This window comes from Eulemur rufifrons, chromosome 3 (assembly GCF_041146395.1).
Source record: "Eulemur rufifrons isolate Redbay chromosome 3, OSU_ERuf_1, whole genome shotgun sequence".
NCBI classification, from domain to species: domain Eukaryota; kingdom Metazoa; phylum Chordata; class Mammalia; order Primates; family Lemuridae; genus Eulemur; species Eulemur rufifrons.
In genome coordinates, this window is record NC_090985.1 from 18,932,780 (window position 1) to 19,054,820 (window position 122,041).

At 39.1% G+C, this 122,041-nt stretch overlaps 4 protein-coding genes across 4 annotated transcripts; 2 read left to right on the forward strand and 2 right to left on the reverse strand.

Moving 5' to 3' along the window:
• Positions 1-3,989: 3,989 nt before the first annotated feature.
• On the reverse strand, positions 3,990-17,147 carry LOC138381518 (methylmalonyl-CoA epimerase, mitochondrial). Its single transcript, XM_069465811.1, has 3 exons — positions 17,082-17,147; positions 12,467-12,804; positions 3,990-4,295 (listed from the first exon to the last, which is right to left on the reverse strand). Exons 1-3 carry the CDS (start codon positions 17,119-17,121, stop codon positions 4,122-4,124), a joined length of 552 nt encoding a protein of 183 aa, XP_069321912.1. The 5' UTR covers positions 17,122-17,147; the 3' UTR covers positions 3,990-4,121.
• Positions 17,148-17,479: 332 nt separating this feature from the next.
• Positions 17,480-33,599, forward strand: MPHOSPH10 (M-phase phosphoprotein 10). Its single transcript, XM_069465813.1, has 11 exons — positions 17,480-17,687; positions 19,341-20,016; positions 20,359-20,516; positions 21,149-21,320; positions 23,374-23,515; positions 24,387-24,454; positions 25,809-25,946; positions 29,019-29,129; positions 31,492-31,599; positions 32,710-32,940; positions 33,364-33,599. Exons 1-11 carry the CDS (start codon positions 17,599-17,601, stop codon positions 33,511-33,513), a joined length of 2,043 nt encoding a protein of 680 aa, XP_069321914.1. The 5' UTR covers positions 17,480-17,598; the 3' UTR covers positions 33,514-33,599.
• Positions 33,600-36,973: 3,374 nt separating this feature from the next.
• Positions 36,974-71,188, forward strand: FAN1 (FANCD2 and FANCI associated nuclease 1). Its single transcript, XM_069466689.1, has 14 exons — positions 36,974-38,858; positions 40,582-40,722; positions 42,879-43,080; positions 44,069-44,302; positions 48,524-48,655; positions 50,241-50,349; positions 51,489-51,608; positions 54,507-54,671; positions 55,130-55,280; positions 57,825-57,928; positions 58,615-58,809; positions 59,404-59,532; positions 67,266-67,440; positions 71,126-71,188. The coding sequence occupies exons 1-13, from the start codon at positions 37,607-37,609 to the stop codon at positions 67,401-67,403; spliced, it is 3,072 nt and encodes a 1,023-aa protein (XP_069322790.1). The 5' UTR covers positions 36,974-37,606; the 3' UTR covers positions 67,404-67,440; positions 71,126-71,188.
• Positions 68,488-114,447, reverse strand: MTMR10 (myotubularin related protein 10). The gene is made up of 16 exons (XM_069466690.1): positions 114,304-114,447; positions 113,659-113,719; positions 100,918-101,054; positions 99,223-99,295; positions 98,601-98,743; positions 92,278-92,368; positions 85,549-85,729; positions 83,732-83,819; positions 83,561-83,649; positions 81,292-81,422; positions 80,087-80,156; positions 78,799-78,869; positions 75,257-75,426; positions 74,095-74,265; positions 72,206-72,388; positions 68,488-71,626 (listed from the first exon to the last, which is right to left on the reverse strand). Exons 1-16 carry the CDS (start codon positions 114,361-114,363, stop codon positions 71,030-71,032), a joined length of 2,316 nt encoding a protein of 771 aa, XP_069322791.1. The 5' UTR covers positions 114,364-114,447; the 3' UTR covers positions 68,488-71,029.
• Between the last annotated feature and the right edge of the window lie 7,594 nt (positions 114,448-122,041).

The window sequence follows — 122,041 nt, forward strand, 5'->3', positions numbered from 1 at the left end:
TTATCAAACCATGAAAAGACATGGAGGAAGCTTAAATGCATATTACTAAGTGAAAGAAGACAATTGGAAAAGGCTACATACTATATGATTCCAACTATATAACATTCTTGAAAAGGCAAAGCTCTGGAGGCAGTAAAAACATCAGTGGTTGCCAGGGTGTAGTGGGGAGGAAGGGATGAATAAATAGGTGGAGCACAGAGGAATTTTAGGGTAGTGAAACTATCCTCTATGATACTATAATGATAGGTAGATACGTGTTATTATACATTTGTCAAAACCCATACGATGTACACCATCATGTACACCATTGACAGCAAACCTTGATGTAAACTGTGGACTTTGGTGATGATGTATCAGTGTAGGTTCATCGATTGTAAGAAATGTGCTACTCTTGTGTGGGATGTTGATAGTGAGGAAGGCTGTGCATATGTGGGGCGGGGGACATACGGGAACCCTATTCTTTCTATTCAATTTTGCTATGAACCTAAAACTGCTCTAGAAAAAATGTCTATTTAAAAGGAGAAAAAACATGGTCTCCAGAGAAGAGTCAATGAGATATGTCAACAATTTCCAATATGTAAACTATAAACTAATTTTGAAGGAAACTGTAAATTATTTTATTTTAAAAACTAAAATGACTGTATTGAAAAATATATTTTTCAGGAAAATGCAACAATGAGGTGTTACAGATGTGGCTAAGGCACAGACCAAAGTATATAAATAACAAGAATGATTGCTTATTTTTTTTAATATTCAAATAACCCATATCAAGCTTTTAAAATTATGTAGGGCTGGGCACACACCTGTAATCCTAGCACTTTGGGAGGCCGAGGCAGGAAGATCACTTGAGGCCAGCAGTTTGAGACCAGCCTGAGCAAGAGTGAGATCCCTGTCTCTACAAAAAATAGAAAAATCAGCTGGGTGTAGTGGCTCCAGACTACTCGGGAGGCTAGGGCAGGATTGCTTGAGCCCAGGAGTTTGAGGTTGCAGTGAGCTACGATGATGCCATTGCACTCTAGCCTGGGTGACAGAGTGAGACCCTGTCTCAAAAAAAAAAAAAAAAAAAAAATATGTGAGCGTACTGAATAATTGTTATTTTTATTTTTTAGAAATTTTATTAATAAAAAGTTTCTTAGTTTTCAAAAGCCCACCAACTTAAGAAAATCAACCAGTTATTCAATAATAAATGTATTTTTAAACAATGTCATTAAAAACAGTTTTCTATCTACTCTGCCAACCAGGATCATCATTATCCTAAGGGTGAGTTTGTTTGTTTTTTCATAGTCATTGGATAGTTGCTAGTAGCAACCAGACCTATTGCCTTGTTCCTATTTCCAACTCTGGTGGGTAAGGCTGACTTCTCATACACCTAGGAGCAAGAAAGAACATTTCCAGAAGGCTCTATGAAACATTTCTTTATGCTCTTTTTCCAGATATGAATTACATAACCTTGAACCCATTACTGGCAAGAGTGATGGAATTTAAGCTTAATGGAGCTTTTCCTGAGGTGTTATCTGTGTGGGGAGAGGATAAGATTGGAGACCTAATGAAGTCAGAATTCTATTAGAGAAGAAATAGTGGATGGTTGCTAGGAGGCCAACACCACTACCTACTACACATACTATTTTGCATCTATTGCTACCAAATTTCATTGTCATGAAAGCAAAATTTTATTAAATTATCAATTTATGGATTAATTTATGAATTTTGTAAAAAGTGATTGTTGTATGCCCATTTTCATTCAGCTCAATACGTACTTTACTTCCCTTGAGATGTCCTCTTTGATAATTTACAAATTTTGCACAATTTTCCTATTATGTCATGGATTTCTAGTTTGATTCAGCTATGATCACAGAGCATATTTTATATGGCTTCACTTATTTCAATGTGTTAAGGTTTGTTTTATAACCCAGGATATGGTCTTTTTTGAATATCCCATATATTTTCAAAGAGAATGTGCATTTTGTATTAGCTGATATTACTGTTCTGTTTTTATATAGTTGTTGATTGTTTGTCTAGTGGGTTTATCCATTACTAAAAGAGCGGTGTTGAAGTCCTGAACTATAACTGTGAATGTCTTTTTTTTAATTTTATTTTAGTTGTATAAAACAACAGCTGTATTGTTTGGAGCAGATACAGCTATTGTCTTCTTGTGATCTGACCCTATCATTATGATATTCATTATGTAACGCACACCCTGGCAATTTTCTTTTGTGTTGAAGTCTACTTTGTCTGATATTAAAACAGCCACTCCAACTTTCTTTGGATTGGTGTTTGCAAAGTATATCTTTTTCTATGCTTTTACTGTTAACCTATCAATATCATTATATTTTAAGGGAGTTTCTTGTAGATAACATTTGGTTGGGTCATGTTTTTTAAATCCATTTTCCCAATTTTTACTTGATGTGTTTAGACCATTTAAATTGAATGTAATTATTGATATGTTAAGATGTAGGTCTGTAAGGCCGGGCGCGGTGGCTCACGCCTGTAATCCTAGCACTCTGGGAGGCCGAGGCGGGTGGATCGCTCGAGGTCAGGAGTTCAAGACCAGCCTGAGCAAGAGTGAGACCCCGTCTCTACTAAAAATAGAAAGAAATTATATGGACAACTAAAATATATATATACGAAAAATTAGCCGGGCATGGTGGCACATGTCTGTAGTCCCAGCCACTCGGGAGGCTGAGGCAGTAGGATCGCTTGAGCCCAGGAGTTTGAGGTTGCTGTGAGCTAGGCTGACGCCACGGCACTCACTCTAGCCCGGGCAACAAAGTGAGACTCTGTCTCAAAAAAAAAAAAAAAAAAAAAAAGATGTAGGTCTGTCATTTTATTGTTTTCTAGTTTGTTCTTCCCATTTTCTCTTACCTGTCTTCAAGTGGGTTATTTGGGCATTCTTTAGTATTCCATTTTGATTTATCTATGTTTTTGAGTGTATCTCTTTATACAATTTTTCAGTGGTTACCCTAGGTATTACAATACACATATGCAGTCTACCGTAGTCTACTAGTATCAACACTTATCACTTCAAGTGGAATGTGGATATTTAACCACCATTTAAGTCTTTACTGCTCCCCCCATGATACGGCTGTCTTTAATATGACCTCTACATACATTGAGTAGCACATCAGACAATGCTGTAATTTTTGCTTTTAACTTTTTAAAATAACTTTTAAATTAACTTTTAAAATCCAATTTTAAAATTGGATATTATACTTGCCTTCCATAATAATCTCAGTGTCTACACATCTACTCATTTACTCAACATCCAATCATACACGAACTTAAGTTTACCACTTTCCCATACATTATGCATTCCATGCATCTATCCAACTGTGATCCTTGAAATTCATCTGATACTTGTTTCTAATGTATTTGAGAGTCTGACCAAAAATCTGATATGTCTCTAAGCTCATCCTCTGAGACCTATATTCTCTTTCCTTTCCTTTTTAACTTATTCATATGTCATTTTGTAAGTATTTACGTTTGTTTCATGTAGCACTTTTCCCAACTGACCCATAAGCTTCTTGACAGTGGGTTTTTATTCATTTTGTATATTTCCCTGGGACTTGTTGTGGTGTTCTAGCATCTAAGTGATACATAACTCTACAAATTACTACTGATTAAAAAAATTCAGCTATCTATGCACTCAATAGATCATGCACAATGATCTCCACAAAACTTCCTATTTATACATCTAGCACTAGAATCCAAAACACCTCACCCCTAAGGAGCTTGTGACCATGAGTTATTCCTGAAGAGAAAAATCTGAGATCAAACTCCCTGACCTTAAAGAGTTTACTCTAAAAAGCTTGTTCCAAAATATCTTTAAAAAGTTTTGTCCTAAATATGTAGGCATGCAAGTGTCAAGTGTACCTTCATAACTCACCTCACACACACACGCAAACATGCACACACCCCCTTTTACACAGCTAACATATTGTACTCAATCACCCCATTGTAGAATAGGAGTAATTTATTTCTATGAATATGATTTTAATAATGTTCCTTAAGTATTTCATAATCAAGGTTTTCTCCAAATCACTTTTAAGTGATAAAAGCAGTGAAGGACTCAAGGCTGTAGTACATTTTGATAGTGTTTGATAGGCTTTTTCAGGTCAATTAACTTAGTTTCTTGCAAATACAAATGAAGCTTGTTCCAGTTCTACAAGGACTCCCCCACAGTCTTTAGGATGGAGAAAAATCACTGGTTTTCCATGTGCTCCTATTTTGGCCTCTTCACTTAGGCTACGGATGTTCTTTTTTTTCAAATCCATCACAGCTGCATTTATATTATCCACCTTAAGAAAAGGAAATAAACAAGAACACATTTGAGATCACAAAAATGCCAAATTACAGTGTACCTTAAGACTTAGAAAAAAACTTTGAGAACTCATGCAGGACCATGTACCTGTGCCATTCTTAAACCATCACAAAAAAAAAAAAAAAGTCTAAAATTTCCAGAAAAGTAAAAGAAGTTGCTAGATCTTTCTAGGTGACCAACCTTAATGCTTAAGAGTTTTCACCGTTAGTAAATGTTTCATAAATCATGTGTTACACTTTATTCGTTTCTTCTGGCAGTATTGTTGGTGGTATTGAGCAAATTGTTTTTTCCTTAAACCCTTGGGTTCCTCATCTGTAACAGGGAAATAAGGCCTGCTATGTAAATTGACTACAGATTAAAATGAGGTAACAGATAGAAGCTCTTAGTACACTTTATGGCACATAGTAGGTACTTAGCAAATGTGAGTGTTTCCTTTATCTCCAAACCTCCCCCTGCCAAACCTCCTAGTTATTACCGTTGAGATTAAAACTTGATACACATGAAAATCACTATTAAACTGCCATCAAAATGTTATTCTCCATTCAAAAAAATTCAAAGTTTTATAATTTTGCAACTCTCTAATTTCTTCATACTTATGGGCAGTCTAGGAAAGGAGCAAATGTGTCTCTACATACTTGATGGAGGGATGATCCTCCTCTATCTTGGAAAGTCAGCCTCTTATGCTGGGAGCCTTGTGAATGGATAGAGAGGTATGAGTGCCCGTATTCCTAGGCAGTCATATCACCCTAGAGTTTAATGATCTACTAGCATTCCAAACATAAAGCACAGGGAATAGTACAACACCCATTACCCACTATACAGATCTAACTAAACTTAATAATTATACAATCTTATTTCAAAAGAGCCAAGGGTTATATATTTGATTCTAAAACTTGTCAAACAACTGATGAGGATACTCAATGTTACAATAAATAAACTATGATTTCTTCATATGATATATATTCTACTTGTATTCCTGATAGTATTTCTTTTTAAACCTCATGGATATATCAAAGTCACACCCAGTTTATGACCATGGTTCATTTCATGCTATCTTGTACCGTAGCTGGTCTATTCTCATCTTTTGCAGAAGAGAAAATGCACCACAAGCTCGAGTGGCCCTACCCACCAAATCATCCTTAGTGAGGTAAATTAGTCCTAGCTAATGTCAGACATTGTCAGTTTTATTTTATTTTTTCCCTACCAATATTCTTGAGCTTTGTTCTGCTTTGTTAGGTGGTACTGGAACACTAATTTTCCTCACTACTAAGGCAAGGCCCTCCTGAGTCCTCTATCCAATGTCCCATGAATTACAAGGTTTTCCCACTATGACTGGTAAGAACTATTCCCATTTCTGTGTGAGGACTGCTCCCTCTAATCCTTTCAAGAGGTTCCACTCCAGCCTCAGGGAGCTTCCCACCATGAGTGCATTACTCAATATCCAGATGGAGACACGAGAGCTACTGCAGGTCTCTGGAGCACACTCTGCGCAGCTCTCCCCTTTCCAGGACTTCAGTGAACTCTCACCACGGCCTCCTCAGACTCCCCACTCCTATCCCAGCTCAGGGAGACTGCTCAGCTCCACGTGGATTCCCCCACCTTCACTTCTGCCTGGTAACTCTTCAGCTGTAAACTGGGGAATTGTAGGGCTCATCTTTGTTTATTTCCCCTCTCTCAGGAACAATGTCCAGAGCTGCCTGATGTACAATGCCAGAAAACTACTGTTTCAAAATTTTGTCTAGATTGTTTGCTGCAGGCAGGAGGATAAATTGGTCTCTGTTATACCATCTTGCCTGGAATTAGAATTCTAAATTGGCAGGGTGGTTTTTTTGTTTTTTGGTCAGCACCTAAAAAAAAGTCATTACATTGTCATTCTGTAATTACCATGCCTTTTTTTCTCTGATTGCCTTTAAGATTTTCTCTTCATCTTTGGTTTTCCGCTTGTCTATGGTGTGCTGAGGTGTGGTTTTACTTCTCTTTGCTCTAGTTGGCATTGCTGAGCGTCTTAAATCTATATATATTGATGTCTTATACCAGATTGATAATGTCCTTGTCAACTATTTTTTCCAATTATTGACTGTGTTCTATTTTGTGTCTCTTCCATTTCTGGGACTCCAGCTATATACTCTGCTAGAACTTTTAATCATGTTTTACAGCTCTCTTATGCTCTGCTCTGTTTTCTTCTTCTCCCATATTGTTTATCTCTTGAATTTTGGACTTCTAGCCTCTAGAACTGTGAGAAGGTATATTTCTGTTGCTTTATGCCAGAAAGTTTGTGGTAATTTATTAGAGCAGCCCTATGAAACTAATACAACCACTACACTGACATACTGAGATTGAAAAATTAAGTAAATGGATGGTTGGAGCAAAGTTTCTCACTGTTGAAATGAGGAGGTATACAGACAAGCAAGGGAGAGGGCTAGAGTGGTCATGTGGTAATGAATTAGAGTCGGAGACATCAGTATGAACTCATGCATTTATGAGTATGACATCTCATTAACTCTACATGGTTACATATGGAAATATTTATAGATATATGTATACACAGTTAGTAAACACACATATATCTCCATGCTGTATGAGCTCAGTGGGCCTAGAACCAATGACATCCCAGTAGTAATAAGCACACCGAGAGCCCAGATCTTGGTTTCCAATACCATTCTCTAATAACTGGAACCAGGATCATTGAAGAAATGACTAGTTCCACGGCTGGGGGAAGGACTGTAGCAGATGAGCCTGGAGCAACTTGCAGAGCCAGAAAGTAAGGAAGTGCTCAAAAAAAAAAAAAAAAAAATTATGGGGGAATGTCAAAGGGACATGTTAACAACTGAACGAGCTCCTAATGGCCAAAGCTAGAACAATCTGTGTAACAAAATATAGTAGTATTAGCTTATAGGCCAAGGTATAAAATAAATATCCACAAGTCCATACTAATATAACTTGCTATTCCATAAGTGTGGGCCTCACATAATGACTTTCTTCCAAAGAGTATAGTATGGAGAAGGAGGAAAAAAAAGTAACTTTATAGTGAAGAAACCTGACAACACCTTCTCAGCTAGGGGATCAAGGTTAATATCACCAGTAATAAGTCATGTTGATAGTATGTATTTTTGATAAGAGCTTTGTGGTCTTCCTCCCCAAAATCAATAGCCCTAGTCTAATGATGAGAAAAATATCAGATAAATCTCTATTTTCAGTTTACAAAATAACTGGCAATTCTCAAAAGTGTCAAGGTCATCAAAAACAAGGAAAGTCTGAGAAACAAGCAAGAGGAGCCTAAGGGAGCTATGATGACTACATGTAACGTGAAATCCTGGATGTGGGATTTTGGAACAGAAAAAGAACATTGGATAAAAACAAAGGAAATCTGAATTAAGTATAGACTTTAGTTAATAACAATAATCAATAATGGTTCATTAATTGTGATAAATGTACTGTATGCTACTAATGTTAATGATTTTTTAAAAAAGAGTCTTAAGAGATTAACCACAATTTGCAATGAATGGACCTTATTTGGGTCCTGATTAGAACAAATCAACTATAAAAAGATATCTGTAAATCAATCTGGGAAATCTTATTTATGAACTGTGCATAGATGGTACCAAAAAATTTACCTTTAATTTTGGTTGACATGATAATATAATTGTGGTTATTTATTTCATAGAGACACAAACTGAATAGGGTTAAATCACATGTTGTAAATTACTTTAAAATAGTTTAACAAAGGGAAAAAAAGAAGAAAGAAAAATGCAGCAAGGGTGGCAAGATCTTAAAAACTGTTAAACCTGGCTGATGGAAGTTCATGAAATGATTTTTTCCTACTTCTCATATGTTTTAACATTTTCAAAATATGACCTTTTTCTTATTACCCTTTTGATAACTCCCTATTCTACATATGATCATGAATATTTTCATTTCTGGGACATTCTATCCCAGTATAAATATCTACAATTCTGATGTTGCCTCCCAATATTTAGTATGCCTTAATCCAAGAAATACTTCTAAGCCAAGAAACACTTGCAAAATTTAATAGATTAGATTTTGAAAAATGCCTAATTGACATTGTACTAGCATCTATTTCTATTTCTGTTACTATTTCTATCACTTAACTTTGATTTTAATGATCTTATACCATATTCATCCTTCTGTTAGTGTTGCTATAAAATTTACAATTCTTTAGGAGTACTCCTAATGTTTTGTTTGGCAGTAATAAAAAGAATAAAATAAAAATGTCCGAATTTTCTGAATTGAAAGTAGATGCAATAGTTGTAAGAAACACAAAGCAATTTGATCTGGGAAATTAAGCCTGTCCTCCTAAGTAACAGAAATAACGCAGTTGATAATAACCAATCTAAAAAAATGGGTTTTTATGGTCTTTGAAAACTGCTTTTATAGTCTTTCAAACAACTATAGTCGTGCATGATATAGCTCTGTAAGACCTTGAATACCATTAGTGAAAATACGGGTGTTCATTTTCCACTTCAACTTCTTACTAGCTTTTTATTTTTTGATGTGTATCTGTGTCTGAGAGTTTATGTTCATTTCTCCCTGTCATTTGTAAATTAAGAGTGACAGTGATCCAAATAAATGTTTTGATTGTCACAATCAGAATCCAGAATCTTCAGGTAAATCTTATGTCCCCTTTGGTCCTCAGCTGTCCCATCTGAAATGGCAATGCCATCTTGTTTGTTTGAAGGCGAAGAGTTGGGCTAAATACATCTTTTACTTTTAAGGTGTGTAATTGTCAGTGAGTAGATTTTATATAGTACTCCTTTTAATGGTGCCTGGCATTTTGGATGATGTAACAAACATAGGCTTTTAAGTTATATAAAATTGTAATGGTGTTGATATGAATAATAAATGAATTCAATCCTTAAATTGTTGTAAATGAAAGTAAAAATGAAACGTCTGGATTAAATATTCAAATGCTAATTTGAGTGTGATGTCATGATTCTCAAAGTCAGTGAAACTTTCATTGTATTCTCCAATTAGTACATCTATAACAGCTGTGTATTCTTCAAATGATTCCCATATATTATCCTGCTCATCAATGACCTTTGCTAACTAGGTAAAATGTTCATCTGAAATTTCCTTTTGCTTGGATTTTTTTTTGCCACATATCATATATAGACTTAGTTTTACCTTGCAAAGAAATATTCAAGTCGTTTTGATTTGACATGATATCACACAGAAATACTGCATTCCTATAGAAATCTTCTTTCAACAATTCACATTGCTGAGTCTGTTCTTCATAAAATTTAACTATCTGTTCTCACAGAGATAAAATTTTGGCTAACACCGGTCCCTGTGATAGCCAACACGCTTTAGAATGATACAGCAAATTCACACTGAATACCTTATTATTCAACTTTAGCATGTTACAAAATAGATGATGCTGTATTGCATTTGCACTAATATAGTTAACAATACTTATAACTTGTTACAAAGTGTCACTTAAAATAGTGACACTTTGACACAGAGATTTTGCTGATGCAAGATACAATGAAAAGAAATGAGAGCATCCGGATCTGTTAATACTTTTTTTTTTTATCTGTGCAATAAACTCTTCATGTTTTTCTGTCATGGAAGGTGCACTGTCTGTACATAAACTCACTAAATTTATCAAATTCAGTCCAATTTCACAACATTTATCTTGAAAGTTATTAAAGATATCTATTCCCGGTGTTTTGTTCGCAAGAGTGACCAGAGCAAGTAATTCTTTATTGCAAAGAAAATCTTCTGTTATGACCCAAATTAAGTATAAAATTTGTGCTGAGTCAGTAGTATCAGTTAATTATCCAAAGCTGATAACAGACTGGCATACCGGACCCCCATAAACTCACGCCAACCAGCCTCATGTGGTCGTGGCACCAGTCAGGCAGGGGAAGTTAGAACTAAATCATGAGCATAGCAGCTGTCAAGTTAGCCCTTATGGCTCACTAATGTTCTAATTGTGCCAGTCAACCTGGGAGGATTATTTCATTGAAACTTATTTTATTCTTTGGTATTTTAAATATATTCATTTTAAAAATAATATGAAAATATAAAAGACAAACAAAAATGTATTAATAAAAATTTGTTCTGTAAAATCTGGATTCAGTCAAAAGGCCACACTTAAGGACCTAGAAGGCCACATGTGGCCTTAGGACCACAGGTTCTCCACCCCTGGTCTAGATCATCTCCTTAAAGGCACTTGCCCTGTATTCTCTCTCCACCTTCCCTTCCCTCTGGCTAGTAAATGGTGATGACTGGAGCAACCCTTTAAGTCATATGTTATGGGTGGCAGAGCTGCCACAACAGCCTGGGACAGAAAACCAAAATCTTGCTATTAAGCCACTTAATTTTTTGTGAGTGCAGGAAATAATGATTGGGGGTGTCATACTAAATACTAAAATAGCAACTAACTAACTAACCTCTTTTCATAATTTCTCTTGTTACTTACCTTCATTTTATACTCACATACATTTCATTTCCCCCCTTTAATCTCTACTTTTGAATTAGCTATTGTATTACTCAACTTCCACTATTCGTTACTTAACTGAACTTCTAACTCACATAGCTGGCTTCCTTTGAAGGCATGGGCTCTCTTGATGTAGAATAGACAGTGCAGCGTAGGAGAGAAAAGAGTAGATTCAAAGGTCCTCATTCTGGGGGTGGGTGGGTGGCTGTCAGACAAACCGTCAGTTCCACTGATAAAGACCTGCAGCTAAGTAACCTCCTAAACATGGAATAAAAGCTAATATTAGGCCTTGTTTAGGTCCCTGCTTAATTTCTTATAGTTCTCCCACCTCAAATTTTAAACTCACTTAATATAATCAAGGCAATTAGCGTCATGACTAAGAGTACGACCCCAGAATCAGAACAAATCTGGGTTTCAATCCCAGCCTTGCCACCTATTACTATACCAATATGACTGTGCACAAGTTAACTACTCTGTCTTAGTTTCCTTATCTGTCAAATGGGATTAACAGCACCCTCAGAAGATAGCTATGGGAATTAAAGAAAATAATGTGTGTTGAGTACTTTGTATACCAACTGCTGGAGGACTCAATAAGTGTTAGTTATTATGGTAACTCTATGCCTTTCCACATACTATTATATTTCTTCTGTCTGGAATACCTTTCTCCTCTTGTTCACCTGGGGCATTCCTTCACATTCATTGTAGCTCATGCTCTGTGAGGCCTTCCCGGCAACTCGACTTGCCAGAAGCCATCAATCTCTCCCTCATTTGTGCTGAGAAGACACATATATCAGATCCACTTATTAAAGTATACTCTACTTGCCTATATCTGCCCCTCCTCCTCACTGTGGACCTGGTCCAGTCTTATTCATTTCTGAATTCCAAGTACTTAGTAGAGTACACATTGTGGGTTAGAAGACATATTTGCAATAACAAACTAAATAGGTTCTTGAATTCACTCTAGAATCAACTCACCTCTCTTTTGGATTAGGAATTTGGCGCAACAATTGTGTCATTCCTAATATCAAAAGAACTGTCTTATCAAATTAATTTAAACTGAAGCTTAATTGTCATTGCTGATAATTTAAAAGTCAGTTATCTGAACATGAACATCTATAGATAAATACTCTCAAAAGAGAATGTTCCTGTCTAACATTTCTTCATGTTTTGGGGTAATTGTTAGTAGATGTGATACAGAAGATCTTAAAAACCACAGCTAGTAACTGAAAATGTATTGCTTTTGTAATAAGGAACAAGTTATTAGAATTTTAAGGAGAAAAATAATTACAAGAATACTTAGCATACATATGGTAATTCTTACTTTATAAAGTCTTTTCACTTATTTCTCCTAATTGCTTGTGATAGTGAAAGCAATTGTATTCCTATTACACGGGAGGTCACATATGATCAATAAATCCTAGAACAAAGCTGTAAATTATGTTTTGGCTAACTTTGGTGGCCTTTATAGTGGGTGTTAAATCCAGACTTCAATAAAATATATCATTTTTTACAGTTTTCTAGAAGGAAAGATAATATATCTATGGATCCAACTTTCAGCAGGACTAATATCATTCCCCTTAAAAAACTTAGAAGTTTCTGATGACAGTGACCATATGTAGTCTTAAAAAGTACAAGATATTTTGTAAAAGAGAGATATAAAATACCAAGCATTAAAATAATTAAAATACCTCAATGCAGATATGATGCATTCCTCCAATCTTGTTTTTCTGCAGAAAACCTGCAATTGGACTGTCAATTCCCAATGGATGAAGCAGTTCGATCTTGGTGTTTCCCAGGTTGACAAAAACAACAGATACTCCATGTTCGGGAAGAGGGACCGCCTCACTTACCTGGGCCCCCAGTACATTCTTATAAAATGTTGCAGCCTTTTCCAAATCTGGCACTGCTATGGCTACATGATTAAGTCTACCCAAGTTCCACACAGGATCTGCTACTTGATGCAAGGGTTGAGACGTGAAAAAAGCTCTTAGTGTTGCAACTGAACTTTGGAGTCTGGAAAAAAGCCCTGAAAAATTGAACAGCCATTAATATCCTTCTTTCAAGAATTAATGCACTTCTAAATTGAATTTTAAAAATGAAACAAATAGTACACACACAAATTCATTATTTATATAAATATCCTTTTTAATTATTGAAATTAAATTGGGAGATAAATAGCAAAACTTGTCACAATTACGCACTCTGCTCTGCCCATTTAAATAACTGTCTGAAATTAAAGAGATAATTCTGAGCTTCAACTAGATTTAGAAGAATGACATTTTCATAATAATTTATATTTACAAGTAACACTTACAGGATAGCTGCATATCATGAATTACTTGCTATTCTCTGCATTTCATAGGGGAAAGTTTGAATGTGATAGTGAAACAACAAACATTTAATGAGAGGAGCAAGCAATTTTCTTCCCTCCCTATACTTAATTTTATCTTATATGCTGTAGTAAGTTCATTAAAGGTATAACCATACAGTACTTTTTAACTCATATTTTGTTTGAATGATTATGAACTATGGAAAACATCTAATTGTTGGGAGAAAAACAAGCAAAGATCAAGAGGTATTTAACTTAGGAGGATTTCCAGAGACCAGATTTTTTTGTTTCTTTTTATAGTTTTGAATCATTAGAGACAGAACTGCTTTTGAATGTGAAGAAATCCCCTTTCATTCAGCAACTGAAGGTTGCAAGGTCTTCTCTCCATGTATTACTCTGTTTCCCCATTCCCCAAAACACTGGACTTGAAGAGCCAGATTCCTCCCAAAAGGAAAATTATATACATGGATGAGGTGTAAACATAATCTTATAAAATCACATCATTTAATAAAACGGTAAGAAATACCAAAATGAAGAGCACATATTTTATTTACAGAGACAGGGTCTCTTTGTCACCCAGGCTGGAGTCCAGTGGTGTAATCATAGTTCACTGCAGCCTTGAACTCCTGGGCTCAATCAATCCTCTACCTCAGCCTCCCAAGTAGCCAGGACTACAGGAGTATGCCCCCATGCCTGCTAATTTTTTAAACTTTTTGTAGAGATGGGGCTTCTCCATGTTGCCCAGGCTGGTCCTGAACTCCTGGCCTCAAGCAATCTTTCCACTTCAGTCTCCTAAAGTGCTGGGATTACAGGCATGAGCCACTGTGACCAGCCCAAGAACATATATTTTAAACAATAGGTTGTTAGTTAGCTCTGAATGAAAAACACTTCAAACAGTATTTAGAATTACAGACCTTCAGCTAACAAAAAAATAATTCCTCTAACTGAAATTTTTAATAAGGAAATAAAAGTAACACTATTTTAAGACCATAAACCTGATGTTCAGAAGGAAAAATTCAGCGTAAGATAGTCTTCTGCTCTGCCCCAGTCTATATCATTGATTACTGAAATACCCAAAGGTTCTTATTACCAGTAGATTAATATAGCCCAATTCTATGGACTCATCATATTATGAAATCTAAGTGTATTCCAACCCAGTACACATGTACATAAATGTAAAACCGAAACTAAATTTCATAAGAATACTTAATCCTTACTAGATGTAATATGCTCTGATATTTTCTATTCTATTTCAATTTTTTAAAAATACTGTTACCACCCACTAAATATCTAACTTGATATTTTGTTGTAAAGATTATATAGTTGGTGTAAAAAACATAAAACAATGCCAGACATAAATAGTAGGTGCACAATAAAGTCAATCATTGTTATTGTTGATGACATACGATTGCTTGCTAGATAAATGGCATGCAGGGTTATCTGTGGAGACCAAGAAACTATCTCATGAGGATATGGTGTTAGGGAATTATAAAAATGCTAACAAACAACAAAATCATTGATTGAGCTGCTCTTTCCTTCTTTCTTTGCCTGTCTATTGCAAGTACTATTTGCAATGAAAGTTCAATACAGAATGTGTTTATATCAAAGAATAATATAAATAGGGTCAGTGAATGCTAGGGCAATATGTACATGAAGAAGCTGTTTTGTCTGTGAAATTTTAAGAGTATGTCAAATACTAAGTTCAGGTGTTTCTGAAGTCTTTCTGGCAGGGTTACTTCTAAAAGAAATGGGACAGGTAGAGGTGCCCTGACAGGTGTTCTGGTAACAGCAAAGGGACATGTAGAAATGTCAAAAAGCAAATTACAGGATATCTAAGTGAAGATGAAGTTTTATATCTCATGTCAGTTTTAGGGATATTTCAAAACCTCTGTCACTTAAAAGAAAGGCCAAGAAACTCATGTTATAGGAAGCTTCACTGTAGTCTATCTCTCTCCATAATATACTTATCATTTGGTTCTAAGTGTGAGAAGAGGAAACACATTACTAGAATGAATGGTTCTTTTTCCTTTTAATAGAAAACAAAATCTCTTTCATATGTTAAAAAGATACATAACAGCATTTCTTATATACTGTAAAAATTAAGACTTTGAGGTTATACAGGTTTTTCTTATCTCTTGAGAAGTGAACTGTCTTGAGAAAGGAAATGTCACTTTTATTGGATTTATTTGGTCCCTGAAGCATACATTTTAGGAATAGGGCACAAAAAAAATACAGTGATAGCAGTGAGAATTCAACAATTCTACTTCTTTAAAATGAAGGGATAAGGACATAAAAATGGCCAAAAACCACATATTGTAAGATACTCAACATCTTACAACAATCATTAGAAAAAAGCAAATCAAAACCACAGTGAGATACTTCTTCGCACCCACCAAGATGGCCATAACTGTGAAAATAAAAACTAGCAAGAGTTGATGAAGATGTGGAGAAACTGGAACACTTGTACATTGCTGCTGAGAATGTAAAATGGTGCAGCTACCATGGAGCAATTCAGCAGTTTCTCAAAAAGTTAAACACAGAATTATAATTTGACCCAGCAATTCCACTCCTAGGGACCCAAATAATCGAAAATATGAATTCCAACAAAAACTTGTACTTTAATGTTCATAGCAGCAGTATTTCTAATGGCCAAACAATGAAATATTATTCACATCTATACAACAGAATATTATCTGGATAAGAAGTACTGACATGCTACAACATGGATGAACATTGAAAACATTATGCTAAGTGACAGAAACCAAATATAACAAGTCATATATTGTATGATGCCATTTATATAAAATATGTAAAATAGGTAAATCCATAGAGACAGAAAGAATAGCGGTTGCCAGGGGATAGAGGGAATGGGGATTTTCTTTTGGGGTGATGAAAATGTTTTGACTAAAGGAGATGGTTGCAAAATACAATGTAATAAATGCTTCTAAATCATACATTTTTAAAGGGTTATTTTGTTATGTGAATTTTACCTCAAAAAATAAATAAATAAAGCGATGACCCTAGCAGTAAAAATCAGTGGGTGATATTCTGTAGACCAAGCAAATTGGGTGGGGAACATGAAATAAAGGGGTTAAAATGAGAGAGATATTTATACTTAATAAAAATATGTGTTCCTGAAAAGCTGGCTGTGAATTGAACTCTTATATTTTGTCCTTTGACTTTTAGCAACTTTTAAGAGATATTTTTCCAGCTTTGAGATATAATGACAAATAGAAATAGTATATATTTAAGGTGTACAATGTGATGTGTTGATATACATATAAATTATGAAATGATTACCACAATCAAGCTAACTTTTTAAAGACTTTTTATTTCAGATTGCCCTCTAATTGGCAGGAACTACAACTCTTTAGTTTTAGGATTCTCTGCCTCTCATTTGAAAAAGATGCAGCAGAACTGAATTACTCTGAACCTTGTAATGTGTAATTTGTGATTATTCCAGTAAAGATTGCAGGTTTTGGTATTCTTTAAACCACTGTCCTTCAAGCGTTCTCAACAGGATACTGGACATGCTTGGAGATCAGCTTAAGTTTCTTTTACAGGACTTGCTCTCCTTTCTAGTTTCTCCCCAGTCTCTCTCAAGGTGCGAGGTAAAATAACGCCGTCCCTCATCCCTTGACTTCCTTTACTTCTGTCCCTGCCTCCTGCCTTGCTTGACACGCTGGGCAAGTTCCCTCGCCTCTGGTACACATTAAAAGGTAGCAACGTCAACCACGCACAACGCCGGGGGTAGCAGCCAGACTGGCATACAATCGGGCTATCCCGGCGCTGAGCGGAGGCCTTCGTGGAAGGTACCTTCTGCCCAGCTGCTGACCGCGGCTGCAGAACGCGACTTCGGGGACAGAACTCATTAGATCTAGGTGCTCTGGCCACCCCAAGGCCTCCTCCGCCCCCTGGCTTCCAGTCCCACGCGCCCCGCCCCACGACTACCCTCGACGGCGCGAGGTATTCACCTGCGGCTTCCGCAGCCGCCGCCTTCAGCACGTGCGCCATCTTGGGAAGTCACTAGCTAAATCCGGATGGGCTGCAGGAGCCGCTAGGAGAGCGGCCCAGGGGCGGGGCGTCCTGGCCAGGGGGCGGGGACAGAAGCGGCTAGGGGCCGTGGCGAATGTAGCAACGTTGCTGTTACAGTACGACGTTGTTGAAGCCACTTACTTTAAAGCAGAAACTTAAAGCCAGGACGCGTCACTCTTTATGGGCCCCGCAAGCATACAAAACAGGAAGTTTGGAGAACGTTCCAAAGCGCTCAGGGCGACCGGTGGCTCTTTTCAGTTTCCCGCCCCGCCCCTCTGCGCAAGCCCAGTGAAAGCTCTGGCGTTGCCTTATGGCTCCGGCTGGGGTGGGTCCGGAACCTGTGTGCCGCGGAACTTTGGCTCAGACCTCCGAGTTGCGCGAGTCGCGTCTTTACCGCGCGGTTTCCGGACGACTCGTCTCCTACATGCGGCGCTGCGTCCGGAGTTGCTGACGGCCATGGCCCCGCGGGTCTGGCGTCCACGGACCCTGGAGCGGTGTCTGAAGGAGATCAGTAAAGCCACCGGCCGGCCCGAGTGCTTCCTCACGTAAGTGCACAGACCCCGGGCTCGGGGTGCGGTCTGGGTCTCGGGTAGGCTCGAGGTGCAATCTGGATTCGGGGGGCCGGGGCGGGAGATAAGGGGAAGTGTAGGTCGCTTTTCCTCAAATGTCAGTCAGTTTACCCTCCGCTAGAATTTTAAAAATCATTAAAATCTGTACGGTGTGGATCTCCCAGTTGTGTGGTTTTGAAATCGAACTAAGCTCAGTTATTAACGTTCAGAGGCCTCCCTTGAAGTTTGTGCATCCCCCATTCCTCTACACGCAAACTATGTTGGTTGCTGTTTCTTCCTATGTGCCCCTAAATCACCTGTGCTTACCTGTCATCACACTTTATTGAAAGTATGAACTTGTCGCTTGTCTGGCCACCCCCACGACTAAGCTTCTTGAGAATTAGAACTGCTTTTCATCTCTCCTCCCAGCACAAGCGATTCGTACGTATTTTGTTGAAGAACTTCAAATATGATCTATAAAATTACGACTAAGATTTATATTTCAAACTTCGATCTCACCCTTGAGCTCCAGGCTCACAGCAACTACAGACTGAGTTTAGTTTGGTTTCAATAGTATGCAACTGGGAGATCCACAATATGCAGCTTTTAACAATTTAAAAAATCTCGATACTCTCAGCATCTCAAAACACTGTGTCCAAAATAGAATTGTTGTTTCTACTTACCCACCTGTACTCTCTGCCCTCGCTGAAGTTGTTTCCTGTGCTCCACCACCCAAGCCTTCCTCAGTAAATGGCACTTCTGTCTTTCCAGTTGCATAGACATCCAACTAGGCTGCTTACTTGATGTCTTCATTTTTTTGCTTAGCAACCTTGTCAGGTCTATCTCCAGGTCTCTCTATATTTTGAATCCCTTGCTGCTCACCATATTCACTGCTCTTCATAAATCACCATCATCCTTTGCCTGGAATGCTGCATCAGTTTCCTAATCACCCCACCTTCAATCTTCTTCTATAGGCCGTATTTCCAAAGTGTAAATCATCATTTCATCCCTCTGCGTAAAACCTTCTGATGTTTCTCATTACTCTTAAAATGGCAAACTCTTTCCCCTGAGCCCTGCATGATTTGGCTCTCAGCAGCCTCTCCAGTCTCCCCTTCTGCCTCCTCCACACTCGAGCCATGCTGACTTTTCTGTTCTTCAATTTCACCAATCTCTTTTTCGTTTTAGAGAATTTGTTCTTCTGCCAGGAATACATGTTTCCACCTCTTTGTAAGACTGTCCCCTTATCTGGAGATCTTATCTCAGATGTCAAATCTAAAAGAGGTTTTCCTTGACCACTCTAGCCAAAGCAAATGTTGACCATTGACTGACTGAATGAAAGGAGTGGTATATAATGTAGCAGAGTTGAGAATTTAAGGCCGATTCACTATATAGCTCAAAGCAAATAGATCTGTAATGGTTTTCCTACCTAAAATCTGTACAGTAGATTCAGATACTTAGCTGACAGTTTCATGTATCAATGTGGCTCATCAGCAAAATAATACATTGTTGGGGGCCAGAATCTGTACTTGAAATTGGCACTTCTTTCAAATTTGATTTTGCACAAAAGTTGGGCTTTTTATTTTTCTTTTAATTCAGAGTACTGTAAAATTATTACCCGTAATTCTAAATCTCATTTAATTCCCCCAATAGGATTCAAGATGGATTAGCATCAAAATTTACTTCTTTAACAAAAGTACTTTATGATTTTAATAAAATACTAGAGAAAGGTAGGATCCATGGGAGTCCTTTACAGAAACTTGTGATAGACAATTTTGATGATGAGCAAATCTGGCAACAACTGGAATTGCAAAATGAACCAATTTTACAGTACTTCCGGAATGCAGTTAGTGAAGCAATTAAAGACAAAGACATCAGTCTTCTCCCAGAGAGCGAAGAACAAGAGTGTGAAGAGGATGGTTCAGAGATGGAGGCTGATGGCCAGGAGGACCTAGAACAAGTTTTGGAGCAGGAAGAAGTGTCAGACATGGATGCTGATGGTCCTAAATTGGATGAGAGAGCTAAAAACTCAAGTAAATTTGATCTGAGGAAAAGCCCAGTTTTCAGTGATGAGGATTCTGACCTTGACTTTGATATCAGCAAATTAGAACAGGAGAGCAAGGTACAAAGCAAAGTGCCTAAGAAACCAAGAGAAAAATCCATAGTAGATGATAAATTTTTCAAACTATCTGAAATGGAGGCCTTTTTAGAAAACATAGAAAAAGAAGAGGAACAAAAAAATAAGGAGGAGGACGAAGATATTGATTTTTTTGAAGATGTTGATTCTGATGAAGATGAAGGAGGACTATTTGGAAGTCAAAAACCTAAGGTAAAGTTTTGAGGGAGGAGAAAGTATACTTTCTTCCTTCTCAAATTAGATTTTGTTCTGTTATTCTAGGAGAGATTTAATTGTAGTTAGAAGATTTAGAGATGTGGAATATTGTGCTCTATTTTATCAGTTATAAATGAATCTATACTTAAATTCGGTTTATGTTCCAGTTGTTATAATTTTATGGTAGTGTTACTGGTTGCCAATTTTCCCTAATAACGGTTTTTGGTTTGTAGTGAAGTTGGAAAATAATGTATATATACAATACACATAAAAATAGGGGCATGTTTTAATGTATTTTTCTATCCTTAATTAAACTTTTAAAAAACATTTTTATTTTAGTCAAGTAAAAGTTCCAGAAACCTGAAATACAAAGATTTCTTTGATCCAGTTGAAAGTGATGAAGACATAGCTAGTGCTCATGATGAAGAGCTGGGTTCAGACAAAGATGAGGAAGAAATTGCTGACAAAGAAGCAGAAGAACTAAGCATTTCTGAAACGTGAGTATCTTGAATCATCCTTTACATTGTAAGCTGGAATTGTGCATTCACAAGTGTGTGCTGATATTTGTCAAATGTGTTTGCCTTAAGAAATTTGATTCTCTAAGATCAAAAAGTAGATTTTTCTTTCTTTCTTTCTTTCTTTTTTTTTTTTTTTTTGACACCAGGTCTTACTCTGTCACCCAAGTTGAAGAGCAGTGGCGCAACCATAGTTCATTGTAACCTCGAACTCCTGGGCTCAAGTGATCCTCCTGGCTCAGCCTCCTGAGTAGCTGGGACTATACATACATGCCACCATGCCTAATTTTTTTTCTTTTTTGTAGAGACAGGATCTTGCTGTGTTGCCCAGGCTGGTCTCAAACTCCTGGACTCAAGTCATTCTCCTGCCTTGGCCCCCCAGAATGCTAGGATTATGGGCATGAGCCACTTTGCCTGGCCTATTCTATTACTTACATAGCATTTCACCTAAATAATTCCTTCTGTTGTTCCTTAACTGAGTGACTTTGGAAGTTCTGAATATTTGGTTGCATTAGGTATACAAAAGAAGAACTTTGTTAATGGAAAATTTGTTTCCTTTTGTTTTTCTAATGAAAATTAGTATATTTCCTTTTATAAGTATTTTAATATTGTAGGGATGAAGATAATGACCTTGAAGAAAATGAAGATGGTGAACAACATAAAGAAAGTTTGAAAAGAGTGACCTTTGCTTTGCCAGATGATGAGGAAACTGAGGATACAAATGTTTTAAATGTAAAGAAAAATTCTGATGAAGTTAAATCGTCTTTTGAAAAAAGACAGGAAAAGGTAATTATTAGGAATTTAAGGATTTTTTTATATGCTTAACATGACTGTGGAACTCAGACTATTAACCAATCTACTCAGTTTTTCTTGTTGGAACTATTAACATTTTTTCTCTCCCACCTGTTTTTTGTGAGAGGATATTAACCATCTTTTAAAAACAAAAATCTTGCTGCTACTTTCTGTAAAGCACACAGTATAGAGATGCCATGTGGAAAACATCTAATTTGCAAAAATCAGTGCCTGTATCTCCCAACTATGGCTTTCAATTTAGGGCCTGTGTATAAAACAGTTGTTTCTTTTCTCTGTCCTTAATGTCTTCATATGTATGGCATGTGTCTCCTAGGAAGCTGTGAGCCTTCTTGTAACTGTTTCAGCTGCTCTGGAGTACACTGCATATCTCTTTAAGGTGCTTCACAAATGATTTTTGTGAGTGCCACGTAGCCTGAATTTTAATTAATACCATCTCAAACACATCTTCCAAAGTTGATAAAAATTATTTCTCTATGACATGATTTGAGACAAATGAAATGTCACTTAATTTTAATAGATGTAGTCTGGCTCCAATCATTTGGCTCTATCATTTATCCACCTTAAAATTGTATCACACAATTAGAAAAGAGAATAAGCAGATAACGAAAGATACCAAGTATATCAAAAGAATTATTAAAAAAATGAGAATCTGTATTAAAGCCGTGATTATCAGATTGTCCCCAGAAGATAACGTCTAAAGAAATAAAGCACCATAAAAAAAAGTAAATTTGTCCGCAAGTGAGTGTCCTCTCATCTCATGCCTCCCACCCTCCTCACCCAAAAAAGAAAGAAGGTTTAATTTTACTGTGGGATTGTGTCAAACCTTCAAGAAACAGATAATTGATTATAAACTTTTTTCTTGTGAAATTTTTATAACATGAAAACCCAAACCTGACAAAGGTAGCATTAAAATACACACACAATACACACACAGAGTCTCACATATGAATAGTGATGCAAAACTCCTAAATAACACAATGAAAAAATAATGCCACACACCCAGGTAGGCCTCATTCTCTTGATTCAGTAATAGAAAATTGACTAATACAATTTTTGGTTTTAAGAGGTTAAAGATAAAAACCATATGGTTACCTCTATATATGTCAGAAAGGCATTCGATTAAATGCAATATCCGTTTCTAATTTTTTTTAACTCCTTGTATTAATAGAATATAAATACATGTAGCCAATAGCTACCATCATGCTTAATGGTGAAATTCTAGAAACATCCCTTTAAAATCCCAAATAAAACAAAATGTTCACTAGGATAATTACCACTGTTATTTAACATTCTATTAGAAGTGTTAGCCAGTGCAACTACAATAGAAAAAGATAAGAGATAAGGAAAACTAAAAGAAAAGCATTAACATTTGGAGAGAATACTGAAAAGCTATTAGGAAAATAAGAGAGTTCTGGAAGGTAGCTGAAAAAGCTGGCATTTTATACACTGAGGTCATGATTGTTGTCTAGAAGTTAGAGATAATTAGGAGTAAAGGGTAGAGTAAAAAGGGTCAGGCTCCATCAGATACGAATATTCTAATCACAAAATTTCTTTACGATGCTTTAATAATTAAAATTGATAGTAGCTTATGAATAGATAAATTATTTGAATAAAACTGGGTTTGGTGGCACACACCTGTGGTCCCAGCTACTTGGGAGGCTGAGGCAAGAGGATTGCTTGAGGCCAGGAGTTTGAGGTCTCAGTGAGCTATGATCACAGCACTGCACCCCAGCCTGGAGGAAAGTGGGAAACCACCCTGTCTCTTTAAAGAAAAAAGAAAGAAAGAAAGAATAGCGCCCAGAAATAAACCCAAATGTTTCTGGGGGAATTTAGTGTATTATAAACATGGCAATTCAAATCAATGGGGAAAAGCGGTTATCTGCAGCTCACCCTGCCTCAGACAACAGGAATAGGAAGTCATTGGCATAATAAACAGGTGGGAGTAACAAAACAATTATATTGAGGAACAATACATTTCGTGCTTTCCTACTTTTTAAAATATTTGCTTAACTCTTTTGTTTCCTAGATGAATGAAAAAATTGCATCTTTAGAAAAAGAGTTGTTGGAAAAAAAGCCTTGGCAGCTTCAAGGGGAAGTGACAGCACAGAAGCGACCGGAAAACAGTCTTCTAGAGGAGACCCTGCACTTTGACCATGCCGTCCGAATGGGTATGGTGCCTGCTGGGCTTCTGTGTAGTCTTCATTTCTGTGCTTTTTCTGTGGTTCCATTTCATAGAAAGATTTGGTGTGATGTTTCTTTTTCCCCAACCTTTTATTTTAAAAACTTGTAAACATACAGAGAAGTTGAAAAAATAGTGCAGTGATCATCTATATGCCATTCAACTGGATTCACCAATTGTTAACATTTTGCCATGTTTGCTTTCTCTCCCCCATGTACGTATGATTGTGTATGTGCCCTTTTTTCCCCTAAATCATTTCTAAGTAAGTTGCCAATATCATGACACTTCATTTTTATGTACTTTTGCATGTATCGTCTAAGAACTAGGACATTCTCCTATATAACCACAATAGCATTAATGCAGCTAAGAAGTTTGGCATGGATACACTAATGATACCTGATGTGTAGTCCATAATCAAATTTCTTGTAGTGATCTGTTTACAAGGCTTGCGTGCTGTCACTGTCCACTGATGAAATTGTGGGCTGCAACCCACAACCCTACTCATCTCATTGAACTCTTTCTTGTGCATTAAGTCAAAGTGAGTTTTCATTCTGTTTCCGTGGAAGAGAAAATGGAAAAGAGGGGAAGAGTCCCCAGGTACATGGGATAAAAATATTAGAACTTACTACCATATATATTCTAGTTTAGTGGTTCTCAAAGTTGAGGGAGCATCAGAAGGCTTATTAAAACACAGATAGCTGTCCACCTTCCCCACTTTCTGATTCAGTAGGTTGGTGCAAGAATTTGCATTTCTATCAAGTTCCCAGGTGTCGCTGATGCTGCAGTTTCAAGGACCACAATTTGAGAATCAGTGGTCTAGTGTGTATCTACCTTATGAATACATGTTGTATTTCCTTTAGCACCTGTGATTACAGAGGAAACCACCCTTCAACTAGAAGACATCATTAAACAGAGGATAAGAGATCAGGTCAGTAAGAATTAAATTTAACTTAATTTAAATGTCACTGAAATTTTTAGAAATAATATGAGATTGTTTTGGGAGTAGGACTACTGCTGTCTTTATTTTCACTTAGTGTTCTTCATTTAATAGCCTTAAGTCTACGCTAAGAGTATCTTCGTATTTTGTTGTGTGAGGTGCTTCTCTTCACTAATACCGGGGAAGATGGGCATTGTGCCCAAGGAGAGAGGGAGAGCCAGAAGCCATTGCCAATATCCTCCCTCCTGTGTCTTGCCAACCTTTTGGGTGGTGTGATGAAGCTGGTGACTGACTTGCCATGGTCACACACGGAACCCATGGTTTTAGGCACAGTATCTCCTGTGGCAAATCACATAGTATGTGTGTCTTAGTCTGTTTTCTGGTGCATGTAAGAGAATATCTGAAACTAGGTAATTTATAAAGAAAAGGAATACCATTGTGGAGGCTGAGAAGTCCAAGATCGACGGGCCATATCTGGTGAGGGTCTTCTTGATGGTGGAGACTCCCTGCAAAGTCCTGAGGTGGTACAAGACATCACATGGAGGGGGCTGAATGTGCTAACCTGCTAGCTCAGGTTTCTCTTTCTCTTCTTAAAAAGCTACCAGTTCCCCTCCCATGATAACATATTAATCCATAAATGGACTAATCCATTCATAGTGGCAGCGCCCCCCCCCCCCCCCCGCCATGATTTAATCACCTCTCAAAGGCCTCACCTTTCAGTACTGCCATATTGGGGATTAAGTTTCAATATGAGTTTTGGAGGAAACATTGAAATCCTAGCAATATGGTAGTAGTACAGTTTTAAAAACATTTCTCAAGGGTATGTCCTTTCAAATGTTGAAAACCTAGCGAAGAGTTTTGTTGAAGAATGGGTCTGATTTTGTAAACTTAGAGTAAAAGTTAGGTATATGGCATGGATGGTAAGAGATGGCTTTATAACATGTGTATGTAATATTTGTCCACACTTCTGTGTCTCAGATAGAAAGGGTTTGAAGTTTGGGTACTATCTGCAGTGTATCTTACAATTAGGAATGAAACAAAGTAAACATAAGGCTTGACTTTTAAACAAACTTTGATGGGAAAAATGTGGGATTAAAGTTGGTAACCAGAAGAAAGACTCATTTAAAACAAAAACAGAAAAGGATATTTGTGTAATGCCTTCTTTCTATTCATAATGCTTATTGTTTGTGACTTGAATAGTCATTTCAGAGGTTGAAATAATTACTTTCTTTTTGCTATAATTTGTTTACTCTGAAGTAATATTCTAGAGGAAGATCCTTAAGTAAACCTAGAAATAAATTGTAGATTTTGTTAACTTATATTCTACCTGCCCTTTATATTTCAGGCTTGGGATGATGTAGTACGTAAAGAAAAGCCTAAAGAGGATGCATATGAATATAAAAAGCGTTTAACATTAGACCACGAGAAGAGTAAATTGAGCCTTGCTGAAATTTATGAACAGGAATACATCAAACTCAACCAGGTAAGGAAACCTCTAAGGCAAAACCATTATTACTACAGAAATAGAAGTAGAGAACTAGGCTTTTCTTGACGATTGAAATCATGAAACAGAAATCTCGAGCTCTTTGGTCATTTCATTAAGTGTAAGACAGAGCATATTAAGAAGAGAGGGTTTATAATATTCCCCGAGTGTGAGGGGCTGGGGAGGTGTTACTTTGCAATTAGACATTGATCACCTGATACTTTTACAACTGGTTAATTAACTTTGTAGCAATTATGGTAGTGCTACAATTTAAAAATCATTCCTCATTGATATTTTGAAGTTCCTGATATATTTTATATGATTATGAATTCATTCTGATTTTTAGGTCTGTTTTTTCTTCTACTTAAATTCTAAAAGAAATCGCTGGTTAAATATCAGGACAAGGTCATATTCCCAAGAATATTATATTTCAATATGATAACTGAATTATTCCTTTGCATTTGATTTATTGGGAATGTGGTCAGGATGAGATGGCATTTTTATTCTGCAAAAGCCATTTAAGATTCCTGCCAGATCTTGTTAATGAATCTTACTCAGGCAGCAACAGCAAACAGTGCCCTGAGGCTATGGTGACGTTGAAGAACTGAAAAGATTTGAAGTAAAATTTTTCTTCCTGGCTGCCTTACAACCTAAGGTGGTAGCTGAAGGTCCATGTGTCCACCTTCATTTGATGTCTGTTGAACATCTCCTGGCTACTTTGAGGGGATTTAGTAGATATGCAAAGTATTTAGCAACCATGAGAGTTAAAAATTATTAACAAATATATAAGGCGACAGCTTGTGCTAGCTCGGTAAATGTTAGTGCTATTTCTCTCTCAGAAGTCAACAGCCAGTTCAGAAGTTTTTGAGTCTGGACTTGGAGTTCTAGTATATTAGTTAGCTAGGCTAATTGTGAAGTGAGATGATGGTAGACAGCCCGTGACGGAGCATTTAGTCATAGCTGTGTATGTAATGTGGATCAGAAAAATGCCGTATATCAGATAGTTGATTTCATGGGTATTACTACCTAGAATGAAGTGAAAGGACATGTAAAAGAGTCCTTACAATCCAAGTGGATATTTGGATAATTTTATGATATCTATATTAACACTTTAGTTTTTAGTTCTTTCTGTATTTTCTTTCTTACTGGTGTGAGATTTACATAACATAAAATTAACCATTTTTAAATGAATAAATCAGAAACATTTATGTAGAACAGTGTTGTGCAACCACTACCTCTAGTTCCAAAACATTTTATCGCCCCACAATAAAACCCCATACCCGTTAAGCAGTTGCTCCCCATCATTCCCTTGCCCCAGCCCCTGACAATCAGCAATCTGCATTCTATCTCTATGCATTTGCCTGTTCTGGATAATTCATGTAAATGGAATCATATAATATATGTGACCTGTTTTTTTGTTTGTTTGTTTGTTTTGTTTTGAGATAGAGTCTCACTTTGTCACATGGGCATGAGGGTAGGGGTCTGATTTTAACCCACTGCAACCTCAAACTCATTGGCCTCAAGTGATCCTCCTGCCTCAGCCTCCTGAGTAGCTGGGACTATAGGCGTGCACCACTATGACCGGCTAATTCTTAAGTTTTTTGTTGAAACGGGGTCTAGCTATGTTGCTCAGGCTGGCCTTGAACTCCTGACCTTAAGCAAGCCTCCTGCCTCGGCCCCCCAAAGTGCTAGGATTATAGGCATGAGCCACTGCGTCCTGCCTAATATGTGACCTTTTGTGTTTAACTTCTTTTACTTAGCATAATATTTTCAAGATTGTGACATGCGTCAGTATTTCATTCCTTTTTCATGGTTGAACTATATTTCATTGTATGTATATACCACATTTTGTTTATCCATCCATCAATGGGCATTTGGGCTATTTCTGTCTGTTGGCTATTGCAAATATTGCTGTGCACATGTATTTGTTTGAGTACCTGTTTTTAATTCTCTTGGGTGTCTACCTAGGACTGGAATTGCTGGGTCATATGTTAATTCTCTGTTTAACTTTTTGAGGAACTCCCAATAGCTGCCACTGTGGCTGCATCATTTTACATTCCTGTCAACAATGCACAAGGGTTCCAATTCCTCCACATCTGCTTTTTGTTTTTTGTTTTTATTTCAGCATATTACGGGGGTACAAATGTTTAGGTTGCATATATATTGCCTTTGCTCCACCTGAGTCAAAGCTTCAAGCGTATCCATCCCCCAGATGGTGCGCACTGCACCCATTAAGTGTGAATATACCCATCCCCTCCTCCTACCTCCCACCTGCCTGACACCCGATGAATGTTACCACTATATGTGCACTTAAGTGTTGGTCAGTTAAGTCAGTTAATACCAATTTGATGGTGAGTACATGTGGTACTTGTTTTTCCATTCTTGTGATACTTCACTTAGTAGAATGAGCTCCAGCTCTATCCAGGATAATACAAGAGATTCTAGATCTCCATTGTTTTTTGTGACTGAGTAGAACTCCACGATATACATATACCACATTTTATTAATCCACTCATGGATTGATGGGCACTTGGGTTGTTTGCACATCTTTGCAATTGTAAATTGTGCTGCTATAGATGCTAGTGCAGATGTCTTTTTTTATAGAATATCTTTTGTTCCTTTGGGTTGATGCCCAGTAATAGGATTGCTGGATCAAATGGTAGTTCTTCTTGTAGCTCTTTGAGGTATCTCCATATTACTTTCCACAGAGGTTGTACTAGTTCGCAGTCCTATGCACCAGTGCTTTTTATCACTCACTATTTTCCTTTTTTTTTTTTTTCTTATAGCCATCCTAGTGGGGACAGAAGTAAATACCAAGGGAATTAAATTTTTTAAGTTCTAAGTGTTAGAGGTAATGATTGCTATAGTTCTTAAAATGCACGTCACGTTTTTTCTTTGGCAGGTGCTGGTACCATTGTGGTACTGATACCATTGATTTTGCCTTTGCAATGTTTGTTTGTAGCTGAAGCCTTGGTGATGAGAAATTAGGAATACCCTCATTGGCTTTTAGTGTTTTGTCCTGTGATATATATTAAGGTGTTTAGTTTGATGTTGTTGGACTTACTTCCTAAGCAAAAAACAGCGGAAGAAGAAAATCCAGAGCATGTAGAAATTCAGAAGATGATGGATTCCCTCTTCTTAAAATTGGATGCCCTCTCACACTTCCACTTCATCCCTAAACCGGTAAGTGTGTTAGCAGTTCAGTGTGTAGATAAGAACAGATGTGACCTTAATAATTCGTTGAGCTTTTGTGAGACTAGCTCTTTATTTGTTTTTAGGATACAAACCTGCAGAAATTCCTTGTAAATTACAGGCAGTGTCTCCGTGAGGAAGGCTCACTTCTGGTCCCCTGACAATTCTGGTTCTCCCCTGCTGATCCAACCTGATATCCACTGGGGCCCCTGCTAGACCCTCAGCCACAGAGACTCCTTTCCTCTCTCTCTCAATCTTCTGTTGCATTTTCATTGTGTCATGGGTTTGGAGACATGTGGGTGTCTATACCTGGCATTTACTGAGTACCTGCTATGTGCCATATTAAGTCCTTTACGTACATTAACTCTTAATGCACAAAAACACTGGCAGATATTACTATTTACATTTTGCAGGTGAGGAAACTGAAGTTTAGGAGGTCAGAGATTAATAACTAACTCTGGACCATGCTCTCTCCATTGCATGATGTTCCCTTGGCCAGGCCCATGTTCTCAAATCCTCTCCCCCTCTGTCTGTTGGCTGTCAGCCAGACTTGGCTCAGTACCTGCCCACTCCTTGGAGCTTCATCTCCTCCTACTCACCACCTTCTGTGAACGCAAACCTTGCTTGCACCGTCTTTTAGTCCTTGCTCACTTCTTGCCCTTTGGTGTCTGTGGTGTTGTCTAAAATAGAATTAAGGACTAGTCTAAAAGTCAGAACCCGAATCTAATTCTGCTCCTAACTAGCTTTATGATGTAGGCAAATTGCTTTACATTTTATCTGTGCAGAAGTGATCTCCAAGGTACTTTCTGATTAGCTGATGGTTAGGTGATTTTTCCAATGTATTTGTTTTCTTAAACACACAATAACCTTCTATCACCTGTTTCCTATTTTGCGGGTTGGTTTGTTTGTTTTTTGAGATGGGGTCTCACCCTGTTGCCCAGGCTGGAGTGCAGTGGCTTTTTTTTTTTTAGAGACAGGAGTCTCATTATATTGCCTAGGCTGGTCTCGAACTGGTCTCAAGTGATCCTCCCACCTCAGCCTCCCAAAGTGCTGGGATTACAGGCGTGAGCCATTGCACCTAGTCTGTGTGTGTGTGTGTGTGTGTGTGTGTGTTAATCGAGTTGTAATTACATGAGAGTAAGTTTTAATGATAGAATCATCTTTACATTCCCAAAGTGCCTAATGTGGGCTGTGGAAAATAAAGAGATGAAGAGATGCATGGAATTTCTCAACTCCTCTTGGCCAGCAGGTCTTGCTGTGAGAAAGTCTTACTCATGTGAAGGACACAAGCCCTGCCCAGGCCTTACCAGGCCCTGTGTGATCTGGTTCTTCCCTCCCTTTCGGTCTCCCTGCTTTGCTCCTCCCAGCCACACGGGGCTTCTGGTTCCTTCAGTGGGCTAAGTCCCTTCCTCATACCTTGCTATGTTCTTGCTCTGGCCCAAAAGGCTATGCTTCTGTTCATGGCTAGCTCCTTAGCGCTTAGGCTAGACACCTCCTCACTCCTCACAGACATTCCCTGGCCCTTCACCAAGGGTGGCCTGCCCCTTCCCTCCTCCCTGCATGTGTCACTGCTTGGCTCCTTTTCTTCATAGCACCATAGCACATTTGCAGTCATTGGCTTGTTGTTCATTGCTCTCTGGTCGTCTTCAGGTGGCACAAAGCGTGTGTGCTCTTCCACTCTGTTCTTCACACTAGCCTGGAGCCTGACATGGGGAAACCCTCAGACATTCCTTGGAATCTTAGGAAGTGAAGGAGCGAGTGTGTTTGTTTCTACATTCCAAAATTTAAAAGCCTTTCTTTTTTCCTCTTAAGAAATGTAGAATTGCTAGCATAGGTTCCCCTTGCTATTACTTTTTTTGATATTCAGGTTGGTATTTCACACACCATTTGTATAGACTCCATTCCCCAATCATCAGCCATCCTTTTTTGTTTTTTGGACTGTCTCCATATTCTCCATATTTCTCTTTAAATTGTAGAACGAAACACAATGTTCGTCATAAACGGTAGATTGTTTGAGAATATCCACATACATGGCAAATATGAATAGTATAGGAAGAGATAAAAGAACTGGCGTTTGAATATGGCAGAAATGTTATGCAGAAGTGTAGAAATAAGTGCTTTTGGAATAGTTTTGAGACAAAGGACCCTAAAATAGCCAGGTCTCATAGATTCCTGAGGCTGCCCACCAACACTGCCATCATTCCAGTCAGCTGAAGACTGGCTGTCAACACATCTTGCATTTTAAATAATTCACAAAGTATTTCATATATTATACTTTAATAGGTTCACAATTAACACATTTTATGTTAGGACCACTTCTGACTTCTCATTAAATGTGTTGTCTCTTTTCTAGCCTGTACCAGAGATTAAGGTTGTGTCAAATCTGCCAGCCATAACCATGGAGGAAGTGGCCCCAGTGAGTGTTAGCGATGCGACTCTCTTGGCCCCGGAGGAAATCAAGGTAAGAAGCTAGTGTTGAAACATTAGGTGTCTGTTTACAAGTTAGTTGATTATAGCCAGGTCCCTATTTATTTATGTCATTTTCCTTGAGTTTGTATTCTAATGTATCTCAGCAGTTTGTAAGTATAATCAAACTAATAATGTTATAATATTTGAACACCAGTCTCCTATAATCAGGTATAATTGTGAGGTATAGGTTTGAGAGTTATTATAAGAGCAGTTTTTAAATATCCAGTGTCAGTGTCTTATTATAATCCAGTCTGAACACTAGCAGTTAGGTTTAAAACAAATTGCTTCTATTACGTATATACTAGCAATAACTTAATGTCAGCATTTCTCCCCCAATTTTATCCATGCAATGCTTATCAGATGGAATCTGGGTCTAGAATAGAGCATTTGGATCTTGGAAGAAGTTGGATATATCCAATGTGGACAGTCCCCTGCCTCATGAACGTTTAAGCTCATGCCTTATACAGTGATAATGGTTTCTGCCAGGCCCCGGTCTCCTGGCTGGCTTAGCACCAGGGCCCTGTTTTTCCCTCCTCACTTGCTTTGCGCTATATCTATACCCACCCCTTCCATCAGAGCCTCTGCCCTCTCCATGCAGGTGACAGCCCTGGCAGGCTAGGCTGGTGGCTGAGGAAAAAAGAGAAAATTGATCCTCACTGGAGAGATGTTTCCCTTCCCTCCCTGTGTTCCCTGGTCTCTGGGACCCCTGTCCTCAGCCCAGGGGCTGCCTCAGACATGTCCCTGAAGCCCATGCTGGTGTCTAAATGCTGTAGAGAGCTTGCTTCTCTGGTGCTGTTAGCTTGAGGACCCAGCTTTCCATGCTGCCATTATAAATTAGTTTGGGAATTGAATCATTGCTGTAAGAGTCTGTGCTGTCAAAAACGCATTCCAGGTTGTGAAGAGCTGAGTTACCAAATCTCTTTGGGACACAGGTGGGGATTGTTCTGCTTCTTCACACACTTGGCCCGAGACATACAATCAGTCCATTGGCTGCCTGCGGTGCGATTTCTTCTGTTCCAGTTTCCTGAATTGAAGTTAAACTAGATTAACTATGTACTTACTCTAGTTAACACTGGTATCTTGGTGGTTATTTTTTTAATAGGAGAAAAATAAAGCTGGAGATATAAAAACAGCTGCTGAGAAAACAGCTACAGACAAGAAACGAGAACGGAGGAAAAAGAAATATCAAAAGCATATGAAAATAAAGGAAAAGGAGAAGCGGAGGAAACTGCTTGAGAAAAGCAACCCAGAACAAGCAGGGAAATACTCCAGAGCAGTGGCTTCAGAGAAGTTAAAACAGCTAACCAAAGCTGGCAAGGCTTCCTTAATGAAGGTAAGGGCAAGGGAAAGAAGGGGGAACCTTTGCGGAAGGGGATGGCAAGTTTGGGCACCGTTTTCTAGACTGAAATATCTGGGCCAGCTGACAGCCCACCTGCTGGATTTAGAGGCCCGCTGCAGATCGGCTGGAATTACAGCCTTAAACCCCCTTGAGTTTTTCATGCAGGGTCCTCACAGTAACCTGGGTCCTGGCAGCAGTTTGTCTTCCACTTTCTTCTCCCTTAAATTACAAGAACATTGTAGCAGTTTCGGATGTATAGAATACCTCTATGCTAACTGATTGAGTTTTCTGTAATTCTGGTCCTTTTTCGTATTTATACTTTTATACATTGTTGTAATCATAACATACTATTATATTTTTGGCTTTTTACTTACAAGCAGATTTTATAGCATGAGCATATTTTGTTTTTAATTGCAGGATGAAGGTAAAGACAAGGCCTTAAAGTCATCCCAAGCATTCTTTTCTAAATTACAAGATCAAGTAAAAATGCAAATCAATGATGCAAAGAAAACAGAAAAGAAAAAGAAGAAAAGACAAGATACTTCTGTTCATAAATTAAAGCTGTAATATATTTTGAAAGTAATGTAAATATTAATGTGTAAGCTTATGTTTTGTCATTGTTCTGTTTTATAATAAAAGTTCTTGAGAGCCTTTCTTTGCATCGATGGCAGATATTTAAGAATTCCATGGTATGAAAAGAAAAACTCCAATCTGTTGAGAAAACCCATCTGATTTTCACTGGGCTTTCCAGGCCCTTCTTGTACAGACACTGCCTGAGGTGATCCTGCTGTGTTTTCACCTTGGCCTGGGCCTGTGGGAAGGCCAGGACAGCTTATGTAAGTGGGCCCATGAGCAAGTGCTGGGCTGAGGGCTGAGAAGGGCACGGAGCCAGCCACACCACTCACAACCAGCTGTGCACAGGAGAGGTCCTTGCTCTTTGGGGTCTTGATTTTCTTCTCCCACTGCCCTGTCGTCATTTCATAGAACAGTAGCACTTTCATGCAAGTGCCTTACTTTTTTCCCCTTTGAGAACTGATCTCATGTTACGTGAGCAAAGGCTTAGTGTAGGTTATACAGTACCATCTATAATCAGCTGCAGAGAGGACAGGTATGATCTAGAAGTGAATCTAGAAGCAATAGAAGCTCAGTGTAGTCAGGGAGGTAGACTGGCATCTGCAGTCTTCTCTAACACCAGGTGCTCATTGTTTCAACCTCCCCCTCCAGAGAAAATTGCCCTTTTTTGTCTGATAGGATCTCTACTTTGAAGGAAATGCATTAAGCCTTATTCCAGATGGGTAGAGAATGAGGACTAAAATTCAGCCAAAGCAACAAGGGAAGCCCTGTTTTTTAATCTCCAGGGGCCAATCACAGTGGCCAAGAAGAGCCTAGGGGTTTGCACTCTGCATTCTTGTTTGCTAGTGTAGAGGCTGGCTCTGTCTTCTAAATACATCCAGAATATGGCCATTTATTATCAATTGCAACACTAGCACCCTGACCCATGCCATCATCATCTCTCCCTGAATTCCTGCATTAGCCTTCTGTTTTCCCTCTTCCCTCTCTTGCTTCCATCCTTGTGCACTCAACTCCCCATCATCTGTTCTTTTTTTTTTTTTTTTTTTTTTGAGACAGAGTCTCGCTCTGTTGCCCGGGCTAGAGTGAGTGCCCCATGGCATCAGCCTAGCTCACAGCAACCTCAAACTCCTGGGGTTAAGCGATCCTCCTGCCTCACCCTCCTGAGTAGCTGGGACTACAGGCATGCACCACCATGCCCAGCTAATTTTTTCTATGTATATTTTTAGTTGGCCAGATAATTTCTATTTTTAGTAGAGATGGGGGGGGGGTGTCTCGCTCTTGCTCAGGCTGGTCTCGAACTCCTGACCTCGAACGATCCACCCGCCTCGGCCTCCCAGAGTGCTAGGATTACAGGCGTGAGCCGCCGCGCCCGGCCAATCTGTTCTTAATGTGACACACAGAATGGCCCTTTTGGAGCTAGTGCTCAAAATCTTTGCATCCCCCCCTCTTCCCATCTCACTCAAAGTCAATGTTAAAATCCACACAGTGACCTGCAAGGCCCTGTATTCACGTGCTGGCAAAGCACAAGCCATAGCTGGATGGCAAATCAGCCACTTGTTTTTGGAAATGAATTTTATTGGAGCACAACTGTAGGGGCTGGGCCTGGAAAGAAAGGATGGATGTATGGAAAGAACGTGAGCAAAGTGAATGAAGGGTCAGGCGAAAACACCTGCCCAAAGTTGCTTGTTTGCTGTGTGCAAAGGTCAGCTGTTGACCTGTATGGATGTTGTTAAATTAGCAAACAGCCCTGACCCTTTGCACGTGTCCTTGGAAATAAATACGGGGAGGATCTTAGCTGAGGAGGCCATTTTCTCCTTTAGATTTTGGTCTTTCCTCTTCTCTCTGAACACTATGTGTTTCGAGTAATTATTCATTCCTTCACTACCGAGCTCAGGAGCGAAAAAGCAGCTGCAACACACAACCACACTCGTTTTTTACATACTGTCTATGGCTGCTTTCACACTGCATCAGTAGTGTTGCCTAGTTTTGCCAGAGACCACAGGGTCTGCAAAGCCTCAAATATTTACTATCTGGCCCTTTACAGAATGCTGACCCTTGTCCTATAGGATCTGGTCCTGTGCTGGCCCTCTCACTCCATTTCTGTTCCAGTCTTCTGGCCTCCTTGAAGTTCTTAGACCCCCCCCCCCCCCAACACACACACCCCCAGCAAGCTTCTACCTGAGGGCTTTTATTAAACATGGAATTTTGCTGTTTCCCTGCCTACAAGTGTTTTCTCTCAACATCCACACCCTTACCTCCTTCATGACTGTTCAAATGTCACCTTTTCAGTGAGACCTTTCCTTACCACTCTTTCAAGTTGTAATCCCTTCCCTCTGCCCACCCTGCAAGATGTTTCTGGCTTTATTTCTCTTTTACTTCACTAAATATTCATTTTTTGTATTTTCTTTATCTCCCTCTGCTAGAACATATCCTTCATGAAAACAGGGATTTCCTCACCACCAGTTGCTCATTCTGTTCATTGCCATGGATCTTCAGCATCTAGAACAGTAAGTACCCAGAATAAGGTAGGCACTCAATATATACTTGTTGTTGAATTTCCTATTCATTTCTTTGCTCTCTTTGGTTTGTTCATTTATTAATATTTGTTCATTGACATGCATCCATTCAATGCATATTTATGAATAATTACACAGTGCTAGCCACTGCTGCAGGCAACAGTGATATTACAGTAAAAGACAATAAACACAGAGTGCCTGACCTCAAGGTTACTTTCTAGGTCATCCATGGGTACGCCAGCACCAGCTGGTATTAGTGCTCCAGAGCTGATTGCTAATTTCCCAACTGTTAAACATAGCCATTATTAAAAGTTAAATGATATAACCTGACAATTAAAATATATTAAAAACAAAAGTAATAAATACTCAAGACTCATCACACCCCAATTACTACATCTTATTATTTGCTCTTGATGTCATTTACACGGATATATCAGATAACCGGTGATCAATCAGTACAGTCTTTTGGAAAGCCCAGCACAACACTGCGGTGTCCCTCTTGCTGATTCGCAGGAGTTTGCTTAAGTAGAGTCCATGTTATCCTCTTGTTGGTTATAGAAGTTGCCTATGTCTTCTCCCAGGAGGCGGTTTTGCTCCTCCACCAAACAGGTTTAGATTGCTCAACCTTGCCACCAACTGGGAAAGGGGTCCCATGAGAGTACACAGCCGCAGAGAAGGCGTGCAGGGGCGCGCAGGGCGGCCTGCCGCTCCAGGTGTGAAAAGATGGAGGTGCTCAGGTGTCCTCAGGGCTCAGCCCACTTAGCCATCAGCGTGGAAGCCTTTAACGTGGAAAGGAACGGAGATCGATTATTCGAATCTCCACTTGCCGAGCCTGTGGAATCGAGACGCGAGGATCGGCTGGGAATGCCTGGAAGCGCGGGCGCGCGGAGCCAGGTGGGAGGCGCGGGGCGGCCGGGTTGGGATCGTGGCGGCCGGGCACCGAGGGAGGGGAGGAGGGAGGCCCGGGCTTGGTCGCGTGCTCGCCCGGGCCTCTGGGGTTCGTAGTGGAAGCCGTGGTGGTGGCAGCCAGGCTTGTGCACAGATTCACGTGACTTGGGCCTTTCGTCTGTGCAGGCCTGTGGGGCAAGGATCACCTTGGGATACGCGCGGATAGTCATCATCTCACGCGGAAAAAGTTACTGATGCAGTGGTCTGGAATAGTCAAATTGTCTCTTTTTAAAAACGGATAGTTTTAGCTCTAAAGATATCTTAGAAATCACTCTTGCAAGTCCAGCTCCTTCATTTTATAAGGGCCACGCTAAGATTTCGTGCAGAGCTGGTCATACAGCCTTGGTCTCCTGTCTCAAGCCCAGGGTTGTCTCTTCATCCCGGGAGATACTGCCCTTCTATGTTTTAGAATTTTTTCTCCCTTCTCGAATTTATAAAATGTTTTTAATCCACTTGTGTTTCATGTTGTAGAAAGAAGAAGCTGTCTAAACGAATAACATGAGGTCAAATAGAATCTCACTTTTGGTTATTGCAAGTCAAGGAAATAGAAGTAAACCGTTGCTATCTTTGACTTGAGGTATCCTGTGTTTTATTATTTGGAACACCCAGTTTTTCTTATACTCATGATGTCGCAAGGGAAATCTCCTGACAAAAAAAGGCCTCGTAGAAGCTTATCAGTCAGCAAGACTAAAAAAAAATCATCTAATTCTATAATTTCATTTTTTAACAATGCACCACCTGCTAAACTTGCATGCCCCATTTGTAGTAAAATGGTGCCAAGATATGAGTTAAACCAGCACCTTGATGAAATGTGTGCTAACAACAATGACGTTCAAGTTGATCCAGTGCAGGTTGGCTTAAAGAATTCAAATATGTCCACAGTAGATTTAACCAATATTGTCTTAGAAGATGTAACACCAAAGAAGTCATCACCACGAAAGACAGATTTAATCCCTGGCCAAAGTGATTCAGCAAAAATGGGCATAAAACAGCAGACCAGTCCCTACTTTAAAAGTACTTGTGGCCTGGTGTGCAAGAATCAAGATGAGCTGAGAAATCACAGTGTGAAAATCATTTCTTTGGGAAGCCTGTCATCTAAATTGTCCAGAAAATACACAAAGGCCAGAAAATCAATAGATAAGAACGAGGAATTTGCCAGTTCTAGTGCACAGAGTTATGACTCCACAGTTGTTAGGAGCCTGGTTGATAACTGTTCAGAAATTGAGGACAGCGATCAAATTTTGGAAAACAGTTCTCAAAAGGAAAATGTGTTTACATGTGATTCTCCAAAGGAAGAGAGTATTCCCGAACACATAGTAAGAGGCAGTAAAATAAAGGAAGCTGAAAGCCAAAAGGAATGTGGAAAATTAGCCCTCACCCCTGGCTTCTCAGATAATGCTCCCATGTTATTTGCACCAGATTTAACTCTTGGGAATAAATTAAAGTGTACTTCAGAAGACAGTCTTGTAAGGCAAGAGAGTATCAAAGGTGTGGCTGGTAAAGGTGATGAAAAACGTGAGGCAGGTAGTTGTGAAGAAGTAAAAATGACTGTTGCTTCAGAAGCTGAAACACAGTTGTCACATTCAGAGGTGAACTCTCATAGTTCTACAAATGATGCTTCTAAATGGAGTAACATCCAAGAGCTTCCTTTGAAAGGTGACAGTGACTTAAGGAATGAAATCACTTGCAGTATTCCTCTGTTGCAAAAGTCAAGCTGTGATGGTCCCGGTCAAACAACTCAAATGCCACCGAGTCATCCATACTACCTTCGGAGTTTCCTTGTGGTGCTGAAAGCTGTACTTGAGAATGAAGATGATCTGATGCTCTTTGATGAACAGGAGAAGGGAATTGTAACTAAATTTTATCAATTGTCAGGTATCGTAAGCCTGTTTGCTTTCAAGTTTTTGTTTCTCCTTTGCTGTCCTGATTTGGATGTGATGTGATGGGATGTAATCTGATGACCACCAGGAGTCACTGTGGTTTTGTGAGTCCTCTGTGGGAGTGCTCAGGGGAATCTGAGCTATAACGAGGTTTGTGTTGAGAAGAATATGCACAGAAAAAAAATGAGATTTTGTTTCTGGTGATGTCTGCTCCTGCATGCTGTGCTTTGGTTATAATGGAAGCAGCTGTTTTTCCTTTGTAGCTATATTTGATGGTTATAAAACAACCTTTTCCAGATTAAAAAAATACAGTGTGACTTAGAATACTTTGCATTTTGAGAACGTAATCAAGCTTTCTGTTGGGTCGTTTTGTTATTTTCACACACCATTTCCTCAAAAAAAAAAAAAAAAGTAAAATAAAATGCAACAAAAAACAAACCAACCTGAGGCATATTTTCTTTACCCGAACATTTTCGATTCATGGACTGTGCCTTTTAAGGACAGGGTGTGGAGGAAATGGAAACTTTCAAGTAAATTGGTTCATTTAAAAATGTTAGTCTATGCCTCCAGTCCTTGGCAGCCAGTGGGGGCTCTAAGCCAGTAGTGCAGGTTTGGAGCAAAAGCCACGCTTGTGTCACTGTACTGTTAATCCAGAGGGCCATGGTGGCTCTGTGGAACTGACTCTGTGCAAGGTAGGAAAAGCTTACTTGGTGGTCACACTGTCCTCTAGTAAAATGTAGCCTTGCTTGACCCCTCAGTAGATTAAAAAAAAGAAAAGTCTTGTATATTACTACTAATGTTTAAGATAAGGATTTTTGTTTGATAGTCATGCAGTGGAAAAAGTATTTCTTGGATTACTTTTTAACATGTGAGCAATACTTCTCTGGGTGCAGTTATGTAAAGTATCTGCGTAGCTTCTATCTCTACTTGTGCTGTTCTCACCAGAAGATGGACATAATGCTATCACATTGGCTCTTCTATTCAGAGTAGTCACAGATCTCTACATTCATGCAAGTATTTGTTTGAGTGCTTGGTGGCTCTATGCTTCCATATAATTGAGAAATAGGAACAGTTTCCCTAGTGCAAGTTCTGTATATTCTTGTGTCTTACTCTCTCAACAGAGAATCAGATACACTATGTCTGTGTGGAAAAAATAACTATTGCTTATTGGATTTGCCTTTTTAAAGAAAAATAATTTCAAATAAATGTTAAAAATGTTAAAAATACAATTACACCATTTTAGATTTGGCTGAAATTTAAAGATAATATGAGTAATAGGGAAACTGAGACCAAATAGGTTAATGAAGAAGCTTGGCCAAGATCCCTGTCCTACCAAAGCCAGATTTATTTATTTTTTTTTTTTTTGGAAAATTCTTTTCAGATTATTTTCGACCAAAAATAGAATAATGCATATTAAGCTAAAAAAGCAGAAAACAAAATAACTAGAATTCTGGATAGGGCTTTTCTGAGGGAGTAGAAAGGTTGGTGGCTAGAAAATGGGGGATCTTGATTTTAGGAGTTTTAAAATGAGCAATAATCATTACCAAATTAGAATTTTTTTAATGGTTTATACCATAAAATGACACCATTATACTTATGTTAAACACATATATTTCTAATACAGTATTTATTAACCTCAAGTTTAAAAAGTAAATGATATTTGCATGTTTTTAGAAAGAAGGTAGTGTTTTTCACCATTTTTTTTAACTTTATTGCAGCTAATGGTCAGAAGTTATATGTAAGGCTCTTCCAACGTAAATTAAGCTGGATTAAGATGAATAAAATAGAATATGAGGAGATTGCCCCAGACTTAACACCTGTGATTGAAGAATTGAAACATACAGGCTTTCTACAGACAGGTATGATTAGTACAAGGAAATGTGAAATGAAAATATGATCTGAAGAATTAAGTTTCTGCGGAATGGTAGTAATATTAATATGGTGCCCTCTCCTGGTTGGTGCCTGGTACATAGTAATTAGGTTTTTTTTTAATTGAGCTTTAATTTTAGGACAACAAATTATTCATGAGATGCTAAAGCCATTCTTAGCCTGAATTAAGAATCCTAGCATAATGAAAGATTGTCTCCTGTTGCTTTCTTGACTGTTGCAAGTTTACGACCAAAGTCTCCTAGGGATAGACAGGTGGGTGTGTGCCACAGATGAAATACAAAGCTCTTTAGCACTCTCCTTCCAGCAAGAACTTGACTCATCTCATTCAGAGTCCTCATCTTTTTGATAGAATAAAGCTGGTTTGTTTGAAACCAGTATTGCCTACAAACTTCATCTGCCCCCACATGCACGCATGTACAGCTCTTATTGTAAGGTGATTGCCTGAAGAACTGTGGAAGTGCTTTATGCCTATGTGAACACTGAAGGAGAGTCTGTCTTCTTTTGCAGTGATACCCTTGGTTGTCTTGTCAGTAGCATTCATTAAGTACCTACCCATGTTGAGTACAATATTGAGTACAGTATTTCCTGAGATATAAAGAAAATGAAAGATGTGAGCCTTTGATTCAAATTCCTGACATTTGAGACCAAAATGAGCAAGTCAAGCCAGATGGCTTCTTTGGGGCAGAGTTTATAGTGGGGAACAGTGAGTAAGGATGAAGTTAGGGTGATGGTTAGGGTGGGAGTGCGGCTGGGTGGGATGAGATGGGGAAAGTTGGGGGAGAAGCATGAAAGCTCAGTGAAGGAGCTTGGATGTGCATGGTTCGGTGGTGGGACGTGGGGCCAGTGCCAATAGGGTCACCTGGGAGATGGCGTCTCAGTCCCTACCTGACTCAGAAGATCTGGTGCAGATTCCATAAAATGACAGGTCTGACAGGCATGCCAGGGAGTGCTGCAGGTGAGCCTTGACTTACCTTTAAATGACCTTTAAGCAACCAAACCATAACTCCTGGGGCTTACCGTGGCACTTAGTCAAGTTCAAGTCCTATCTGTGCTTCACACAGCTCCATGGAGCCTGGCTCTGGCTGTTCCTCTGACCTCATCTTCTGTCCCATCCCTCTTGCTCCCTCTGCTGAGGCTACATAGCCCTCAGTGTTCTTCACCAGGCAGAGTGCACGCTTGCTACGGAGCTGAGGGCTGGGGAACCTGCGGCCTCAAGGCCACATGTAGCCCTCCAGATCCCCAAATGTGGCCCCTCGAACAAATCCAAACTTCACAGAACAAATCCCTGTATTAAAAGGATTTGTTCTGTAAAATTTGGATTCAGTCAAAAGGGTGCACTCAAGGATCTAGTGGCCACATAGCTTATCCGTCATTTCATTCACCTCTGCTCTGTGTCACCTCAGCAGGGTTGCCTGACCACCATGTGTAAAAATACAGCCAGCCTGCCAGGTTCAGTTTGAACCAGTTTTGTTTTTCTTTATAGCAGTTATTACCACCTGACTTATATACCTGTTTGTTTAGTTGTGATGTTAGGAGGTGAGCTCCTGTGGACAAAGACTTTGTTAATTGCAGCACACACAAGGCCTTAGAATGTTACCGGGCATGCAGGGCGCACCCAGTATTTGTTGGATGGAGGAAGAAGGTGCTGTCCTAAACTCTGAATGCCTTAAAGGCAGGGACCAGCCAGGTCTGATTCAGGTGAACCCCTGGGCCTAGAATGGTGTCTGGGGCCCTCAGTAGCAGGGTGTGTTCATGGATGCTGAGAGGCCTGTGGGATGAGGAGGACTGATGATCAGGTCGCTCTGTGACCTGGTGTGAGCAGTGCCACCGGAGGTTTTTTGATGAGAAAGTGAATATGTATTCCAGAAGCTTTTAAGTGCAATGCCCAAACCATGTCGCTGTCCGTCTTTATTTTAGTAACATTTTCCTTTACTTATTAGTGAGAAATTCTATTATTTGATAACTTTTAAGAGATGTATATTTTCCACATTCTTTAGTAATTGGTTTGGCAAACTAAAGTTTCTACAGTAGAATTCCATTTAATTGTATCTGACTAAAGTAAATAAAGCTAGAAAATGTTAAAATTCTTTAAAACGATATAAAAAATTTTTTTTAATCATTTCAGAATCTGAGTTGCAAGAACTCTCTGAAGTGCTTGAGCTCCTTTCTGCTCCTGAACTAAAATCCCTGGCCAAGACCTTCCACCTAGTGAATCCCACGGGGCAGAAACAGCAGCTGATGGATGCCTTTCTCAAATTGGCCAAACAGCGTTCAGTCTTCACGTGGGGCAAGAATCAGCCTGGAATTGGTGCAGTGATTTTAAAAAGGTTTTGTTGGCTACTGTTATAGTAAAAACATTTAAAATGTTGACAGCATATATTAACTTATTAAAATAGATTGTATACTTTTACTTTTTTGAATTGTAATTGCTTATTTCAGTTGCATTAGATTGTGAAGGCTTGGAGAACCTTATTTATAATAGTCTGAATTCTTTCTTGGCTTATTATTCAGAATTCTTGTAATACTGTCCTGACTTCCAGGACCAAGAAAAATCGGTAGGCAGTAGGCCTTTGGTAAATTCTAGTATTTTATTATTCAAGAAAAATAGAGTTTTAACTGTGATTCTTATAGATTTTAGGGTAAACTATTCAGTCAAATTTTTATGTTAGTAAATTTTTGGTTTACTAAAAAAAGTGTAATCAGGCAATCTTAATTATGGAACTTTTCTTGAGTGTAAACATAGCAATTTACCACAGACTGCACATGGTTTCTTTTATCCTTGGGAAGCCCTTGAACTCCTTGAGGGCTTCAAAGAGCCCATCTCCATTGTGGGGAGATGCCTCTGGACCGCTTTGTACCTTAGGGGACAGCACCAAACCTTGTACCTACATGTACCACTTCCTGGTACACAAAATCTTTACCAAGAGCCTTTGATAGTGACGTTTTAAATAAATACCTCTTGTTTAATCTATTAATATATCATTACTTGAACCAAAAATCAAGAATTTCGAATGTCAAATAAGGCATACTTTCATGAACGTTTTCCTGGCATTTGAAGTGTTGCTCACTAGGGTAAACTCCATCCTCCTCTGCGCCTGGGTAAGGAAGTGCTTTTATTGAGCCAAACCATGTGGAGATGTAGGTTCATTTATCCTCTGTATCCCTCGGAGGGCTCTGAGCCCCCAGAGAGGTTGAGGAACACTCCAGTGTTTAGAATAGTGAATGCCATTTCTCTTTATTTTAGATGAAAATAATTTGTAAAATCTGGTATCGAAATACTGAAAAAATCAAAAGACTGTATTTTACATTTTTCAGAGCTAAAGACTTGGCTGGACAGTCCCTAAGACTCTGTAAAGGCCCAAGGGCTGTGTTTTCCCGGATCTTGCTGCTGTTTTCATTGACTGACTCCACGGAAGATGAAGACGCTGCCTGTGGGGGTCAGGGACAGCTTTCCACGGTGCTGTTGGTCAACCTCGGCCGAGTGGCATTTCCTAGTTACACCGTCAGTCGGAAAACCCAGATCTTCCAAGACAGAGAAGATCTTATCAGGTGAGATCATGTTAGCACACTATCATATCTGTCTGCATATTTCAAAATTTAGTAAAACATTATTTTTTCACCAGCCAAACTAGGAACATTAAGTCCATAGCCAAAACAGTTTTGAAGTTTATTTTTTATGATCTTTTTTGCCTCACTTGTATACATTTCTAAGACATAGGGAGAATACAGAAATGTGCTTAGATTAAGGTTTCCACAAACTAAGGAATTTTGAGTTAGAGCTATAAAAATTTTCCCTGGTGTATGTTCCCAAAGTGCTTTGGCAGGGAGTATTTTTTTTAATACAGACATTTTAACAAGCCTGCCTTATGAATATGTTGTTGTCCTGAGCAAGGCTGAAGGTGAATGTTTTCTTAGTCATAACACTTCGGATAAGGCTGCTTGTGTGCTGTATATTAGAATCATATACATGAGAAATTTTCACTAATTTATATTGGTACGTGGATTTAGTGAAAATTTAGTTTGACCAGCAAAAGTAGGTTTTCAACTAAAAATAAAACTACCATATGAGCAAGCAATCCCACTACTGGGTATATATCCAAAACAAAGGAAATCAGTATGTTGAAGAGATATCTATACTCTCATGTTTATTACAGCACTGTTCACAATAGCCAAAATATGGAATTGACCTAAGCGTCCCTCAACAGATGAATGGATAAAGAAAATGTGCGGCTGGGCTCAGTGGCTCATGCCTGTAATCCCAGCACTTTGGGAAGCTGAGGTGCGAGGATGGCTTAAGGCGAGGATGTAAAGACCAGCCTGGACAATATAGTGAGACCCTACATCTAAAAAAAAATTTAACAATTAGCTGAGCATGGTGGTACATGCCTGTCGTTCTAGTTACTCGGGAGGCTGAGGCGGGAGGATTGCTTGAGGCCAGGAGCTTGGGTCTGCAGTAAGCTATGAATGTGCCACTGTGCTCCAGCCTGGGTGACAGAGTGAGACCTTGTCCCTATAAAAACAAAGAGAAACAAAATGTGGTGTGTGCGCGTGTATATATATAGTATATAGTAAAGTATAGTATGTATATGCACAATAGAATACTATTCAACCATAAAAAAGAACAAAATTCTGTCGTTGATGACAACATGGATAAGCTCAGAGGGCATTATGTTAAGTGAAATAAGCCAGGCACAGAAAGATAAATACCACATGTTCTCACTCCTGTGGAAGCTAAAAAAGCTGGTCTCATAGAAGTAGAGAGTGTGAGGCTGGGAAGGTTAGGGGCGGGTGGGTAACCAAAGTTTGGTTAACAAATATAAAAGTGCAGCTAGATACGAAAAAGTTCTAGTGTTCTATAGCATCATAGGGTGATTATAATTAACAATTTATTGTATATTTTCAAATAGCTACAAAAGTGGATTTTGAATGTTCCCAACACAAAGAAATGATAAAAGTTTGAGATGATGATATGCTAATTGCCTGATTTGGTCATTACACACTGTATACATGTAAATTTCATACTGCTTGTACCGTACTCCATAAATATGTATAAATATGTGGCAATTAAAAATAATAATAGAAGCAAAACAAATAAGCAAAAAATAGGATTACTGTATTTAAAAAATAGATTTTGATAAGAAAGAATAGTGTAGGTCTCACTGGAAAAAATAATTGAATTTCCTAAAAAAGAAAAAGAAAACACTTTCTATAAGAAAAATTAATTTGGATTTCCTAAAATGTCACTTTTGATTCTTGCTCTAAGATTTCAGACTCAAATTTAACCGAAATAGATTCTGATATTTGCTTTTTGGGAAGTCCTTTAAGTGTTTCTAGAAAAGTCATGTGCTTTAAAAAGTAAGTTATTGAAATTATATAATTAACTGATTTTTAGCCCATTTTGCCTTAGCTATCAGGAAGTTCAGTATCTTACTTATGTTTAACTAGAATAACTTTTTTAGTCAGATCTTCTAATCTAACTATTTCCTCTTACTTTTTTTTTAGTTGTCTCATGTCTTTTTACCTTTTTTGTTTTTAATGGCTTTATGTTTTTCTAGTTTGTGAGCATGTGTACCCTGAAGCCAAGTTACAGTCTCTTTATACTAATGATCTGTGAAGCCACATTATGCCTCAGTTTCCTCCTCTGTAAAATGGGGAGAATAATAGTATATTCTTATAGATACATGTTAGTGCATGTGAAATGCTTATAGCCTGGCCTGGGGGGCGGTGCCTAGATTAGGTTAATTACTATTATAATTGTCATTATTACTGTTATATCTAAGGGGGATTACTTCCTAGTTCTATGACAAAACCATGGTTGACAAGTTATTATAAAAAGTGGGGAGGGAGGCTAAGGAGAAAAAATAAACCATCTTTCTAGAAAGTAAGTATGCTGTAAGTAGTAAAAATAATTAAAACCCCCTTTGTTATGCAAAGGGCCTTAACATGTAAATGAAATTGGATTTAATTCACTTCCAGAAGGGTAATATTATATCATATCTGGTAATATGATACCTGGCCTGTCTACCTCTGTACTTGAGCTAATTTTTCCCTTTTCTTTTCTTTTTTTCCTCATTTATTCAGTAAAAATGAGTGTTGAGTACCTATTATGTGGCAGGGTAGTGGGGCAGCAGCGAGCAAGATAGGGCCTCAGCCAGTGTGGGGTTATGTTTCACTGGAGAGGCAGAAAATAAAGAGTCATTAGAGTCTGTGAAAAGTGCTGTGGTAATCGAGGGGCAGGCTGGAGAAGTTCTGCTTGGAAGAGCGTCAGGGAGAGTGGCCCTGGAGAAGTAGAACTTGAGAGTGAGAAGGAGGTAGCCACTTCAGGGTCTGCGTGCCTGCGTCCAGGCAACGGGGTGAGTGTGTACTTAGGCCCTGCGGCAGGAAAGAGCTTGCTGAGTTGGAGAAGTTGAGGAGACCTCTGTGGCTAAAGCTCCATGGGGCAGTAGGGCAAGGGCAAGTTAGCCGGGAACACGAGGATCGGAGGCTGCTCAGCCTCAGAGCCCTGGTGAGCAGACCAAAGCTGTTCTCTTAGGAACAGGAAGCCATTGAAAAGATTTAGGCAGGTGAGTGATCCATTTCATGTTTTTACAAAAGCATCTCGTGGACAGGGGTTAGAGAGGAACAAGAGAAGCTGTGGGAAGGTTGGTGTGATCTTAGTGGTGGTCTGATTAGAGACCCTGAAGGTGGTGTGGACTGGGCTGGTGGCGGAGGCAGTGGAGAGAAGTGAATACACATATGATAGTTTGGAAGCAGAAAAGACTTGGTCCTGATTAGATGTAGGGGGGGAGGAAGGAGTGGAGCAAGGGCAGCTCTGGTGCTTCGCCTTGGGTGGTGGTACCATCCAGTGAGGGGGTGGGCAGAGGAGCAGAGGGGGTGTTGGTTCTGTGGGGGTCAGTGTGTGGGCTGCCCTTGAGCCGCCCACTCTGAGCTGTCCTGTGTGGCATTGGAAATGCTGTCAGGGCACAGGGAATGGGTCTAGCCTGGAGAGAGAGAAAATTTTGAGAGTCACTGGCACATGGATGGTGTTTGAAGCCATGAAGTTGAACGAGCAGCATATTATAAAAGAATTAAGAGTTTGTAAGGAAATTTTTACATTTGGAGGCAATTTATTTTACTCTTATTTTACAGTGTTTATACATACTGATACTGTATGCTTTTAGATGTGAGTCCAAAATACAGTGAATGTGCATTCCAAATGTCACAGATCTGTTGGTCAAATGTCTTTGGTTCTGATATTTAAAAAAGCAATGAGAAGTCTTTCTTCAGCTAAGTGGTGTCATGATATTTCAAAGCATTGCCATCTCTGAAAGGGCGTCTCTTGAAGTGATTTTTGAAATATCTGAAGTAATTCTTTTAGCTTGGTCAGTATGCCTCTGGCTACCTATGACTATAAATGATTAAATTATCAGATCTGCATCTTACTGTAATTCTGAAGTCAGTTATGTGTTTACACTGTTGCTGCCATATTGTTGAGTGAATGAGTGCCAAAAATCGGGAATGTTGAGCTGACCATTATCACATTTATATAATGAAACATGTTACATAATAATACAGTTTTTTGTCTTTTTGGTTGGGTAGCCTGTATCAGTTCTTCTAGGCCACTCCAGTAGGCTAGTTATGTTAAATTATTACCGAATAAAGTTTGAATGACCCTCATATTTTCAAAGCCACATTTTTACCCTTCAGAATTAGATCTGGTGGCTGGGATGTGGTAATTTTATGGAAACATTCATATTTAAAAGTTGGATGGTATCTCCCCCCCTCCCCCAGATATGCAGCAGCTGTGCACATGCTGAATGACATTTCTACCGCAATGGCCAATGGGAACTGGGAAGAGGCTAAGGAGCTCTCTCAATGTGCAAAAAAAGATTGGAACAAACTGAAAAACCACCCTTCTCTGAGGTGAGACCTTTTTTTAGGTACCTACCAAAATTTACACATTGACCAAGTTGTTCCAACTACTGAAGGTAACTTTCTTCATGAAGAATATACTCCTTTTTGCTCTGTGGTTAAACCAGCTGTGGAACTGAATTTTTTACTCGCTTTGCATAGAGTCAAAGTGCTGTGTGAAATAGAAGGAAATGTTTGAAAGTTTAAAGTGAATTTTATAATATGTAACTCAGATCCCTGTGCAGCAGACATTCACGTGAACGAATACTGTATTCAGCTTCTAGCTTGCCATCTTTTGATGTGCTGGCTTCTCTAGGCACTGCTGAGCTGAATTCAAATGCGAGGGAAATCAGCAGCAGGACAGATGTGGGTGGCACACTAGGTGTGTTCTTCCAGTGGAACCTCAAGAAGGTGTTATTCCGTTACAGACAGCTCAGCCAAACGAGCTTTTACTGTAAACGTTCCAAGTACACAGCACAAGATCTTTCATTGTTTTGATTGAAAAATGTTAGACATCTTTGGTATTTTGTTGAGAAATTTTTTCCTTTGTTGTTAAATTGTGATGAGAAAAATTAGCATTATCAAGTGCCTCTTTCAAAAAAACATTCATGATGGATATTTTATAAAGAAATACTATTGATTTAAAAATCATAGCCAGGGCCGGGTGCGGTGGCTCACGCCTGTAATCCTAGCAATCTGGGAGGCCGAGGTGGGCGGATCGTTTGAGCTCAGGAGTTCGAGACCAGCCTGAGCAAGAGCGAGACCCCATCTCTACTAAAAATAGAAAGAAATTATATGGACAGCTAAAAATATATATAGAAAAAAATTAGCCGGGCATGGTGGTGCATGCCTGTAGTCCCAGCTACTCGGGAGGCTGAGACAGGAGGATTGCTTGAGCTCAGGAGTCTGAGGTTGCTGTGAGCTAGGCTGACGCCACGGCACTCACTCTAGCCTGGGCAACAGAGTGAGACTCTGTCTCAAAAAAAAAAAAAAAAAATTATAGCCAGGAAATTAGAGTCTGATAGAACAGAGGTTGATAAAAATTCTCTGTAAAAGGCCAGATTGTCAATATTTTTGGCTTTGCAGGCCATGTGGTCTGTGTGGCAGTGACCTCACTCTGTTTTGTTGGGCAAAAGCAGCCACGGCGGTACATAAATAAATGAGCATGGCTGTGTTCCAATAAACTTTGTTTATGGACACCAAAATTTGAGTTCCATGTAATTTTCACATGCCACAGAGTATTTTTGTCCTTTTGACTTATTTTAACTATTTAAAAAGGTAAAAACCATTCTTAGTTTGCAGGACTTAGAAAATCAGGGCCCTGGGTTTGGCCTGTGGGCTGGAGTTTGCTGACCCTGATTTAGACTATTTGTAGAGTATTTAGAATAGTTGTTCTCATCTTACTCCACTGAGTGAATGTCCTAGGACATGACAGCGTGCTGTGGAAATGTAGGTTCATGGTATAGAAAACTGCATAACCAAAAGTATTTAACATATATCTTAAAAGATAGGACTTCATTCTGCTTTGTTACTTTTTATAATGTCTTACAACAAATAAACCAAATCACTAAACTATTGGTGTAAATCTTCATTTTAGATACCATGAGGACTTACCACTCTTTCTGCGGTGTTTTACTGTTGGGTGGATTTACACAAGGATTTTGTCTCGGACTGTTGAAATACTGCAGAGGATTCACATGTACGAGGTTAGAGCACAAATCCCCACCCCACCTTTTACAGAGGTGACAGCGTTAAACTGTGGAGGAAGACCTGCCGGGCTGGCAGCATTTCCCACATACTTGGTTGGCACACAGTAATAGGATGAAAGGATATTTAATGTAGGCAGCCTGCTGTCTCTGGCGGTAGTAAAGAGAGGACAACTGGAGACAAACAACTGCTTTGTTTGCTTGTGAGTTGCTGAGTCTGTGTTCCAGGATGGCTGCGGGCGGTGGGTGGAGGCTGTAGGAGCCCCGCACACGTCTCTGCAGCCTGAGCCTGCGTCTCTCTGAGACCTCGGTGTGAGGCTTGGGAGCACCCCACAGTCTCTCGGGTGCAAATCTCCCTTCTCGTTATGCTTCCCTCTCAGCTGTCACGGATTGTCTGGAGATAATTTATAATCACAAATCAGAAATTGGGTCATATCCTGATATTAAACATTGTGAAGTTACTAGAGTTCACTTTTGTTGTGTTTGAAAATTTCTTCATTGACAAGTTGTACAAAGACTATATATATGCTCAGCTGGTTCTTGACCTGGGGGTGTGAATCTCGAGAGGACCCATGGATGGGCTTCAGGGAAGTCTGCAGACCCTAAAATTGTATGTGTATGGGGGTTTAGGCATTTTTCTGGGGTAAATCATTACATGTTTCAAAGAGATCCATAAACCATTTAACACACAGAATGACCAGTCTGTACATAAATCTAGACCAGAGGGTTTTCCTGTTGAGGTGGGGTGTTTGGATGAGGACACTCTTCATTACTGTCCTGCCTACTCCAAATCCTTCTGGCCATTGGTCCCGTGACCTGCGGGGTTCCCAGAAGCATGAGGGAACTCAGCCCTGTCCATCGCTCAGTTGCCTGGAGATTGATTCCTGCGGCTCTGGGCTGGTTGACTTGGTTTGCAGAGAACATTGTCTGTGGTGCTCACAGACCTCCATAAGCTCAGTGCCAGCAGGCCAGGGACCTGGTGAACTCAAATGCATCTCAAAGTCCCTGACCTGTCTACCTTATTGTAGAATGGAAAAATATGCATTATAAATATACTTTACTATCCTATGGGCTTATAAATATAATTACAGCTGACTTTTTGTGAGTCTAATAAGCTTTCTTTGTTATCATTGCAATAGGAAGCCGTCAAGGAACTTGAAAGCCTTTTGTCTCAGAGAATTTATTGTCCTGACAGCAGAGGCCGATGGTGGGATCGCCTCGCGCTTAACTTACACCAGCACCTGAAGCGCCTGGAACCGGTACTCAGTAGCGATTCATTCTGGAAGCTCTTTTTACTTCTGAGTGAATTTTTCAAATATGGCAGACGTTTAAATACTTTAAAATCTCAGTGTAATTAGAACATGTATTTCTTTTGTTAACATTCTTCTTTTGTCTGTGTACTTCAAACCCCAAAAGAGATAAGAAAGCAGCATGAAAATGAAGACAGCCGACTTGTCCTCTCCCCACTGATTTGGGAGACGGGTTGGCTGTGGACTTTATGTTGGGATTTAGGAATCGGGATCTGGGAATTAAGGGTGAGGGAGAGTCAGACATCTCAGCCCTCAGCAGGTACCTTTAAGGAAGGTGTTTTTATTATTTTGGAGATGGTGATTTTATTCACTTGTTGCACATGGTCTCTAGGTAGAAGGATTGATGAAAAATGTTCCTTTCTTTACCTTATTACAGGTACTTTGTGAGTAACTCTTTGTGCTTCTGCGAGGTATTTTGCTCTGCCGTCGGGAGGTGTGTGGTCTGGCTAGTGCTGAGCGGGCTGGCTTTTCTGGGCACCGATGCTCCCTGTGGTGGGGATCTTGGGGACTTGGAAGTAGGAGGATACTGTGGCCACCTTGGCCCAAGAGGGGTGGGGCTGGCGGCAACAGTGGCTCTTTGTGTGGCTGCCTGCAGGTGCCCCTCCCAGGTCTCCGTTCCAGCCTCACATTCAAGTTGAATGGAAGGGACTGTGCCTCTGTGGGCTTTTGTTTTTTCCAAATGGCATATTAAATGAATCGGGGTGATGTATGGATGGAAAAAATTGACCATGGAATATGGAAATATGACATCCTGTTTTTACTGCCTTAAACTGAAAAAGCGCCTTGTTACCTAAAGTGCCAGGGAAAAAGCCAGTGAAAGCTATTTTCTCTCCTGGAGGTGGGCGTGGTGCTTCCTTACCTCTCAGTGTTTATTGAGGCTGAAATAGCAAGAGAAAGCATCTGTTAGCCCAGAACCAAATTTAGAATGAAGAAAGCTTGTGTTTATGTTGACTCTTTCAGTGAAATAGAGGTTCAGAAGATTTGACAGGTTTCCCCTTCGTTCACAGTTCTGCTAAAAGCATTCTCTCGTTTTCACTGGGGTGGACAAACCACTGAGCTTATTTTTGAGATTGATGCTAAGAAAATCCTCGTTCCTTCTAACCTTTTCCCAAAGATCTTACTGGCCACACTCATGACCTTCGTTATTTTGTAACTGTTCTTTTCTTGCTTTACCCTCAGTTTCCTGGGAATCTACTAGCTGAGTGCTTATTCCTGCAAAGTGCCCTGTAGCTGGCCCGGCCTGGCCAGGGTGGAGGCAGAGGCAACCTAGCCCTCCCTCCCTGTGGCCAGGCTGCCACCTGGCACCGTCTTCTGCCAGTTCACAGAGTGCACCTCAATGTCTTATTCTTTCTTCTTAATTCCTGTTGGCCACTCAACTCCTGATGGCCTGAGCCTTCATTGATTTTCAGTTTTGTGGGTTTTTTTTTTTCTTTTTTCTATTGTGCTAAAATAAATATACCATTAGATAAAACTTGCCATTTTAACAATTTTTAGGTGCATAATTCTGTGGCATTAATTATACTCACAATGTTGTGTAACCATCTCTGTTATCACTCCACACAGAACCTCTGTAATCATTAAGCAACTGCTCCGCATTTTCCCCTTCCCCAGGTCCTGGTAACCTCTAATCTTTCTATCTCTATGAATGTGCCTATTTTAGATACGTCATATAAGTGGAATCATACAATATTTGTCTATTTATGTCTAGCTTATTTTGTTTAGCATAATGTCTCCAAGCTTCATCCACATGTCGACTTCTTTCATTTTTAAGCCTGAATAATCCCCCGTCGTGGTTTGTACCACATTTTGTTTATCCATTCATCCACAGGTGGACACGTGGGTTGCTTCCACCTTTTGGCTATTTTGGATAGTGCTGCACTGAACATCGGTTTGATTCCCTGTTTTCAATTCTTTTGGGACGTGCCCAGGAGTGGAATTGCTGGGTCATATGGTAATTCTATGTTCAGCTTTTTGAGGAACCGCTTACTTGTTCTTCACAGTGTTTGCACCATTTTTACATTCCCACCAGCAGTACACAAGTATTCTGATTTCTCCACATTTTCACCAACACTTATTTTCCATTTTTCAGATTATAGCCATCCTAGTAGGTGTGAAGTGGTATCTCATTGTGGTTTTTTTTTTTTTTTTTTTGTATTTCTGTTGGTCTGACTCTGAATAGCCTTAGGAAATACATTTAACTCCTCCAAACCGTAGGTTCCTGTCCCTATAAATAAGAAATGTGGACTGGCTCTGTGGTTTCTGACTGCACGTGAGATTCACCCGGGAGTGTTGACATGGCCACATGCCTGGGCTCCGGCTCTGGACAGTTTCATCCTGTGGATGAGGGCTGGGACATGTGTTTTCTTCCAGAGCTGCCCAGGTGAAGGATGTCCTGAGAGCCACTGTGATGGGGATCTTGGGGACTTGGAAGTAGGAGGATACTGTGGGCACCTTGGCCCAGGAGTGTAGGGCTCAGAACCACCGAGCCAAGTTTTCCTCTAAAGTCTCCTCCAGCCCATGGTGCAGGGGCGGCCCCAAGGCTCTGGCATCGTGAGGGGCGGCCTCTAGGATCCACTGTTGACACGGATGACAGGCTGGTTGTGCTCCAGCACATCTGCAGTGAAGAGTATGGTTGCTCTGTGTATTAGAAACATCAGCATAAGATTAAGGAAATAGCCTGTATCCCTAGAAGTGCTGTTTGCTCATTTGCTAATTAGCAAAATTTTTTTTTTTTTTTTTAATTAGCAAAATTGAATAATTAACAGTGGGCTTTCCTGTCAGACTGAATGAATGGAAGCTGCCATGGGGTCTTTCACAATCCTGACGTGTGACCCTGTTATTTGCTAGGCTATTAAGTGCATCCTAGAAGGGCTGGCAGATCCCGAAGTCAGAACGGGACATCGTCTTTCACTTTACCAGAGAGCCGTGCGCCTGCGGGAGTCTCCAAGCTGTAAAAAGTACAAGCACCTTTTCCATCAGCTACCAGAAATAACTGTGGAAGATGTTAGGCATGTAAGTAAATATGCTCTGGGCGCTTGGGACTTAAACACATTTATCTGCTTTTTTCTGGCTGGAAGCAAACTAAGAACAGTTTTTAATGTGTATTTTCTTTCAGACTTAGAATAGTCTAATGCTCATTTTGGATGGCGATGTGGCCATTGCTCCCATTTTCACTGTAACGTCCTCCTTTCTGAGGAGACCAGGCTGGCTGGTTTGGTCACACCCTGGGTTGAGTGACAAAACCCCTGGGTGGGAACTAGCATCTGCCAGTCTTGCCTGCTAGTCAGGGGGCCTGAGGGGCAGTTCCAGTGGTCAAGGCTCTCCCAGGCTGGGCCAGCCCGCTGTCGCATCCCCGCAGGCCTGCGAGTGTGGGTCAGATGCCACGTGCTCTGCTGAGTGCATGGCTGCAGGGGCAGGAAGGGACCTTGGCTGACACGAGGCTAATGGACGTTCTTCTGTTGCCGTCTCAGGTGACCATCACGGGCAGGCTGTGCCCGCAGCGTGGGATGGGAAAGTCTGTGTTTGTGATGGAGGCCGGGGCTGCTGCCGCCCCTGCCACAGTCCTGTGCTCCGTGGAGGAGCTGGCACTGGCCTATTACAGACGCAGCGGCTTTGACCAGGGTAACTGAGCAACATTCCTCCCGCCCTACCCAGTCACCGGCTTGTCATAGTGGTTTGCTGTCGTCCCTCTGTCCTCTACCCACAGAAGATGCTGCTGACCAGGGGATGTGGAAAAGAACTTTACTAACTATAGTTTTTAAAGGCAGTCTCTTCTCCTTCTGCCCCTTATCAAAGATAAGTAGTAGGGCAGGCCAGCAGCCCTGAAGGCACCCACACAGCCTGGCTCTCATCTTTTTTTCTTGGTAAAAGACTTTTTGTTATGAAAGATACTGCACGTGCCTTTGTGCAGAAGGGGAGAGGCTAGAATGTGAACCCCACACACCTCCTCAGTTCCGTTCAGTCTCCTTCTGTCCTCTCCCCCTGCTTCCCCTGGAGTTTGGAAGCAGATCCCAGACATCATCTCTGGGTCCGTGCTGTGCGGCTCACGTGGGTCACTCCTAGGGGATGCCCACCAAGTCCTTCTGTCCTCACGTCTAGGCAGGACTCTCCCTCTGCCTGGGCTGTAGGGTTACTAGTGTTAAAAACACTCTGATGTCTTCAAACATGTGAAAATCAAGACAGTATTTCAGTATCACCTGAGCATTCAAAAGATTCATGAGCACTATAAAAAGACAACTGTGTGATAGGATTTTTCAAAACATGGATGAGTGTTAAGATTCATCTGTGCGATATCTTTATTACTTACAGGGAAGGGTGATGCCACTGGGGAAGAAGTGCAAACACCAGTGAAGACAGAGATACCGTAGACCTGGAAAGGTTAGAAGTAAAAGAAAAGACTGAGCAGCCGAGGCCCCAGATGTGTGGCAGGAGCTGTGGAGGCTGGGCCGTGGCTGGAGGAGGGGGCAGGCCTCGGGCCGTGTGCTGGGCAGTGGCTGCCACCTGAGTGTGCTGCTGCCACCTGAGCTGTGAGCCTGAAAATCAGATGGGCCATTCCTTTTCCAGAATAGAAAATATTTTTGTATGAAATATTTTTCATTTGTTAAAATTGATGCAGTGAAATTGAGCCGAACCCGTGCTGCCTGGCTTTATCCCAGGGAGGATTTTGTGTGAAGGCATCTCAAACACCCTTCAGGGAAGGTTATTTCTGAATTACCCAGAAGGACCTCACCAAAAATGATTTCGCTTACAACACAAATGCAGAGCGTGGGCTGCTCAGTTGTTCAGGGATGATCCGACCTCCGAGTTCCAGACTGAGCAATGTACACACCAGGACAGAAAGCTGACTGGGAATCAAGTCCCAGCTTTATTCCTGGCTGGGCAAGAGAGATGGGAGGACTTGGCTTCAGCCAGGAGCCCTGAGTGAGTCCTGCTGTTCCTGGGGCTCTTCTTCAGAATTCTGGGACAGACTGCAGGGATGAGGGGCTAGAACTGAGAGGGGACAGAACAGAGGGCTCAGCACAGGCTCAGGAACACAGGGTGGAGGGAACCTGGCCACATGCCGCTCCTGATGGAGGCTCAGGCCACTGTCCCAAGTGTGCCTGTGTGTGGGCACATGGTGAGCCAGAAGCCCTGCGTGCCAGGCTCCCAAGCAGACAGGCTGGGGCTGCCTGGTCTGTTTTTGCTCCCTCTTCTCACTGTGGCCTCGCCTGGATGGACGAGGGCCCATACTTGTCAGGGTTGGACTGGCCAGAGGAGCTTTCTGCAGTGTGGGCATGTGGGGACAGGAGTCTGGTGATAGCGCCTCCTCTGACCAAGGCAGTCACGTGGGGAGAAGCGTCCACGCAGCTGCCTTCCCTGCTCACATGTGCTGATGTGCAGACAAGCACCGGCTTAGGGATGGCTGGGCCAGCTGGGACTTGCTTGGGGACACATGTCTGCATGCTGTGCCAAGGCCAAGCTCTTCATTCTGCACCAGACCCTGCCTCTGACTCTCTGTGTGACCTTAACACCTGATTTCTCTCTGAGGATGTCTGCTGTTTAGTAAAATACATGTGTGACGTGAGGCGGGGAGTCTGAACTAGGTGGTCTTTAAGCCAAAGGTTTCTGTAAAAGCCTTGAGTATTGGAGCCGGGCCCAGTGTAGCTTAATGCTTGCAGGGGTGAGGTGAATCGAAACAGCACCTGCTAAGTCCGAGGACACACGGGCATCCGCCACCAGCCTCCTTCTGGGAAATCCCTTTAGGGCAGAGCCTCTCCAGGCTGGCCCAGGGACCACCTGCACCAGGGCCACCGGCAGATTCTGCCCCCGCCCTGCCCCGCTGAATCAGAACCTCCACAGCCTGAGGCCAGCATCGGCTTTTTTTTTTCTTCTTCAAACATGTTTTTTAGGTTACTCACTAAAGTGTGAGAACCAGTGCTTTGTGGCTTTGAAATGTTCATTTGAATTCTTCTACGGTTACTAAGATTTTTGCCCTTAAATGGGGCTTCTGTATATAAAAAATATAGTGCAAAAAGTGAGCTAGGAATGGCATGAAAACAGCATTTACTTCTGAATCTAAAATATTTCCATTATTTCTTTGAAATTGAGTAAGCAGTAGGTTATGGTGGTGTGCTTGAAAAAACAGATAAAAGTGATTTTTTCCTCTGTGTGTGTTTAATTTTTCAGGGATCCATGGGGAAGGGTCCACCTTCTGCACCCTGTATGGCCTCCTGCTGTGGGACATAATCTTCATGGCTGGGATACCAGACGTCTTCAGAAATGCCTACCAGGTAACCCAGTAACCTTGTCCCGGGAGGAGACTGCCGCACACATTGTGACTCGGGCCCACCTGTGCACGGCCTGTCTGCAGCCATCAGAAACCTGTCTCTTTGATACGGTTTTTTAGATCATCTGTATATCATTGTGGTAATTCCACTGAAAGAATAACTTTTATTTTTAAAATATGAATAATAGAATTTAAAATTTAAGTATATTAAGTTTTAAACTTTAAGTCTACCCTACCTATGACATTGTATTTTAAACTTTTAGTATAAATGTACCTTTAGCTTCCTTCTTTCCTGAGCACCTCTCATGTCCCAGGCACTGTGCCAGTGGCTCTCACATCATTGTCACACATGCCTGCTAAGAGGGTTACCAGAATACATCAGCCAAACAACCAGCCCCGACCCAAAACAGTAACTTAAAAAAAAAAAAATACCAGCTTATTGAAGTGGGAAAATAGGAAAAAAAAAAAAAAGTTCTACCAATTTAAACTTTTAAAAGCTCTTTTTGCATTATTACTCTAAAAAACCATTGTAATAAATTACTTATATATCAGATAGTTTTTGCATGTCTTTTGAGAGAAAGAATGTATCAGCCAGTTGGCCAGTTTCCAAATTTTGTAGGTACTGAGTAGTCCCCCGATGAATGCGGCTCTCCGGGCACGGTGTGAGAGCTTGCTTTCCCCGCGTCACAGGCCTTCCCGCTGGACCTGTGCACAGACAGCTTCTTCACAAGCAGGGGGCCGGCCCTCGAGGCCAGGTTGCAGCTGATTCATGATGCTTCTGCGGAGAGCCTGCGAGCCTGGGTGGCAGCTGCGTGGCAGGCCCAAGAGGGCAGAGTGGCTTCCCTCGTCAGCTGGGATCGCTTCGCTTCTCTTCAGCAAGCTCAGGTAATAGTTCACCCGCACAGCAGGATTTGGTCAGAAAGTAATGCCTCTCCAGTGCTGGGTGTCTTTCTGGCCACTGTGTCAAAATACACACACACCCCCAGATGTGTGTGTGTACATATTTATATATAGATATGTTTGTGTGTGTATGATAATACCCTGTGCCCCAGCCCAGATGCCACTGTTAGAGATGGAAACATGTTAGGGTGTTAACAAAGCCCCAGTTATGCCTTACCCACCCCCAAGTTGACAGCTTCTTTTTGCTTGACCAGTGGCAGGAAGAATACCTTCTCTGTCGCTACAACTCTTGGCCTCTGCGAGTCTTTACTGACATATTCCTGGGTGCTTATTCCAATGTCCTCTTCCTTAGCAGCTTCCCAGGGTGTCCATCAGCCTGATAACTGACCAGAGGAGACCCGATTTCCCAGAGCTGGCCAGTGGAGCCCTGGTACAAGCAGCAAAGTAGCATGTGGTGCACCTGGAATCTGTTTGTGTTGAATTACATACTGAGTTTGTCTCTATCTCATAAACCCTGGAGCCTATTTCAGGGTGTCTGTCACAGGGAAGTGGCTAACTGTCCACACGTTTTTCGTTCAGGATCTTGTTTCCTGCTTGGGGGGCCCTGTCCTCAGTGGCGTGTGCAGGCGCCTGGCTGCTGACTTTCGACACTGCCGAGGGGGCCTCCCCGACCTGGTGGTGTGGAACTCCCAAAGCCATCGCTTTAAGGTCAGTTGAGCCAGAATGGAAAGTCATATTTGTATTAATTTTATTAGTAACTGAATCAGAGGCCACGATGGAGGCCTTTCCTGTGTGGTTTTTGGCGAGATTGAATTCCTTGAGAGCTTTTGGGCTGAGGGCTTGTGGGCCTCTCCGAGGGGCAGCTTAGCATGAGGCAGCTCGTTTCTCCGGAGCAGGAGAGTGAGAAGAGCCAGAGAGTGTGAGGAAGAGGGAAGTTACTGTCACTTATCATGTGATGGTGGAAGTGATGTTCCTTCACTTCTGTATCCTGTTGTTAGAAACAAGTCACCAGCCCAGCTGACACTCAAAAGGAGGAGGTCACAGGGTGTGGACACCAGGAGCTATTTTAGAAGCTCCCAAGAGTGAGCACCTCCTTAAACATTGTCTGCTAGGCCTGGCCCCGCTGTCACCAGTGCTTTTTTCTGAGTATTGAAATTAAAAAAGAAAATTATATATTCTGGATATTTCATATCTGAGAGTTATATTTTATCCCAGTCTGTGGCTTGTCTCTTTTTTTTAGTGGCATTTACTTTTTTTACTTTTTTATTTTTAATTATTCCGGGTACATAATAGTTATGTATTTTTATAGGGTACATGTGATGTTTTGATACAGGCATTCAATGTGAGTTAGTCAAATCAGGGTAATTGGGGTATCTGTCATCTTAGACATTCAACATTTCTTTATGTTAGGAACATTCTAATTCCACTTTTTTGGTTATTTTAAAATGTACCCTAATATAGTTAGATAGTTAAATAGAATGAAGAATATTTGACAACACAATAAAGTGAATGGTGTTTACTTTTAAATTTCCCTAATGCCTATCCTTAAATTCATCCCTCTCTAGTATGTGAATCGATGTATTTATTGAGTATTCATTCACCAGACGTATATTCAGCACTAACAGTGTACCAGGGGCTGTATTAGACTGTTGGGTTACCAAGATGTATAAAACATCATTTGTAACTGCAATTAATGAAAAGAGCCAGATATAACAGGATGCAATGTTATGGATCACTAGCTCTGTGCTGACTTGTCTCTTAATAGTATCTTTTGAAGAGCAGAACTTTTAAATTTTGACAAACTCCAACTTATCTGTTCTTTAATGGTTCATGCTTTTGGTGTCAGAAATACTTGCCTAATCCAAGGTCACAAAGAGTTTCTCCTCTGTTTTCTCCTGGAACTTTTGTAGTTTTAGGTTCTACATTTAGTTTTATGATTCAATTTGAAACGCTTTTTGTATATAGTATGGGGAATGGACTGAAATTCTTTTTTTTTTTTTTTTGGTGTACTGATATCCACTTGTTTCAGCACCATTTGTTAAAAGGACTGTGCTTCTCCACTGAATTGCCTTTGCATCTTGGCCAAAAATCAGGAATCCACATATGTGTGGGTTTGTTTGTGGACTGTCTTCAGTTCCATTGATCATTTTATCTGTTTTACTTCATTATTGTAGCTTTACTTAAATCTTGTAGGCAGGTAGTATAAGTCCTCTAACTTTGTTCTTTTTCAGAGTTGTTTTGGATCTTATTTTTTTTCTTTTTTCCATTTTGACTTTAGAGGACTGTCTTTTGCATTTTTATTTGAATTATAAAGCTACCCTCTCAATTTCTGCAGGGATTTTAATTGCGATTGCTTTGAATCTGTAGACCAATATGAAAAGAATTGATATCTTAACAGTATTAAGTTGGATTTTCTACATTGACAATCAGATTGTCTGCTAATAATGACATACTTCTTCCCTTGCAGTCTTGAAGCCTTTCTTTTCTTTCTGGCCTGATTTCACCTTGTGGAAAATGCACATTATAAATGGATTGGACATCCTTGCCTTGTGTCTAATCTTGGGGGAAAGCACTTAGTCTTTCGTTACTGATGATCACGTTAAGTACAGGTGTTTTGCAAGTACTTTTAATCAGATTAAGGAATTTCCCTTTACATCCAAGTTTTCTGAGAGTTTTTTAAAATCAGGCATTGATGTTGGATTTTGTTAAATTCTTTTTAAAAAAATCTGTTGACATTATTTAGTTTTTCTCTTTAGTATGTTAATAATGTGATTTACATTGGTTTTTGAATCTTAAACTTACCTTGCACTTCTCAGATAAACCTCACTTCATCAAGATGTATTATCCTTTTTATATAATGTTGGAGTTGGTATTGTAAAATGTTAAGAATTTTTGCATATGTGTGCATGAAGGATATTGAGCTGTAGTTTTCTTTTCATGTTAATATCTTTGTTGGGTTTTAGTTCCAGAGTAATACTGGCCATATAGAATGGGATGGAAAGTATCCTTTTCAGCTTTCTGGAACAGTTTGTGTACAATCAGTATTAGTCCATGAATCTCTGGTAGAATTTACCAGTGAGGCCATATGGGCTTGGAGTTTTCTTTTTTGGGAGAGTTTAAAACTGCAAATCAAAACCACAATGAGATATCACTTAACCCCAGTGAGAATGGCCTTTATCAAAAAAACCCAAAACAACACATGTTGGCGTGGGTGTGGAGAGACAGGAACACTCATACACTGCTGGTGGGACTGCAAACTAGTGCAACCCCTGTGGAAAGTATTATGGAGGTATCTTAAACAGATTCAAGTAGACCTGCCATTCGATCCAGCAATCCCATTATTGGGCATATACCCAAAGGAAAAAAGGTCATTCTGTAACAAAGACACATGTACCCGAATGTTTATAGCAGCACAATTCACAATAGCAAAGATGTGGAAACAACCCAAATGCCCATCAATACATGATTGGATTAGTAAGCTGTGGTATATGTATACCATGGAATATTACTCAGCTATAAGGAATAATGAAGATACGACATCTCTATGGTTCTCCTGGAGAGAGTTGGAACCCATTATATTAAGTGAAGTATCCCAAGAATGGAAAAACAAGCATCACGTGTACTCACCAGAAAATTGGTTTCCCTGAACATCACCTAAATACACTTCTAGGAACGACACCAATCGGATATCAGACTGAGGTGGGGGGTGGGGGAAGGGATGGGTGTATGCCTACCAATGAGTGCATTGCGCACCCTTTGGGGAATGGTAACGCTTGAAGGTGCTGACTCGGGAAGGGGGGGTGGGGAAGGGAGGGATATATACCTACATGATGGGTGCAACGCGCACTATCTGGGGAACAGACACGCCTGGAGCTCTGACTTGGGGAGAAAGGCGGTACATGGGCAACGTATGTAACCTGCAATTCTGTATCCCCCATAACAATAAGATGAAAAAAAAAAAAACCTAATGTAATTCATAAATAAAAAAAAAAACTATAAATTAAATTTCTTTCTTTCTTTCTTCCTTTCTTTTTTTTTTTTTTTTTTGGAGACAGAGTCTTGCTCTGTCACCCCAGGTAGAGTATAGTGATGTTGTCATAGCTCACTGCAACCTCAAACTCCTGGGCTCAAGTGATCCTCTTGCCTCAGCTTCCCCAGTAGCTGGGACTATAGGCGCTCGCCACGACACCTGGCTAATTTTTCTATTTTTTTGTAGAGACGAGGTCTTGCTCTTGCTCAGGTTGGTCTTGAACTCCTGAGCTCAAGCAGTCCTCCAGCCTTGGCCTCCCAGTGTGCTAGGATTACAGGTGGGAGCCACTGCGCCTGGCCTGAATTTCTTCTTAATCAATATAGAGCTTATTCATATTATCTGTTTCTTCCTTATTGAGCTTTGGTAGTTTGTGTCTTTCAAGGAATTTTCCCATTTCATGTAAGTTGCTGAATTTATTTGTATAATGTTCATATTTTTTCCTTATTGTCATTTTAATATCTGTAGAATCTTTATTTCTAGGATACTTTTATTCCTGATAATGGTAATTTGTATCTTTTCTCTTTTTTACTCTGATCATTCTGGCTGGAGATTTATCAATTTTATTGATTTTCTTGAAGAACCAGCTTTTGGCTTCATTGATTTTTGTTCTCTGTTCTTTATTATTTCCTTTCTTCTGCTTACTTTTGATTTAATTTGTTCTTGCTTTTCTTCTAGTTTCTTAAGGTAGAAGCTGTGGTCATTGCTTTGAGACCGTCTTTTCTAAAGGGTTTAGTGCTATAAATTTCCTTCTAAGTGCTGCTTTATCTGAATCTCACATATTTGACATGTTTTCATTTTCATTGAGTTCAAAATACTTTCTTATTTGACTTTTGATTTCTTCTTTGATCCTTGACTTAATTTGAATTGAGTCATTTAGTTTCCAGTACTTAGATATTTTCCAGTTGTCTTTTTGTTATTGATTTGTAATTTAATTCCATTTTAGTCAGTGGACATATTTTGTATGATTTGAATCCTATTGAATTTATTGAAACTTGTTTTATAGCCTAGAATATGGTTTGCCTTAGTGAATATTCTGTTTGTACTTAAAAAGAATGTGTTCAGCTTTTGTTGGGGGCAGTGCTTAAAAGTGTCAGGTCCAGTTGGTTGATGGTGCTTATGTCCTCACTGATTTTTATTTACTTGTTTATAGATCGAGAGAAAAATACTGACATCTCTAACTAAAATTGGGGATTTGTGTAATCTCTGCACATTTCTATTAATATTTGCTTCATGTATTTAAAAGCTCTAGTTTTAGATGCTTACACTTTTAGGATTATCATGTCCTCTTGATGAAACCATCCTTTTATCATTATGAAATGACCGTCCTTTATTCCTGGTAATGTTCTTTGCTCTGAAACCAACTTTCTCAGATATTATTGATATGTAGCCTCTTCAGCTTTCTTTTGATTAGTGTTAACATGATACATGTTTTTCTATTCTCTTACTTTTAACCTATTTTATCTTTATATTTAATGTGGGTTTCTTGTAGGCATCATATAGTTGAGTCTTACTTTTGACTCTACTCCACCTTAACAACCTCTACCTTTTATTATAATTGAGGTGTTTGAAACATTTACATTTAATTGATTATTGATAGGCTTGGCTTTAAATCTTGATACTTATTTTCTGTTTGTCTTAGCACTCTTTTGTTCCCCTTTTCCCTCTTTTTATGCCTTTTTTTTAAACAGATTGCATTTTATACCTTCATTGGCTTATTAGCTGTAACTCTTCATTGTGCTTTTTGAAGTAGTTGTATGAGGGCATACAGTGTATATCTTAAACTTGTTGTCTACCTTCAAGTGATACATACTTTCAATTTCATGTATAGTATAAAGAACCTTTTACAACTATATTTTTATATCTTCCCCCTAGCTTTTGTGTTTTCATACATTTTACTTCAACATGTTACAGATTCTATGACACATTATTTTTGCTTTCTACCGTTGATTAATGAAAGCCTTTATATCTACTCATGTAGATACCACTTCCCGTGTATTCCTTTGTATAGGTCCAGATTCCCCTGGGTTTCATTCTCCTTATGCTTGAAGAATTTCCTGTAACATTTCTTGAAGTGCAGGTCTGCTAGTTATGAGTTACAGTCAGCCCTCCATATCCACGAGTTCTGCATCCATGGATTCAACCAACCATGGGTTGAATATTTGAAATAAAAACAATAGAAAATAACCACAACAATTAAAAAATACAAATAAGATATACAATATAACTATATAGTATTTACATTGTATTTGGTATTATAAGGAATCTAGAGATGATTTAAAGTATACAAGAAGATGTGCATAGGTTATTTGCAAATACTGTGTCTTTTTATGTAAGGGACTTGGGGATCTGTGGATTTTGGTATCTGTTTGGGTCCTGGAACCAGTCCCCCTGGGATATTGAGGAATGACTATTTAGGTTCTGTATGTCTTAAAAAGTCTTTACTTCACCTTTGTTTTTAAAAGATATTTTCTCTGGGCAAAGAATTCTATGTTGACAGATTTTTTTCTTTCAATACTTTAAAAATATTAGTCCATTATTTTCTGGGTAGCATTGTTTCCAATGAGAAATCTGTGGGATTTTTTATTTTCTTTATTTTTTAATTTTTTTAATTTTTCATTTTTTTGAGACAGAGCCTCGTTCTGTTGCCTGGGCTGGAGTGCCGTGGCATCAGCCTAGCTCACAGCAACCTCAAACTCCTGGGCATAGGCGATCCTCCTGCCTCAGCCTCTGAAGTAGCTGGGACTACAGCCACATGCCACCATGCCTGGCTTATTTTTTATATTTTTAGTAGACATGGGGTCTCACTCTTGCTCATATTGGTCTTGAATTCCTGAGCCCAAATGATCCTCCTGCCTTGGCCTCCCAGAGTGCTAGGATTACAGGTGTGAGCCACTGCACTTGGCCTTGTATTTTTTTTTAAAGGCAGGGTCTTACTATGTTGCTTAGGCTGGCCTTGAACTCCTGGCTTAAATGATCCTTCTGCCTTAGCCTCAGCTGGGACTATAGGCTGGTGCCACAGCGTCCAGCTACAATCTGTTTTCTCCTCTGGCTTTTAAAAATTCTGGCTGCTTTTAAGATATTCCCTTTATTGCTGATTACACAATTTAATAATATTTCTTAGTGTGGTAGTAAGTTTCTCTGCTTGGGGTTCATTGAATTTGGTTCATTGGGTTTATAGTTTTCATAAAATTTGGAAAAATTTTGGCCATTATTTATTCAAATATTTTTCTTTCCTCTTTCCTTTGGGGATGCTGATTAAACATCTATTAGGCTGCTGAATGCTGTTTATCAAAAAAATTATTTTACACTTCATGTAGGATAGTTTTTATTACTCTATCTTCAAGTTCAGTAATGTGTAGTGAACTAAAGCTGACACAATTCATGCCTTCATGGCAATGACAGTAATAAACGTTATCTTGTAATAAATGCCATGAAAGAAGTGTATAGGAAGGATTCTACTGATTGTTATGGTGGACCTCTCTGAGAGGAGTGTAAGCTGAATGTTGAAAGGTAAGAAGTCAGGCATGTGAAGATCAAGGAGAAAGTCCTAGATAGAAGGAAAAGTGTGAAGTGAGTGCCCTTGGGTGAAGAGGCTGGTCTCTTCCAGGAAGCTGAAAAGGGGGCCTTTCGAATGGTTGGCAGGGGCCAGACCCTACAGTTTTTTTGATCATGCATGGCAAGAAGTTTAGATTTAATTGCAAATATAACAGTAATTGGAGGGTTAAACAATCCATTGCATGCTTTAAAACAACTTTCCCATTGCTATGCTAAATCAATTTACTAATTCTCTGTGAAGAACTATCTAGTTTCTACAGAATAGAAACATTTCTCAAGTAATTTCTTAGTTACATACAGATGTTCCTTGACTTATGTTGGGGTTATGTCCTGATAAACCCATCGTAAATTGAAAATATTTTAAGTTGCAAATGCATTGAATACACCTAATCTACCAAACATCATAGCTTAACCTTGCCTACCTTAAACCTGCTCAGAACACTTACATTAGCCTCCAGGTGGGTGCAATCATGTGGCAATCAGTATGCCGTAGAGTATCAGTTGTTTACCCTTGTGATCGCGTGGCTGATTCGGGAGCTGCAGCTTGCTGCATGTGCCACCGCCCAGCATCGTGAGAGTGTGGTGCCACCACTCACTAGCCTGGGCAAGCATCAACATTCAAAATTCGAAGTACAGTTTCTATCGAATACATACAGCTTTCGCACCATCTTAAACTCGAAAAATCTTAAGTTGAACCATTGTAAGTCAAGGACTGTATACATATTTGTTCTATATATAAATACAGTGGTGTAGAAGAAGCCATTTAAATGTATGTTAGTGAAAACTACTATAACTTATTTGGATGGTTATTCAGTTTCAGTAAGATACTAATAATTTTTAAAAATTTATCTTCCAGCTGGTAGAAGTTAAAGGCCCCAATGATCGACTTTCGCATAAGCAAATGATATGGTTGGATGAACTGCAGAAGTTGGGGGCCGAAGTAGAAGTCTGCCATGTGGTTGCAGTTGGAGCTAAGAGCAAAGGCCTTAGCTAAATGCTAAGGAATTGGGGATAGCTGGTCATACAATGACGTAAGATTTTCAAAAGCATAAAGCATTATTACATTTAATTTTGATTTTGTTATTGTCTGTTATAAACCTGATAGTTTAATGACTCATCATCATACTGCACGTTTATATATCACAATGCTTGGTGTTTGAACGTACTATTCATTGATGCAACACAGTAGAAATGAACTTTTTAAAAGGGCAAAACCTTGGTGGTTTTAGGAGCTGAATGCATGTTATTAGACATGCAGAAAGGTGGAAAAAAACAAAACAAATGATGAGTCACATCTTTAAGTCTTTTATAAAAGTAGCATAAATATTATTTCCTTCTAATAGTTATATTGGAACTGAGATTCTTGAATTTATGTTTTTCTTTACTGCTTTATATATTTAACTATTCAACATTCTCGTTTTATGATTATATAAGGGCAAAAACAGTTGAAATTCCAATTTCTTTAGGAATCAAAACAAATTTTTATGAAGTTATTTAACTTATGACATCTGAAATGCTTGCTTTTACCAATTGGGCCTGGATCACTAGGGGACTGAACAGTCTTTATCAGAGGCAGTTGCCCCTTCTTGTTCTTCTCCTTAGGGAAATCCCTAGTAAACAGATTAGGGGTGCTTTCTCTGTTGACAGTATAATTAAAACAGTGCTGCTCAACACCACTGGAAGGGCCTCAGGCTGAAGGAAAGGTGTGGTAGAAAGGTGACTTACCCAAACACAAGGCCCGGGAGTCAGGGACCAGGAACCCAGTCTCTCATTGACTTGTTCTGAGACTGTCTTGGGGAAATGTTACTCCCTAGTTTTTGTAGTTATTGAATGGAAGGACCAGTGTGGGCATGATCCATTGACACTCACAAGGCCTTAATTACACAGCCAGTTCTATTTTAATAGGTGTTAAAAATGTTACTGATAACTACCTGGTTTTAGAGGGCAAGCAAAAAGTCACAGGGATGACACAGAAATATGAGTGGGAGAAGACGCCTTCTTGTCTTCTATCACTGTGTTTTTGTAAGTGATTCCATTATTATAACTACAACAAACAATTGCTGTGAAAATTTTATTTAGCAGTCAAAATTTCCTTCACATTCATTACTGTTGAACAACAAGATCTCATATCTTCCTGCTCATACCACTTGAACTCAAGTCATCAGTTTTAGGCACAAAGGTTTTAGTTTTCTCTCAAAATCAAGTTTTAACTACTTGAGGTTACTGCTACAGCAAGCAGATTTTACTGAAGGATATGAACAGTTTTCACCCTCTGTTAGTACAAGTTAATATCCTTTCCTTAAATAAAGTTAGACATTTTTGGCTTTAAACTTGGCTTCCATCATAAAATAACAGTAAGACACTGTACATCTTTATGTTCAATACTAGAAAGTCCAGCGCCATTGAGTATTTGCACGGCATTCTGTCAGCACAGGCTCCACGCGCAGGGCTGTGGGGAACGGTGAGTGCTAAGCTGTCTTTGGTGCAACGCGCACAACCACACTTCTGCCACCAGGGTCCCTTCTGCTAGCAGAGGTGCCAAGCAGCTTGGCAATGGCCTGACTTAAGGCTGTTAAAGTTGTTTTTCATATTATGCACGATAAACATATAACATATGCATAATAATCATATAACAACTGTCCAGCAAAAAACCCCCAAAAAACATATTTTACTACATTTGATTATCATATAAAAATATGCATTTTTCTATTTTAAAATAGTATTAATAGTACCTAATCCTTTTTAAACTTGTAAATTAACAAAAAAATTACTAAAGGAAGTTGAAATAAATGTTTGAGGGAAGAAAATTATATGGAGAAAAATGCTCAATCCAAAAAACAATAATTTGTGATGATAAAAAGCAGCTTAATGAAAAAGAGAATTATTACACTTTCAATGGCAGGATATGCTGTGGTGTTTTAAGGGGATCAGGGCTAGTTTCCAATCAAGGACTATAAAATGTTAATGTAATAGTTCTCTTTATATAAACTGAAAATAGCCCTTATTTTCTAGGCAATAAGTTGGCAAAAACATTGGATTTATCCACAAGATGAATTTCTGTTATATCCAGAGACATAATTTTTAAAAGGCAAATAATTCAAATAGGAACAGCTATTTAGTACGTGTAAAGGTAAAAGATATTATCTTGAAAAAACTTGTTTTAGAAAAAGAAATACGCTAACTAGACCTTTTACTATAAAAAATTTCAAAACCTTAAGATGGTAGTTTAAGAAACTCCTAACAAATTTGAAAACATCCATGTTTTAAACAAGGAATGGGGTGTGTGTTGGGGGTGCTAAATGTCACTGCCATAAGAAACTTAAGCTTTGACCCCTATAGCTTTGCTAGGCTCTTGTCACACAGATTGGAAATCAGGGAGTTTTAGCTCAAGAAAATACCTTTGTCTGCCTCTCAGTCCCCTCTTAATGTTGCTGTCAAAAGCTGGGGGCGGAGCACTTCTGTCGCTATTTATTAAAATGGCAGTATTTTGAGAGAAGTCCTTTTTTATTTCTATTCTATTCCTAAGCTTTAAGAACTTTGAGAGCAGAAGGACTTCTGTGCTGGTGCCCAACTTATGACCTCATTAATTATTTCCAAGGGGGAAGTGCTAACAGTAGTTTACCACACTGGAAATGCGGACAGGAAAGCCCACGATGCCCCCTAGCAAGCCCTGTCTCTCAGGGTGGGTTTTGGTGTAGACGGCTCTCTCCTGTCTACAGCACTGACCTGCCAGAGCTGGGGCTGCACCATCCAGGCCCCTGTGTCCTCAGTGGCTTTCAGAGGAACAGGAATGTGGCTTTGGGGACTTCTGGCTATGAAGCTTGGTATAAAAAACTTATTTCCAATATGTAGTGGGATTTTAACACCTTAATTTTAAAAAGTGAAATTATGTTTTCCTCTGTGAGATTCATAATATTAAAATGAAAGGCACTTCTAAGTTTAATTATATTATCTACAGCAAATGCTTTAAAGTTAATAGTGCATATTATTTTAAAGTTAGTCCCATGAAGTTAAAAGCAAACTCAGGATTTCAAAACACAGTGATCTAAGGTCCCAAACAAGGTGATCTAAAATAATAAATTCTGGCCTCAGAACACTGAACCTTCATCAGGTGAGTTCAATTAGAGATGACAGAAAGTGACCAGAAAAATACATAAATACCTACTAAAGCCTGTTGAGGGTTTTATCAGATGTTTCTAGAAATATACTAAATGCTAATTTCTTAACTTTCCTATTGTCTGCTCCTTTGGGTTGCTAATCTGACCAAGCATCAGGTAACCTTTAGTAGGCAGTAGGAAAAATGGATGCAGACAAAATAAATGTAGCAGACAAAACCTGATTAGTTTGATCACAGTTACAAGAATGGGGGAATGTTTGCCTGCAAATCACCTAAAAATGAGCCAGATCTAGAATAAAAGAAAGGGACATACAAAAAATTTACATCTCTTTCCTAAAATAAGTGTGAAGGAAGCATGATTGAACAAGTTTTTAAATATTAGTGCAAATTTCAACTATTGTTACATATAAAGTTATTAGAGCTTCAAATGCCTACATTAACAGTTTTCATTCCGAAGAAAAAAATTTACAGCTTCCCTCAAAATGTTCAGGAAATACTACATTTTAGTCTTCATTCGCTAGTGTCTCAGTAGATAACCATATTTTGGCCCCACTTAAAAATTTGCTTAATGGCGTTCCTAAAATGCTTCGTCTGCACAGATTCCCTACAGGAGAAAACGGAAATGAGGAGGAGAGAAACTCTGGTGTCCCTGAGGTGTCGTGTGGGCCGCTGGCTCTGAAGTACATCCTGCTCTGGCCCAGCTCCGCGTAGCAGGCTTCCAGAGGGCCGCTCCACTGCTGCCGCAGCATCCTGCTAAGCACGTCGACCTCGTCAGCCAGGAGGGACAGCTTGTGAAAGGCGGTGATGAAGCCGCCCAAGTTGATCTGAGCCTCGGGAACCCAGCGGAAGTAGCACAGTTTCCACAGTTTTATGTGTGTTCCAGAGAGACGTGGCAGAATAACCCCATGCAGGTCGACTGGTTTGGAAAACCACTCTCGAAAATATTGCTCCATGTCACTGTTCTGGCTGTCAGTTTGCTGAAGAGGCTCTGGCTTTAGTTTTAATATTAGTGAATTTCTCCTAGGAAGTAATTCTTGGTCACTGATGATTCCATTCTTTAAGGAAGATGGCATTCCTCTTAGTGTGGAGCTGTAGCTTTTCTGTACAGTAGAGAGATTTCAGCATTAGTTTCTTGGAGCATCCCTTTTTTAGAAAGACTAAAGGTATAATGGCAAATATAAACTCAGTATCATGAAAAACTGATGGCATTTCATCCTCAAAGAACATTTTCATCCTTTCCCTTGTAGTACTTATTCTAATCCTCCTCCCCTGGAATGCAGCTTGTTTAGGTGTTGACTCTTCACTAGGCCTGAGTTGGAGTAGGGAGGTAAGTACATTAATTTGCTTAAGGGAAAATTTCTAAGACTGCTGGGTTAGGGAAAAAAGCCCTAGGCCTGGCTGATTCTAGAAAGAAAAATGAGCATATTGGATGGGTTTCAGGAAATGGGGCTCACAGGCTCAGAGCTACAACCTGCCAACTCTCAGGTACTTGATCAGGGCTTTGTGGGCCTCAGATACCGTGAAGATAGTCATTTCAGTTAAAAAGGGAGTGATCCCTCAAAAATCTGCATTAGCAGTGTTATTGTGGGAAGTGACTCTCCTTTTAATGCCCTGTGTTCTGAAAAAGATGTGTTTGGTTCTGTATGAGCCAGCATCAGGTTTTGTTAGTTGTAATTTACCTTTGTTCGTTTAAAAGACTTCACAGAGCCGTTCTGTACACAAGGCGAGCTCTTCCCGATGTAGAAGGGGTTATGGAAAAGCGTGCGGTCCTTTGCAGTAAATTGCAGAGACCAGTCCCAAACCGAGGGGAATCTTAAGCCCTTCTCATCACCCAATTGGATATTTTTACTTATAGCAAATTCCTGCAAAAGAAAATATTTGAACATTGGTGAAAAGATGCAAAACTAAAAAAAAGCTCCTTTTTTTTAGATAAGCCATTCGTCATGATACAGGTTAAATGTTCTGAACTAGAGCACTCAAAACCCACGAGAGTGGTGCTTCCACTTCAGGAGAGGAGAGACGCTCCTGGCCTCTGTGCTCACAGAGCACTTGATGCTCTGTGTTAACAGGGTGTGTGCTGCTCAGTGCGCCCTCTGACTCAGGGCCCCAAGGAAGCTTCGCCCTCCGGCCCATGAAAATGCTATTAAGAGAAGTAAAATTTCGCTAACATGATGGCATAAAGTCTTAAACGTGTTGAAGTTATTTCTATACTTGTAGCACTTTACCTGTTACATATATTTAAGCACTTAACCTGCTGGTAAGTGGATTAATAGAATCTTTGGATGGCAATCACTGCCATAGATTTCATACCCTGTCTTCTAAGTGGAGAGCCATACTTCACTTAGCCAGTGGACTCACATATATGGACCACGGACGGCCTTGGAGCAGGGAGGAAGGAATCAACTCCCCTGCGGTCCTAGCACGTGGCTCAGATCACAGAGACCATGTACCAAGGCTGGGCCCCTTATTCACAGGGGCCCACCACCGGCCCTCACTCTGGGCTGGTGTGGACTGGTGATCTGGTCTCTCACCACAGCAAGCTGAGGCGCAACACATGGCTAGGCATGGCTATGGGATGACAGCCAACCACCTCCCTGGGGAGGAGGACACAGTGCTATTCTGGAAGGCAGCCCAGACCACCTATCTCTATGCAGTCACATTTTGCAAGATGGAGAAAGGGCCCTCATCTTAGCTGGCTGACAACACCAGGCTACCACAGCAGTTTATACAGAACAGTTCCCTGGAATAGTTCCTAGAAATATATCCCCAAATACTGAGTCTCTGGATGGTGGGAAATGATTCTTGTTTCTATTCTGCACCTTTCAGTATTTTCCAAATTTTTGACAATAAAAGCAAGAATTTTTTTGGAAACTAGGAAAAAGGCAAAGGATGAATGTTATTAGGGGAAAAGTATAGCAGTCAGGAGGCCACCACTATGTCATAGCCAGGTGTTATTCCCCGCTACGAGGGTAGTTTGGAGTCATCAAGAAATAGACAAGGTGTGTAATAGCAAAAGACTCTTTTAAATGTTTCACAAAATTTTCTATTTCAAATAAGTAAAAATTCATTAAGTACTAAATACAGGTATACTTAAAATATTTTTTAGTTATCCGAAATTTCATCATATATAAAAAAATAACTCATTTGGTTTAGAAAATGGTATCGTTAAGAACTGAAATCTAATAAACTATAATCCCAACCTGTTTTAATGGCTATCAAAAAGTCATCTTTTTAAAATGTGATAACTAAAAATATTTATCTCTAAGAAAGATCAGATTTTCCACAAACAGTACCTGACCACCAGCACCTAACAAAAGCACAACAATTAAGGTGCTTAAGTAATTTACATCTTTAAACTGGTTTATTATGAACGATTTACAGCAGAGAAAAACACATAAAATGTTTAATTATAAAAATGATTTTCTAGATTTTTGTGTCCAAATTACAGCTGACCGTGGAAGATAGTTTTATATATTTAAAATATGCAGTTATTTATACTTCAATTATATCTCAATAAAGTTGTTTAAAAAAGAAAGGAAAAATGTAGCCCAGCCCCAGTGTTGCCTACCGTGCTTTGCTTCACCCGCTGGTGAGGAGAGTTGAACAGGAAGGTGCCAAACAGCGAGATGCGGGTACTGTCGTACAGCACCGCCAAGTAGGTCTCCGAGAACTCGAAAGCTGCTGGGTACTGTTCTAACAGCTGCCAGGTGGCATCCAAGAATAGCAAAAATAAGGGAGACTGGCAAATACAGACAGACAGTGGGATTATCTAATGTTATCCTTCAGCTGTTCACATTTATTTTCAAATTTATTGCTGATATTAAGGAAGAGATTAATAAGAAAACATCTAAACCTAAAACACTTGGCTCCTAAACTGAGCAAAGGAGATGTGAATAGATTAAACACATCTCATGCCAAACCTAAGAAGTATGTTTGACCGTGATAAACATCACTGCCCTTATTTGCCCAGTAAGTGTACCAAATTGAAATGGCAAGGCAAACAGATGAACAGGTCGCCACCATATGAATGAGGAGAACAAAATGTATGTTTAAGCATGTCCTAGAAACAATTCTTTAGACTATAAAACAAAACAAAAAACTCAGCCAACTTCTATAATTAACTTTTGGTTGATCCTGTAGGCTCACAGCATCCAGAAAACTTCTCCAAATTTCAGAAAACAGTTTGGTATGTATGTAGGTCACCTGATATATCCCTGAGGGCAGCAGCTGATAACAGCTACGTTATATGAAAGGTGCTCTCTGAAACAACTCCCTAAAAACTGAGCTGACCCGCCTGTAAGATATTTGCAAGGCCTCTCGCAGCCTAACTACAGGTCCACGGCAGCCACTAACCCCACAGCTGTCACAAAGATGGCCCTCTCAGACTTTCCACCTTAACCCATGTGTCCCATTTTCAGAAAACGTGATATTCCAAAATATCTAATGTGCTTACTATCTGCTTTGCAGCAGTTAACGCAGAATTTCTTCAAGTAGTTTTCAACTTACGCAAATTCAATAGATAACTTTAAAAAATTTCATCTATATAGTTACAATAATCTTTATAATAAGTACCTCAATTTTAATTCTAATCCATTAGTTAGCCTTGGACTGAGGAAGCTAAACTGTACTAAATGCAATATTTTTAAAAAGCCCTCTCATCTCTTTATATGTGACACATTTTATCTTGTGCATCCTTCAAGACAGATAATAAGGCATGAAGACTTTGTTACCTCTTTCTCCGATCTCTTTAAATGGTTGCATCTGTCTAGGAACTGATACCCTGCCATGACCCACTCCTTCTGAATCAGACTCTGAAACCCGGTAATTGTCCTGAAGTAGGGATCCAGCATCACTTGAACAAGAGAGGCTACAAAACAGCTCAAGTCTCTTCCCTCCTCCTCTGTCAATAAAATCGAAAGAAAAGGATTACTACACAGAAAAATGCTGAGAGAGAAAGGGAAGGAGAGGCAAAGTAGATAATTCAGTGTTCTACTGAATAATCTGTATGAGGAAATTTTACCAGATTCCAGCACCTCTAAAATATTACAGATTTTTAGGTAAACTAGTGTTTAAATGTAATCTTTCTGCTAACAACTAACTCCACATGGCAATGACTCAAAGGTGAATGGAGGGAATGGGATTGTCCCCTATCACCTGAAAAGGTGGCAGACATTTCCCTCCTGTCTTTTATATTTGTCCTTTTCAATAAGGTAAGAATTACCACAATATCAAAGCCAACCAAAGAAATCATAAGAAAACTATTGACCAATATCCCTTATGATTACAAATGTAAAAATCATTAATAAAAATGCGAGTAAACCAAATTATTATAGGAATAATTGATTTAACATTTGACAATCAAAGTAATGCACCAAATCAATAAAGAACCAAACCAACATGGTTGTTTCATCAGGTGCAGAAAAAGCATCTGACACAATTCTACATTCATTCCTGATAAAAACTCAGGAAATTAGGAATAGAAAGGAATTTCTTTAAACTGATCAAAGGCTTCTACAAAAAACCTACAACTAAGATTATTCTCAGTGGTGTAAGACTGGATGTTCTTGACACTTCTGTATCACATTGTACTGGAGGATCTAGCCAGAGCAATTAGGCAAAAAAAAGAAAGGCCAGGTGCAGTGGCTTATGACTGCAATCCCAGCATTTTAGGAGGCCAGAGGCAGGAGGATTGCTAGAGGCCAGAAGTTTGAGACCAGCCTGGGCAACATAGTGAGACTCTAAAAAAAAAAAATTAGCCAGGCATGGTGACATGTACCTGTAGTCCCAGCTATTAGGGAGGCTGAGGTGGGAGCATCTCTTGAGCCCAGGAGCTCAAGGTTGTAGTGAGCTAAGATTGTGCCACTGTGCTCCAGCCTGGGTGACAGAGTGGGACCCTGTCCTAAAAAAAGGCATCCATATCAGAAAGAAAAAGGTAAAAACTGTATTTGCAGACAAAATGATCCTGTATGTAAAAAATCCTATAGAATCTATAAAATAAATACTAGAATTAATAAATGAGTTCAGTGAGGTCACAGGAATGCTATACACAATATGATCTGAGTACACAATAAACCTGAAAATGAAATTAAGAAAACAATTGTATTCACAGTAATATAAAAAATAAAACACTTAAGAGATTTAACAAAATAAATAAAAGACTTGTACAATAAAAACTATAAAACATTGCTGATAAAACAGAAGATCTAAATAAATGGAGAGACATTCATTTCATGGATTGGCAGATTCAATGAAGAAAGCATTCTTCCCAAATTGATCTATGGTTTCACATATTCCTATAAAAAATCCCAGTGGACTTTTTTTGCTGATCCTGAAAGTTATGGAAGAAAGTCTTCATGACCTCAAATTAGGCAGTTTAGATATAACACTCAAAACATGATCCATAAAAGAAAAAAAAGGATAAAGTAAATTCCACCAAAATTAAAAAATTTTTAAAAAGACATCAAGAAAATTAAAAGAAAGCCATGGAGTAGGAGAAAATATTGGCAAATCACATAAAGATATAAAGAACCTATGTCTAGAAAATATAAAGAATTCTTATAACTCAGTAAGATGAAATGTTTGAGAGAAATGCAAATGAAAACTACAATAAGTTACCACTTTGCACCTACTAGAACAATCTAAGGACAGATTAGCACTGGTGAGGATGTGGAGAAACGGAATCCTCATACACTGCTGAGGGGAAGAAACATGTGGTATAGCTGCTTTAGAACACAGTTTGGCAGTTTCTTAAAAATTTAGACATAAATTTACCATACAACTCAGGAATTCCACTTTTATGTATCTACTCAAGAGAAATAAAAACACATCCTGCAAAAGACTGCAGGAATGAACAACAACACAGAAAAGTCAAATGCAGGCTTAGTATTATTTCTGAGGCCTTTTATATTATAAATACATGGAGAAATCAGGATTAGTAGGGCTTTCCAATAAGATGAGAAGCCACCTCTTAAGACAGAAATTATGTGATTATTGGGCTTTGCATGCATTTGTAAATTAAACACATACTGTGATTGCATCAATTAAGGATTACTTCATATGGTACATTACTATTCTCTTTTTTTCCCTAAGCGTTTTAAATACTTGTGCCTCGTTAAAGTCAGTTAAGTTTGACAGTTGTTAAAAATACTTATGTAAGCTTAAGTAGCATCCTGTATTCATAAACTGTGCAAGGTGAATATACAGTTGTCCCCAGTCATCCCTGAGGGACTGATTCCAGGACCTCCCTTGGATGTCAAGATCTATGGAGGCTTGAGGCCCTAATATAAAATAGTGCAGCATTTCCATATAACCTAGGCAAATCCTCATGTATACTTTAAATCATCTCTGGATTACTTACAATACCTAATACAATTTAAATGCTATGTAAATAGTTGTACTGTACTATTTAGGGAATAATGACCAAAAAAAAAAAAAAAAACTCTGTATATGTTCTGTATAGACAAAATTTTTTTTCCTGCATATTTTCAATTCTTAGTTGGTTGAATCTACTATGCAGAAGGTCCACTGTATCATAAAAAGGTGGTTCATGGTATATTAAACTTTATCTGGAAACTCAGAAATTGTATTAGCTGTAAAGTTCTTTAATATAATCATCTTTTGTTTAACTGAAAGATTTTTAAACTGCAGTTTATTCCTACCAAATATTACACAAAATTCACATTATTGGCTATTCAGTTCAATTTCTTGATATCAAACTGTTTCCTTAGAGTCACAATCTAGCGTGAGCCAGAAGGTATTTAAACTAAAATAATATGCATGAATTAGCAAGATTGGGGGAGGAGGGGATGGGTCAATTCACCCCTAACAGGTACAATGCACACTATCCGGGTGATGGACACACTCATAACTTCAACTCAAACTGCACAAAGGCAAATTTTTAATATGTAACCAAAATGTCTGTACTCCTATAATATTCTGAAATTAAAAAAAAAGAAAGATAGCAAGATTAGAGAGAGAGGATGCCTTGTAAAATTAATACTATAAGTATTAATCCAATAAGGGATATGACCTACCCTTCCCATAAAAGAGGAGGAAGGATTTAATAAAGGATAAAAATTGGATTCCTTTCTATTCTTCTATTTGCAGTCTTTCCACCACCATTGTTTTACTTAAATGACATGCTAAATCTGTGAAGAGTATTGCAGTAACTAAGAGAAAGCTAAGATTGATATAATTTACTCGAATGTGAATAAGCAGTTACGGAGGGTGGCTGGCATGGTGGTCACAGTGTTTTTAGGAATTACTTAATTACCTTGTAGGACTACAGAGAGATGTTTGCTTTCTAGCACGTACACAAGTTCTGCTGAATGTCTGAGGAACACCCTGAAAAGAGGGAAAAAAAAGTACTGTTAAAAATCAAATTTCTACCACAAACATATTTTAAAGGTACTTGAAATCAAGCAAACCTAATCTTTCACTACACAGATGTTTCTCAACTAATGCGGGAGGGAAGTCCTGATAAACCCAGTATAGGCTGAAAATATTGTGAGTTGAAATAAGGCTGACTGAGAGCTGCAGCTCCCTGCCGCTGCCCCGCCTCGCAAGCGAGTATCACGTATCACCCTGCTTTCTACTGAATGCACAGTGCCTTCATACCGCTGTAAAGTCAAAGAATCATAAGCCAAACCATCCTAACCTGGGGACCACTGTACACATTTGTATACTCAATCTTTATGAATTTCTGTGGTATTTATATGATTCTTCAACAGAATACATTTGGTAATTTTTTTTTTTTTGAGACAGGGTCTCACTCTGTCACACAGGCTGGAGTGCAGTGGCGAGATCACAGCTCACTGCAACCTCAAACTCCTGGGCTAAAGCAATCCTCCTGCCTCAGCCTCCTGAGTAGCTGGGACTACAGGTGTGGGCCACTATACTCAGCTAATTTTCCTACTTTTTGTGGAGACCAAGTCTTGCTGTGTGGCCCAGGCTGGTCTCGAGCTCCTGGCCTCAAGTAATCCTCCTGCCTCAGCCTCCCAAAGTGCTGGGATTACAGGTATGAGCCAACACGCCCAGCCAATTTTATAATTTTTATATCAGGGAAATTAATTAACCCTTTATCAAAGGGAATGGGTTGACTTATATAACATTCATGAAATGACAAAAGTACAGAGACTGAGAAGAGGCTGGTGGCGCCAGTGGACGGGATGGGGGTTGGCGGGCAGCATGAGGGAGGCTTGCAGTGATCGAACAGTTCTGTATCTTGACTGTGGTAGTGGTCACGTGAATCCACGTGTGTGATAAAACTGCACAGCTCCATTCGTGTGCACACACACAAAAGCAAGTGGTGGTCATGTGAATCCACGTGTGTGATAAAACTGCACAGCTCCATTTGTGTGCACACACACAAAAGCAAGTATAAACTGGTGAAATCTGAAAAAGAGCTATCAATTGCACCAACACCAGTTTCCTGGTTTTGATGCTGTACTCTATTTATGTGAGATGTAATGGCTTTCTGTTCAATTTTTGTACCTCCTGTGAGCCTGTAATTGTTTCAAAATAAAAAGTTATAGGAAAAAAAGGAAAGAACTTATACAAACCTTACATATTCTAACCACCGAGTATTTTCCAATGAAGATAACCATTTCTCTTCAGTTTCTTCAAAAGGCTCTGTAATAAATATGGTAATTATACACACATACATTTTTAGGCTTTTTAAGTTTAATTTTATATGATCAATATGAGAGTTAAGAGCTACATCACAGTTAGTATTTACAAGTTGGCTTTAAGTGTCATGCATTTTTACAATAATAATACAGTGTTAACATCTAACAAGATGTGTTATAATTTTGTAACAAAGTATCCCCTAGACCTCTACCTTCTTCTCTCTAGCTCCTTCAGGGAAAAATCTCAGAGAGTCAAACCACTTTGCCTCCTAAGAGCTAGTGGTTCCTGGCCTTCCCTGCCCAGCCCATGCCTTGATTCTGGCCCTCCCCACCTGCCTGGACAGCTGTCCAGGCCCCGGCCCTTGGCTTCCTGACTGTGAGCCTTGCTTGCTCTGCTTCTCCTCCCCTCCCTTGTAGCCAATGCTACCTCTGTGCATGGCTTGGGTGGCCCTGGTGGCTGATTATGGCACAAATAAAAGATACCTTCACTGCCCTGCCCAGGGGGCCAGTAATCATTCAAGGCACCCTGCCCCTGCCCCACCCCTGCAAAGTTCTCCTCCAGGCAAGTGCCCACTCATTGCTGAAGACCTGCCGCAAGGCTGCCTCTCCTGACTCCCAGGTGACTTAGAGGATCCCTCAAGAAGAAGCCACTTTGTGCCAAAGATGCTTTCATGTTACTCATCCCCCAGAGCACACTGAAGCCACCTGATAAGAGTTTGCTCAAACAGATATATTAGAACTCTGAAGGTATGGATACAACACAGCTCTGTCTCATATCCATGTAAAGTCATCTATCTCAAAATATAATTTTGTGTATGAAAGTCTTAATAAGTTTGTCTCTAAGGCAATACAGTGTTCTACTGAGCAAATGGTTTTATAAAAGTATTCTATACCTTTCATGATTTGAAGGAAATTTAATTGGTTCATTTTTTTTCCACCTCTAATACAAAAAGTAGTTTAAACTTCATATCCTAGGAAGTTCTGAAATTCTCATACAATATATAATTCATACAAGCATTTCAATGAAACTCCTTAAATATACCTATTTCTAAGTTTTTAAGGAACATCACTTTTCCTGACATGTCTCATATAATTCCGTATCCCCCTCTTCATTATATACAGAAAAAAAATAAAATTACCATTAACGCATAGTTGCTTCAGTTTTACAAATGCTGCCTGTATTTCCTGAATATTAGGCAAGGTCTTGTCCAAATCTGATTTGTAAACATCACTTCTCTGTGGATGACTTTTAGTAATTGCATTACAAATCCTAATAAAGACAAAATCCTTTAATCACTATTCATTTACTTCTTCAACATATATTTATTGAGCACGTACTATAAGCCAAGGCGCTACTCTAACAGCTAGAGATAGAAAGAGGAACAAAACAGGCTAGGCCTCTGTCCTCATGGATTTTGCATTCCTGGTGGTGGTGGGGTACATAATGAGAAAATCTTGGGCTACGGTGGATGCCATGATGATGCAATCAAGGGACCGCAGACTACTTCAGGGGTCACACAGTCAAAAAAGCCTCCTCTGTGATGATGATACTGAAGCGGAAACCCAAATGACTAGGAGCAATGCAAAGATCTGGGGGAGCGTGTTCTAGGCAGAGGGGCAACTGGTGCAAAGGCCTGTGGGGGAAAACAAGCTTGGCTGCTGGAGAAACCTAGAGAAGGCTGGTGGGCCTAGATGACATGCCCAAGGGAAAAAGGTGTGGAAAAGAGGTTGGACAACAAAGAGAATCTGTCCTATTTATGAAGAATAGAATAGCCAGGGGAAAAAAAAGGAATTGAAATAATTCTTAGCTTAATAAATAATCGAAACTGCCACTGGTTATAAGGTCTTGTAACTAACTCTCATCAACAGTGCTGCAATCTTCCCTTTAATGGCAAAATTCCTAACTGAGCACTTAATCACCATGCATGGTAGCGAAAACAAGGCTTGGAGCATGACACAGCAGACAGATAATTTCTAAAGTAATTAAGGTAAAATTAAATACCACAGAGAATGTGGACTTCTGTGAACTGTAGTCACCTCCTTTTTAGAGAACTGAAAAGTCATTTGAGGGCCACTGACAGTTACTTGCTTCAGCAAGTGTGGCTTTGTAAGTTATAGTACTGTGGAAAAAACCTAAGATCTGGTATCAATAATGGACTGTGATATATAATTCCTGAGGCTCTCTGAGCCTATTTTCTAAGATCTGTTCATTTGTTCCTCATTTATTCAACAAGCATTCAATAAATATCATAAGTGCTTCCTTGGTGCTAAATATACAACAGTGTGCAAAACAAACATAATCCCTCATCACATGGAGCTTCCAGTCTAGTAAAAGAGGCAATAATCAAACTATAACACATATATATCATTAAAAACAAAAATAAATATTATGAAGAAAAATTCGGTAGCTCTAGAAAATAGAGCCATGTAACTGTTCTCGTTATATTAACAATGGCTGGATACTTTCCGGACAGCCCTTGTATACCTGTGAGGCCTGATCTAACTTCAGAGGTGAGGGAAGGCTTATCTTGAGGAAGTATATTTGAGCAGAGATACAAAGAATGAGTGAGTACCAAGTGGGTGGGGGTGGAGGCTGGGGGACAATATGGTGGCCATACCCTTGAGTTTGGTTTTGGACATAATGAGTTTAAACGGCCTTTGAGACCTATGTGGAGGATGTCAAATTAGATTGGAGATATAAACGTGCTGGTCACTAAAGTCACAGCCCTGGGGGAACTCTTCAGGAAGGGAATACCAAGCATGAAGAGGACCTGGCCTTAGACAGACCCTATGTAATGTGTGGAGAGAAGGGGACAGGTGTGCAGAGGCACAGAGTGTCAGCAAGAAGGAGGAGCTCAGGAGCAGAGTGGAGAGGAGCAGAGGCCGAGGGCCTAGACCGTGTTAACTGACGGTGCTGCCCGCTGCTGCGAGCACGACTGAGAAAGGCCTCCTACTCTAATGACATGGAGGTTACTGATGGCTTTAGCACATGATGCCAAACTTGTCTGTGGTGGCTAATTAAAACCACTGTTCTAGCTATTGTGACATCGTAGACCTGAATAAGACACACTGAACTATAGGAAAAGTTTGATTTATCCTGAAGTGTCTCAACTGGATATCACTCTACTCTGAAAGTATGTGAAAGGAAACGTTATAGCAAGATGTCAGCAATGTAAGATCCTCAAGTGTCTTATAAACCAAAGAATTAAATTATAATTAATATACTTTAAATGTTATAATTTTAATATATTCACAGTCTTTTCAAAATGGCAATTCTTGCATAGAATTTATGGTGCTGATTAATAAGACTATGTCTTTTGCTAGCTATTTTCAATTAGTAGGGAACTTACTGTACTTATTTATGTTAAATACAACAGTCTAAAGTGGCAATGACCATTTCTTAGTTACCTCTGGTCAATTTTCCTCTGCTGTAGCACGTCTTTGATGAGGGCCACTCGCACAAGAGCGCTGCCATTAGAGTGGCTCCAGCACCAGAGCTAGGAGAGAGGCAGAATCCTTACTTAACTGTGTAGAAACAATGGACATCAGTACTCATGAAATCCAACAGAAATCACTTACTGGCATTCTTCTTCCAACAAAAGAATGGGAAAAGATCTTTAGATCTTGGTCTGCTAAAGAACTTGGCACAACAAAGTACTCTGGAAGGCTGCAGGGAAAAAAACAGATAGTACATGTGAGTCTTGTGCTAAAGGCTCCTCAGGCCCATAGATAATTAAATACATTTATCCCCACTTCATGTGCAGCCCACTCAGTGGCCACACGTGAGCATCATAGGGGCACTGACCATCCTAGACATTTCAGTCTAAACCATTTGTGATGTGGTCAATTCTCACAAAATTTAAATTTACAGTATGAGAAAAATCCAAAAAAGATTTTGGAAATATTTCCAGAAATATTCTGAAATATTTTCCAGAATGACTACTAATCAAACATACATGCAATTGCTAAAAAGCATATCCACCTTTGTTCTATTGACAGACTGTGGGTAACGATGCAAACAAAACAAAGCTCACAAATCTTCCAAGAGGCTTTAGCTTACTTCTTCTTAACTTCCTCTTCTACCCTTCCCCATCCTGATCAGACAAGTACTAGCAGGTAAGCTCAATGTACCTTAAGACAGCCTCCTACTCTCATCTTTCTTCCCTGTGGCCTGGCAGGCTTTGTCATGTGCTTCTAGTCCACATACCAGAGTGTGCTGACCATGAAAGGTAAATAAGTTCAGGGCAAACAGAAGACACAAGCTAAGTGCTCCAAAGCACCTTCCCCAGAACTGTACTCCCAGAAGTTACTGGTACTGGATCAACCAGTAATAAAAGGGTAGTGCTTTTTCTTTTTTTCCTTAAAAAACTGCTTATTTGTATGAACAAATGAGGATTTCCATGATCTTAAAACAAAGCACTTTAAAAAATTTACAAGTAATAAATGACATTAAACAAATTTGAAAAATAAATTCCTAGTCACTGTTGGAGAATTCTAGGGACCCGTTCACTATTCAGAAAACTGTTAAAGAGAAAAAGTAAATATTTATTCTGCTTTTCTTGTATGAACTGTAGTAGAGGGTACTAAAGAGTTGGTGAGAGAAAAGTTTGACAGAAAGCAGAAAGATGACAGAATTAGAAGATGAACGATCTTCCATGGGCAATGATCCTCACTCCCAATGAAAAACTATTTTTGGCATCTAAAACTATGATGTAAAAGGGGAACTTTACACTGGATGGATCAGGCTGACAGCCCCTGAGCCCACTGGTCAGGCAGCGTCACAATGAGAAAGAGAAAGTGCGCCAGCCAGAGAGCCATGTGACCCAGCAGGAGGCACAAAGCACCACCCAGTGAAACATTCTTGCCAACAACACTGACCCTGAGTCCAATTAAGCCTCTAGAGCTTACTAAAATTTAGGAAATATGGGAGACAGAGGAACATGTTAAAGGACATGGGGATAAAACCAGCAATATCTAGAATGTGGAAAATTCTACAGAACAAAGGACCTGGTTTTGTCAACAAATAAATAGTAAGTAAAAAGAGCTGGGAGGGAATCGTTGTAGATTAAAAGGCCTAAGAGACATATTAAGCAAATTAAACATGAAGACTTTGGATCCTGATCTGAACAAACCAATTGTAAAAGATGGTAACAAGACAAAATGCACATAAACACTGACTAGGTTACTGATGACAGCAAGGAATTATTATCAACTTCTTTCAATAGATATTAATACTTTATGTTAAAAAGCCTTGATCTTTAAAATATTCATTAAAACATTATTAAAAATAAATATTCCATTAACCATAACTTAAAGTTAACAACGAAAGCAGTTTGATTCTTCTTCATAGGGAAGTCATTTCTAGCTATATATAACATCACTAAAATTGGCCTTACCAAGTGGATATCATGTAACCCTCGTTAATAGAACAAACTCTCCACCCGGAAGCACCTGTCCTCTTGATTTCTCTGTCCCAATCTGAGTAAGTTTCAAACAGTGGAGTTTTGGGGCTGCCACCACCAGCTCCACTATCTCCTCCTCCTCCATCTCCTGAGGGTATTCCATTAATTTTGTTGGCTGTAGGAGAAAGCAACATTATTGATTTTAACAGTCACACTTCACCCAGCACTACCTCTCCTGTCGGTGCCTCCTGTCACACACATACTCTGATGGGGCATCTCCTCCCCACTTCATCTTTCAAGTCTCTCCGAGCACTGTCTTGCCCGGTGCATCTACAAATAACTCAGTCTTGTCCTTACCCAGCTCTTTCCCAGCTCCTTAAATAGCTCCAATTTTTCTGTCCTACTGGCTCTCTTTCCTCTGCCTTCAAACATAAACAGGTCAGTCTTTCTGATTTCAAAAAGACTTTCATTTGATCTTGTTGGACCACTCTGGCCACTGTGCTACACATTTTTCTTCCTTCCTATTACTGACCACCTCCCCAAATAATGAAGAATGCCTGCTGCCCATGTTTCCTCTCCATTTATTTTCTCCTTAATTTTCAAATGTCTTCCATACCCACCATTCTAACAGAGACTATTCCTGACCCTCCCTCAGCTCCCTGCCCCAAATTGTGGGGAAAATCCAAGTCATTAGCTTATTTTCTCCATACATTTTGCCTGGAAAAATGAATGCACCCAACAATCATCTCTGTTGTCAAACCCTCCAAATCTTTCATTTTTCTACTACCAATTTTCCATTTATCTGCTCATTAGAAAATTCTTCATTTCCTACATCTACTCAATTTTCCTATGAAAAGCTCACAAGGTTCCTTATGCTTTGCTAAGAGAGCTGGTCCCACAGAAAGTTCAGCAGGGCAAGCCTAGACTTGAATTTCCTTTAAGGAGTCTTCTCTTGAGAGAAGTGCTGCTGGCTTCTGGGAGCATGCCCACAGCCTCTGGAGTGCCTGCACAGTGACTAGAAGTTGTTGCAACAGCCAGCCAGAACTACCCTGGCGATCTGGCGTGACAGATGGCACAACCCATCCTGGTCCAATATCTTCCTCCTGCAGGCTGCAAATGTGGCAAGTCTCCCGGTTCTGCTGTGCTTGAGCCAGGCAGAGCTGACCATGAGACACTTCCCAGATGGATGCTTTCACGATGCTAGTCCTTTGACCCAAGCTTTCAATCATGCCCATTTTCCAAATGAATCAAGCAAACCTAAATGGTTTTTCTTGGCCTTAGCGATCCCTGACATGACTTACCTGACTTTTATTTCCTATTATTCTCAATTCCCATTCTCCCCTGACGCCATGCAAAACCCTTCATTGTCCCACGAACACACTGTGCCCATTCCTACTGATTACTTATTAACTGCTGGTACAAGACAGGTATTTTCTGAGAATCCACCATGTGCTAAGGCCTGAGAGCAGAAAGATGAGTGAGATTTTATCTCTATCTTGAAAGTGCTAACAGGACAGTAGGGAGTAAGTACAATAATCACAGTGTATTGAATGAGTGCAGCGAAGATGCAGAAGAGGCGGCCCCTAACTCTCAGTGGGGAGGAAGGCCGGGGCAGGAAAGGCTTCATGACTTGACCACATCTGAACAGAGTCCTAAGGAATGAGTCAAAAGTTGCCAGGTGGCTGGTGAGGAGATACGAATGTTGGGCAGAAAAGAACATAAAAAACATGGTATAATTGTATAACATCATGTAATTAAATACAGCTAGAGCATTAGGGATTCAAGAGGGGGTTGAAGAGTGGCTGGAAATGAGGTGGGGCCTAGACTCCAGATCTATGCTGCTCAAAAGAGTGACCACTAGACACGTGTCCATTTAAATTTAAGCTGAAGTGAAAATGAAATAAAATTAAAAATTCAGTCCCTCAGTTACACTGGCCACATTTCAAGTGCTTAACAGCCACAAATGGCTAGTGGCTGCCCTACTGAATGGCACAGATGAGAGAACAATTCCATCACTGAGCAGCGCTACTCTACATTATGAAGGGTCTTATGTACCACGTTAGGAATTTTGAATCCTTTAAATGGCATCAGAATTAGCCAGTGAATCTGATGTTAAAAGAGCTCATTAAAAATTAAAATACCCATTCTAAGCCCATATCCTGGGGTCCAGTCCATCTCAGGGCTTTCTCTGGGGTAACACAACTAGACAGTGTGGGGTAAGGGGCACCTCAGGAGTTGTGATCTCTCAAGAATGCAAAACCTGCATAAAATCTTCAGGCAATTCCCAATCTAAACAGTGTTCAGAGCACCAAAACACAGAAAGCTATTCAGTATCAGAAAATCAAAGTAACTCATCAGATGACTGAATTTAAGGGGAAAAGGCCTATATGACCAGCTCAGTAAGTGCAGTAAAACATTTGATAGAGTTTGACATATGCTATATGATTAAAAAAAAAAAAAAAAACTAGCAAATTTGGAATAAAAGGGAATTTCCTTAACTTAATAAAGAATATTTATCAAAAACACAGAACAAACAGTACCCTCATTAAAAGCAGGAACAGAAACGATGCCTGCTAATTTTATTAAACATTGAACCAGAGGTCCTAGCCACATAATAAAGACAACCACTACCAAAAAAAGAAGTATAAAAAACACACACTCAAAATTTTAAGAGGCATGTAAATAATTTGGTAGCACACCCCTGGCTGACAATATAGGACTGAATACTTTTTGGGTTTTGAGTTGCAGGCTTTAATAAGTTAGGCTAAGAAAGTGCTACTGTTTATGAAATTGTTTCTCTGGCCAAGTTTAGTCTCAAGATCTAACTTAAGACAAATTTTCTGAATGTAAAGTGAGAGCATCTATAGGATCTGGTATTGTTTGCTCTCTTATAGGTTTCTCTTGTTCAAATCCTGTACATTTCTCAACAACTGGGACTAGGTCTTTTATGTGTTCTGTATCTTCTTCAATGAGAGCTCATTACAGAATGTGTAACAGATACTCAATATGGCTTTATAGTGCAGAAATTCTAATGCTTTCCCAAAAGTCCCAAGGGCCTGACACCAGTGGCTTGCTCTGTAAGTGGATCAACTATGAGGGGTTGTAGCACCAGACTGACAAAGTGGGTCACCTTAGGGAGAGCTGGCTCCCTTGACCGCCACCTGACTGAGGTTTTATGGTAGAGCTCCTCAGTCAACTAAAGTGAAACCAGATACTAAATGCTCCTGACTGTGGCTAACTTCCATGATAAAGTTCAGAAGTCTAATCCTAGACTGTTGAGGTTATTTTAGAGTTTCCATTCAGTTGGCCCCACTGATATTTAGAATGGCCTCAAGCAACAGAAAAGATAATGAAAGTAGTCAATATATAAAAATAAAGCCTATTACTTTGATGATACTGTAGAAATTAGAAGTCATAAAGAATAAAGAAGTTAAAAAGAGAACTGTGATCATTAATAAGTTCAAAAGAGGTGAGCCAACAAAATGGTTCTTAACCGGGAGATTCTAACTTTCTGGGCCTGTGGTGGAGCCAACATGGCTGGATTTCTAAAGGCTTCTAACATGATTCTGATGTCCGTGGCATATTCAAGAGACAAGAGGATCGATCAAAGTCATTTATAGCTACACTGAAAATCTTGAAAGAATTGACAAGCAACAAACTTTAAAAATTCCTACACTGTTTCAAATGGATTGTGTGTCCTGTGTTTTTCAAATAAGTATTTAAAGGAAAATCTAATACCAAGATCTCTGTTCATAAAAAGGATAAAATTAAAAAATAAATGTCACTGAAAACGTACAATTTCTGATGTGAAATTTCCTTACAACTCCACAGTACATCAGAGCATTTGGAAGCATGCTGTCTGTCATGAAGTAGAGTTGCTGACACTGAGGCTGCAGGTAACTTCATGAAGTTTTCAATGCTTTAGTCCAGAAGCATAATCTGACATCTTATCAATTTTATAACAAAAATGAATCTGTACTTTTTTGACATTACTTGCCCAATAACAATCTGACTGATGAAAACAGAGCCCTCGTGGTTTCTTTCAAGTTAAAAGAGAAAAAACAGAATCATTGTTCTTGTTTGAGCCAGTGCCTCTCGCGGTGTTTGTGTATAGCCTGGGGTGCTACACATCTTACTGTAATTCAGAATCCTCACAGAAGGATTTGGATGACAGCAGAACTTTTCAGAGATGGCTTTTACTCATGTGATGCTGGATATGAATGAAAACCTGAGAATGCCTAAGGCCTGCTAAAAGATTCTTTTCTTAGATAATTGCAGGGGAGCTCCTCCAACTTTAGATCTTAGTTGTGGAAACAGCTTTGTCACCTACCTGCCTGTAAAAAGGACTTCTTTAATCCAGCCAATGAATCAAGGTGTCATCCAGAAGTTCAAGAGTGGATTATTGGGCATCTTTCACTCACAAATTAATGAATTCTGACTGCAGTGTATGGAAATTTCAGGCTTCTTTTGATCTTAAGGATGCAGTTTATGCTTCTGTAACAGCATGGAAGGATATTAAAGGATGTCACCCTACGAGGAATCTTAACAAAACTATGGCCAGTGTTATATTTATGAAGTACTTGTCAAAGGAGGAGTCTGAAGGATGTAATATAAAAAAGTATTCCTGAATATTTTAAGTATTAATCATCAAATTTTATCAACAAGTTATATAAGAATAGAGGAAGCAAATGGTCTAAATAAAAAAACCCAGTAGAAGACCTATAGTTGATAAACTATTAAAAATATTATAAACTAGAGATGTCAGCAAAGAATGAAGAAAAATATGAAAAGTAACTTAAGCAGGCAATGGGTTATCGATTTTATAGGAAGTTTATTTTATTTGCTGAGCCCAAGTCATTATATTAGTGCTGAAGTTATGGATCTGCACACCGGACTGAATAATTTCTATCAAAAACAATGTAGCATGAATAACTGGTTTGTATCATAAACAAACTTAGCAGGAATTGAAGACTCCCTCCTCCAACTTTTATACCTTTTGAAATATTCATTTCAGTGACTCTCTTGCAATTCTGGGTGAGGATCTTATTGAAGATAAACTAGTGCTGACTGTTGTGTAGCCTGATGATGATCCAAAGGAGTACTTTCCTGATTAATAATGCAGTATCTATAGTACTTTATTTAAAAAATATATATATAAAATACTTTATTTTTAGACAATAAGTAAATTTACTTTATATTAAGAAATAATTTTTTTAAAAATAACTGTATTCCTCAAGCTTAAGTTATAATTATGTACATTTTGATAAGAAAAATTAAGTTACAAATACTGAGGCTAGGCACGGTGGCTCACACCTATAATCCTAGCATTCTGGAAGGCTGAGGCAGGAGGATCACTTGAGCTCAGGAGTTCATGACCAGCCTGAGCAAGAGCCAGACCCCGCCTCTACTAAAAATAGAAAAATTAGCCAGGTGCAGTGGTGCACACCTATAGTCCTAGCTATTCAGGAGGCTGAGGCAGGAGGATCGCTTGAATCCAGGACTTTGAGGTTGCAGTGAGCTACAATGACACCACTGCACTCTATCTGGGGCGACAGAGTGAGACTGTGTCTCAAAAAAAAAAGAAAAGAAAAGAAAAGAAAAAGAAAAGTTAAGTTACAATACTTTCGTTATCCAATTTCTATATGCATAGTACTTTAAGATAAGGGCTATTCTGCAAGGCAGTATTTTCATATATCATCTTTATAGTGTTGATAGATACTTTTTCAAGTAATGAAAATGTATTTTTACTACATGGATCTAAAGATACTGTGTATTGATACTACATTTTAATGTATTTACAATACAGTAATACTGTAATATACAGGTTATTTAAACTACTACCATATGTTTTACAGTAACAAAATATAAAAGTCCAGGATGATTAATAATTTGTAAAATCCAGACCATCCTGGGGTGAATGGATTTTTCATTAAAAATACACAATGGATTTGTTTTTCTTGCTTAAACAGTGAGAGAACACGTGTTTCAGCCGGCTAGTCGATGTGCAGTCACTAACTCACAGGGGGCTAAAAGGAGACACAGCCTCTTTGTTTTTCTCTATCCTTTTAAGAGATTTTTAAAAATGGTTTATTAAAGTTACATTTGTATATAAACAGAAAGTATAGGAATTACATGATCATCTGTAGTTTTCCTTGGTGATGTCATAGATATGTAGAAAAAACTATTTTACTTTCACAAAAATTGCCCAGAATATACCTGTCTTTTGGACAAAAGCTCATCTTCCTTTCATCAATGTTATTCAGAAATAGAAAGTCGATTATTTTGAGAATCTTAATGAAGTCCACAAAAAGTTTTTAACCACTTTAGCTTTTGCATGAAATCATACCGTGCCAGAAAAGATTATGCTTTTTAACTAGTTTTTAGTTTTCTGCCAATTTTCTTAAAAGATTAAGATTACTCCCTAACTCAACCTACCAATTAAAAAGGGTAGGGGATATATTCCTCATCATAAAATATAAGCCAATGACTAGAGGTGAAACACTTGACATGACTATAAGCCTATAGGTTCTTCCTGATTATTTTTCAAGAAATAATCTGACAAATTATTGGTTCTTTTAGTATATAGTGCTTACTTCTCCAATAGGTATGAAGTTAATAATTCTATAATCATTAAAGCTCACATATTTGGAGGCTTCTGATAAACATAAGAGTAAAATTTATACATGTAAAATTAGTCACAATATTTAATATTTTCATATTTACCTGAATTGTGGTATTTTTTCCCAACATATTCAAATGCAAAGAGTAGCTGGAGGTCTGTTGGCTGGGAATAATGAGCTATTGCAAGGCATACCTAGGAAAAATTCTACATTTAGAATTTGATTTTAACACACTTAGTTAAATGAAATGTACAACAAGGCCTTGGTCATTGGGAGCATCATCTTGGGGCAGTAATTATAGATACTATTTACATATTTTTCTGTTGACCTAGGATATAAAAGCTCTTTAAGGCCAGGTATCTCATTTGCTGTTGTGCCCCCAAGACACTGTTTAATCTTTAGTTAGTACATGGCAAGTATTTGCTGAGCTGAATTTTAACTGGAAAGTACTTTCATTCCAATAAATATACCTGAAAGCTAAAGAAGTATTTTCCAAAAAGGCAGTCACAACAAATCCACTCAAAAAAGAAGAAAAAAGTTTCATTTTTGGTGGACTATAAAGGCTTGATATAAGGCATAAAATTTTCATGTTTATACCTCATAGATTAAAAATCTAAACTTAATAGAGAAGCCATAATCACAAACTCAAAAATGCATGGGTGGCTCAAAGAGGTACATCACAAAACTGTGTTTAAGTTAAATGATTTCAGACTATGTCCTGTAGTGGAAAAAGTGTGGGCTTTCAAATCAAACAGATCAGGGCTTGATCCTAGCTCTATCAAGTACTTGCTACATAACTTGTGTGAAGTCAATTCCTCTCTCCCAGCCTCAGTTTGCTCATCTGTAAAATGAAGGTAACATTAATACCTAGCCTGTGGTAAAGATTAACAATCTTAATGCATGCTTGGCCTTCGGAGGAGTTCCATATGTGGAAATATGGCTGTTATTCTCAACTACTGTTGAATGGAGTGAAGGATGGTGCTCTTTGCTTACAAACCCTATACCAGAGAATAAAACACTCTTCAAATGAGCAAAGAAGAAAGAAGAAATTTAAGATATATGCAAGGAGAGAATAGCAGAAGATCTTATTTAAAAAGATTAGATGTCATTTAGAAGGTAAAGCATTAAGTCAGAATGATATACTTTTGAAAGTGAGCAAGCAAGAAAAGTTTAGCTGTTAGTTCATGTCAAATTAGTGATGTTTGGAATGGGCTGATGCAAATTCCATTAACTAGTATGTGTCAGCTTGTTCCTTAAACAATATTTTAAAAGTCTTTTATATAATAAATGTTTCCTGTCTTATTCAGTTAAAATATACAACCAAGCAGACAGAATTTATCACTAGTTTCGACCAAAAAAAAAAAAAAAAAAAAGAGCTTCCTGAAACTTATGTAATATCTCAATTTCTCAATGCCTATAGGAGAGCTTTCTGTGATGGTCCCACTTACTGAATTTCAGAACAGATTATCTACATTCCCATTCCTAATCTATTCAACAGTCTTCCTTAAAGCACTTCTAGCAGCACAACTACTGAAATCTGTATCTTGGAAAAATCCTCAGCACTTCCTATTCCTTTGGGCACCATATACAGTTTATAAGCTCTGTCGTACTATTCTCTAGAAATTTTTCATATTTGTCCATTTCATTACACTGCCCCAGCCACATCCTTAAGCTATATTCACCTCTGTGGGCTTCCCTACAGTCTAGAAATCCACAACACTTAAGAATTCTCTTCTAAAGATGAAATTTTGACTAATAACTTGGCTCTCTTGATAATCTGCTGTGGTTCCCAGATGCCTGCTTAATAAATGAAATCTCTTCATTCTTGATTTTTCACAAAACTGACTCTCCTCACCAGATATCCCTGACCTTCCCAATATTCCCTCAGCAATCTCTGGTCAGAGAAAAATATGTTTGCACACATTCTGTCTGACATAGCCCCAGCCATCTCCTCTGCCACACTCTTTGCTTGGGAAATCCTTCTATTCCTCTTAGCCAGCCATGCTTTCCTGGAAACTGTCCTGTCTATTCCACAGTACTGTCTTCATAAACCTTCCTAGACAGAACCAATTTCAGAGTATTAATTCCAGAAACTCTACTGTTCCCTCCAAATAATGTCAGTTCCAATATAAAATGTCTCTTTAGTTACTTGTGCTGATACAGCTATACTTTCAAGGTATTCTCATAATGGTTATGATGTGGATGAAAAGTAGGACATAGGTAGTTCTTTCTTATACTTCTACCATTAAGGTCGATTCATTATGGGTAGATGCCACATTTCTCATTCATTCAACAAATATTTACTGAGCACCTACAATGTCCTAAGCCCTGGGGATGCAGTGAACAAAACAGACACCAATCCCTGCCCTCATTAAGCTTACATTCTAGTGAAGAAGACAGACACTAAAGATAAACAAACAAAAATACAGTAAGTTATGTAATTATAAGTGCTAAAGGAGAAAACAATAGAGCAGGGAAGGGGAATATGAAGTGTTATACTGAGAGAAGAGGGAAGCAGGTTAAAAATTTAGAGAAGGAGACCAAGAAAGACTTCTCTGCACAGACTTGAGTAAAGATCTGAAGATTTTTCCATTTTGTAGCATCACTTCAGTAGCTTTCTGAAGGTGTTTTGTGTCCAATAGTGGCTGCACTAAAATACTAGTTGACAAAATTAGCTACTAACGTATTAAGGAAAATACTCAAATCCAGTAATACTAGTATATCACATTCTCTAAGACAATTAGAAAGTAGTCACAGTTTATACAAAATAAATTCACAGATCATTGGTTACAGAATGTTTTTTTGTGGCCACAAAGCAAAAAAGAAACAAGGCCTATCTGCAAGTCAAAAGCCAACACAGCCTGTTTTTTAAAAGCCCCTTAAAAATAGCACAATATCACATTAGGTTAGGAAACAAATGAGTATGTCTAATAGCATCTACATTAAGGTTAGGAAACAAATGAGTATGTCTAATAGCATCTACATTCAAAGAAGTCTATAAAAAATACTATAAAACTGAAAGTCAATTTCGTTACTTCCACAATCATTGATTTTTTTGGGGTGAGAGGAAGCACAGCTTAAACTAAATTTATTGTTTCACAGTAATGTAATTACAAGTGTGTATAACTTATTTTTGTATAACCTAAGTAGTGGTATCTTTGGGTACATACACAAAGGCACACAGAAACTTATGTACCTGGATTACACTCATGCCACTGAGAAAAGAAAGCCAGGTGCCCTGTTCATACACACTATTTAAAAGCCTAAGTCCAAATTCCTACCTTCTATCCTTAAGAGTTTTTGAAAGACTTAAAAAAAGGTCTCAAAAAATACTCATTTTCATGTAAAATTATTCTGATTTTGCAATTACTCTCTAAGCATAAAGAATTTTTTGGAAACTGTATCTTTAAAAATTACCTTTGAAATAGTTCATTTGTCCTGGCTGTCACAGGAAATAAAGAAAATACTGGTATTAAAGACATTAAATTATGGTAAATATTTTATTGGAGAAAAAAAGTAAACTACTTTTGAAGCAATTTTTGGACCAAGGCTGATATTCTTCTCTGGACAGAAGCCAGAAGTACCACAGTAGATAGTTTCTTCTTTAAGACCAGCTGCAGGTGTAGCACTAGAGAAGCTCAAATCCACGAGACACTTAAACCTCATCATGTTCTATTGCATTTGCAAACAAAACTGGTTTCCTAAATTTCTGTAGTCTGAAGGCCACCAAGGAGTAAGTGTAAGATTCAAGGCAAAAATGACAGTTCAGAAAAAGGCCAATTTGTTCTTTAGATGAAGTGAATTCACTTCTAGAAAGTATGCCTAAACAAGTGGTTCACCAACTAATTTGAAAATAAAGTGATAAATGATTAAAAACAACCTTTTTCTTTTTTTTTTTTAATCCTTCAGTTTTGAGCAAAGGTTCTTCAAAAAAAAAAAAAATGAGGTGGCTCAAAGTTGCTATGAGGTTAGACGTCCAATTCTGTATCATCAAATTCCTAGACCTTTCCCAAGTATCATTATTTTCCTGTGACAGCCCAAGGATAATGAGGATGAATGTTAACGGATACAGGCACACAAATTAATCTAATTTTGTCATAATACTACTGAGACAACACCAACTAGACAAATCAGAAGATTTCAGAGCAACATTTAACAAAATGTGAACAATTTAGTATTTTGAGATTTCATTTTTCAAACAAAAATATAAATGCCTCAGGTATTTTAAAACTAATCAATGGTTTACCCACCAGAGAACTCCAAACACACATCCGGTCATTTTAAAACAACTTATAAAATCAAAGCATTTTCCAGAGAAAATTTAGCATTCAAAGCTTCCAGGAGGTAAAAATGAGCCATAAATTCCCAACTGCTACCTGATTTTAGATGAAAACTATCACTTGAAGTAAAAGAGTATGCCAGAATTTTTGTTTTTAATTCATGAAGTCATTATGCTTTGGTAGCCACGTGACGTAACCCTCTGCGTTTGAAACATGTGACTCAAGGGAAAAATTCTCCCCCATGACTATACAAAAGACAAAGAGTATTTCTTTCGAGCCTGAGGTAGTACTTTTTTTATATTTTAACACTGGGGGAAAGGAACTCTGTCAGAAACTTGTCTTGGAAAAGGGCATAATATGGACTAGCTTGTTTTACGTGGACAGTTCAATGAGGCCCTCTTCATCACTCACCAGCAGCACAACAAACAAGGGATACCCTGAATTTCCAGAGCATTATGTTTTGGTAATTTGGCAACTAATCATTTGTGCGGAAACATCTTTTGTGCTGCTACTTTGTACCGTTACTTAATTTACATTTGTTCAGGCTTTATCTTCTCAACTAGACTTAAGCTCTTCAGGGCAAGAAACTGTATCTTATCCTTATTTCTATCTTGCAAAATTTAGCACACTGCCTCATGCATCACAAATTACCAATAAGTATAATAGATGGCTCAAGAACTAGACCAAATAATTATGTTTCTACATTTAAAATGGTGTCATCTGGAAGATACTGTAAGAGAGTGGGAGAGAATTAAACTTTCTGAAAGAATATCAGGCCAACTGTATAAATTTCTGCCTTAAAAATATGCTATCCTAACTCAATCGCACAAATTCTGTGGTGTCCCTATTCTTTAGATGCTATACATGTTAAAGTTTTCACAAGCAGGTTCTTGATGCTTTGATTAAATTACAAGTGTATATTTAAGCTCAGGAAAGTGACTTGGTTCAAAATATTTTATGTACAGTCAATTCTAAAGTCTTTAAGAATAGGCATCTCAAATTGGTAAAATGCCAAAATCACAAACAGCAGAATCAAACAGGTGAAAAGGGCCTAAAGAGTTATCTAGTTGCATTTTCAATAATGCAAAATGCCAGGAGATGGCTGTATAGACTCTATTTGAAAACTTTCACTCATAGAGTCCACCATCATTCTACTCTGCTTGACAGTCATTCATTTTCAAGGATTCATCCCATGCTTTCTTTCCTATAGGAGAATTTGCTGGTTACAGGTCTTAAAACAAATCTTCCACCTCCTTATCAAAATATATGAAGATAGCTGCCTTAAGATCTTTCTGACAGCCTCATTTTGATATCCACAGAAAGTTTATGGCAGTCAGTCTACTGACCATGAAAAACAAATGCACCCACTGCTTGGTGGTGCAAAGGCTGCCTCAGTTCTAAGAGAAAGCAACTTCTTATTTCACTAAGACACAGTTGCTCAATTCCCAATATACAGGAACAGGCTTTTTTCTGGAAATTCTATTCCTCTGCAATTGTTACAACACAGACTGGAACTGAGGGGCATTAGGTCTACAAGTTTCACACCTCTGGTAAAGCGAAACATGAAATCAAAGTGGAGATTTTTGCCCTTGAATCTTACCCTATGAGTAGGTGAACATTCCCTGGAAGGCAGGGAAAAATAAAGCAATAAAAATTACTTTGAGTTGCTCCTGCCAAATCAATTCATAAGATTTTTTTAAACCACTAATAATTATTAAGCCCCTCATAACTATACATTTACCTAAACCTTATGAAACCTAAGTTTAGCTTTCAGTTTATTGGTAAAGTTCTATAGTTCTGAACTAAAAGCCTTACCAAACCTTAATTGCAATACATCACCAACTTTTCAACCTTTTTAACCAAGAAAGAAACCAACAGGCAATGGTCTTAATGTAAAATATATGTTAATTTCCACGAGAGTCTTTAACATTTTAGGAGCTTTATACAGAATACTTTCAAACAGCCATAAACTAATCCAAGGAAATCATTCTACTAATATTCTTGGCTTTGACTTTACTTAAGGAGATATCTAATGATAACGTCGCCTAAAAAAATCTGAGCAACTGAAAATGAAAACTTCCATGCAGAACTAAAATTAGCAAATATAGAGCAGAACTCAGAACTTGATAAAACTTAATAGTATTACCTTTTTGGCACTTTCAGGACCTGACTCATCAAAGCGAAATCTGACAATTCTGAAATCTTTACAATAAATAATTAACTCTGTTGGATTAAACTTCAGTTTCTGGTTGGGGCCTAGGACTTTCTGCTTCCTCTTGTGGTCATTAACTAAAAAAGTAAAAGAAAAACAAGTATAAAAATTCATTCTTGTTACTCACCCTGTAGTACAAATTTTAGTGAAAATAATGGGAAAGTCACCCACTACTTGAGCACTTCTTCTCTGGAATCTTTCATATTTGTCTATAATTCCTAGAACTTGAGGGATTGGTTTTAACTTTGCTGCAAAAGATATTTTAAATGATTCTTTGCATAAAATCACCACCATCTAGATACATTTAATAATTAAAATTTTAATTAAAAAAGAGGACAAAGGCTTCGAAACCATAAAAAGCTATATATTCTGTATCTCCATTTTAAAATAATTTCTTGACTTATCCCTCTTTCAGTAATGTTCCTGGGACTCAAAAAAAATGGTAAAAGTACACCTACAGCAATAAAACTATAACCTGAGTATTTGAGAAGTATGACTTTTAAAGCAATACTTCCAGAATGGAATCAACTTTTAGAAAGTACGGAATGCTACATACCTGTGACAATTTGCTCAATACATGTTAAAGGGACATCATGTTCACCAAGAAGAAGGTTTCTATAATGGAATTTCTGAAATAAAAAATTATGTTCACATTAATTCTTTTCCCAATAACTTGACAACGGTACAAGTCTTACTTTTAAGTGTAATGAGAAACTGTGATGACTATTTCTAAAAAGCACAAAAAGCTTTTGTCTGTGTAGCTAGGACCACTCTAAGGATACAGTATCTTAGAACACACTTTAGTGGTAAAGCAAGGGTAGAGAGAAAGAAATATATATTGTGTTCATGTTCCCTCTACCTTTCTCCCCATGCTTTTTTTTTTTTTTTTGACAGATGGAAATTAGGTTAAAATGTACATAATCCCATAATATCCAAAATATGGAATATTATCAATCACTTCATATGTAAACATTTACATGTCTAGATCTGGATAAGCTGGCTACAAAATAAAGAAAAAGGGGCTCCTAGGCCATCAGATTTTAATGGGTAAAATGATGCTTGATTTTTACAATGGAGATTTCAGAGTGGAAAATAACTATCTTTTTAGAACAGAAAACCTACTAGAAATAAAATCTCTAGAGAAAGGTTTTGGCAAACCATAGATCATTTTTCTCACTTGTTAACAAACACTTTATGCCCATTTTCAAACTAAGGAACTAGTTGACACTATCAGTCTGCTGTCAGTAGGGCATTGGTTTATTTTTCCTATTGGCAGTACTGGATTTAAACTGTGTCAGGGATTTGCTTCTCATTTACAGTGAAGTCTGGGGCCAGGGATCATAATAAAGCTAAAAATAAAGGGAAAAACCCAAGCCTAAATCCAAATAAACTAGTGTCCCTACGTATTAAGTATCTGTCAATGCCTTAAAGTTAGTCTAAATATACCTAAAGAAAATTGCAATAAACACACAAATATACAGAACAGTAAATACTACGGTAAATTAACAAATGACTACATGAAATATACCTTGTTAGACCCTTCAATAAAAAGTTTACAGTTCATTTGTAAATATTTCATTAAAGAACAATTACTGTTATAAATAAAGATTCACGGGGCGGATGTATGTAACACTTTATAAATCAAAATAGAAGATAGCTGAGAGAAAAGTCCAGGATTTTTAAGTTAATCAAATGAATGCCTAACCTTTTAAAAACCAAAATAATGCAGAACTATTGCTTTCCCGTAAGAACATAAAATAGCAAGAAGGCTATTAAAAAATTTTTATCAATATTTTTCTTCATTCTTCTGAGAACTACAATTTGGCTTTCTGGGAAAAGAACTAATTAGTGTAAAAAACCATGAAATCAGAAAAATGTGTAGCCACAATAAGATTTACTAAATAATAAAGTTTTTCTCTTTATGACTAGTGAAAAACGGATATCTTTATTTTTATAAGCAGGTTAAAAGATCTGAAAGAGAGGGAATAATTTCCTTATTGAAAAAGATATATAACCAGTGATCACAGAGGATAAATGAAGCAAAGTGACTTAAAATCATCTCACCAATTATATTCCTCAAGCAAGTCCCAATATTCTTCTTAAACTTTATTTTCAATTTTAATATAATTCATTTCCAACATTATATCAACCACTTATTAATAATTTTATTATCATTTTTCCATATGTGGTTTATGTAACAATATGAGTTAAAAGCCTTGATACAATGAAACAGTGTACAAATAAAACACACCTGTAATGGCATTGGGTCCTCTGTAATAAAGGAGATTTTGAAGTTAGTGCATATCAGCTTTCCCCACAAATCATACTGGCTTGTGTCTGTTGCAATGCATTTTCTCACAAAATTGACTTCATTTACGACAATTTCTCCTTATTAAAAAAAGAGAAAAAATATCATTGTGTGAGCCACAACTATGCCATAAAATGTCAAAAATCACTGTATGGCCTAGAAGGCATATTTCATGATGACAATGATGAAGATACTAAGAAGGAACATTCGCTGATTGTTCACAGGTTGCCAGGCACTGGATGCGCTTTATGTCCTCGCAATAGGAACAGTAACAAGGTGTTTTCCATTTGTAGGGTATAAAAGCTGAAGCAAAAAGAGCTTAGGGGTCTGAGCTGGTTGAACTAGAAAGGCTGGCCGACGCCACTACCTCTCATTATTTACTTGTTGAAAGAGCTTCTGGAGAAGAAGTAAACTACACCCTCTCCCCTTCAGAGTATTACTTGATGGAATATTTGTTTTATTAACAAGTGACTTCATCTCTCATACCAATGTCTTTGATTCCTCTTGTAAGGGATGCGAAACAGAGTTCAGCTTTATTTATTTTAAAATATATTCCATAAAGCTAAATCAAGTTTCCCTCTGCACTCAAATTATAACTTAGAGGGCAATAAATCTTTAAAATATAGTTTGAGTTAAAAGGAAAGATTAAATAAATAAATATAAGAAGCTAATACAAGCCAGGTACAGTGGCTCAAGCTTGTAATCCTAGCACTTTGGCAGGTTGAGCTGGGAGGATTGCTTGAGGTGAGGAGTTCAAGACCAGCCTGGGCAACATTGCAAGACCTGTTTCTATGAAAAATAGAAAAATTAGCTGGGTGTGGTGGTGTGTGCCTGTAGTCCCAGCTACTTGGGAGGCTGAGACAAGAGGATTGCTTGAACCCAGCAGTTTGAGGTTGCAGTGAGCTCAGATGACACCACTGTACTCTAGCCTGGACAAAAGAGACCTTGTCTCAAAAAAAAGGAAAGGGAAAAAAAAAAAAAAAAAAAAAGAAACCAGCAAAAAAGTTATAATGTGCTTTTGAAAGAATAGTTTTCTATAATTTATTTAAAGCTTGGTCATCCTTAAACCTTAATTTTTAAGATCTAAAAGTTAACTAGACCCAGAAACATTTTTAAGCCATCAGTTTCTGGGATAAATGGCAGAAAAGTTAGGGTACTGATCTACTTTGCCTATTTCTATCATTATAAAAAATTTTAGCAGTGACAGAATCCCTTTGTTGATAATCCTCAAACACTTACCAATTCATGAAGGATGAAATTATAGTCTCAAACAATCCTCTCTTTAACAAAAATATAATAAATCTGAGTTGCAATAATAACTGTTATTCAAAGTTCTTAAAAATGCACAACGCTAGTTTCAGGAACAGCCCCTTCACATTTACTTAGAGGATTTAATTAAAATCTGCTCATGTCAAATTCTCAGCACAAATCACTTGAATTAATTTCCATTCTGAAGACAAGGCTCCTTCTAACACCCTAGGAGCCCTGAATGCCTAGCCAGCCACCACTGTCTTTCTCATCTTCACTGTTCTGCCCAGTGCTGCCTATGAATCCCTCATGTGGACCACGCTGCTCGCATGCTTCCATCTATGCAGTCTGTGAACAGGTTCCCATTATTGGGAATATTTTTTCCTTCTCCCTTAGCCCAACCACTGTCTCAGGAATGTCTTTTTTTTTTTAATTTTAAATTTTCCTGCCTAGATTAAATCTCCCTATCATAGCATTATATATTAATACTTATAATTCTAGCACTTACCACAGCTATGATTTCTTTTATTCATTCATTCATTTAATTCATGCCTGACTCTCAGGATTATATGCTCCAAAGGATAGAAGATGGACAATTTTTAGTAATACTAAATGCTGAAACTTTAGAGCCTAGAACAGTGCCTAGCACACAGAAGGTGCCTGTTAAATGAGGGCTGAATGCATGCGTGAATAAAATCACTTCACAACACGTGGTTCACCAAACAACCACCAACAGAAGCTGTTCTAGGTAGAAAAACCAGTAATTCAATATGGCCAAGTAGCCAAGCCAGTTGGAAGATAAGGGTTGTTCGGGTAAATTTATATAAAGTTAAAAAAAAGCCACAGAACTGCTACCCACTGATTGCCTATACATGCACAAAGAGCTGTTAAAATCTACCAATGGAAGTTTCTCAACATTTGTTCTGTCTGATTCTTTCAACAACCTGTAAGTTAGGGAAGGTAGATGTTTTCCTTAATACACAGATAAAGGACTTAGACCCCAAGAGGTTAAATCACTTTCCTAAGATCTTAAAAATAGTAAGAAGGAAACTTGGAACTTACAACCAAGTGTTCTGACTTCAAATCCAATAAAGTTGTTTCCTATATTTACATAAAATTAAATGTTATGGAGTCTAAAACTGCATTAAAGATTCAAATACTGGTCTTAACTAGATGCTAATGAGAAAAAAAATTTAAATGACAAAAATATACATAAAAAATCATTGAATAATTCAAATACATAAAATTTAAATCTTCTAGAGCTGCGGTCCCCAGCCTCCGGGCCAAGGACCAATATCAGCCTGTGGCCTGTTAGGAACCAGACTGCACAGCAGGAAGTGAGTGGTGGATGAGTGAGAGAGTAAAGCTTCATATGTATTTACAGCCGCTCCCCATGGCTCACATCACTGCCTCCCCCTGCCCCATCCATGGAAAAATTGTCTTCCATGAAACTGGTCCTTGGCACCAAAAAGGTTGGGGACTGCTGTCTAGAGCTCTTTGAACAGGAAGCTTACTCACACCCATATCAGAATCTGGGCTACTGAATACTCAACCCTCTCTCCCCTCCAGTAAATCTTAGTTACCAACTATAAAACTTAACTAAACTAACCACTGCCAGTGGAGATAGAGGACATACTCCTGTAACACTGACCTACTCACACCAAAACTACTGGCTCACATAGTATAACCTTCATCACCACATACTGTGCCACCTTTCTTACCTAACCAGCTCATTCAAAAACAGACCCTTCAAACGATGCTACAAAAATTCATCCAGTTCTAATACTTATGATCCATACGTATTTCTTATTATGTTATTATACTCAAGCCCTTCTTCTCTAGAAACCTGATTCTTTTACTGATGCATAAATGTAAAACGTCAAGCCTGTGAATGCAGAGAGAATGAGAAAAAGAAAAGGAGGAGAATGCATTTAATAGGGCCAGGGGATAGTAAACCATGGCCCATGGGCCAAATACAAAACTCTGTTTTTGTACATAAAATTTTAGTAAAACACAGCCATGCTCAATTGTTTGTGTACTATCTATGGCTGCTTTCAGAAGACAAAGGCAGAGCTCTGTACTTGATAGAGACCTTATGGCCCACGAAACCTAAAATATTTACCATTTGGTACTTTACAGAAAAGGTTTGTTGATCCCTGTGTTAGAGATGTTTACTTAAGTGACAACTCTTAAAATCATGTGAAACAAGGCTTAGAAGATGCTATTAGGCACTTCCTGTCTAAAAGGTGAGAAGTAAAGCACCTTTCAAACTGAAGTGCTTTGAAACTGCAATGTCGAGGCCATCTCAGGGAGCTTTGGAGGACCACTCAGAGGAGTGATGAGGACAAACTTCCTGCTGGAATGTGTCTACTAGAGTCAAGTCAAAAGACGCCGTTCTCACCAATGAGCTACAGCACTCAGCAGAAAGTAAATATGGAAACCAGATCAAACTGCTGTACCACCCATACTCCATCATCAAAAGCAAAAGCACAAATCTGTGAATGAACCTTGTGAGGCTAGATTAGAGTCTGAGATAGCAGTATGAAGTCATGTTTGCCTTCTATCTACAGAGAAAGATACAGTTACAAAGAGATGTGTATACAAATAGGTTTGTATACATGTGTGTATTTTCTAGCTCTGCCCCCCGAAAGGCCTAAAAGTAGTGACATTCCAGCAACAATATGTACACTCACACCCAGATCTAGGTTTTTCAATACCATTCTCCAATAAAAGGAACCAAGATTCCCTAGAGCAATGGCTAATTAGAAGGCTGGGGCAAGGCAAACAGGATGAGTAGGGAGCCTCTGGTAGTGCCAGAATGCCAGAAAATAAGGAAGTGGAAATAGATGGGGAGAGCATTTCAAAAGGACAGATGAAAGAACCCCCAGTGGCCAAAGCTGGAACAATCTGTACAACACAACAAAAGAAGAAACAACAATGCTGGATTATAATGTAAAGAACAAAATGAGTATCTGTGAATCCACACTGATATAAACTGACGACCGAATAAATACATAAAAGAATAAATGGGGGAGAAGAGACAAATCTTCCTTACAGAGGAATTCCAACCAATAACCTTATAAGGAATAAGAGAATAGAAATCACTATTAGAATACCACAGTAAAGATAGAGAAACTGCCATGGACTACATATCCATGACTGACTGAATGACTGTTGTGAGTGATACACATTGATGAATGCTAAAATTCGTGAGCAAAACTTTAAGTGAAACAGGTTATTTTATAGGCAAAAAGCTATCTTTCCCAAAGTATTTACTCATTATTGTGCTAGTTTTAACATATGTCCACAAATTCTTGATTCTCCTCCCTCCAGGAGGTGGAGTTTAATTGCCAATCCCTTGAATGTGGGTGTGGACTTAGTGATTGCTTCCAATAGAGAGTACGGAAAAGGAAAAATAGTAAGTTTTCAGAGGAGAAACCTGACAGACACTGCTTTAACCTGGAGCGACTGAGGTCAACATCACCAGTAACCAATCATGCTGCTGTGCTATGCCTGCCTTCTCACAGGCTGCAAGGACAAGGCTTCCCACCTCTGGGGTGGTCTCCCCCAACCCATAACCTTTGCCTAGTCAAAAGAAAACACCAAACACACCCAAATTGAGGGACATACTACAAAATACTACCTGAACAATACTCTTTAGAAGTATCACCGTTTTGTTTGGAAATCTGAGTAAAGAGTATACACAGATTCTTCCTAATATTATTTGCAACTTTTCTCTAAGCCTGAAATTATGTCTAAATTTTAAAAAGTCAATTTGATGAAGTTTCTAGGGGGTGCTTTACCAAAACAGATAATCTAATTATAAAATTATTCCTATTTTATTAGATATATTTCTATGTTTAAAGAGCTTTTATACGTATTATTTGAGGAGAAATGAAAATCTAATTCAAAAGGAAGAAAGTATCAAGGTCTTGAAAGACAAGAAGAGATGGAGAAACTGTCACAGACTAAGGAGATATGATGACTAACTGCCATGTGGTATACTAAATGGGATCCTGAAACAGATAAAAGACACTAGTGGAAAAACTAGGTAGCAAATTAGTTAACAGCATTGTTAATTTCTTAGTTTAGCTAAATTTACCAAGGTTACATATTATAATATTATTAGAGAAGCTGAGTGAAAAGTTCACGTTAACTCTCTACTCTTTTATATATTAATAACCCTATAAACCCAAATTTATTTCAAAATAAAACTATTAAAGAAAAAAATGGACAAAACCCCCACAAAATTGACAACAAACAAGTAAAATAGGTACTCTCTGGGCTAGGATCTTTTCAGGAAAATTAAGTGTCACACAGCTTTTTCTTAGAGAATGGAAATGAGCCTCTGGCAAAGAGCAAAGAATAGCAGTAGGGAAGGATAGAGGGGAGAAGAAAAGGAGGGCACTTCTGGGGATATGCTACAACTCGGTCTTCCTATCATTAGTCATATAATTAAATAGTGTCAAGTTAACCTGGCTTGAGTTTTACTTAATAACACTAAATTTTGTGCACATAGAACTAGTCTTTAAAATAAGTGGATCACATATAGCTGTCTGCTCACATGACAGTTACCTGCTCAAAACTTTAAAACAAGGAATGCTGGAGAGGAGCTGTCATAAGCTATTGTCATGTACTGATGTACTGTACAACACCGTGGGCCAGAAAATTAGCTTATGGACAAGGAAGCAAAAGAAGATACAAAGTGGCCACTTCCTTGATAGGATATATAAAAAGAAGAGTACTGAGACTGTTCTTGTTTACGATTTAAATTAATGACCCTGAAGAGAAAACTCATAATCAAAGCTCCAAAACTCCAGGGGACAGGAAGTTTTCATTGAGACTGTACTCCAGCACTTTTCCTGCAGTGGAGGGATGGTGTGCTAGAGGACACTGGCCTGCCTGTGAGAACCTGCCAGGATCCTTCCTGCCAGCTCTGTGCTCAGCACCATCAGCTGTGGTGGGACGATTTGCAACACCAAGCACTCCCCGGCACACCACTGGTGGGCAGCCACGGGAAGACGCATGGAAGATAAATAAAGCAAGCAGGAAATTAACTTCAGTGTGGGGTAAGCAAGAAGCATCACAGAAAAACCTTCTAAATTAGATGATGGGCCAAGAGTCTCTATGACAACGTGGGAAGGAAATCAAGAAATTATCAAAGTTTATTTTCTTAAGACCCTTTCATCTGTACAGATAAACGAGAAAGGAAATACAATTAAAGTTAATAAATCTCAAAATGGTATAGCCAGGGAAGTTTTTAACTCCCAGAGGACCAAAAAACCATGTTGTATTATCTTTCTCAACTCCTTACACATTTAGAAAGTCAATACATGTTTGATGAATAATCTTTCCCATAAATTTTAGCTTGGAAAATAGATTAAGACAAAGTGTCACTGTGAACAGTGGCTAATTTAACCTATGGAATGTGTATAGCCCCAAAGCATAATTTAACCCAGTCCCAGTTTGCCCAGGATGGAGGGGTTTCCCTGGGATGTGGGGCTTTTAGCACTAAAACTAGGATACTCTCAGGCAAACTGGGACAAGTTGGTCACTCTAGTTTTAGATAAATTCAGGAATTAAAGTGACCTAAAAGTCATGGAAAGTTGAAACTATGTAGAAGATAAACACAAAATGTCTGATGCTGTCATTGGTACTAACAGGATCTGATTCCATAGGTCACACACAATACAAACTAGCATGTAATCAAGTACTATATCCAGTGAGTACCACCCACAATGGTGGCGAAAAGGTCACAGTGTAGATATCAGGAAGAGACTAGAATGAAATCTTGAAGGAACAAGAGGGTTGAGATAGTAAAGAACATGTGATAACAAATAACAAAGGCCTAAATAAGGAATAAGACATCTGGGGAAGACCAAGGAATCAGCCTGACTGAAGCAAATACCAATACTGGGAAATAGTGAAAAACGAAGTTAGGGAGGTGGAATGTTAGCAAATTACAGTGGTTAAGGAATTTGAATTTTATCATATTTAAGTAGGATTTTTTTATGGAGGTTCACTAAGAGCTTTGAGCAGGAGTGGCAAGGTAAAGATAGTGATGGTGAGGAGTTAGGAGGTAAGCAACAAAATGTTGGCCTAAGGTACTGCAGCAGTAGCCTAAGGAACGGACAGCTGCAAACATCCTTGAGGTTCTACAGGAAAAGTATAAACCTAATGCTAAGGTTTATACTTTACATGTAGATACTACAGTTGGTTACATTGTTCACAGTTCCAAAGGCATGCTACAAGTCCTTCGGTCTTTCAAAAGCAATGTATTCATGAATTAAAATACCATAAAATCAATCTACAACCATCTATAAAACCTAGCTACAAAAAGGGATTACATAAAACACCTAAAAGAAAAAGTCTTTGTCTTTAAGGAATTCGCGATCCAACTGAGGAAATAAGACTTATGGTGAGGCACAAAAAAAGAACAGTACATAAACAGGCCAAACAGTGAATATGTAATAAACAAACAAGACATCTGCACAACAATGGCTATTTTCATTTTCCAGATGGCCTATGGTGGTATGCTTTTCTGATTTGATTACAAAAGACTCTGACAATCAGTGCATTCATTATCAATCTAATAGTTAAGCTCAATAATGAAAGTGCTGTTAGCATTGTAGATGGGAAGAGGGAAAGAACTGAGCTGACAGCCTTAGCACAGTGGTCCAGGCTCAGCAGGCACTCAAGGTTCAGAGCACAAGCATTTCCCGAGATGATCTTTCCTGGCACTCCTGTCCTACCCCGAATCTAGCTTAGGTGACCTTCCTCTAAGCTCTCACAACCTCTGCTCTCCTTTACTGAAGTATTTCCTCAATGAACTGACATTGTCTAAGAGCAGGACCTCATCTCTTCAGCTTTTTATCCTTTTGCCAAGTTGCATTGAGCATGCATTCAATGCCCGCTGAACAAAGTAATTACTTATTTGTTAGCGTTGGCATTTCAACTCGTCTCCCACCCACCTCATTGATCCTTAAAAAGATCATGCTCTGGGGTTAGAAGAGAGCAAAGACCATCAAGCCCCACTCAGTGCAGATCTTACATCCTCATCACAAGGCCACTGGCATTATACCAGCCTCTGCTTCAGCACAGCCAGTGACAGGAAGTCCACTGCCTCCCAAGACATTCCATTTTCTGGCAGCTGAAATTCTTTAAGGTTCCTCCTCAAGCTGGGTCAAAATCTGTCACTGCTATGAAAAGGGCAAAGACAAGGACAGAACTCTTTTTACCTCACTAGAGAAATCCCTCTAAGCTGACATCCAATCTGCTCCCCAACATTTCCAAAGTATAAATCTGTACCCTAATGTCACCAGTGGAGCCAGATGGGCTAGGCTGCTCAGTGGTTAAAGGCATAGCTTGGGAGCCGGACACAGAATCTAGCTCTACCCTTCCTAGCTGTGCAACATTCTGCAAACTATAGTTTTCACATTTGTCAAATGGAGATGAACTGGTACCCTACCAGACAGGGCTGTTATGAGGATTAACCTTATAAACTCTGTTACAGATCTTACTTCCAAGTGTCAGAAACACATCAGAACTAGCTTAGCAAAAAGGAGAATTCTGTAGCTTCTGTGTTAGCTGGACTACAAGGAAAATGAACCCCTGGGGTTTGAATCCCTTGGTGTTCTTCACTCTTTTGGACAGGTTTTCTGGTACTGTGGCCACTGGCATTACTAAGAACGATCTCTTTCCTTAGTACTAACCTAAAAATATCCAGACGCAGGCCTGTGCTCACGCTTGCAGTCTAGGGTGAGTTATTATCCTTACTGGCCACACTAGAACCCAAGGCTGGGTGGAACTGGGATAGAACAATTTGCCAAAAGAGGGAGGATACATTTTTCAGAAGATGGCAGAAAGACTCTTAGGCAGACAAAATAATTGATGTTCTCTGTGTGAGTGCTCATTAAATTATATCTACAATATTATAATAATATTATCTAGTGGTTTCCAGTTTAGATTTCAAACTAAATATACTACCAAAATTAATTTAAGGGACCAATAAGAGTTTTTAACCTTTTATTTTGCTAACTTAAAAATGTTTTTTAAAGCCACAGCTACTATTATCATCATTTAACAAAAGAACAAATCTACACCAAAGAAGTTAGAAGAACATAATCTCAGAATAAAGGACAATCCTTTAAATGAAATAAATTTAGCTTTATGAAAAAAAGCTGCATGCTTCTTAACTTTCCCATTTTGACCAATGGCTGGCAAAAACTCCATCTAGATCTGATGCCAAGCCCTGGCTGGAATTTGGAAACCACTGATCCAGATCACAATCTTCTACCTTGTCAACAAGCAGCTCAGAGCTACACCCTAGGTACACTACACTTCCAAGACTTTCCCCACCTAGCATAGACCCTGGCACCTAGGAAATGCTCACCGAACCAATCCATCAGTCCAGCAGCTATCAAAAAAGACACATGCTCTTAATGGATATATGCTGGAGCATAAACATGTACGCACAGACATTTTAAAATTCATACATGATCTTCAAAAAGTATTGGAGTGATTTTACACACATACAATCATTAAAAGTATGAGATTCACATAATGATGGGAAGACGAAGAGAAAGCCTACACAAAAGCTAACTCCTTTGACAGAGTACTGTATTTCAATACCAGGCATGAATATAATTCTCTTGAGATATTTGGCATAAAATAACACAGTCCTTCCTCTTACTCTTAAATCTGGGATTTGGTCTGTCTGTATGTGTGCGTGGCTAAAGTAACAGTTTAAGCAGGTGGTCTGAGGGGTTCTTTCATTGAGTCATTCATTCAGTAAACATCCCAGTGCCTACTGCATTCCGGGCACTATGCTGGACATCAGGACCACAAAGTTGAATTAGGTAAAACCTCCATCTCAAGGAGTTTCATGAACCAGGAAAGTTGAAAATTACTAACATAAACCACAATCTAAATTAAATTACTAGTCATTTTCTTCTATTTTCTTTATTTAATAAAAGATGAGGATCATTTTAAATTTAGCCTTGTTAAGTTCCAACAGAGCACATGGTGACTACACACAAACAATCGATTTTGTGTTCTAATTTTCATCTGCTTATTGAATTAAAAGTTCAAACTTCAGGCAACTGAAGTAGGATATCCTTGGACCCAAGGCATTATGCCAAAACATAGCACACAGTACTATATCTCTGAACAATTACTTCTGTGTGCCTGTATAAAGCCACAGGTGATTTGGCCATGTTTTCTATTGATTTCTAATGGTAACGAAGGCCAGAACTATACTATTAAATCCCTCTTAGTAAAAGCTCTAATCTAGCCTAGGTCTTTACATCACCAATACTTTAGTTATTTTCCATTTGTCTTCCAGATTTCGTAGTAGAGTAGTAGGCTGCAGGCCAAAGAAGAGCAACAGAGGTTCTAGTGGTAGTCAGAGATGGACACAGAGACCACAATTGGGCAGCCACAGACACAACCAGGAAGAATGTGGGAAGGCCAGAGTGAAAGGGTAAGAACAGAAGGGGTAAAGAAAGAGGGCAGAAGACATGGTAATTCAGGATTGGTTAAATGTTCTGTAAGAGAAGGCAGGTGCAACTGAATACTGGGTGACAGAGCCACCATGTATGCATGCAGATTTGGGCTGTGACTTGGGAGTCAATGCAAGAAAAATTAAGAAGTCGGAGAAGTCTTTAACGGGCAACCAAAAGATTCAGACTTAGCTGTTAATTCTGGGACAAGTAAACCACTCACAGTCAGGAAATGGGTTTAAAATCTCCCCAGAAAACTGACTATTCAGTAGAAAGGTAAGTTTGTAGTAATTTTATAAAAAACCCTACAATAAGAAAAAGCTTATCAATATTTAGTAACACTTTTTATAAGCATATCTTAATCCTAAGAGCTAATTTAAAAAAATCAAGTACTAGCATTTGTAGCTAAGACCATGTTGTTTATTACTGTCAAATCACTGAATGGGGAAGAAGGAATCAAAGCCTAAGAACCGTGCTTATTCAAGTAAAGGAAGCCAAAGTTCAACAGCTCACAGGCATTCATTCAAGATGAGTACTGACTGTTTCCCACTGCTGCCTTTTAAATGCCTGGAGTGACTAAGACTAAAACAGAGCACACAGGGAGCAAGGGTTACTTAGTAATTCTATTGTTCACTCTAAGGAAAAGTACAAAGGATTAATTAGTACACACTGTTTGAGTGAACACTAACAAAATCAAAGGAAAATATTTATAACTAATTCCCATAATAAAGTTTAAAAAGACTTTAAAAAGTCTTTTTAAAAAAGACTACCATATGGAACCAAAGGTTGATGTTTTTAATATATTTGTCCCTACTTAATATTTAAAATTTTAAAGTTTCCAAATTTGTTCAGTTACAACGTACAAAGTTCTAATTATTTTATTAGATTTGGCTTTAAGTAAGGTCTTTGAGATTTTTAAACGTGATAGTAGCTATACAAACTGATATTAGATTATACTTCAAGTTCAAAACAGGCTTTCTTAAGTATCCGGCTATATGGCCCCCAAAATTATATTAAACAACTGACTGTTCCTAATTATTATACAATTGTTATACAATTCAAAATACCAATCAAATAATATTTTGTATGTTCTAAAACTAAACTCCTGTCTACCACCAATCCCTACTTCTGTCTCTAACTAAGGACTGCTAAGGAAAATTTTGTTCTAAGGCAATGATTCTCAATCAGGAGGAAATTTTGTCCCCCAGAGGTACGGAAAAAACAAAAACAAAAGATGTGGTAATGCCTGGAGGCATTTTGGTTGTGGCAAGTAGGCTGCATCTAGGTGGCAGGGGATGGGGGTCTATTGGCATCTCATAGCTAGAGGCCAGGGAGCTGCTACAGCCCCCTACAACAAAGAATTATCCTACCAAAATGTCAATAGTGCCTCTTTCTGTTGGAAAACTCTATTCTAAACTGAAACAAGCAAATCTGCAAATACAGCTGACAACTTCAAAAAACAATGCCAAGTAAGTAATTCAAAGTTCACTAAGCTTTGTTATTGGTATACAGACACAGACATAATAAAAGTCACTTTTCATACTATCAAAATGCATTAAAATGATTTGACTATTAAACAATGCATTACATTGCAGACAGACATGAAAGGCACAGAATACTTTTGCTACCCAAGCAATTAAAGATTTACTTCCATTCAAAAAGAACATTTCAGGATACACACACACAAAATTAGGTAGTGCTATTCTTGATTGCTTTCTATGATGCTTTAAACTATCAAGGATAAACACCAATTAATTATTATTTTTGGTTGCTGCTGTAGTTCTTCTAACCAACTCTTTTTTCTCTTCTCAGTTATTAGATTTTTTAATGGGAGAAAGTTTTAAAAAAGACAGAAAGTTAAACATATAGTCGGTAGAATAATCTTGGACCAAATTACGTTACTACAGTATCTGTTAGAACGCTAACTAATGTTTACCTGGCAAAAGGACTGGCTCCAGTTTTTTAATCTTCGGTTCCGAACTGATCTTATCGTCAGTCTGAAATACATTAGCAGAATAAATCAAAACCCAACCCCCCCAATAGGATACCAAGACAAGTTTTCTAAGCGATGATACATGCGACAGACATATGCCCCATGTAAACTCTTTCACATTTTAAATGAGCTCTTTTAAGATCCGCTCATTATCAACTTGGGAGCCTGACAATAAAAATATTAAAACTGCCTGTACCGCTTCCAGGTGTTCACATTTACGTCAGATCGGTAACCTCTACCAAGCGCCCACAAGAGCTGCAATCATGCTGGCGATCACAGTGGGAACCGTCACCGGGCTACGAACGAAATAAATCCAGTTCCAAACGCTCCCTTGGGTCTCATCGCACGGCAAAACTGCGGGACGACAGGATTTCGGGCAGAGAATGGCTGCGGCAGAGTTTTACAAGTTTCCACTAAGCCAGAGGTGGCTCCCGAGAAGAAGCGTTCCCAGCGCCGGAGACCGAGCAACTGCACGACTAGGGGCACAGACGGGTGCAGCCTCCCGCGGTCCTCCTGTTCCCGGGTGCCGGCCTGGCGGCTCCCCGGAAGCGCCAAGGAGAGGGTACGCGCGAGGAGGGGGTTGTTTACCTGAGGCGGCGGCAAGAGGTAGGACCTGAAGGTGGGTCTGGGCGGCTTAAGGGAGAACATGGTGCCACCGCTTTTTCGCCCCGGCCGCGTCGTGGGCCAGCGGCAGCGCTAACGCTTCCAGACTCCTCTGGACTTAGAGGTATCCGTGCGGCCGCCCAGACCCCGTCTGCGGCCGGCCGGGCCCGGCGGACTGACGGGCGGGGACACGGCAAAGCGCCCGCCCGAGCGGGGAGGAGCCGGGGCAGAGCCGGGCCGACGCGGGCGCCCGGGCCCATCCCCGGAAGGGGCCCGGTGCCCCGCCCCGAGAGACGGCGCGCGCAGGGCCAGCGGCTCGCCGCTCCCGGCCAGTAGTCCGCGCTGGCACCGGAACACAAGGGTTGCGCCGAGCGCCCGCTGCCGGGCTCAGCTGGGGAGCCGGGGTAAGCGGAGCCGAGCAGCCATCTTGAGAGAGTGGCTCTGGGACGGCGCTCCTACGGCGGCCCGCAGGGCTCACGGCGGCCTGCGGGAACCTACGGCGGCCCGCAGGGGTCTGGGGGCAGACGCAGGCGGCCGAGACCGAGGCTCAGAGTATGTCTGTTACCTACTGCCCCGCGACTGCCTCTTGACTTAACCATGCACAGGTTTAGTCGTCCGGCCTGGGCGAGCATTGTTTTGAAGTTCTCGAGAAGGAGCCTGGGGCGGGCGGGAAAGTGACTCAGGAGTCCCGGAGTCAGGCAGTGACACTGTCCGCGCCTAGTGTGTGATGAACTGGCACTGGAAAAGTGGGCTGGTGCAGCCAACAGTGACCAGATTCAAAAGGTCAGCGCGGTCCGTATCGCTTGTCATAACCCCCCCTCTGAAGTTCCCACACCTGGGGAGGATTTTCTTCCATCAGCCGGTCAGTTGTCTTTGCGCAAATGTTTGAGACAGGGGTGTCCTCCTACCAGTTGAGCCGACCGCTGATTTCCCAAGGATGCTGAGACACATGTGTGTTGTGGGGACGGGACAGATGACATTGACAGGCATCCCAGACTCCTCAATTTAGTTCAGTAATTTCTGCTCTCCTTATTAAACTTTAATGTGGAAAAAGATTTTAAGCAAGTTGCCTTCCTTTCTTGCTCATTCTCACAGGTAAAGATGCTAATGAACAGATAAAGAATCAAAAGCCCATCAAGAGTAAGACCCTAGCGGTGTGGGGAGCTTCAGTAGGCTATGGAACCGAAAATCTGCCCATTAATTGCAAAGAACAGACAAATTCCAGCATATCAAGCTCAGGGCATTTCTGAATTCTCACCTATTTCTGAAACTGGAGCAGCCTTTGGTGGAAGGGAGCTGGTGGTGTTACATTTTGGCGAATCTATTAGTTCAGACTAGGTCCTTCTTGCACTGGGGGAATAAAATCCAATCCAGCATTTATGATTAATATCACTGGGAAGCTCCAATTTGGCCATACCAATCACAGTCATACAACTGTTGTTCATGGGAACATTTAACAATTTAAAGAGATTCAAAAAGTTGCTCTTTTTCTGAAAATAATTTATCCTGGATTCAGAACCCTACTGATCTTTCAGGTTAACCTGTTTGAGTAACACGTGATTCCATTTTGCCCAGGAACCATAATTGTACTTTAAAATGTTAATTCTATTGGATTATAGGTGTTAAAAATAGTTGTGCACACATTTTTTATTTTTATGTATGTTCTATTGTTCTACATTCAATGGATTTTTGCTACAAATACTCTTAAAGCAATAATTGGCTTTTTCTTTATATTTGAATGACTTACTCTGTGATTTAGGTTTTCCTGTACAGGTTTTCTTAGGATCTATAACTCTTAACATGTGACCATACAACTGAAAAGTGGAAAAACTCTGATTTCCAGATTTGTTATTGGCTTAACACTAAATTTTATGACGTTTTTCACATATCTAGCTGTAATAGTCTGCTCAGGCTGCCATAACAAAATACCACAGACTGGTGGCTTAACCAAAAGAAATTTATTTTTCACCGTTCTGGAGGCTGGGAAGTCCAAGATAAAGGGGCTGGCAAGATAGGGTTCTGGTAAGAGCTGTCTGCTTGGCTTGCAGATGGCTGCCTTCTCATTGTCCTCACATGGTAGTGGAGGGTATATAATGAGCTCTCTGGTGTTTCTTGTAAGGACACTAATCCTGTTGGTTTAAGGCCACCTTTATGGCCTTATTTAACCTTAATTACCTCCTAACATCCCTATCTCCAGGTATCACACCAGGGGGTTAGAGTTTCAACATAAGCATTTTGGGGGTATATAATTGAGTCCGTAACACTAGTCTTATTGCCTCTTCTCAGATCCTGATTTCCTTGACTACTCTGTATGTTTGGTGTAGTTGATCATTCCCTTCCTTTGGCTCTAACATCGGTATTTTGACCTGCTTCACCTATTTTTCTGACTACACCTCTGTTTCCATTATTGGTTCTTGTAGCATTGGGAATGATGGAATTCCCTACAGATCACTTCCTTCTCCCTATCCAGGAAAGAAAAGAGCTAACATTTCTTGAATATTTATTAGGTGCTAGGTATTTTATATATTCATTCAGGGACTCATTCAGTGAGCTAATGAATTTGTAGTATTAACTTTGTGCCAAGCACTATTCAAGACACTAAGAAGACAAAGTTTCCACTTTCCTGTCATTTTCATGCTTGGTAGAAAGATATAAAAAAATCAATATATAACATATCAGGTGGTAACAAGTGCTGTGAAGAAAAATAAAACATGGGAAGAGAATGAGGGTTCTGTTTTTCAATGGGAAGTTGGATGTGGTCAGGGAAGACCTTGTGATTAGATGACGTTTCAGCAGAGACAAAAGGAAGTGAGGAAGCAAGCCAGGTGGAAATCAGTAGGAAGAGCATTTCTGGCAGAGGGAATAGCGGTGCAAATGTCCTGAGATGAGAGCCTGTGTGATGCATTTGAGGCCTGAAGTAGCCTAATCCAGTGGGAGAGGAGGTCAGAGGGGAACAATAGGCCAGATCACATAGGCCCCAAAAGTTGAGACACTTTGCAATGTTTTGAGCCGACTGTAATATGATCTGACTTACATTTTAAAACAATCACTCCAACTGTAATGGTGCAGCATGGTGGAAGTTGGGAGACTAGTTGGGGGGCTATTATAGTAGTCCAGATAAAAGAAGATAATGGTGGTAACAGTGGAAGAGGTTAGAAGTGGTTATATATAATGTCTACAAAGCTATGCCATTGCCTGAGTATATGGTCTCTTAAGATGACTATTAAGTAATTTAAAAAATCTGTTTCTTGAGGGAGAAACAGTCTGCTTAGGCTGCCATAGCAAAATACCACCGACTGGTGGATTAAAGAATAGAAATTTATTTCTCACAGTTCTGGAGGCTGGGAAATACAAGGTCAAGGTGCTGGCAAGGCAAGATAGAGTTCTGTTGAGGGCTCTCTGCCTAGTTTGAGGATAGCTGCCTCCGTCATTTGGAGAATGATAAAGAACTAATTCATTATTTTGAAAACTGGTAAATGAGAAAAATCAATCAATCATTATTCCTGTTATATAGTATGAACTGTACCACCATGTACTACCTAGTAGATGAAAGGAATCATCTCTTTATGAAGTATTCCAACTAATAAATGAAAAAGAAATAATAGAATTTGAGTATTACAATCTTCAGCCTCCTATGAATGAAGGGATCTAGGCATTGAGCATCAACAGCTGCTGACATCAAGAAAAGAAAAACAAGTAGACAGATGTGCCTCATAGTGAAAGGACCAACACCACCTAAATAGCTTTGCCAAAGGATTGAACCTAAGCCTGAGTGAGCCTCTGACTCTCCCTGCCAACCTGCAGATATAGGAGAACGTGTTAAACTGCCTTTGAGTATTCAATAAGTAAAAGTTAGACTGTGGGAAACTTTGCAAGACAAATGACCCATGTTCTTGAACAGAGAAATTGTAAGGAAGAGAAATGTTGGGGGGAGGGGTAATTGACAGATTAAAAGGGGTTTAAAGACCTTCAGATGGAAAATAAAAAGATGTGGAGGGCAAGGCTAAAGGATAGTGCTAAGGAACACTCAGGTGATAAAACTATAATGAAATGCAAGCATAGTGATTTAAAACACGTCTGAAAATGTTTTAAAAATTCCCGTATATGTGACCCCTACTCTTGAATCTGAGCTGGCCTTAGTGACTCACTTGTAACCAATAGAATGCAGTAGGAGTGAATGACTCTGCAAGATTTCTGGGGCAAAAAAAAAAAAAAAAAAATGGCGTTTCTTCCTTGCTCACTGGGGCACTTACTTTTGGAGCGCTGAACCACTGTGTGAGAAGTCCAATTACTGTGAGGCTGCCATGCTGTGAGGAAGCCCAGACCAGGTGGAGAGGCCATGCATGCATGTCCTATACGGAGACTGAGGTCCCAGCTGAGAGCCAGCATCAATTTTCAGACATGTGAGTAAAGATGTCTCTAGATGGTTCTAGCCTCCAGCTGTTGAGTCACCTTCAGACACCGAGTCTTTCCAGCTGGGGCCCCAGACACAATGAAGCAGAGACAGTGGTGTGCCGTAGCCAGCCTGTACCAGCTTGCAAGAGCCCATTGTTAGCATGTCTTCCCACCTCCACATGCAGTGAGGCCACATTGGTAGCTCGAAATTGGCTGTGGTCGGAGTTTTTATACCATGGAAATCAGCAGACTCTACAAATCAGGGATGTTACTGCTGTGCCTGTCTGAACTCCTGACCCATAGAATCCATGAGAATAATCAAATGGGTGTTTTAAGCCATTTGTAATTCAGTGATAGTAGCTGGAATAGCAAGGAAGTGATTACTATAAAAAGATAGTTACTTTTCAGGGGACAGAGAGACTTCTGGGGTAACTGGCAAATTCTATTAATCAGAGCAATGGTTACAAGGATATTCGTCTTACAATAGTTATTTAAGTCGTATAAGTGTTTTGTGTGGTTTTCTGTATCTTTTATGACGGGAAAATTTATTTAAAAAGTCTTTTTATGTAGGAGACAGTAGGATGATTTCATTTATCTATTTCATATACATATATAGCAGAAATGCATTTTTGATGTGGAATAGTTATATGACAACATTAGCAGTCTAATTTTTAGATTTTGAAACCTGAATTATGAAAGACTATAGGAACATCATGGTGATGCAGGATATTAATATATATTCAGAATTTAAGCAGTCATACAGTCTTAAAGGAGAGAGCCCCTCATAATGAGGTCCTTTGATAGTTCCAGTCTTAATTCCCACTGCTCAAAGTCCAAAACTAGCTTACTTTATAACAATTATCATAACATAACTCATTTATGAGTATGTCAGAATTTGAGGGATATAATAATAGAAGGCTTCTTATTATATTTTACCTGGGACAGAAATATAATTCTTATTTATTTACTAAGACAGTTCTATATTAAATGATTTAAACCTATGCAGTTTTCTCATTTTAATGTATTAGATAATTTTAGATTTGGTTAGATTGGATATTAGTTTCTAATATTATTAATAATATAATAATGTAATAACAAGCAGTCTAGCACAGTGCTCTATATAAAAGACCCTCAATATTTGAGTTGTACTAAATTGTAAAAGTACTAAACAGCTATGTGGTATGATGTAAGGTGTGTGAGAAAGGTTTCAAGAATAGTTGGCCCAAAGACAGGTTCCTAAATTCTACCATTAGAATTTATTCATTTGGATCTGTAAGACAAAAATCCTTAGAGAATATTGCATCAGGCTGGGCAAGGTGGCTCACACGTGTAATCCTAGCATTTTGGGAGGCCAAGGCAGGAGGATTGCTTGAGGCCAGGAGTTTGAGCAGAGTCTTGCTATGTTGCCCAGTCTGGGCCAGGAGTATGTTACCAACCTGGGCAATATAACAAGACCCTGTCTCTATCAAAAATTTTTAAAAACTTAGCCAGGCATGGTGGTGCATGCCTGTAGTTCCAGCTACTTGGGAAACTGAAGCAGAGGATGACCTCAGCCCAGGAGTTTGAGGTTGCAGTGAGCCACGATGACGCCACTGTACTCTAGCCTGGGCAACAGAGCCATATCCTGTATCCAAAAAAAAGTGAATATCGCATCAAAAATCCCTTTCAGCCAACACCTTGACGGGAGATAGCTGTCACAAATCTTAGTGAGACTTAAGGAAATGGGATGTGGGTTCCACATCTGGGGCAAGGTGGAGAGAGCAGAAAAGGGGGGCTGTGTAATGAACAGAGAGGTGGAGAATTCCAAAGATAAGCTTTGTCTTTTTCAGACCAGCTTTGTTGAGTTGTCATAGGTTCCCTGGCTTATTCTGAGAAAACTTTTTGCTAGCATTTGGCAAAAGGCTGAAAGGTTTTTGACACTCAAAGGAAAGATACAGGAATGAGGTAAAATTGTAACAGATTAAGTGTTGGGTCAAATAAACACACATAGCAGGATCAATTAAATAGTCTCAATGTAATGATATACAAACAAATAATAGCTTAATTTATTAAATAATTGTTATCATTTTTAAATTTCAAACCCTCCCTCCCCCCAGGAATGGTATATAAGTCCTTTTTGATAAATTCAGCCCAGTTCAGGGATTCTAATATGCCTATTAAAATCTTAGTCTTATTTTGAGGAAAAAGATTCAACACATTTAGGTATTATCTTCTCTGATCACTACCTGTAGCATAACTGCGGCGAGCTACTGTTGTGGAACAGGCTACAGTCTCTCTCTCTCCCTCTCTCTGTTTCTCTGTCTCTGTCTCTGCCTCTCTTTCTGTGTCTGTGTCTCTGTCCTGTCTCTCTCTTCTCTTGCCAGTTTCTGGCAGCGAGACAGGTCTGCAGCCCAGATGAGAATGGGAGTGCTGGTTGCCTTTTTTGTGATCATCTCCCATTTCTGTCTGACACATCCCCTGACCCTACCACTACCAATTCCTAGATTCCTAGATACTTTACCCAATGGTTTTCTGGGTATGAGGCACTTAGCAGAAGTGACAGCTGTCATTAACTCCAGGTGGGAGACTGGCCTGCTCTGTGTGTTCCTGAGACACACTTAGACCCTGAGCTACTCTTGGGGGATGGTGAGGGCCAAGGGTCTAACTCCAACCTCTGCTCTGCCAGAGGAAGCCCCTTTCTGCCCCCTCTGCTCCTTTTGGTATAGTCAAGAGTGTTGGTGGTGGGTGGCCTTAAGGGTTCCTAGACAGTGGCCCCCTCTAAACCCCTGCATGGGGTCCTAGTACTATGGTGGGTGTTTGAACTTCAAGTGGAAGCAAAACACCTGGTGTTCTCAGCCATGAGTGGTCTCTGTGGTTCTTCATATATATCCTTTAGGTTTTAGCTACATCTTTGCATAAACCATTACATAGAGATATAATTATTTGTGTTTGCTGTGGAGGACTATAGGACAACAAGAAAATGTATATTGGATACTTTATTTTTATACATTAACAAAACTCGTGGTCATCCTAAAGTTTTAAAGTGTGATGTTTGATATAATCGTGTACTTTTTTCCCATTGTGTAATTTAAAATAAAACATTAAAACATAAAACAAACAAGAAAGACCTCATAAAAAACATGATGTTTATGGCTCCTTCCCCCTTCTCACATTTTATCATTTTATTTTCCTTCCTCCTGCCCCTCCCTTTCTTCATGTTTGCTTTCTCTTTAACTTCTCTTTCTTACTGTAGTTGCTTATTTCTTAAGCAACATAATGGTGACTTAAATGCCCAAAGGCATTCCTTAGCTATTTGGTGGCCCTCGGGAATAAAGAGATTGTATAATCT

Excerpts from the sequence above, each read along its gene's own strand:
- MPHOSPH10 (XM_069465813.1), top strand. The coding sequence starts at position 17,599 with ATGGCCCCGCGGGTCTGGCGTCCACGGACCCTGGAGCGGTGTCTGAAG. Across the intron at positions 24,455-25,808 it reads AACAGAGGATAAGAGATCAG|GCTTGGGATGATGTAGTACG; the intron begins GTCAGTAAGAAT and ends TTTATATTTCAG. Across the intron at positions 32,941-33,363 it reads GCAAGGCTTCCTTAATGAAG|GATGAAGGTAAAGACAAGGC; the intron begins GTAAGGGCAAGG and ends TTTTAATTGCAG.
- LOC138381518 (XM_069465811.1), bottom strand. The coding sequence starts at position 17,121 with ATGGCGCACGTGCTGAAGGCGGCGGCTGCGGAAGCCGCAG. Across the intron at positions 12,805-17,081 it reads GGCGGCTGCGGAAGCCGCAG|GGCTTTTTTCCAGACTCCAA; the intron begins GTGAATACCTCG and ends TCAATTTTTCAG. Across the intron at positions 4,296-12,466 it reads TGCATCATATCTGCATTGAG|GTGGATAATATAAATGCAGC; the intron begins GTATTTTAATTA and ends CCTTTTCTTAAG.
- FAN1 (XM_069466689.1), top strand. The coding sequence starts at position 37,607 with ATGATGTCGCAAGGGAAATCTCCTGACAAAAAAAGGCCTCGTAGAAGC. Across the intron at positions 43,081-44,068 it reads GGTGCAGTGATTTTAAAAAG|AGCTAAAGACTTGGCTGGAC; the intron begins GTTTTGTTGGCT and ends TACATTTTTCAG. Across the intron at positions 50,350-51,488 it reads AGAGGATTCACATGTACGAG|GAAGCCGTCAAGGAACTTGA; the intron begins GTTAGAGCACAA and ends TCATTGCAATAG.
- MTMR10 (XM_069466690.1), bottom strand. The coding sequence starts at position 114,363 with ATGTTCTCCCTTAAGCCGCCCAGACCCACCTTCAGGTCCTACCTCTTG. Across the intron at positions 99,296-100,917 it reads AGGACCCAATGCCATTACAG|AAATTCCATTATAGAAACCT; the intron begins GTGTGTTTTATT and ends TTTTTATTTCAG. Across the intron at positions 81,423-83,560 it reads CAGAGGAAAATTGACCAGAG|GATTTGTAATGCAATTACTA; the intron begins GTAACTAAGAAA and ends TGTCTTTATTAG.